The 119264-nt window shown below is 33.9% G+C and overlaps 3 protein-coding genes across 3 annotated transcripts; all 3 read left to right on the forward strand.

The window, feature by feature from the left end:
• The first annotated feature begins 14329 nt into the window (after positions 1 to 14329).
• Positions 14330 to 22988, forward strand: LOC138307303 (monocarboxylate transporter 4-like). Its single transcript, XM_069247958.1, has 6 exons — positions 14330 to 14656; positions 16442 to 16698; positions 17105 to 17248; positions 17938 to 18705; positions 19022 to 19072; positions 19769 to 22988. Exons 2-6 carry the CDS (start codon positions 16479 to 16481, stop codon positions 20092 to 20094), a joined length of 1509 nt encoding a protein of 502 aa, XP_069104059.1. The 5' UTR covers positions 14330 to 14656; positions 16442 to 16478; the 3' UTR covers positions 20095 to 22988.
• A 5438-nt stretch (positions 22989 to 28426) lies between these two features.
• On the forward strand, positions 28427 to 34597 carry LOC138307714 (monocarboxylate transporter 12-like). The gene is made up of 6 exons (XM_069248555.1): positions 28427 to 28716; positions 29068 to 29320; positions 30327 to 30470; positions 30752 to 31534; positions 32184 to 32234; positions 33001 to 34597. The coding sequence occupies exons 2-6, from the start codon at positions 29125 to 29127 to the stop codon at positions 33357 to 33359; spliced, it is 1533 nt and encodes a 510-aa protein (XP_069104656.1). The 5' UTR covers positions 28427 to 28716; positions 29068 to 29124; the 3' UTR covers positions 33360 to 34597.
• A 9077-nt stretch (positions 34598 to 43674) lies between these two features.
• Positions 43675 to 72888, forward strand: LOC138307073 (short stature homeobox protein 2-like). The gene is made up of 4 exons (XM_069247703.1): positions 43675 to 43936; positions 55758 to 55978; positions 66488 to 66545; positions 72306 to 72888. The coding sequence occupies exons 1-4, from the start codon at positions 43675 to 43677 to the stop codon at positions 72638 to 72640; spliced, it is 876 nt and encodes a 291-aa protein (XP_069103804.1). The 3' UTR covers positions 72641 to 72888.
• Positions 72889 to 119264: the final 46376 nt, after the last annotated feature.

The raw sequence follows: 119264 nt of genomic DNA on the forward strand, positions 1-119264 counted from the left end.
TTTCACTATTCAAATAGTATACATATTAATAAATCCTTCATGTTTCAGAACAAGTTCTTGTACTGTTATCCTTATTAGTAATTATTCAAACTGTAAAGTTTTGAGTCCAATTAAACTGTCTCTACTGATATGTATATATCAGATGTTGATTGTTGATACAAAATTAACTTTAACACTGTAACACTTTAAAAAGTCAATCAATTGAACTAAATTATAAGTCACATGAAACTACTTGGAATCACGCGAGTTTCTCTTTATGAGAAATTGTCAGTCTAAGTCACATATCCAACTTCACTGGTTTGATCACACTCCTGCCTGATCGTGTTACTATGGGAGCGTTCTGAGACAATGTCACCTCTGTTTGGTTTTCCTTAGGGGTAGTCCTTGGGGAGGCACTAATAGATGGTTCCGGGATCTCGTTGCGAACTGTTTGTTGATCCTTGATCTGTGGTGTCGGATAATCATGGTCACTACTATGCACCATTTCCGGTTCCGGTTCCCTTTCCATGGACTTCCGGAGATGACGGCAGTTGCGACGAAGAACTTGTCCTGAGTGTGTCTTTATATTATATGACCGAGTGGATACTTCCTCTCTGACTGTTCCTTGTTTCCATGTCTTTTGACCTTGAATAGGCGCGATTCGTACAAGGTCACCAGGTTTCAATGGCTGTAAGTCCTTTGCTCCACGATTGTAGTAGGATGCTTGTGTCTCTTTGCTATTCAGCAGATTTTGTGACACAGATTTCTGTATTTTCGGTTGCAGAAGGGTTGCCTTCGTAGGCAGTAAGGTTTGAGTAAAATACGCCTACCCATTAATCGTTGTGAAGGGCTGCTGTCCATTGACTGTGTAGGAGTATTGCGAAAATCTAATAGCGCCAGATAGGGGTCTGATCTGGACTCCTTCGCGAGTCTCATAAGCCGTTTTGCTGTCTTAACAGCTTGTTCAGCCTTCCCATTACTCTGAGGATAAGCTGGTGAGGAAGTGATGTGTTCAAATTGCCATTCACTGGCGAATCGTTTGAACTCTGTAGACGAGAACTGCGGACCATTGTCACTGATTACAGTTGTAGGTATGCCATAACGAGCGAACTGTGTGCGTAGTACGTTGACAACAGTTAAGGATCTGGTATCAGGTAGATGATCCACTTCAAAGAAGTTTGAGTAATAATCCACAGTAACCAGATAATCTTTCTCGTGTATTGTGAATAAATCACAGCCAACTTTGGCCCACGGCCTATCTGGTATATCATGGGGAATGAGTGTTTCCTTTTGCTGTCTGTTCTGATAGGTGGAACAGGTAGTACAGTTACCAATATATTCCTTGAGTTCACTGTTCATGTTTGGCCAGTATACAGTCTCTCGAGCACGCCGCAGACAGCCTTCAATTCCGATATGAGACGAATGTATCCTCATTTTGATTTCAGAACGGAGAGACGATGGGATCACCGCACCCTCACCCTTAAAAATAATTCCATTCTGTATGACTAGTTCGTCACGAATGTGAAAGTATGGTCTCAATTGTGTAGGTGTTGATGAGTATCTGGCGGGCCATCCATGCATAATGACTTGCTCAAGAGCTTTCAGTGTGTCGTCCCCTTCAGTCTCACGCTGTATATCTCGTAAACGAGCGTCAGCTATTTGAGTGCTCTGGGCCAGATTGATGGTCTCGTAACGATCATCATGAGCGCGTGTTTGATCAGCACTATCTTGTATATATGCTCGGCTAAGTGTATCTGCGAGATACATGAGTTTTCCAGCTTGATATACGATAGAGTAGGAGTACGTTTGGAGTCGTAGTAACATGCGCTGTAACCGCTTAGGGGCAGCGAGTAGGGGTTTTCTTGTGATCATTTCTAAAGGTTTGTGATCACTCTGGACAGTGACTTGTCTACCATAGACGTAGTGGTGAAACTTCTCCAAACCATAGACCACAGCAAGGAGTTCTTTCTCTATTTGAGCATAACGAGTTTCCACATCAGTTAGTGCTCTACTCGCAAAAGCGACTGGCTGTCCTTTTTGTAGTAATGCTGCACCAAGGCCTTTTTCTGAGGCATCAACTTGTAGAGTTACCTCCTCCTTGGGATCAAAGTAGCGTAGTACTGGCTGTGAAGTAACAAGCCTTTTAACTTCACGTACAGCGTTGGAGTGTGTTTCTAGCCAACACCAATCCACATCCTGTCGAGTCAGCTTTCTGAGGGGCTCACATATGTCACTCAAGCCAATCAAGAATTTACTCAGATAGGTTAAGAAACCTATGAAACGTCGGACACCGGCTACGTTAGTCGGTTCGGGCATCTCTGCTACGGCTTTAACTTTATCAGGGTCAGGTTTGAGACCTGAAGCAGTGATAAGATGACCTACAAATCTCACTTCCTTTTGACGAAGCCTCAACTTGTCTTTGTTAAGCTTAAGTCCCTTTTCACGACATCTGTTGAGTAGAGCTATCAGCTTCTTGTCATGATCAATTGCTGCTTGTTCCTCTGTATCGCCTTCGCCGTATACAAGGATATCGTCCACAACACTGTGGACACCTGGCAGACCTTCCACAGTCTGGTCCTGCCTCCTTTGGTATTCTTCAGGAGCTGAAGAAATGCCAAATGGCATCTCCTAAGCCATCTATACCTGCCAAATGGGGTGTTAAATGTTGTCATAAGTGAGCTTTCACGATCCAACTCCACCTGCCAAAATCCATTCTTGGCATCGAGAACACTAAAACATTTGGCCTTGCTCAGATTTGGAAGAATGTCCTCAACAGTTGGTAAGGGGTAGTGACTACGTTTGATAGCCCTGTTTAAGTCGGATGGATCTAGACAGATTCTGAGTTTCTCAGGTTTGACAACGGTCACCATGCTTGACACCCATTCTGTAGGTTCAGTCACTGGTGTTATAATGTTCATCTCCACCAGCTTGTCAAGTTCGGACTGCAAACGTTCCTTTATAGCTATTGGAACTTTCCGCGGTGGATGTACGACGGGCTTGATGTCAGGATCTAAGACAAGATGGTATTTCCCTTCAAGTTTCCCAGTTCCAGTGAATACATCTTCATAGTCAGTCACTATATCAGACATCGTCAGAGGCTTTGTATCCCTCGAGATACATAGAATGTTTTGATGATGAATCGAAACAAGGTTCATATCCTGCATCAACGAGTTTCCGATTAAGGGTACGCACGAGTCATTTAACACAATGAAATCTGCAGTATGTGTAGTTTGAGTCTTTGGGTTGTGAACATCGAGTTGGCACTTACCAAGAGGGGTAACGGTGGTTTTGTTGAACATTTTCAGAATGCTCTTTGTCGGAGTCACAGGAACATGTGATGGTACAAGTTTCTTAGGTATAATGTTACAGGTTGCTCCACTATCCACTTGGAAATTTGCGCGCTTATCACCTATATCCAACGCCGCAAATATTTCACCGTTAGTTTTGACAGATTTACATGTTTCCTCCTGCACACTCAGTAGTTCATAATAGTCATCTGTATCGTGTTCATTGTCAGCAACACAATTAACAGTTTGCTTGCCTACACCTCTCTTGTGAGGAGTAGTGTTTCTGGAATTTCTGTTATGTTTCAGTTTGAGACTGTCACATTTCACAGAAAAGTGATTGGTGTTTTTACATTTTAAACACGTCTTTCCATATGCTGGACAGAGTTCTTTTTTAGTTCATGTACCCTACAACAATATATACACTCTTTGACTGGTTTACTGTGTTTCGCAGGTACCTTGGGCCTTTTCTTGTATGATTTCTGTACCTTGTGTACTGTAGTGACTGGACTAGCTTTGTCAAGTGCACTTACACTTTGTTTAGTTACCTCGACTGCTCTTGCAATTTCAATTGCCTTATCACATGTCAAACCATCTGTTCTCAGTAGTCTTTCTCTCAGCGAGGTGTCTCTAACGCCGCAAACGATCCTATCTCTGATGAGAGAATCACACAGGTCCCCAAAATTACACGTCATAGCTAGCGTTTTGAGATCTGTTACGTACTTTTCAAGAGTTTCGTCCCCTTGTGTTCGCATATTGAACTTAAAACGTTCGACAGTTTCATTTTTCTTAGGTCGACAATACACATCAAACGCTTCAATGACTTCATTTACCGTTCTTTCAGTCTCCTCTTGTTCGAATGTTAATGTTTTATAAACCTCACGACCCTCCGGCCCGATCAGGTACTTTAACATTTTCAGACATTCAATCGGTTCATGTTCTTTGAGAGCTAGATCAGAGTACAACTGGAATTCTTCTTTCCATCTGTCCCAATCGTCCGCTAACGTAAGGGACCTAAAGTCTAGTTTACCTGGAGGTGGAATTCGTTCCAAGGCCGCCATGCTCAATTTTGCAGTCGGTTGTTCAGGCTTCAGATAGGCTTGAACGCGTAAGTAATCCAGGTTTCTGAGAGACAGCTGTCGTTCAGTAGATCAGTAAAGTGTAGTTTTACTTCTGACACCATGTACCATGTCCATGATCATCTTGAGAAGATGCAAGAATAAATGACTTCAAGACATTTAGCGTTAACTAGCACATGTGTATTGGGCGGAAGTGAAGTGAACAGAGTCTGCGCAGGCGCAGTACATGTTAAGTAAATATTACGGAATAAGATAGTTACCTTAGATCTACAAAAGCGAAACGCATATTGTTACATCCTCCAGATTAAATTTAAAAGATGTATTAAATAACATAGCTGAAGGAGGAGACATCATCGAAACTCCAGGGGTTATTGTGTGGATATAACGCTAATGATAGTAACCACTGAAATACTGAAGCTGCTATATGGAGTTCAGACCGAACAGAAACACAGAATCATTATCTACATCGTTTGTATGGCATACGAACTCTGATATATTTTATTTAGGTACAAATGTAGACACGAAGATCAATTCAATATCAAGTGATACGTTTACCGGGTTCGTACCTGTCACTATTAACTGAGGATCTATACAGTACCGTTCTAATTAAGCTACATTGTTCTCAGTGCCAATATATACAGGTATTAACAAATGGCCTTGTTGTAATCCTCTATACTATCTATGCCGAGATATTATAATCTGCAATATATACCACAAGTGGTTACTCAGGGTCTCTGAGTGATCAGGATAACTCACGTCTACTGAGCTCTCATTTTTTACCGAATATTCAATGAGTAATCACTCCAGAAATAGTCGTACACAATCATTCTTTTCTACGAACAATCCCAAGTCGTCAGTTTACAACTTACTCTCCAGAGTATTTAACGCGTCAACTCTACAGTAAGTTACCGTACAAGAATAATAAAAACTTAAGCTGAAGCTACGGCTTTATACACTGCCGGACAACAACGCTAGCGCCTGTACTTACTCTCCAGAGTATTTAACGCGTCAACTCTACAGTAAGTTACCGTACAAGAATAAGAAAAACTTAAGCTGAAACTACGGCTTTATACACTGCCGGACAACAACGCTAGCGCCTGTATATATAGCCTGTATCTGTTGTGGCGATTAGGACCAATATCACAAAATATACATACTATCAAGTATAGTTAGAATTATGTGATAATATTTGGTTATTATATAAAAAAATGAAAATTAACTGTTAATTTATAGAGTTACAATAAATATGATCAAAAATTATGTCATTCTTCATCTAGGAGTTACCTCCCCTTATTTTCATAAACCTCACCATGTATATATGTTTTATGTAATTATTTGTTTGTACCACCACTATCTGGAGAAGACTAAGATAGGCTATACCTGATGTTTTATGTAGGCTATGACTGATGTCTAATCCAATTGACACTAGCATCTTTTTGTCAATAAAATATTTGGAAATCGAACACTAGCGCCATTTATTTACAATAATCCGTGCATGCCTCTAGAACGCTTATCATAAAAAAAATAGATTTGGCCGGCGTATCACAGGTGGCAGCAGGTGTCGGCGGGATGTATTTGTCGGGAGGGATTGGTGCGCCATTGGCTGGTATGGGATTTTGAGATTGTAAAACATTCTGTCTCTACATCCATGTAACACCCTAGCATGTATTAACGTCATATTTTTTTCCATTAATGAACCGGTTTAATTTAATTGCATAATTTTTATCACAAAGACCAGTTTTTCGTTAATCATCTTGTTCTAATAACGGCAACGACAATTAATTAGATAAGCGAATTAAAAATAACGTGTCGTCACCTGCTGGCTTTAAATTGTTAACTTAATTAACGTATCAATAAATGTAACAACATCGAATTAATTTCTGTTTTCAGGTGCTATTTATGACGCGTCGAAGACGTACGAGACCACGTTTTATCTCTCTGGTACGTAAGAGTTATTTCCCCTCCCTTGGTGGCGAACAGTTTCATGGATAGTTCATACAGACTACCGTATTGCACAATATGTCTTTAATGTTGAAAAAATGATATTTGCGGGTTGAAAACGTGTACCGAATAACTGATTTATGTCATATTTCATTTATGAATATCAAGAATGTATATTATAAGGATGAAATCAAAGTGTAATAATGATAAGGAATATGTCATCTTTACTATAGTTTATTTACCAGACATTCAATGTAAGCGTCTCTTTTAGATAAAGGTCCATATCTCTATAGATATAATACATTGTCTGACTGGCCACGGTTCGATTTAATTTAGGTACTGTAAATATTAAAGTATTTATTTTACGCTTTTTATTGATTATATAAAAAATACCACAGTCTCCAAAACAAAGTGTTTTCGCCTCGTATGTATCTATAACTATTACAGAAGACGGTCGTCTTTGCATTATAGTCCGGGGCTTAGGGAAATCCCCGTGTGTATTATATGAAGAAGGTTCACGACTACTGTATGTGTAATCTAATATACATGTGTCAGTGTTGCATAAAACAGATGCATTGTCTCCAAACACTGATACATTAATAAAATATGAAGCACATCACATGTATAAAACAATATAATGTGAATTGTCCCTTATTTACAGTTGCAGCGTTCTTTGTACTACCATCTCAATATGGCGAGGTGATATTTAGACGAAGGATGGGGAAAACCTGGATATCAAGTCCTAGCTGGATCGATGAGCCACCAAGCCAAGGGAATGTCGCTCAGTATTGCACGTCGAGCCATGAAACTTTCCAAACATTCTCTCCTTGTTGACGATGTTCTTCTTTCGTCCAATTCATGTATATACAGTAACGAAGACCAACACAAGGCTGGGAGCGAAGAACTGCAGCCATTAAATCATCTGCCTGTCCCCAGTAGTTAACCCACGGATAGTTTCGGAGTACTTAGATTTGGTTAAGTTTATGTCTCTTTACCTTAATTTTCGTAATATAAACAGGAAGGCGAAAATATTTGTTCGGTATTTTTTCAAAACAAAAAGGAAATCATTGTTATCGTGAGTATATATTGGGTTTTTCTTTCATACCTACACGTGTAATACTGGCTGGTCTAGGGCAATACACTCATGTCGCCTGAGGCTGTATTGCATGGCTACCCATGCAATAAAGCCTCGTGACGTCACGGCGTCAACAAAATCTCTATTTCCTCGGTAAAATTTTAACATTTTTTTCACAAAATTGACTGGTTTTACTATAAAAGATGCAAGCAACGGAATTTGTGTTGAAAATATCACGTAATTTTTCATGTATGGAAATTGACTTCCAGTCGTGGATTTCTTCGAATTTATTTCAAAATGGCGGGATATTATAGTTGTAAAATTGCAGTAAAACGTCGTGGTATGAAAGAAAAATACTCTTTCATAAGTGGATATGAAGGATAGGGATATTCTACCCTCGGGATCACAAAATGTTGCAAAACCCTCGGCAAGCCTCGGGTTTTACTACATTTTGTGACCCTCGGGTAGAATATCCCTATCCTTCATATCCACATATGAAAGAGTCTTATATTCTCGCATGAGAATTGTTATGGATTTTAAGTCACTAGTGGTGCGTTGTAAACCTATACATGTATGTACAATGGCCCGTTTGAGCCTGTAAATTTACAACTACCTGATTAATTAAGCTGTACATTTTTAAATGACAAAGTGTACATGACCATTTACTCTTAAGTAGTTGTACATTTATAAATTGACAAAGTGTTAATGACCATTTACGATTGGCAGGGCAAGGTATCGGCGTGAGTTATTGCGAGACAGGTGAATGGGGAATTTTAGATTCCAGTCTTGACCTTAGGTTCAGCTTTAATTGATATTGCAGCAATAATGTGACAAACAATGAAACGCAAACTATCGTCATTTCGACATTCCCTGTAAATGCAGTCAGTTATGTAGTATGTGGTCGTCAAAACGTTACAATGTATTTATAAACATATACATGGAACTTAGATATTGTCTTGAAAACATGACTTCAGCTGGTATAATTCTCTGAATACGGAAAACAACGTATACTTGACAATAACTAAGCTGATAGAAATGTATCTGCATCGGATCTAATGGGTCAAATAAGCAAGCACTTTATACATAGTACCTGTTATAAGGCACTTGAAAACATAGTGGCGTGGTTATTTGGTGACAGAAATATGTGCCGTACCTTGTGGACCTTTTTAAATGAAATATGCGTTTTTGCATATTTTGTCAAAATGTACAGGCATCACAACAATCTAAGTCGACAGTGATATCTAAGGTAAGATCATATATATACATATACACATTTATTCAACATAGTTACGCTCAACGTACTCCTTAGAAGTGATAGAAACGCATACAGCATATCACTAGTTTAAAAGGGGCATAATACTTTAAATATCTAAATGCACATATATATATATCTCCATGTTAAATAAAAAGGAACGTTTCCTTTCACTGATATAATGTATGATATGCTACTTTGTGTTTCTTGATTGTGTGTACTGCTCCATTCCATACTTTTGTTGAGATATTGTTGGTTATCGAAAACCTGCCACTTGGATGTGCTATGAAGTTATCAGTATATCACAATGTCCAGTCTTCTGTTTACAAATTGAATTGACAATAGCTATCTTCAATAAAAAAATGTTTATATGTCATTTTCTTTCCTGTTGCTTATTTTCTCTATTTAAACATGGAAATAATAAAATTGTGAAAACATCCGGGCAACGACGTCGTGCGACAACCCCATAAATACCATATATTTAATAATATGGAAAACAATTGCTGAATGGGATTCAACTAAAATGTTAGAAAACTTCCTTATTTGGTGAATTCAAACATTTTTATCATCTCTAGACATCTATAAATCAAATTTAAATTAGGAGGTGTGTCAGTTAGGGTACTCAAACCTGCTGAAACACTGGGCTGGACCGGGCATGATTCAAAGCTCTCTATCTATAAATATATGCATTGCTGACAAGTAAACAAATCATGGAATCAAAACTTGAGGCATCTTTTTGTATAATGTTAAAAGAAAAATCGGGATTCAGGCATATGTTAGAAATTTTTAACAATTTTCTTCAATAAGTGTACCAATTGCCATCGCAAACTGATATTGATGTAATGTATTTTGCATTCGTTTGTACTGTGACATGTAACAGCAATTAAAAAGGACAGTTTCGTGATATTGAACACAAAATTGCCACTGGTGTTAAACAGTTTGTTGTATATGTATGGCTGTTAGAGTCTTAGAGACCAGACATCTGAAAGAAATCCACTTAATGAATGATGCTCATATTTCAAATGCTTGATAAGAACACGAAATATCAGAAAGATGCCATGTATTTGTCAATTGTCAATAAAACATTTTACCACCTGATGTAGAGTCCGTTTGTCATTATACCAAAAATAAACAACCGTATAAATACAACAGATATCGACAAATGTTCAAACCACTGTAATCTGTTCTGTATTTGCATATTACGTGATTGTCTGCGCTTGTAAGTAGGTATATTAATTTTAACGTCATAAGCTTGTGAGCGTATTGTTTTCAAAGAAAACGTCGTTAGTTTCACTCTCATAATAATGTCATTATGATGGATACGTAAACGTAAGGGGAGGTAATTTTGTTATGTAAAGATGTAATATCGTTAATACAAAACAGACTGTTCAGTTTGTGGATTTGTCATATTGTTTTCCTATATTGCCTCTGTAATACAGGCTCATATATTATACAAATTATTTTGATTTGGTTTTAATTATCGATGATGAATATACAAATGTGTCGTATGCCGGATCAAAAACTAGTTTTAAATGAAACACACCATTCGTACGATAGTTCAGGAGGGATTGTAAATAGCTACCGTTCTGAAATATATTTCAAGTAATGGTAATGGAAAATTGAGTCGATTATTACCCCCAAGAGTAGATTCACATCCTTTGTCAATGAGATCTTTTACATTTTAAAAAATGTTTTTGTTCAAAGACCTGGTCATTTAAGCTCCCTGATGAGAAATTATTTACAAATCATAATAAGATTTATTTGTTTAAGTTACTCTCGTCCTAGCGTTAACATTATGGCTTATGTTTACAATCTAATCCTTTTCGATTTTGTCGAAATGAACTTTTCTGTGGGTTTTCTTCGAAATCTCACATTATTTCAGACCATTTACCGATCATTGACGTTTATGAGTTGATATTGGCACTTTATTTCGTGGGAACTAGATAATTAGTTCGATGATTATGTGGGTTTATGCCGACTACTCGAACAGTATGTAAAAATGCCATTACCACCAGCATCATAAAAGTATTATCATTATCATACATATTCTCATGTGCATAGAAGTTTTAACAAAAATCACCAAAATCAAATAACGTACTATAGATGCAAATTCATAATATATATATATACCTTACTTTAAACATATTTTATTGTAAAACACAAAACGATCTGGCACATGTTATTCCAACATAAACAGCCGTCTCCTAACATTATTACACAATTAATATATTATACATGGTGACCTAGATATTTAATACAGATGTATATAGTGTTAGGTTTTGATCATAGGGTGAATTTTGTGAAATGTTCTGTAATTATATTCCGCAGAATATGTCGTTACGCGTGAACAGGTTTAGACAGATATCAAAATATTTTTTGAAATGTCCTCTGCTAGACCTCATATTCACAGCTCTATTTCATATCCGTTTAGTTGACGGAGATGTCTTCTAATCGGAAGAGAGATCAGACAACTTTTGTTTTCTCTCTGAAGAGAATGTCAAAGGTAAAATCTTAGTGCTCTGATTCTACTACATTACCTAGTGGCTCACCAAGATGGACCAGTATGCAAACTTCAAGTAGTGTGTTGATATGGTACCTGTCGCCATCATCACATAGTCGTCAAATGCGAATAAAAGGATTTTAGGTTGTTTTCTCTTCGTAACATCTCTCTTGACCCACACTCGTAGCCCTGAGTTGAGGATGTGAGGAAGGCTCTAAGTTCTGTCCCCCGGCACTTCATAGACGATAAAAGTGGTAATATTTGTTCTTGCGCTCAGCATACATGAAGCGAAACGACTGGCATGGCTGTTGTCAGTATGTTTTCGAGATAGATACGTTGCTCTATGACTTTTGGCGGTATGCTTATAAATCTCTGTCTCACAAAGCATACAGATGTTTACACATAGACAACACATTTCATACATTGCAAATAGGTGTGGCCATCTTTCAATGACATTGGCTGTTATGATATTAATAGATCTATACTAAGATCTAGAAGATATCATTTGAATATATTTCTTTCTCAATGGATGAAAAACGGTCGAAATTTATGTCACAGTTACTTGGTTTTGGTATGTTGTCTACCGACTCCTTTGACCCATGCACCAGTTGTGAAATTCCATTGTCATATGAAACAGAAAATATAGACTAAACAGATTTTATTTTTGTTAAATTGAGGTCAACGTATATGGTACAGTGATTTGATTTTGTTACACCACAAACAAACTAACGTAGGTGAAACCATACCTCACATATTAAATACTAATGATTTATAATATTGAGGATAAGGTCCAGACAAGACTCATGTACAGAAAGATGAATGATGAATGGGTGCAGGTGGAGGACTATAAAAGCAAAGCAATTAAATATTTTTTGTTAATGAATAATTCAAGATGTTAGAAATCATTTATTTTTTTATTTAATCATAAAATGGTGACCATATGGAAATGACCGAATGCGATTTTTACTTTTTATAACATTCAAAAAGGCATTGACACAAAAATTAGGATTCTACATCAATTAAGTTTCAAAATAGTATATTGTAATATTTTCTGGAGCGGCCATTTTGAAAGTAAAACAAAGATGGCGCATAAAATTATAAACATATATATTTAACTTTCATATTTGCATTCAGTAGCCTTGCAAATAAAGGTATAGACGCAAAAAGTAGGACTTAAAATCAATTACTTGTTATGATATTAGATTTTAAGTATATATATGGCGGTTATTTTGAAAACCACGATGTCGGAGAAAAGCTTTTACCAATTAAGCAATTTTGCAAAATACTGTACTGAAAAGAATGTTTAAATTTTAATAACATAAGCATCAGCCTGAGGTCAAAGGTTAACATATTTTTGAACAGATTGTTTCTTGCATTTACAACATGTATTGATGGTTGAAAATGTTATTTATTCAAAGATGCAATAAATTAGGACAACGAATATAAAGTAAATATATGTATATTGATATGGAATGAACTCGACATATGCTGCATATGTATTGACTGGATTATATAATCATTATATGACAAGAAGATCTTGAAAACAAAGGGTTGTTATAAGCTTTTAAATCTCTGTGTATAGTACACTTGCTTACGTATTGACATTTATAAAATCAATATTTCTTCAATATCATTACAACATGTACAATTGTATTTGTTTTTTTACATTTCCTACATTAAAAATCACAAAAATTACAAAAGAGAAATAAATAAAATCATTGTACACCAACCTCCAATAATAATCGCGTTTTTTAACATCAATATGAGAAAATATTCAAATAAATACATATAAGCAATGTCTGTGTCTGCATCGGTTTGTTTATGCTTTTGACACCCTTAGAATGAATAGATTAAGTATTCAAATTTAATTGATGATTGTTTTGATGGTTCTAAATGTTTATTTGTAGTTAATGTATGACCTAAATCCTCTCTCTTTAAAAGTACAAAATGTAGTTACATGTTTCTCGTTATGAACGAGATGAAATTTTTATCACTAAAAACGGAAATGACAGAAAGTGGTATGCGATACTATCACAAAAGTCAACATTTGGTTAGCCAGGCAGAACCTCGTATACTGAGTGTCTCGTATGACTTACTAATGTCAAGTCTTATTAAAACATATACTATTTTAGATACATTGTGATATATACCTGATACGTGAGAGTCATGTCGACAAACTGTGACCAATAACAGTTTTAGTTAGTCAATAGTCAAACACTGATGGGAATACGTTGATTTAAGTTATATACGAGTCTTACAGTACTCAAGTCTGTTACGATTTATCTTACATTAATATGTCACGTCATAAAGGGAAAATAATTTCTTATTTGTATTTATAGATATCCATAAATAACGTCTGGTGTACGATTTTCTTGCTCTGCTTAGAGAACAGTGTTCATTGAGTAAATGATCGTTGTATAATAAGTAATGCAGTTTTAGAAATTCAATAATATTATGATTATATGCATATGAAAATGATAAAAGCTGTTTAAAGTGGAATTAAATTATTTTAAATACTTTATGTTTTATTTTCAATTTAATATTTTCATCTTGCATGGTAAGATTTTAACAAAAAATGAAGATAGTTGCATAACATATCACGCCATAATATCAAATATGCAATATATATGATAAAAGCTATTTAAAGTGGAAAAATTTAATGCATATCATTAGCAATGAATACAAAATATAATTCTCACATGATCTGTGATACATATGCATATTACATCACAGGACATGTATAGGGTATACACGTGTTAAAAGGATTATTCTCTAGATAGTTTAAAATAATAATACATTTGTCAGTGCACATTTGTTGATAAGATGAATCCATCAATACGTCTGTAAATACTTTCAGATAGTGTAAAGTTGTCGATTTAATGTAGATTTAGACACGTTTAAGTTTTAGTGTTTTATAGTATCAACTGAAAACAATTCATAAAAACTCATTAGTCTAAATCAATAAAAATCGATTGACATCCAGCCACGATTGGTTTATGAGACACTTAATTACATGTACAAAGTAAGGTGAAAGTATATATATATATATATTTACATTGAGCCTTATATATAAGCCTTATGATTAAATAGTATATAACATAATATCATATACTGTATTACTTTATACATACAGTGAATAACATTACATTCTACTTACATATTTATTAAACGTGACTGGTAATAAAAGGTAATAAATTAAGAAGACATGATGAGATATAGCGTTATATAGCAACCTTAGTCCTTAAACTGTATGACTAAGTCACTACCAAGTTGCAATCAGAGGATTTTCTCTTCCCCTCACTCCGCGATAGGGAGATTTTCGTATTTACACATTTGACTGTGGAGGGTTAGTGAGGACTATTGTGTACACGTGTTTAAGGCTAATGTGCGGCTACTACAGCACTACAGAGTATTACACACACAAGCACAACACAGTTGAACTGATCTCCGATCAATGGAGGACCCCGGCACATGTGTATTGGGTTATACACGTCTCAGCGATACTGGTACTGGAAGGTTAAAGTGTGAAGCCAGCAGGAACTTAAGGTAAATATTATAAATAATATCGTGTATTTCCGATTATATGTTCTTTTATTAATGTTTATCTGTAGCCGCCATTTTGGTTCGTGCATTGTTGATATCACGTGTTTTACATGTTTACATTAGCTGTGGTGTCACACGTTCTGATAATGTTACATTCTACACGCAGTAAGACGGATAATTCAACATTGAATCCGTATCAATGCTATCTCGAGCACTATACGCTAATGACATTTAAATAAACAACTGAAACACGTGTATACACATACAGTAATGTAGCTGGTATTATAGGTTTTTGGGCTTCGATGTTATATCATGGAGATCCTGCAGAAATGTCTTATCATTTTCGCTGAATATAGTTTGTACATGGTCGTGTATACAATATAAAGTCGATACCATGCATATGTAGATATAATACCTTTCAGTAACTAAATAGGGGCTAGCAGAGTACTATCATTACCACTCACCATTTTCAGCAAACATGACTTCAAACGACATTTTTTTCTCAAATTAATAATAATGGCAGCAGATGTGATAAAGATATCCAAGGTGTACGTTTATTTATTAATTGTGTTTACTGGGAACCCATGGAGTAATTATGATATGTGTTGCTAGGTTACTCGTTTTACTTGTACACAATATACAGGTAAATATTTGTCTTAATCAAGATTGATGCTTCATCACATCTAAATTTATTTCAAGAAATATTCAATTTCATTTAATCGGAATATTTCTATTATAGCAACTTATTTTGATTGCTTCTTCGACATCAAAATAAGAAGAGAAATGGTGTTGCTTAAGCTAACTAATCATGTAGATAACATAATTAGCTCAACCTGTCATATGATTTACATTTTTCTAATTGGTATAAATATAAACATGTGTCAGCAAAGTTTGACAAAATGACATATTATTAAAATGTTAATTAACTTTATTTGTTGATTTTATTCTCTATAAAACCGATTATACCTTCATGTTTAGCTACTTGAAACAACAATATATACACAGGTTTTCTCTGCTCCGGTTTGTAAGAAAGTAGAAATAACTCAACAACATCAAATTTATTTTGTCGTAAAGAGCATTTATTACTTAATAAGATTGATGATTCATAGTATTACATAGACCATTCAGTATATTTCCATTTTTCACACCACAGGATGGGGGAAGTGTGAGGGTACAATTACACAACATCACAAACCTGAATGCAAATATTTTTGCTCAAATGCCTTATAGATTGTAGAATACATGCCATATCAATCGAATTTGATATTGTTCAGTATCAAATTAATTTTTGTTTCATCTTTTAGTTAGTTGTAGGTTTCTGTTTTGAGCTTTAAATATTAATTAAATAGTTTCACATTTATTATTTTCTGGAGTCTGATAACGGAAGGAACATTTCTATTTTCACTACTTAAAGCTGCAAATTAAAAATTATGCATTTGTCAACCTTAAGAAAGACATCCGAATGACACACAAATCTATAAAACAATGGACACCAACTATTGCTATGACCGTGATATGAACACAAGGGTTATCTGAATATATATAGTTTGCAGCTGTTCATGTAATGTTTATATGATGTAACATCATCATGTTTAAGGTCATAATAGAGGTGACACATTAACTGTTATTCAAACTAGCGACAGTTGAGTTCCGGCTCACAATACGCTGGAGTTGTTTATATATTCTATATTTATATACACATGTACGTAGTTTAGTGACAAATAGAGTGACCATGGATAGAATTGTTTTATATTTCATGGTCTACTACAACAAATATGACTATTTCAGTTATCATTGATGGCGTGAAGCGACCTACCTAGGGAGAATGACTTCGGAGACAACTAAGCCTCCCCCCATGTTGGATGGGGTGGACCATGGATGGGCTTGGATGGCCCTTGGAGCTTGTTTCCTTTCTAACGTCATGAATGCTTACTTCACGTACGCCGCCGGTGTTCTCAACGTTGCCTTATTGGCAAGGTTTGAAGAGAATGTGGCCTTTACTGCTCTGGTCGGGTCCGTGTTCGCCAGTCTGCTCAGTCTCACAGGTATATTCATGTTCTAACACAGACTATAACTTCCCTCAATGTTGAATAGAATACTCCATTGGCTGTTAAGTGGATATAATGAAAATGATAGTAATCACTGGAATACGAGGCTGATGTGTGGTGTTCAGATATTGATGAAAAAGGAACATTATTTATAACGTTTGTTTGGCATGAGACAGAACTGTAATATATTTTGATCTAGGTAAAACTGCATAGCGACGAAGACACGCCAACGGGCCACTGAATGAGGTCAATCAATTACCAGCACCCTAATTTAATTGCATACAATATGGTTTAGTTAAAACCACCGTTGGCGAGTATTCCGTTCTAACTTGTTTCCAGAATATATATCAAGCTATGATTAAGGGTGATTGTGAGGCTGACTTTATCATTATTTTGATTTCAGGGCCGATATCGAGTTTCCTAGTCAACACAACCAACTGCCGAATCACTCATCTGATTGGATCCGCCATGATCTTTGTTGGCTTCTCAGCTAGTTTCTTTGTCAAGAGCCTCAACGTCCTTTTGATCACCTACGGCATTTTAGCAGGTATCGTATCCATTCATATGTAACAGAGCGTATGATTTGATATAAATTTAATCACTGCTTCTGCCTGGGATCGAACTCGGGACCTCTGGTTTACTAGTCTGACTTTCAACCGATCGAGCTTAAGAGAAGTTCTCTCTTGCCGATCGGTATATTGTGGCTTGTATTCACCAGGGTTACACACATACTCCCCCTCAAGGAAAGAATTCGTCCTCGAGTTTTCAGATGATTTGATATACATTTAATCATTACCCCCTCCCCCCCCCATCCGAGCCCTATATTGTGGCTAGTATTCATTAGGATTATATATACCATCGTTTGGTAGGTACGGGCGGGCTTATTATTTTAATGATTTCAGTTATTATCTCCATTGGTCCAAATACATATTAAATAATTTGTTTTACTTCTGTTGCCGGCGCAACCAGTATTTTTTTCGGGATGTACTGGATGCATGCTTAAAATAACAAGCTCAAACTTTTCGATGATAGTAATTAAGTGTAAAGTACGTAACTTTTGTTGCTGAAGAAAAAATAGTAATTGATCTTCTGTTTTAAATAGATGAACAATACCATTAGTCGGGTAGCACCTTGAAAATACCACATATTCTTTATATTATCTAACTTATCTACAGTTTCACGGAACTTTAACATAAACTCTTTAATTTGTAAAGAGTAATTAAATTTAAATTGTAGGTTCCGGCACAGGATTAGTAGCAGCGTCGATTTTGATAAAGTTGGGGTTGTCATTCGACCGTTACCAAGGTATCGCAGTGGGTGTGGCGGTCGCCGGAAGTGGGATTGGGATGTTCCTCAGTGGACCAGTGACGCAGTTTCTCCTGGATACGTATGGTCTTAATGGTGCCTTTCTCTTCCTAGGCGGACTTAGTAGCCAGGGGTTTGTGTTTGCGATAATTATGCGTCCGTGCGGAAGAGAAATCCTTGAAAAGAGAAAACGTGGGGAAACCAGTACGGATGCGATCTGTAATTCATTAGACCTCAGCATAGTACGGAATAAAACATTCATGATGGTGCTTTTCTCTAACGTTCTATGGAATGTTTCTTATGCCATTCTTTTAATACATCTAACCAACTTCGCAGTCACGGAGGGGTCGACTCCAGCTGAGGGGGCGTGGTTAATTACAATGATTGGTGTTGGTAGTATATTCAATAGGATATTGACAGGACTCTCCCTGGGGAAGAAGAATGGACTGGACCCATTACTTCTCCAGTTTGGATTCCTTGGTTTATCCGGACTGGTCACCATGGTCTTTCCATTGTTCTCGGGGACCTATAATGGCCAGTGTGTTTTTGCTGTTGTGTTCGGTTTCTACAGTGGAGGAATGATAACACTGATTACTCCCCTTGTCGTACATTTGGCCGGCGTATCACAGGTGGCAGCAGGTGTCGGCGGGATGTATCTGTCGTCAGGGATTGGTGGAATCCTGGGGCCACCATTGGCTGGTATGTTTAGTCATAACATGATGTATTTGAATTTTCTCTTTTTGAAATTGGAAGATATGCTCTCTCTACATCCAAGTAATACACACATGTATTAATATACTATTTTTTTTAAATAAGATATTTCATTAATTAACTGGTTTAACTTAATTCATTTCGTTCCCTTGATCTAATAACAGCGATGACAATCAATTACTTAACATAACATGGAAGGTTATGTGTCATCTGCTACCATTAAATTGGAACCTTAATTAACTTGTGTCTTCAATTCTTTTAACAATTTCGAATAGATTGCTATGAATGTCTTCTCTATTTTCAGGTGCTATTTATGACGCGTGGAAGACGTACGAGTACACGTTTTATCTCGCTGGTATGTTAGAGTTATTTCCCCTCCCTTTGTGCCTAACATGAATGAACATTATCAAAAGAAATTTTCTTCTTCATGCGAAACAAATAAAAAATCATTGATATTTGTCTACTCATCAGAGCATAGCTTAGTTTTGGGTAATGGATATTGTACAATCTGTCTTTATTGTCTTCATAGTTTTAATGTTGCAAAAGTGTATCGAATTTTTTAAATCGTTTATGCCATGTTCATTTATAAATTCCTCCAATAGTTATATGATATTAAAAGATGAAATAATATAATATTGTAATATATAAATAATATATATATATATATATTAGTATAATAATGATAAGGAATATGTCATTTACCAGGCTTCATGCAATGCAAATGTCTCTTTTTAAATATAGGTCCACATCCCTGTTAATATAAAATATTGCTAAGCAACATTAAATAATTATTTGACTGGTTCGTCAATCGTTAGTAAGGAACATATAATATATGTACATGTTACAGAATTAATTTTTATGCAGCGTGCACTATAAATAAAGTATTTATATTCTGATTGTTTGGTCGACAATACACACAAAAATACTGCGGTCTCCAAAACAAATGCTGTCGACTCGCATGTGTCGATAGCTAATACAGAAGAGGCTATCCTTGCATAAAAAAATGTTATAAAATATTACAGAATTTATAGACAAACGTCTTTTGTTGCAGGTGCCTTATTTATAGCAGGAGCGTTCTTTATACTCGTATCTTCAGTATGGAGGGGTGAAATTGAGATGAAAGAGGAGGAACACCTGGATATCAAGGAGAGCAATATCCTTGGAGGGTCCGCCATGTTCTTAGCTGGGTCGATGAGCCACCTGGCCGAAGGAACATCACCTAGCATAGCACGTCGAGCCATGAAACTTTCCAAACATTCTCTTCTTGTTGACGATGTTCTCCGTTCGTCCCATTCATCCATACTTGCGAGAGAACAACAGAAGGTAGAGAGTGAGGAGCTACAGCCATTAAACCGTCTCTCTGTCCCCAGTTGTTAACCCACAGACAATTTAGGGGTACTTTAATTTGGTTAAGTATATGTCCCTTTGCCAGAATTTTCAAAATGTAGTCAGAAAGACGAAAACTATTGTGAGGTATTTTTTTTCAAAACATGGAGGACATCATTGGTATTGTGATCGCAGTGGTTTTTTTTTAATCAATAGAAAATTATTCCATATAATACAAAATATCATTTTAGACGTATTTTGTATCGTTAAATCATATTTAATCATTAAAATAGTCATCGAAAATGTGGATGAAAACACACTCTTTTTCCACCCATTAAAAAGGTTATGGATTTTGAAGTTAAATTTCTCGGGGGGTACTATCTTTTTGTTAAACTGGTGGTTTTTGTAAGCCTACATATTACTTCATAGCTATACTGAAACATACATATGTTGATAAAAGTGAGTTATAATATTATAATGAGTATCGTAAGGTTGAATCCGGTCAAACAAGCGCGCTTGTGTACCTTCAATAGGCACTAACAACAGCATGAGATGGTTAATTGGTGACAGAAATTTGTACCGAGCCCTGTGGACCTATTTGACTAAAATATACATTTTTGCATATTTTGCCAACTTTTACAAGCATTAAACTAATCTAAGTCGACTCATGTACCAAAGCCTAGGTCGGAGACTTTCACACTTTTTTTCAACTTTGTTATGTTCAAGTTTACCTTATAGGGTATATGTAGGCACACGAAATATATTTTATATCATTTACATTTTATTGGCATACAAAATATTACTAGTGTAAAGAGAAATTGATACTTAAATTATTTGATACATAGTGAATTCCAAGCCAAATGAAACAGACAGGAGCATTTCCTTTTACTTTGAAGTACCTGAACTTTGTCGATAATGGATGATATGTTAGTTCGTGTTTCTTAGATTGTTGTTACTGATCCATTCCATTATTTTGTTGATATATTCCGTCTTTGCATATTACAGAGTTAGCTCCCTTGCGAGTAGGTATCGATTGTTACGTCATTATTTTGTGAGCGCAATTCACGTCGTTTTCTCCGAAACGTATGACGTTATGCTCTCAAACACATCACGTCACAATCAGTACCTACCCGCAAGAGCAGATAACTATAATGTGGAAATTTGAAATTGTTGGTTATCTAAAATATTCCACGTGGATATGTAATGAGGTTATGAATATATATAACAATATCTAGTCCTAGCTTGCTGCTAATGAATATATAATGATTTTAATATATATTCTTTTTGAAATTACAAAGTGACTTTTATATTAAATTTTATTTAACTCTCGCAAACTGATATTGATGTGATATCAATATGATAAGTGATGCCAGAATTGATTTATGAAAATTACTTTAAACTTTGAACTTGTATTTTGAGTTTCACCCAAGTCGAAGCTATGATATTGTGAAGTAGTTCAGACATAATTTTACCACACGCATGGTTAAGGTATAAACCTTGCATATGATGCGATTCAAATTTTTCAGAGATTTTATTTGTTTTCTTGTCTCGTGTTATTAAGTTGTACCATGGTGTGATATTTAAACAAAACTATTAACAAATATTCCGAAATGTGATTCAAGGTTAAGGTTAGCAAAAGATCAATATAAACCGGTTCCAGCTTGTCAGATCCGTCTAAATGCGGTACTTGATATGTAATATAGACCGGTAGTATCGTAATCGACTAAGGTGATTTTCTAGACCTTAATCTGCACTGTTGAAAAATATAGAAGCAAAAAAGTATTGATATTATATGGGTTAGAATATAGGATACAAAACCACCAGACATTACAATAGGTATTAGTCGGCAAAATGAAATGGAAAAAATTATGATTTCTTCAGTTCAGGTGACATTTTCATATATATCATCTAAAAGGAATTATTTACTTTTCATAGCATATTTTGATGTTTGACTGTGTTTATGTAGAACGTGTAAAATGCATAAATGAAGTCTAAATAGTATCACCGATTTATCATTTTATCATATCAAGGCATTTTCAGCTATTTTTCTGGTAACATCATGTATTTTCATCCGGAATTCTAGAACGAGGTTATTAACTTGTCTTGAATTATTTCAAATATGTAAGGTTACCCGTATTCTCGTTTTTTTATATTTTGATGCATATTATGTCTGATTTTAAGTTCTAAAACGTGTTTCCATACTTATGTAATATTTTATTTACAACCATCCGAGCTAAGACAAAATTATTAAGTATATGTTGTATAAGTGGTAGGCTATACCGACCATTTAGAATCTCCCTCTTTGGATCAAAACATTTAAATTTTAATATTGTAGTTAAAGTATTTATGTAATGTTAAAGATATAGTAAATAAGCATTCATAGTAATGGTTTATTTATTGTTATTATTGTTTATCATTTTACGTTTCTGAGATTGGACTTATGCATACTCGTATTTTGTAAAACTGTGCTAGATTTTTCCGTACAGTATTTTTTTAATAATATATGCATGGACATATATGCATGAATGATGTCAAGTAGTTGTTCATTTATGTAACGATAATAGTTTAAACAGACGTGTTTTAATTACCATACAAGGAGTTAATGTAATATATATTCAAAACAGATGAGATTATATCATGTTTTATTTTAAGCACATATACGTATTTCTCATTTAACCAGAATCTCTTTAAATTGCACTATAAATATAGAATCTCGGATATCCCTTTTTAGCTGCCTGTGTCAAAGTGTTGATGAAAGTGGGCCCATATGAACACAACATTGTAACTGTTCTTAGCGTTTTGTTGTGTGTGTGGTTATAAGAGATTAGACAATTTACTGCACGTAATGTATTTGAATGATGTCATGTTTCTAATGATTTACAAGAAAAGAAAATATCAGACAGATGCTATTTGTATGTTGATTGTCAATAAAACATTTTACTACCTGATGTAGTGGCCGTTTGTCAATCTACAATTCTACACAAAACCAACTATATAAAATATAAATGATATCGACCTCAGCCACTGTAGCTTAATTCTATTTTGCATATTTCATGGTTGTCTGTCCTTGTGCTAATGTACTGTCTTTGACGTCATATGTTTGTGAGCGTAACGTCGGCGTTTCCACTCTAAAAATAATGTCGTCACAATTGATAAATACTCGCAAAGGAGGTTATTGTATAATGAAAAAATGATATCGCTAATACAAACACAGATTTGTGAGCTAGCGGATTGGTCATACTGCATACTTATACTGTCTATGTGATACATGTACATATTCATATATTTTTTTTTACATATTGCTTTAATTCAATTTTAATAATGGATATTGATGATGAGAACAAAATTTAAAGGAAACGGACAATTCACACAATAGCTCAGGAGGGATTGTAATAGATACCGTTCTAAAATATTTTTAAATGGAAGAAATCGGAGTTGATTATTGCATCCTTGAGTTGTTAAAAATCCTTTGTCACATGGAACTTTAACAATTTAAACATATCTTTGTTCAAAGTCCTGGACATCTAAGCTCCCTGGTTAGCAATTATTTACAAATCATAACATGATTTTTTTTGTTTAAGTTACCCTCGTCCAAACGTTATGGCTCATGCTTACAATCTATTTCTCCCATACTTCACAGGGATATCCCGTAGTTGCTAGGGAAAAGATATCTCTATCTTACACAGGGGGGTTTAAGACAGCTCACACGTGCTAGACAATAACGTGACGTCATCAATACATGTGGCGTAACTGCGGCGCGCATTCTAGATGACGTCATCAATTTTGACGCATAACGACGTTCCTGCGATAATGGCGCGATGAAACCAAGTGGAATTTCATCATTTTTCTACTAAGTATGGGAGAAAAAGAATCTTACATGGGTCTGTGAAGTGGACAGGGATATCTCAACCCGAGTGAAAGATTTTGGCAGGTCAACCCGAGGCTTGATTCTATTAGTCTTTTGAATATATGTCAATTCAAATTGTAGCTATGAACTTTTGATTATTTGATTTTTTTCGTTATCTCACACTATTTTACTGATCATTGACGTTTATGAGTTGATGTTGGTAGTTTCTTTCGTGGGAACGAAGATAATTAGTTCGATAATAATGCGGGTTTATGTTGATTACTCGAACAGTATGTAAAACATACAAATAATACCAGCATGATAAAAATATTATCATAGTAGTTATCCTCAGTTGGATAGAAAAGAAAGCCAAGATTTGACAGAAATTATCAAATAAAAATAACGTATTATTGATACAAATTCATAAAATATATATTTAAACCTATATCGTAGGTCTCCAAATATTGATCATAGTTTGTATTATGTAATGGCTAGCAAAGAAACCTTGATATTTGATAATCTACGAAATAAACATCGATTTAATTTTGCCATATAAGTCGACCATCTGTATACTTTATGTTCTATATTATACGTCGTTACGCCTCCACAGTATAAACAAACATATATAAACAAATGTTTTGAGATATTGACATCGAATGTTCACAATATATTCCGTCTTTGCATATTACAGAGTTACCCTTGCGGGTAGGTATCAATTGTTACGTCATTATTTTGGGAGCGGAATTCACGTCATTATCTCCGAAAAGTATGACGTTACGCTCGCAAACACATGACGTGACAATCAAAACCTACCCGCAAGGGCAGATAACTCTGTAATATACTAAGACGGAATATGTGAACAATCGATGTAGATATCTCATAATGTTTAGTTCACATTTTGCTCCTTAATAGTTGCAAATATATGAAATCCTAAAGGACTGTCTAGATTTATCATCCATTTTAGTTTCTATGCAGACAAAAAACAAAAGTCATGCGAAAACATGGTATTTTCAATTGTCACTTCTTGAAAATGAAATTGATGAGAATTACAAATACGTTTTAAAAACTTAGAAAGCAACGAATTGAAGTCTTTTTTTTTAATATTAATATTACAGGAGTAATTAACAAATTAAAGTATTTGTATCAGATTTAGGTGTTTTAATAATAATGAAATTCATCATCCGACGTTTATCCTAACTCACAATTAATGGGATAAATATTAAAATGTATTTGATTCCCATAAGCATGAGACGGGGTGCAAGATTTTTAAGTTGTCCTTGCCCTTCAGTGGTGAGATAACCTTGTCTCACTCTCAAAGGATGCGTGATTATATTATCTCTTAAACGGTTCACTTTGTGAATTATTTTAGTTGCATCAATGTTGCATGTAATGTTAATACATTGGAATGTTATTGTCGTGACATATTAGTGTTCATTACGTGAAGGCCGTCCTGTCTTGGATACGATTAATAGGATATTTCCCTACGTTGAGGGTAGGACGGGGAAGTCTCTTAAAAACCTCTGTCCTTTATTGGGATAGGGAAAAGACAGCTCATACGCGTTAGACAATGACGTGGCGTCATCATTACATGCGGTGACTATTGTCGGCGACGTCATTAATTTTGACGCATTGCGACGTTCCTATGATGGAGGTGCTTTAGAAATATTTCTCTATAATTGCCTTTCATTATGATTCTTTCAAGTATGGGAGAATATGAATTTTAGATGGGTCTATCAAGTGGACAGGGATATCCTTGATATTGAGAATGCGAGCACAAGACAACGTAAAACAACTGCGAGGATGCAAAGTCAGCACGTATTGTGAATGTATTTTGCACCACTGCTGAACGAATTATTAGAATGTTTTATGTCGGTGTTTTTTTAAATATTAATTATCTAATTTGAGTGAAACATTAATTTTGTAATAAATATATCCAATGCGTTTGCTAACTTACGGAACAAAAATTGATTGGATTGTGAGATACGGCGATGCAAGATTTGTTCTCGATACCGTACTCATGATGTAAGTCAGGAGAACGCTTTGGTTTCACAAGGAATATATATTGATGTCTTGTTGACATGTACAATGTATCTGACCCCTTTTCACGAAGAACTTTGAAACCCACTCGCATGGTGTTGATAAAGTAAATCTTACACACGATAGCATTTCTTCGTTTGATATATTTATCTACATATCACAACGGGGTATATGTACTTAGTGTACGAGTCATGTGATTTTCAAAGTTCATCTCAGGTTTAGTTTGTTCTTCTGTTATTCTACTAAGGCTCTCGACTCTGCTTATTCAACACAAAGAAGACGTTTTTTTAAATATCCAGTGTGTTTCGGTCATTTAGTCGACAAACTGATAAGACGGGGTCAGGTAAGGTAACATTTGGGGTCACGATTATCATGGTGTCTTCGTCAGGTAGCTTCGCACGAGAACTCCACGTGGTGGAGTGACACTTATAGGCTCATATCGTGCAATAACGTGTTCTCGACGACATGTAAGTATATTTCTTATTACACAGTGCTATTACCGTTAAATCTATATACCATAATGTAATATATTACCTGCTAGTTACACTACAATAATTATTCTCTTAACTTAATATTTTGTTCCGGTCCGGTATTTTTTCTAAAAAACATTTTAATTTGTATATGCTATTTTCTAAATTTTCGTACTTAAAACTTAGTTATATGCATATCGAGTTTCATTGTTAAAAGAAGAACATAAATATTGTCGCAACAAAATGTTAGTACAGTTGTTGATTTTTCGTTGGTATGTTATGTTTATTTGTTAGCTTAACCTACTGGTTAGCTTTATCTTGAACTCTGGAACGACACGTGTATATACCGGATAGCTAAGTAAATAGAATCAAAACTATTTTGGTACCCACGACTTGTAATACGGAACACTGACCTTTGATAATACATTATATACGTCCACAATACTACACATGTCAGTCGGTACCGATTTAGTCCTTTTAATTCATTAAATGATATAAATATCTAGTATGTATGGGCAACACCTTTGTTAAAAAATAAGTGATCATTTATTATGATTTTAAGTTGGTCAGGAAAAGCAAAAATAACATTTGTCAACATTTAGGGTTTTAAGAAGGAGACAACTTGGTTGTTGCATAAAGCTGTCAGTAAGTAGATTATTTGAGTAGGTATTATGTTGGGAATGTTGCCGGTTGACTATGTTTAATTTTTAGTCATTAGTTTATAATATTTCCAGTTTAGCGTCCTTTATTGTTTATTCTTTTCCATTGTTATGATCTGCTGTGATATTTATATATAGGTTTATCGATACACAAAGATTGTACAAAAACACACAAGTAATCTTAACCACCGTTTATATGCAGCATGATACGGTTAGAAAGATAAATATCTGATCGACTCATTGTAAGCATTGTAAGATATCGTTTCAGTTGGTATTAATCTCAAAAGGTTATCATTGGATGTTTACTTTTACAATACGACTGTTAACACGTGTGTCTGTGAATGATACAACGAAATACTTTACATTTATAACAAGTTATTGTATATAACTACGGAATGTGTTGTGTATGTCAAGTATTAGGGGTCAAGGGGTCAATGGCATATTTTAAATATTGATATAATAATATGGTTACGTTTATAAAAGGCGATCAGGTAGACTGGCTATTTCTTTGTTCTGTCAGCAATTGTTAGGCGTAAAGATTAGTTTATATACACAATCAGACATGACGAGCGTTACGGAGTGAAGTCATTTATTTACTAGTGGTACTGTGGGTTCCAATTTGTAAACATGGTGCTAGAAGTTGATAGTCGTGTCATGCAGTGGATAGTTTCAACACCGAAAGTGTTTATTTCTATATTGGATCTGGACAGTAAGGATATATTACCTGCTTGGTCAAAAATGTATACAGTATATCGAAGCTTATTATAACTGCAGGAATTACCTTCATGTTAATTACTGGATTATATTTTTCTATAAACTACTACCGGAAAAATCGTGCAATATAGTTTTTTTTATCGGTGATCACGTGGCGTGTTTTCGACCAATGAGAAGTGAAAAAAATCCAATAAAATGATAATATTTCGATAATCTGGCTAAAGTGATCTTGAAGGTTCAAAAGTTTGCTTACTTTGTAAAATAAAATGTTCTATCGGCATAACTTTATGTCAACAAAAGTATTAGAATATCTGGTAATAATAATGCATTAATATTTCTAAACAGGGAAGACTTAAAGCAATAGGAGTTTTTGGTGTAAGTGATTACTGGGTATAACAAAGTATGGAGCAGTTTCGTGATGTCGACAGAGGATGGGCATGGGTTGCTATGGGCGCCTGTTTCCTTGGTAACGTCCTTATCGGCTTCCTCAACTACAGTACCGGAATCTTCCTGGTCGCGTTATTAGAGGAGTTCCGAGGGGACGTAGCTACCACATCCCTAGTGGGGTCAGTGTATGCATGTCTGTACTCGCTGTTTGGTAAGGATAACAAGTTATTGTATATAACTACGGAATGTGTTGTGTATGTCAAGTATTAGGGGTCAAGGGGTCAATGGCATATTTTAAATATTGATATAATAATATGGTTACGTTTATAAAAGGCGATCAGGTAGACTGGCTATTTCTTTGTTCTGTCAGCAATTGTTAGGCGTAAAGATTAGTTTATATACACAATCAGACATGACGAGCGTTACGGAGTGAAGTCATTTATTTACTAGTGGTACTGTGGGTTCCAATTTGTAAACATGGTGCTAGAAGTTGATAGTCGTGTCATGCAGTGGATAGTTTCAACACCGAAAGTGTTTATTTCTATATTGGATCTAGACAGTAAGGATATATTACCTGCTTGGTCAAAAATGTGTACAGTATATCGAAGCTCATTATAACTGCAGGAATTACCTTCGTGTTAATTACTGGATTATATTGATGTTCTATGAACTACTTCCGGGAAAATCGTACAATATAGTTTTTTATCTGTGATCACGTGGCGTGTTTTTGACCAATGAGAAGTGACAAAAAATCCAATAAAATAATAATATTTCGATAATCTGGCTAAAGTGATCTTGAAGGTTCAAAAGTTTGCTTACTTTGTAAAATAAAATGTTCTATCGGCATAACTTTATGTCAACAAAAGTATTAGATATCTGGTAATAATAATACCTTTATATTTCTAAACAGGGAAGACCTAAAGCAATAGGAGTTTTTGGTGTAAGTGACTACTGGGTATAACAAAGTATGGAGCAGTTTCGTGATGTCGACAGAGGATGGGCATGGGTTGCTATGGGCGCCTGTTTCCTTGGTAACGTCCTTATCGGCTTCCTCAACTACAGTACCGGAATCTTCCTGGTCGCGTTATTAGAGGAGTTCCGAGGGGACGTAGCTACCACATCCCTAGTGGGGTCAGTGTATGCATGTCTGTACTCGCTGTTTGGTAAGGATTATTATTTCTGTCAATATATTTCTATATTAATAAAAACCTTTCATACAATTATTCTCCAAAAAACTGCGAAATTTCGCGAAAATAGATTAGTTTGCAGTATATTGGTTCTTACTCCAATGTTAATGTTATGATTATTTGTTGGCATCCTCGATATTGCAGGGTTTCCGATCGTAAGTGATCTGAAGCCCTGGATCGAGTTTCGAGGATGATTTGTTGGTGACTGCATTAATCTTTGTGAATCCTTATTGCAGCTATCGATAGTATTTCTATATCTGTTTTCTTTTTGTATATATGCATAGGTCCGCGGTGGCCGAAAGGTTAACATGTATCGACATACTATATCACAAGCCCTCCACCTCTGGGTCGCTAGTTCAAATTCCATTTGGGACAGTTGCCGGTACTGACCACTAGTCGGTATTTTCTGTCCGAGTTCTCCGGCTTTCCTCCACCAACAAATCTGACAAGTCCTTACATAACCCTGGCTGTTCTTAGAACGTCAAACTAATAAAACCCCTAAAACGTGTATCAATGCTATTTTTAATGTTTTATATTAAATATTGCATCTATAAAAACGGTTTCATGTCAAAATACATGTAAATTGTTCATTACTACATGATGTCATTCTCTATCTACATACATAGGCTCTCTGTCTGTGAAGCGTTACAATACATTTTGATTTTTGATTTGAAGTAATCTGTGTTATATGTTGTATTGTCCATTCCTCACTTTTCTATGTAATTATCATCAAGATTTATACATCTGTATGTACCTTTGTAAGTCTATGAGTTTTATGATATCCAACTACATTGTTATTTGTGTATCTTTGCTAGTATGCGATTAATATGGTAGCCTACATTGTTTATATGGCTCTTCTTCACTCTGTGGTATCATCAGTAACTTACCCATTGTGTTCCAGTATTATTTTATCACCCATTGTTAGATTGTGAATTCCATGGTATTATCATTAGCATAACCATTGTGCGTCATTGCTTTCTAGGTCCTTTTGTCAGCATGGTAGTCAATATGACAAGTTGTCGGACGGCGCTGATGATAGGCGCTATACTGTCTGTGATTGGCTTTTCCTGCAGCTTCGTCGCCGAAAATCTCTCCACGTTCCTCTTAACGTATGGGATTATAGCAGGCAGGTGATAATCAGTCTACTTACAATATTTATATTGAATTTAAAAAGGTATTTATAGGAGCTTATATTAGCTGGTTACTGTGAAATTCCAATATACATTGTAGTTACCTACAAATTAATTATTATTATTAATAAGTCTTCTTTTAGACTCAATCAGAACATGGATTAATAACAAGGATTTATTGTTAACACACAGTGGAAAATGGTGACAATTTTTGTATAATCTAGACCATTTTATAATCAAACTGTATTTCAGAACACATTTTGAATTGTGTTTAAAGGTCTCGGTTCGGGATTCTGCGGTACTCCGATTCTGATAATGACCGGTTACAGCTTCAAAAAGTACAGAGGAATTGCCAACGGCGTGGTCGTTTGTGGATGTGGAATCGGGATGTTGGGGAGTGGGCCTGTCAGCCAGTACTTTATTGATACGTATGGCGTTCGTGGCGGATTCCTCATGATGGGAGCTGTCTCCTGTCATCTGGTTGTCTGCGCCGCCTTGATTAGACCCTCTGGAGCGGAAGTGTGGCACAAGAAAATGCGACAGGAATCGGAAGATGCTTCAAAGAAATGTGTTCAAGTGCGCAGCATTCTGGATCCGTCCTTGTACAAAAACTACGCGTTTCTGCTTATTCTTATTGCTGGGTTCGCCTGGAACGCCGCTTACGCCATAGTTCTTCTTCATTTACCTAATTTTTCTGTGGTGCAAGGATCCTCTAAATCGGAAGCTGCCATGCTGCTACTAGTGATTGGTATCGGAAGTTCAATAAGCAGGGTACTTGGCGGTCTGACAGCAAGTACGGAGTCCGGAATAGACCCGATATTACTAAAACTTGGTGTGCTGGGCATAACTGGTGTAATGACGCTAGTGTTCCCACTATACTCCAGTATCTATTGGCAACAGGTCGTATTTGCCACTCTGTTCGGAGTCTACAGTGGCGGACTGATAGCCTTTACAGTACCTATACTTATAGAGATCGTCGGCCTCTCGAAATTATCCGCTTCCATCGGGGCTCTATATTGTATATCAGGGGTTGGCTGGTTCGTCGGACCAACAGTTGCAGGTAAATCGGTTTACATTAAAATTACTATCAGAGATTACGGTACACTATATCGACTACCTGTACAAATAATTGTGTCAAATATAATTAATCAAGAGACCAGTATTGATATTGTCTAAAATTACATGCCATATATGATTTAATGTATTCGGCATCGACGGAAAACAATTTACACGCACTCCTATTGAACTTTTTTAGTTTTGAGGTGAATCTTTGTTTGAAAGCCGTAACCATTTTTTTTAACTTTTAGAAATTATTTTTATTAATATTGCTGAATAAAAAAGATACATGGTCAGTGTCTGCAGATATAAGTTGTCTTTATTGACTCGGGACTGTAAAAAGGCTCGCAATCCTTTTCTTTTCTAACCTTTGTCGAAAAGGACTAATGCATGTACCATGTGATAACCGAAAACGTTTGTGTGGTACTAGTATCCTCAGTCCAGATGCAACTCTTTGTAATATTCCTGCTAAATTGACGTTAACGCGTGATATCACCTTTTAGCCATATATTTTTCTATGTACATTATACTACAACAAAACTTATAGAGCAATGCACCAAATGCGTGGAACTTTGATTCCATATGTTGAAAACTATTTATTTTCAATGATGCTAAGATATGTTATTTCAAATGTTATCTTGTATCGTTAATAGGTCTGATAATTGATAACACAGGTAGCTACAGTCTAGTGTTCTACATAACAGGTAAGATCATTTGAAATTATTTGGCAAATGACATACATAAAAGCCACTTACTTGATAAGACCAATTTGCTATGGCTACGAATAGTTATATTTTCAACACAAGTATACATGTGTAGAAAACCCGCCTGGCTACAAAGATAATTTTTCCTTTGGTCTGTCTTTATATTTTGATTAAAATGACCTTTAATTCTTAGTCGTAACCATACTACCTAAATACCATTAGTGATTTGTGACATATTGGCATTGGTCCATTGTTCATGACATGCAAAGAGTGCAGTATCCCCTTTTGTATATCAAAATCATTGTCTATTTGCACAACGATTTGGGTTCAAATCTAGAAACAATTGTCTATATGTTTCGATCGAGTGTTACTAACAAATAGATATCAACAAAGATATAGGTGTAACTTTGTATTCTTAAAACAAATCAGACAAATTTTCATATAACGTTTATTTAGACGAATGATGAATAAAAAATATATCACGACAAAGAAATACAATATATGCATCTATGATTTTGATGAAGTCTGCTCACTTTCTAAAACAAATGTAAACAATAAAAAATTGTCTATAATATGATATATTAACGTGTTTAAATATTACCATTTGTGGTTTTTCTCCGGGTACCCGGCTTTCCTCCACCAACAAACCTGGCACGTCCTTAAATGACCCTGGCTGTTAATAGGACGTAAAACTAATCAAACCAAACCAAACCAAACCATTTGTGTTTATTTTATAAGATGACAGCAATTTTATTTTGTGTTGTAGGTGCTATTTTCACATTTAGTTCACTTTTGACTTTACTGTCAACAATATGGCGACCGAAGGATGTCAACACCAACGAGGAAGATCAATATGTAGCCTCAGTCCTATTTAAAGGGTCAAACTTTCTTACTGGGTCAATTCTTATGACAGGGTCAGCAAATGTCATGCTGGATTTCCGCGCATCAACCATGAGCATGTATAACTCCGCCAAGTCGCTAGGGCCATATAGTTCCTACAGGTCCATTCGAATGCAGAACTCAAACCGATCTGTGAACAACACACCGGAAAAGGTTCCGCTTAAAATATCAAGACTGGCTATTAACAATGGAGAAGCTGAAGCATTTAATGTTGATGAGCGATGAAGGTGTGGATCACAGAAGTGGTGTAAGAATGTTTTTCACAGAAAGACAAAGTTCAATTATTTTAGATAATTCACATATTGTATTGTTATCTTACCATTCCATACATTGTGGTCTTCATTCGGCAAAGGATTCACTATGCTAAAAACCATATCACATTATGACTGTTATGCAGAGAGGCGTCTTTTTTTATTCCAAGAACGTATACGTGAAATTGTTTAACAAAGATGATGCGAAGGTCAGAGAGTCAGTGTGTTTGATTTAGTTGATAACTAATTAGTGATTAGTAATTAGACTGCGAGTGGTTGTGGTGTGGAAAGCAATTTATACTGTTTATAATTATTATGGATAAGCCACGTTATCAAAAGTATCGGACACGTCAAATTTCAGGGAAGCTTTAGTTTACTTAACCTTGTTTTGTGACGTGGTTACCGTTTCCACAATAGCATCATTTAAATCCATTCAAAGAAGTTCTTGGCTAACTTCGAAACCATGGATCAAAGATGTATACATATATTCTGATGTGAATTGTCAGTTTGCCATGTACGTTCGAAATTAAGATTGACTGATAATCCGCACTACTTTGAAAAAAATAGCGTTCTTGTGTAAAAATATACAGAATGCTATTGCGGATACGGTCACCCGACCGCAAAACAATCTACCATATGTAGTAAAACGTTGGGAATATGAAATATGGATACATGAAAGAAAGTATAAATAAACTGCTTGAGGAATAGATAGCTTGATGGATGAATAATAAATAAATAGGTGATGTATAGCGAGTGTGAAATGAATGAATACGGGAATAGATATATTGTTATGCGATATAAGTCTTTTTTTTACCAGCTTCTTTACAATTTTTGTCAGACGTAGACAAAACTGATTCTCACGAATGCTAGATTATTGTATTTTTTATTAAAACCTTTACATACGAATGTATACATGTACAAGTCTAGGAATATGAACAGTTCGTTTTAACATTCAAATTGAAATTGAATTGTAATAATGTTATAATGTATTTGACCAAAGGAAAACTGATTGCCTGAAATAAATCTAATTTACAAGCTTTAACGCAATAGCGTAGTTGTCAATTCACTGGGAATCATGGTAACACAGTGGCTAGTAAACCATCCAATGTACATAAATACATAGTGAAAAACAAAGCAAAATATTATGTTAGAAAACATCAACAGCAACTAAACAACTCACGGACATTACAAACATTGACAAAAGCTGTGAATAAGTTTGAAGCGGTTGAACATTATAGATATTGTCGCTAAGACACCATTTAATTGTTATGTGTTAACATAAAAACAAATTTTAAGACAATTTTTTGAATTGTAAATTAAAAATCTTACTAAAACTTTGGAAATACATGAAGAACGTCTCTTGTGTTCACATGTTGGCTACGAAAGGGCATATCAGAAGGTTGTACGTACGTCGTGTTTATTTATTTTGTTTGTTTGTTTTTATAGGTTATGTTTTATCATAACGATGAAAATATAGAATAGGTAAAAGATAAAGAAAACATTTGCATTGACCCATCATTGGAAACCCACGTAATTTGCTCCACCGTTTGACATAACAGATAGAGTGTCGATTCGTGCGTGTCTGATGATGTTACTCTTTGGTATTGACTAGGGGCAATAGTTCCTCTATACAAGACCACACAATACGAATACCACAGTCTCCTTAAACACGCACCTCGCACTTCACACACGCTAGACACCGGATATATGGGATACCTGGCTGTTAATAGGACGTTTAAACAAACGTGATAACAGTATAAGACTGTTGTGAAAATCGCTGTACGGTCGATAATTTTCATAGGAATTATATTTTAGCGATTTAACGGGACATTAGTGCGGGCACGAAAAAGTCATCGACAACATATTATACTGACATCGAACAATCCCTACTTTAACAGCTATAAAATGAAAGACATACGTTTATGTTGCCAGATTTAAAATAGCATTTTACAACTTAATGTTAAATTCAAACGATTCTAACTAGATTGTATTTTGCGAACACTTTACATCTCTACTGCTATTAAAAGTTTGTCTTGGAATTTTAATGAAAAATTTACCTTTTACAATTGAAATAGCAAGTTACAAATAAAAAAGAATCTTCTTTTGTCTGTTTTTAATCTTTATCAACAAGTGTTCATGCCCATGCCTTTTTCTTCTAGCGATATCCAGGTCAGTATTTTGTACTTTAAATCATAAAAAATTATATATAAACACTAAATCTGATGTTCTCTATGCATCGCCCGTAGAATCTTACGTATTACAAAAGAATATTATGTAAGGATAAAAATTGTTCGGAAGAAGTTATATCCCCTGTCCCGTATATTGTATAATGGCGGACTGTACTTAAGATTTGATAGTCCTGTCTCAAAATACTAATAAACACCGATAATAAGCACATTTACGTGATAGCGCAAACATACAAAATCAGAAGATAAAATATTCGTAAACTTCAAACTCTTCAAACAAGAACTACAGAAATACAACCTGACATCATTATGGAAAGTCTAAATAAATTTATATGCATTTCTGTCTGCAAAACTGAGGAACAAAACTCTGTTGGTCGGCTCATTATGGTAATAATGTTAAAAGTGTGGTCATGCTCCATTAGTTATGTATCCACCCGATGGTCAATAATGCTATAGTTGTGGATGGGGTTGACAGATCTAGAGAACCCGCTAGGATCGCTTTGTTCACCGCTGTGTTGTTTGATGATTTTATGTTCCCATTTTATTGATTACAACTAATGTGAGAAACAATCGTATTCGCATTAAAATGCCTGGAATGATTTGCCAACATAAGGCAATATGCTATCCCTTAGCACCAGTCATGTAACGACTAGAAAAGGGGGGTCCTCACGTCACAAACGACTGTAGGGGATACAGTCGGGCCAATGAAACGCCTAAATAGAATTAACATTTCATCGTAATAGGTTTTGAGTATTTCCTTAAAACTAAGCTGTGTTAATATTACACACATTAGAAAGCTTAATGGATCAAGTATCTTCCGAAATAGAAAAACAGAGAAATCTAGTGTTATACCAATATCTCTTCTCATCATGTAAATAACACCTTTTCCACAGTCACGCAATTAAATAGTCTTTGTGGCGTGGGGTGTTTTCGATACAGCGACAGTCAGGTTGTAATTTTGGTGCGATTAGGGAACGTATAATTACATTTCAGCTCAACATTTCGATTGTTCCGTGTTATTAGAGCAATCAAAGTTTAATGCAGAAACCGCCGTTTTAATATCTTTAAATGTTTTACCAAAACATTATCGATTAGCATACGCAAAGCCAAAAAAAAGTAAAAAGAATCTAGTACCTATGGAACATCTTAAAGGGATTGGCTGTGATGTTAACAACATTTCTAAGAGTTTATTTGTTAAATCATCAAGGTTTTTTTCTCTCTCAATTGCGTTTTAGTAATTACAACTTTCAAAGAAGATTGTTTGTTCACAAGACACTTTCATAGAGAGTGTTTTTGTCCGATACGTATCTGGCTTGCACTTCAATATCAGACGGACTTAAATTGTTATGTATAAGATAATGTCATAATATGGCGGATAATATGGCGAAGTTATCTGTTCTAATGGCCGTAATGCGAAAAATCACAATATTTTTACAGTTAAAAATACATTAAAGGTTACAATTCTTCCTAAATCAATAAGAAGGCGACTCTCAGGTACACAAAACATTGCAGAGCGTTAACGCTGGGCAGTGAGAAATCGTATTTTGACGTTCAAATGCAATCGTTTAGTGCTCACAAGATTTCTATTTCCAAGTAATCGCTAATGGCAATAGCGATGAGAATGCACTTTACAAAGTGAAAATGGAAGAATTGAAACTTAAGGAAACCTCCACAGAGCAGAGTAACTAGGTTGATCTTTTCAAAATAAGCTCACATCCTTACATAATTGCAATAAATGTGATTATGTTAATGTGAAAATGACTTCCAAATTGACAGCTATATAACAAATAGCACATTAGAAGGCATTAGGAAAAGCTTAAAAGATTACTTCTTCATCATAACTAAGTTAATGCTGGGCAATTTTCTTTATTAAACTCGAACACATTTTCTTATTTCCATTGACTTTTCGTTCCATCCAATGCATTTTTTATGATCCAAGGTAATATCATATATACATGAGGCAAGTATTATGTTGTTCAATGTTAAGTTGACATTCCGTATTGACATTTTAAAAGAGGAATACATAATTAATTACTTAATTTCATCTTCGATGTATTTTTCATTGAATATTTATATATATATATATGTAATTATAACTAAAAGTGACACGGCCAATTACAATGGCATTTCCCTACTATGGTTTGGTTCCCGGGAAAAAAGGATCGTTTCACAAGAGAATCCCTATGTATCGAGTCATATGCCAATACCAGGTAGGTTATCCTTCACTTTTATAAAAACAAAACAGTGAGACAAAATTTTGAAAAAGATGTTTTACAGTAGCAGTAATATCTACACAAACATTGCTGATCCTCCGGGTATAGTTATTAACATTTATGGGAATGTAAAGAGGATAGACGCTATTATAAGTTATACAAACAATAACACATTATCTCACTTAACAAGACAATTTGACTTGTTACTTTCACTTAAACCAAAAGAAGTCTACAAGAAACGAGATAATTCACGAGACATTAAACTGCTTTACGGTGACATTAGTATCCAAATTGTTATTTATAAGCAATAAACATGTCATATCAAGACACTTTCAGTTTCCTTTCTTCTTCTTTTACTGTCGGTTGAAGATTTAAATTGGATTTAAAGTAAAATAAGTTATTTATCTCAGCTATTACCGTATTATCATAGGACGATACATCTTTAAATTGTCTATAGATCTTTAAGGTTGAGCGGTGTCTGCTCCCGGGGTTCTAATTAGGACCTGTCAGTGACTACATGAGTATACCAGGTAGAATACTGTAACAGCCATGCAAGACTAATGTAAATATAATCTCTTTAATAAACCCCTGGTTTATAGATTGTAATATACCATAAACAATAGGTCAGACAATAGTATTCAATTAGGCTATCCCGAACTACCAGTGATATCCTAAATGGGCTATAACTGTTTGACATTTAAGGCGAGACTGTTGATTGATCGGTTGATAGTCTTTACTTTATCGTTCTAGTAACACCAGTATTTGTTTAAAGATGACTGGCGGATGGTATTTTTTCTCTGTCAAAAACAGGAGCAGACGAATTAGTATTTTACTTCAGTTACGAAAGTCACTTTCATTTGTACATTGCACCATTACCACCATTGCAAAGATTGAGCTTCTTATAAGTATCTTACTTCAAAATAAATCAATTAAAAATCATTAATTGCTTCCCGAAAAAAAGTCCATGACACTTTGCCTTTTATGGAAATAAGAAATTATTGCGCATCTACCAAAAGCAAAGCAATTCATTTTATATTGTTTTTGTGTTAATTAAACATACTTCTACCACAATAGGCGCTGTTATTCAACTCTCAGGGTATCAAATAAACGATTCAGCTGTTGATTAACAATTTGTTTTATACCACACGTGGTATAAAAAGAGATTGAACAGTGTTTTGATTGCGTTAAAGGTGGTATGAACGCAATGGGCTAACGCGCTACATGTAGAATATGTCTGTATCCCATTGCGTTCATACCACCTTTAACGTAATCAAAACACTGTTCAATCTTTATATTTACATAAATGAGTATATTTTCACGTCAAATTTAAAACGGTGATGGTTGCTAAGTTGAGTAATTACGGTAGTCAGGATGACCGAAGATATAGTTCCGATTGTTGAATGTTATAGCTGCAGTTTGATTTGAAATAATTTGAGATAACCGAGGCGGAACGACTACCGGTATCGTTGTCAGGGTAGTGATGCGGTCCGAAGTTGGGCGAGCCGCCATATTTGATTTTTAACCGAGGAAAGTAACTGTGAAATAGCCTGTATGACTGTTGAGCTGCTGAATGTTTGTAATGTATGTATCGGTCTACGTACGCGATAGAGACTAAATTCTTCATAGTCACGACTTGTACGGATGATAGACAAGTGTTTGCTTGGTGTGTGACTGACGTAACTATGGAATTCCTCGAACATTCCTGAGGGAAGCCCCCGGTTGTAGCCTCGACTAGCGATTCTTTTGGTTGTTTATTACCGTTACAATGTTTGAACACATATTTTGTTTTGATGTCAAATACATTTTAATCGGATCTAATAACAACTCTTTAATATTATTTTGAATCCGACAACGAGGAAACTTTGTTTACTCTTCATTCAGTAGGCCAACCGAGTAAGCTTATGACGACTATGATATTGTCTGTGCGGCCTAAGGATCAGTCTTGAGACAAATGGAACACCGAAATAGTTTTGTTTTAGTTTATAATTAATTTAAGGGAAATCTGTCATCTGTGAAAAGGTAAAAGGTAAACTAATTAGTTAAAGTTTATATAGATTATCATATTACGCAAAGTCTTACCGAAGCGTGAACTAGAAGTAGTCCAATCCTAATCTGGGTTTGTATTCATACGTCGTTGCGTTTACGCTAATTTGAACGCAACTCCCCCCCATTGACTATATAGGGCATGTAAATATACTCTGTACGCATTCTTATTGGCTGGCACGATGAACTTTGACCGATCTACGTCTTTCTCAGTGTCGTATCATCTTTTGTCAACGTCATAAATAATCGAGTGACGTCATGCTATGCTGTGATCGCCGCTTGACGCCAAAACTGCTGTTGGATTGCGTACGTATCCTGGTAGTATTTCTATCAGCTAAAATCGGATATAATTGTAGTAGAAACAGGTCACACGACTCGTTGTTGTTGGATATGGACTTAATTCCACACTCGTAAGTTATTTTTTTAAAGTTAATAAAGACACTCGCTAAAGCTCGTGTCTTTTGTAAATTTTAAAAATAACTCACTCGTGTGGAATAAATTCCATATCCAACAACCACTAGTTGTGTAACCTCTATATATACATGAGTAAACACCAATTATTGTTCAAAGAATTAGTATCGTGTATGCTCTGTCGGCGGTGGAGCATTTTTAAGGACCGTCTCCCCTGCAGGAGATGTATCGAATGTGTCATATTCTGATGCTGCTGTTTTGGGAGAATGAGTTATGTGAAGTGTCTTGTTGTAACAGCTGAAATTCCAGTCTTCCAAATACACCAAACACCATAATCTACCCGGTTAAAAATACACCCGTGAAACATATCATAACGATGTACATTGAAACCTCTCTGCAAAGATCATTCATTGGACAGAGGAAATTGGTCTTTATAGCCATGTGTAGTATTCTTTGTTGGTCGGTTGGTTCACTACGCTTAACGTCCGATTAACAATAAGAGTCACTTACGCATGGCCTCTACTGTATACTGTGTTGCATGTGTGAAGCACGTGTTTTCAGAAACTGCAGGAAGTTCTTAACACTTGATGAACACTGCCAAATACACAGAATGTCACAACGAGCAAACCAGTCGTCCTACTACGCAGGAACATAAACTTACATACTTACAGTTTGCACTGACATGGACTCAATAACTATGCTTTCTAGTATTATCATTATCAGTGTATAATGATAGCACAACACTGCTGTTACGGGACTAAACAATGGCATAGCCAATGACCGAAAATATTAATCGAAATTATGATTGGATAACGTATCAAACCCAGCGTTAACTAGCTGTTAAGATTAGTGCCCTATTAACAGCCATGATCCTCTAAGGATGACCTCCCCAATGCGTGTCGTGTGCGAATGTCTATAATGTTTTGTGACATTGAGGTTTATTTGTGGCATGCCTCCTTGTAATACTAGGATTTTGTCCTTTTTATTGTGCTATCTCACTGAAGCATGCCAACAAAGACACCGAAGAGTACACCCCATCCGGTCAAATTATACTGACAACGGGCAAACCAGTCGTCTCATTCCCATAATATAAAGTGCTAAGCAGAAGTGTGTGTATATATCATAAAATTATATCTTGAATGTAGATTAAACGTACAAGATAACTTATTGAGGGAAATGCATTTAAAATGAAACCAAAATCAACAAAACACAGCAAAAATATTATCTACCTTTGTATACGTTTAAGCTAAGTAGCATTTGTATTGTATGGCTTATCTTAACATCACTATTTGTATTTAATTTTGATGTTGAATATATTAGAATATGTAACGAAACATAAACACATAAGTAATTTCCCACTAATTCCAGTGATGCCAGTGTTTACATTTATTATTGTTGATTGTTCAGAAAATGGGTAAACACGTCTTTTGTTTTAATACAACCATATATCTGTATATCTTGTTTCAATCTACTACATCAAATTAGAACACTATTTAATAGAATAATAATAAACTATTGAATATTTCTAATATTATATTTTTGATAAAATGAAAGAGCAATAAAAAATAGTGTTTTTACAGCTAAAGCAATTTAACATGCTGCTGCTTGTATTTAGTTACCGCAATGTACCATTAGGACTGCCCTGTATATATCTGATGATTAGAATAGATGTTTTTTTTCTCTTTATGTGTACATTGTCTGAATTTCTTTTACCAAACCTTGTTTTTACTCCAATTCTTTCCGTAACAATTTTATGCTACAATCCTTTTGAAATTAATATGTGCTACAAAAGTTAAACAGAACTATATTATTCAGTAATTTTAAACATTTTATGGGAAGACATTACTTAATTCATATTTACATTCTAACTAACTGTAGTTATGTGACAAAAAGCTTGTTGGGTTTTTTCATGTGAGATTTTACAAAACTCGAGAAATTTTTATTTTTTTTTTGCTCCAAAAGACTTTAAAAAACTCTCCGATGAAACGAACACTTATTTAAGATCTTATATATGTAGGTACGTTAACAGTACTGGTATCAGATGAAGCTGAAAATGAATTTAGAAAACAATGGGGCTATATAAATATACATCGAAATGTAGAAACGGAAAGTTATCAGTCGCATCTGTATAACAAACACCCCATTTCTCTGGCCTACTCCAACAACCCATTGCGTTCTGTGGAATTAGTATCGGAATTTGTTATTTGATTACCTATGACTTCAAACCTTGTAATTTTAGTTGAAATAGTAAATAAAAGTGTGTTTTTTTTATTCACATTTATATTTTTCACATTTATATTTTTTAAATTTAAAAAATATATATATGTATATAATGAGGTAATTAATTCAAAACTAATTTGATGATCTTGGAATTTAATCAGATCGCTAAGCAGACTTTATATATCCTAACTAATCTGTATCGATGTTGTTAGACTAATGTGATATTTTAGATGTTCTCTCTTTCTTATCTAACCCTGTTTTACATAATCTAGAATTACACATGACAACGCACACACATGCATACCCTGTTCACTCGTTACCCTACCGGCGAACGAAAGCCCTATTCCACCGCCTTATTATAAGATGCGTTAGGCTAATTAGTACGCCTCTAATTGCAAATTTGCACTGATAACGGTTTCGTGCTTTGTTTTGGTAATTAGAAACACTTCAAGTGTTAATTGTTTCTATTTTCCGGTGGGAATTAAAACATTTTGTAATAAAAGCACTTTTAAGGCATTATCTGTTTTCAAATCAAATATCAAAGCTAATTTTTCGATCCGTGAAAAACGTGAGCGTTCTGAATTAATCTAATGAGTTGAAATACGCGGTTCCGATTATAGTGCTGTGCTTGCTGCGCGTGAATCCCCTAGTGGTGCTCTCAGCCCACCGACCTGCAATTATGTTATTAAATGGGATAATTGCAAGAAATCAGAGACAATATTGCAATTTCTCGTTTAGGCGCTCTGTGGCATAGCTCACTGCTGCAGTATCTTATCATCATATTATCGATTCCGGATTCGGAAGTCCGCCTCCAACTCCAGCAAATACATTTGTCAGCCACGCCTTCTTCTCATTAGAATTCCTATACTAGATTTGAACCAATCAGACAAAAACCATCCTTTTGGAAATTAACTTATCAAAGATAATTCAATTTCGCTGAGATGTTTTGACTTTGAATAATTCCAATGTTTTTATGTATCGCCCGACACACGAAAAAGAGGAAGAATACGTTTTACTTCGATCTTAGACACGCGATCGACACTTGATAGTGATCCTGCGATACGAGTGTACATAATGTATCAGAAATCACTGGACAATTATTTTTTGTGAGAAAAAAATATGTTCAAGCAACACATTTAAGCATGCCTAAAGAATAGAATAAGCAATATTTGTGTTTATCGAATAACTAAATTCCAAGACAAAATCTATCATCGCTATGGAAGGTCTTGCTGAATTTGTCTCCAAATCTTTTAGTGAAGACAGCAACGAAGATGTGAACAACAAACCAACGAAACAGGCGACGTCGTCAACGTCATCAACGATAAAATGTGAGGAGAAGGTAATAGTGGACGATAATCAACAGGAAGCGACCGACTTACGTATTGTACATAAGGAGGAAGATCACGGTAAACTCCCATGTGATCCCCCCGTCCCTAAACTGGACAGTCTGGACGTGGTCACGGACGGCTCCGACACAGGTATGACCTCAAATGATCCGTGGTACAGGTAGGACGCATGCTGGAGCAATTATGGTCATAAAACGGATTAAATCCAGGTATTATAGCCACAGGTAAGGCAGATAAACAAATTGAAATAAGGGCCGTCAAAGGAATTATGTACCAATCGAACCAATTAAAGACGCATAGTAATATATCACTTAACATATATGTTTTCTTATTTCTTTCAAAATTTAGAGACATCTGACGATATACATGATAACAAGTCTCTTCATAAAACAAGAAACTTACACGATAGGGATTAAAGCCCTATAATTAAGGTTATAATTAAGTAACCATTTTGTAGACATGTTACATTAAAAATAAACTGTAACTAAAAATCACAAGCAAAGCGTTTAAGAAGCAGGATACTTGATGCTTGTCCAATTTAGATATATATAATGACAGTTGTTTCACATAAACAACCCTTTCTTAAACCTACACAATTAACGGTTTTATATACGTGTATCTTTTTCAAAATTCTTATTACAAATTTAATGCTTTTGTAATGATAAGTTAACCATTTTTTTTCTACATTACATACTTATATTGTGTAGAGTAAGGATTCAAAATAAAAATAAGGTTATGTTGTTTTAAAGTAAAACTGATTTTCTTTTATATCTACCTTATAAGTAATTTATCAAATTTAGACTACTGACAATATAACATTGACTGAGTAACATAGATAAAACTAGATCATTTTTATCAATAAAACATGTGCTTGAAATTCTAGAATTCAAGTAAAAATGTTAGTCCACGAAAAAATAATAACATTTATATTACGTTTAACATTGATTAGTCTTTAAACAAATCAAAGTTTTAAATCATCAATGAAACAAATATTTTTATAAATTCAAAATAACATACATACTATCGAGAATTATACGGAAACAACTGTTCATTTTATTTGACTATTTTTTTCTGGTTAGAAACATCAAAACACTAGATGTGAAAACATTGAATGTGTTTACATTTTACACAACGTACGCGTTCTAGTTTTGTTATACCATTTCATTGTTCGCTTTACTCAACTATAACCGATTATATGACATAATGTTTTAAGTGTAATGTTACGTGTTGAATTGATTCGATTCAAATAACGTATATTATATATTTGCATCATGGTAAATGTATGTAATCGGATTTTTTTTTAATTATCTGATAGCATTATTTCTGACAGCTGGGTTAATCAACGATCAAAAACCATGAAAAAACAATAGCATTGTTCGATGAAATAAAATTTATGATTTTTAAGAAGAGTGATTTTATGAATTTAAATTATCACTAACAATAGCTTGTATATGGACAGAAATGGATGCAAAACATTTGTATTCGCCATTAGGAGTAACCCTGAATTTTGCACATTTGAAGCAAAACACACAGCGCCAAATCATGCAACATATCTACTAGAATAAATGAATTGAGAGAAGACATTTGTATAAATAAAATAAAATTTGTTTTTAATTTAAAGGTTAATAGCACAACATTGGAGATCGATATAGTTCAAAGAAAACGAACCAGCGAGTTTTTGCCACTTCATAGCTTTCAAAATTACACCTAAAAACAAAAATTCAGATAATTAGTAACGAATATTTCAGAAAAAAAATTATAAAATAAATTTTTATAATTCTTATTAAAGCAATGCATCAGTTTGATGAATTTAAATGTAAATTTAAAATGCAACAAAAGCTACGCGCTGTCATTGATTAGTTATGTTTAACCCTGGTTTATTTTACCTGTACTTTGCTTTTGTATTGTCGTCTGTTGACATCCTCTGTTAAGTTGCAGTGTCGGTAGGTTCATTTGTAATTAGAGCCGTCAAATTGCATACCCATCTGACACCTGTCAGGAACATTGTGATTGGTAAGAACAACTATAAACTGCATCTCGAAACTCTTTACGAAAGTGATGCAATATTTATTTAGCTGGTGACTTCAATCTTGAATTTTGAATTAGTTTCTAATCAAAAGGAAAATATGATCGCATTAAGATTTCCTATTAATCCGGCTACGCTACATTGATTCATAATTAAGTAATGTCTTATATAAATTTACTATTATAATAGGGTAAATGGATTTTTATTTTCAGTGATATGATATCTTTCCATTTTTACATAAAAACAGATTTTGACATTTAAATATCGCCTTACATTATCGATGATAATTTAGTCCAACATGATCAAATATTGAACATTTAAAAAATTGAATCCTTTAAAAAGAATAGGTCAAATACTTATGTGTATCAATTACTGTTTTCCAATTCATATACAATATACTTACAATAATTGAACTAAAACCACTTACTACTTATCACAATTTTATAAGGGTATAGTTTCAGAAATTTTAAAACTACACTCGTATATTGTTTATTTCATGTTTTGGTATATTTAGATACTAGAGTAATGAAGTACCAGATTCGTCATTATATATATATAAATGATTGGTTAGAAGTATTATCAATTTTGAAGTTGTTACAGCTAATTTCTTATAATCAAATCATAATGTCTAAATGCGAACTCGAGTCATGTATGCATGAAGTGAAAATATGATTTTTGGAGATTGCAATATATTTGTTTTCGTCTTATTGTAATATTTGAAAAAAAATCCTTTTATCATAATGTTTAAAGAAATATATTTTCTGTGCATTTTATTTGGACATTTATTTCTTCATATATATGTTGAATGGTATCTACTTTATCATTGCTATATCATGCATTGTCATAGGACATGTCATATAATTTTTGTATTACATGTCTAAACGATATGGAAATTGATTTTGCAAATATTATCATAAATCGGCAGCGCAGTATACAAGGTATAACACATGTATGTACCTTTCATAAAATAAATACTAGATGTTTAAAATACGTAATTATTACAAAAATCATTACACATTTGCACTCAAATTAGTTAACTTTATATCTATGGGAGAAAAAGACGGATAATTGACTTTAAATACAGGGCTACGGTAACAAAAACACCAGGAGTCCTTATACAGCGTTTGAGTCCTTTAAAAAAGGCCAATGTAAGGGAATTGTTCGCGACCAAAAAATGGCGTCGCTATTTGAGTCAATACAGATTCCTCCACTGCCAGTTTTCGTCGATGTTTGTGTAGACAGTTTTATCTCTGTGTTCTCGCCTTAGTGGTGATGTTGAGTAGAGAAAAGTGACAGGACTGTGTTCAAAATGGCCGTAAAGTTTTCTCTATGTACACAAACTGAATCAATGAGCGTCGCGTCCTGTCCACTACAACGAGACAAAAAAAATGGATCTCTCACAAATTCGATTTAACTACATATGTGAAATGATCGGAATGAACAGACACTGCGAAATAATTTCTTCGATCATAATGAAAGAAGTCTTCAAAGAAATGTATGTTATCATGTCACAGAATACTAATATTCTGTAACCATAGTTGATTAAATAAGAAGCAACAAAACACTGATAATAAAGTTAAGTATGCATAAAACTAAAAATTCATAGTAAAATCGATATTTTTGGATAGTCTACCAATAGATAAATGTCGATCTTAGCATAATTATGTAAAAAAAAAATTCAGGCCTTGTAAATAAACCTGATGATTAGATTTTATAAATGCATTTCCCCTTAACAAATGCGCGACAAGAAGACGACTGCATGCACCATACGGGTCGGAGCCTGCTGACCTCCATCGCCCCAAATGCAGACTTAATACACTGCTCTCTTTACTTTATTGTCTGGTAGTCTGTGATGGACGCTCATTATGTATTTTACGGACAAGTAAAACACAAACATACTTATCGCGAAGAAATGTGCGGGCAAACGGGTGATAACATTACAGAATATTGGATAGGAATGGATTTAGTGGTGCAACAATCTAAACGGGAGTAATAACAGTTAGATCAGTGATGGGATAGAGAAAATGTTTTATCTGTTTTGATGATTACCAAAAAAACATAAATGAACATGAATTAACTCCCAAAACACGGACAAAAATACTATATGTAAAACAGGAACAATGACATAGAGAAAAAATATTACTGTTAACGTGGATATATTCACGGGTGCTTAATTTCGCGATTTGCAGGCATGATCCTTTTGCAGTCTTGTTATATTTGCGATAGATGCATTTTCAGAATTTTAAAAATGAACGAGTATGTATGTTCAACGTGTTGTATACGGGGAAATGTTCGCGATCAAGTAGCCTTCGCGTAATCAGCGGAAATCCTCTTTTAACGTCCATGATTATAGTATATTGTTAAAAGAATAGAATATAGCGTTTCGGAAGAGTAAGAATTCTCTTCTTCCCCGAACCTATCAGCACAAATTATAAGTGGGTTTACTTGCTAATTGAATACCAATAGAACGCGCACTCGTTAATAATTATGAATCTGAAATTACCTTTTAAAATAAATGATTATAATGGATGACTGAAGAAGTGATTTAAGACTAGTTTTGAACTATAGATTTTATTTCGTTTACATCTTGTATAATGGTTCATAATAACTAGATGATACTTGGCGGAAATGTTAGTGAACGTAACCGCCTTTATTAATGGTAAATGACAGCCAGGTGTATAAAACGGGGAGCGATTAGCATAATAGTAAACGAATAACCCCGTTTTGTTATCGTCAATGGAAAGTTTAACTGCTATGAACTTTGCGAATAGGCATATTCATATGACTTCATTCCACTCAACTTAATCTTTTACGCTCATTGTAACGATTTATGGAATGCGACATTCCTGGGAAACAAAAGTTCGCTTGTACGATTGGTTTTACAACTAACAGTCTATATACTATATCTTTGTATGGTTAAATTTATATCTTATTTATCTAGTTATCACGTATTTTTATATTACAATAACTTTCGTAAAATAAATTATCAAATCATATGTTAAATAGACACCATATGAACGTGAAATATTTGTTTAATACTTTTAATTACAAAATATGTGAATAGATTAAAATTGCATATATATTTCGAATGATATTTGATGAATGGCAAAGAATTACTTTTAGCTATACTAAATGAAGAAATAAAAAACAATAAATCATTCAGAGGATTAAGTTATTGTTAAGGCTCAAACTTTGGAAATGTTTTATGATAATTGTTGGTACTTTTCATCAACTGACGAGGTCTATAATTTTAATTTTGATTTGAAATAATTTAACATACATTTGCATATTTTTTTGTTTGTAGAGCTGCAAGTTGATTTCATTTTCTATTTTCCATTTTCATATTATTCTTTTACCTGTATGGAGAGTTCGTTTTGTAATTAGCCGACTTTTACTTAAATTAAACGGTTTTTCCAGTCATTTGGTATATGTATGCAATACACGTGTACAGGTAGATCAAGAATTCCTTCCTGTATACCATACATGTATTGAAAGAGTAATCTAACAAAACTAGTAAAGGTAATTTGATTTGATTCATACATTATAAACATATTTTATTGAAATATTTATATAAAATGGTGAGATGATGTATTTATAGGTACCTAGTCTCAATAAATTACCAGCTTTTTATCAACTCTTTTTACCAAACATTATCTTGACTTTTTAAGAAAAAAAACTATCCTTTCATACCTATCGCATAGCGATTGCATGCAAAATATTGAATTCATTTTTTAAATGTTTTCATTGCAAGTAAGATTTAAATTTATAGTGATAAGCTAAATCGATAAAATGTTTGCAATGGTTAATGTATGACTTGAAAACGGTATGCAACGAGATATGGGGTCCCATTATACATTACAGTCCTACAGACACTGATGGTATAAAACGATGCCATCCAGTTTCTTATTTTTAAGACTTGAAATATTTTCATGGTCCGGAGAAAAAAAATCACATATTGACTTTGAATGATAATTGATGCAAAAATTACTTTAGGATAATTATCACAAACTTTTTCTATTTTTTTATCTTTTATATTTGTTAAGAAATATTCTGTTCTCGGAATTAATGGACCTTTTGCCATTTTGCATCTAGTCATTAAAAAGCAATAAAGGAACTCGTATCTAAATTCAATCCATATAAATGTTCAAGTACATGTAGTTAGGAAATCAGTCAGATAGTAGTAAATATTTTATCATTTTGGATTATTTCGACAATCCTCCATTACATATGTTAGTTGATAACCGTTATATATGTTATTTACGTTGATAATTATACCCAATCATTTCATATACAATATGTGGTCATTTATAAATATGGCAGGCACCAATGTCATATTCATACTCGCTTTTTCTTATTTATATGTGATTATTCATATATATTCTTATGGTTCTAGTAAAAATCACACACTAAGATATATATATAGAAAATTAAGTTAAGCCCAAATGTTTAATTATGCCTTTAATATTGATACGATTTATACATATAGATGTTACTAACATTAAGCTTTTCCAAAAATAATCATTAATGGTTTCTAACTTGTGCAGCATTTATTGAAACTCGATTCATGTCAATATGCCTTAATTTGAAACTGGCCAACATCAAAATTATTGCTTTCGAACGGATGTCGGAAAGTTCTTGACCTTTTTCCGTCAAAATTCGGAAAAATTTTAGACTAGTCACGTGGTGTTCTCGTCAACGACATCACAATATCGGTTAGCTTCAGTTTATTCAAAAAGTGGATCCTACCTAAAAAACATTCAATTTATTTTATTAATTTTATCAAATGTTTCCTTATCGCTATACTGTCCTTACCGACTTTTATTCTTTTATTGTTTTCTCAATAATTTAGAACAAAATTCATTTGCTCAACATTATTATCAATCATGAACAATTTCGAGCAGATTCGAGTACTGGGACTAAATGTGTTATATTGATTAATATTTAAATCTTTCTCATTGCTTGTATCGAGCTTTCTCATTTGCCTACAAATGTATGTTAATCCATGACGTAGAAATTAATGTGTCGCAGGTTGTGATGTCACCTCGAATTGGCGTAATGATTTTAGAGAAAAAAGTCCTCATCAAATTTGCCTAAACTTGATAAGATTCAGAGTGAACTCTCAGCATAACTCGCTTCGATTTATACATGTATAGAGTACAGTCTGGTTTTGTGCTATACCTCCATAAGATAATCAATCCTCTCAAATTAGTATGCCATGGTTTACTGGTAAATTAAAATAGTATACACATACTAGGTGTATAACTAGCAGACATTATGTGTAGAGAAATGCAAAATAAAGCATTGTTACAAAAATGGTACCCGTACCAATATTAGCCATTCCTACATTACCAAATAACATACACAATTTAATTCCAATATTTACTACACTCCTCTATGAGGAGGGAAAGCCCTTTTGATTCCTATAAAGTGCAATCTTAGAAAGCAAATATTCCCAGGACGGTGGTAATTATAACACAAATAATGGTCTGGATCAGTTTTACCAGATGTACTTGTTTGTGTTTGTGTATGCTATTTACCAGAAATATAATTATGAAGGTTAGATGCACAGAACCAAATGAGTGGATGTTGATAGTCTGAAGTTTATATTTGCGTTTGTCTAGATGTAGATAAAAGATGTTGATTTTTGTGTCTGTGCATCACTTTTATCTAGTACTGTAAGTTTGGATGTTTATTTTTGTGTCTATGAATCACTTTCAAAGTAGTACTGAATGTCCGGATGTTGATAATTTTATGAAGAACTGGATTGTATTTATGCTATAATGAGACTATTGTGAGTATAATACGTTAGTAAGTGAAGATCATCAGCGTTTGAAACAATTGTTGACCTTAATAATGATAAAAAAATATGATCAATTCTACCAACCAAAAACGATATATATCACAAGTTTAACTACTCAAAAGTTTGACCGATTTTTTTCCAATGTCCAATGTCAACAAAACATTTACCGTGTATTTTGTTTCTTTATTTATCAAAACTATGTATTTCGGAAGAAAAATATACACTACTAAAATAAAAATCTGAAAAAAATGAAAATGTTGATATTGAAAAATCATGAGACACAATTAGTATCTTTTCTTGACGATGTATCGTTTTGGTTGAGAACGCATCCTTAAAAGATTGTCTTTTCAAGTTTTCCATTTGATGTCTTCAGTACCTGTGATGGGTTAAGAGTGTATTTTTTAAATAATATATCTTCCATAAAGAAATCTCACCCATGACAAAGTGTTAAAGAGAAGAAATTAATGATTTGGAAAACTTAAAACAAAAAACTCTATCGAATTTAAACAATATTTTACGTAGCAGATGTCATACATTTTCCGACCGATTCGGACCCCATTAGGTTAACTATCAATAGCATCTGCTTGATTATCTAGTTTAATGTTTGCTATATACATTTTGCATATATTTATCTACTTTCTGTTAAAGTCATTTGCCATTGACACTAAATACTATTTTATGATTGATGTATAAAAGATTACATGGAAAGTAGTATATTAACCTTTAATTAATTTTGAATATTTAGTGTAATAGCGTACAGTAACATAGGTCTACTAATTGATTATGGACCGGCTGTCAGTCATTAAAGATAACATGCTAATTTCAGATCAATAATAATTATTTGCTTGCAATTTAATTCACAATCACATTCGTCTCGTTAAAGCTGTTTCGAAATTAACGACAATCTTTAATTCAATAACTTTAATGAACTTTATAAATTGATAAGTCTATGGTTATGAATGGTTATACAAGTCTTTCATACAATTCGATTCCCTTTCTTGACATATAAATACAATGTATCTATATGTCTAATTCTCTCATACCTACACGTGTAATACTGGCTGGGCTTGGACATTATACTCATGTGGCCTGAGGCTTTATTGCATGGCTACCCATGCAATAAAGCCTCGTGACGTCACAGCGTCAACAGAATTACTATTTTCTAGGTACAATTTTTTTTCCAGAAACTGATTTAATTTAAAAGATACAAACAACGGAATTTGCCTTGAAAATATCATGAAAATGTCATGTATGGAGAACAGACTTACAGTTGCGGTTTTTTGTTTTCAAATTTATTTCAAAATGGTGGAGGAAAATAGAAGTAAGATTGCAATAAATGGCAAGGTATGAGAGCAAAATGCTCTTTCATACGTGAACATGAAGGATAGAGATATTCTACCCTCGGGATCACAAAAAAAGTTGTAAAACCCTCGGCAAGTCTCGAGTTTTACAACATTTTGTGACCCTTGGGTAGAATATCCCAGTCCTTCATATCCTCATATGAAAGAGTCATATATTATTTATCAATAATGAACGTTTGTTAAAGTAGTCTCTTTCATAGCTTCTACCAGTTTGATATAACCTCATCTACATCGAATCAAAGGTGCTTAATTGTTGAAAAAGTTTAAATGACGGTTAAAATACATTCTGTTTATATGCACGCTACAGTAAGTACAAAAAATAATGTTTGGGACAGCACACATCCCTGGGAAACTTAGCATTTGGACATTGTGACAAAGCAATATAATTTATTTAGAGTATTGACATTCATTTGATCATACTATAACACAAAAGAATATTAAAGTGATAGCATGAAGTATAATAAAAAATACCAAAATATAGGAAAATTCATTTTCAATACTATTCCCAGATGTCAGCAAATCTTCAGGATTATATGGGAACCAGACGCAGTAAGCCATCGTGTCGGTATATATATATATCGAGTTGATGCCGATAAGAATTAAGAAACACACTATTATGTGTGTTCTCACGTAAATCCGGGCACCCATCTTTCTGATTAGCCGGCTGTACTAGACTCTAGCCGTCAGGCCCTACTCTGTAATATTAATTAGCCCGGGCTATCATTATAGAGTAAGGCTCATCACGAGGCGAGAGTTTTCCGTCAAATCAATTGCTGATCATAGGCTTTTGTATGGGTTCGGATCATGGTTCGACTAGCCTTTAAGACTCAAATCACAAGGAATGTAGTAAAAGGAGTCGAAATTGATAACCAGCTTGGAGAAATAATATTAATTGATGTGAATACTTTTTTAATTCTATCACTTTATCTGTCGATGGCTAAATGTGAGATTGAATTTATCTTTGTGTGGATGGCATTTGATTGGGTGATTTCCTGCCTCAGTTCCTGTGCGATGCAGTCTATGTCAGCTCGGGTTCTTTACATATAGCGGGTAATTGCTACAAAATTGTCCTTATTTGATGTCATTACCGTTAATTACGGTAGAATTACTACTTTGGCTGTAGAGCTGTTCTTTGGTATTAAAGAAGCACATTTATGAAACTACTACCACTTAAACCATTTGATATGGTATTATGTGAAGGATATTTTCTTCTAGTCTGCCCGACTTAGATCTTCTATCATCATCGTCTCTCCAAACCCAATAACCCATACAGAACATCATTAGTTATCACCACTAGGCTGTGATCAATAGTCTATCTAGTAACAGAGATATAACATTAATGTATATACGACTGATAGCACTGTCTCATTCATCTAACGATTATTAATATTATATCATTTACTTTTCGAGAAATCAAGGAAGAATTCTGCATTAATGAAAGCAATGTTATAGTATGTGGTTAGTAAATAAGATATACTTTAAGATTGTTTTCCTAATTAACATTCAAAATATCATTCAGAAATCACATCCATCAAAATATTAATATGCCATGTGGTATAACAAAAAAAGTCATTTTAGCTTCAGTCATAATGTGAACGTTGTTCTTACTGACTCATTGAGATAATTGTGATAATGCGTACAGTTAATAACGTCGAATCTAGACCTACCTTAGTCATAGTTAAAACTCTGGCATGTTGGTTGATGGTGACTCGTGGTATTTACCGGTATATTTCTTTTTTTTTAAATAGGTTATTAACTTTTTCTTTAACATAGTCATTACTTAGTCTATAGTGATCATTACACAAAACCACCATATAGCGAACACAAATTCATGTGATGTTTGAACGCTGAGAATGTAAGTTAAAAAAATAAATAAAAAATTATATTTTTTCTTTCAAATAATTTGCAGATGACTCCTATATACCGATCATCGTCCAACAATTTGATGGACATATGTTCTGTTAGAACACCGACATTGTAGTTACTGCTATTGATAACCTCTGGACATTAACAGAGCCGATCTTATAATGGGAAAAGGGGATGTGTAATTAGTTTCATCTCACCACGAATGTATTTAACTTGGATAGTTATCTTTAAGAGGTGTAGTTTCTTAAAACCGCATCAATAATGAGGTTAGTATTGTTCAATGCTTCCTCACAGCCCCCCTGGTTTGGTTGTCACGACTCTATTTACATTTACTACTACAGGATGTGACGTGGTATACGGATCTGGTAAAAGTGCGATAACTATTCCAACAGCTGTCGATTTCATGACCCTGTGTCGTTAAAACAAGAAAAATATATACAGAAATACATTTGCCCAAATAAACCTAAAACGAACCTAATATTTGTGTTTGAGTTTATAGTGGGGCTAGGCTGTGTGTTTGATATGATTTTGATGTTTAACACACGAGATTGTGAAAGTCTATTTCGAGTAATGCAAATATTTTGAGTACCAAGGAAGTCATTTTACCTATATAAAGGTGTATGCTATATCCAGCTTACGACATCACTGCACAGGTGCCCAACATGATCCTTTAAGGTCTAGATATATATGTAATCATCTCCCGATGAATTGCATGTCTTAAATTATCAATTGTATATTTTTTTCTAAATTTCAAATTCAATTTCTGCTTTCAACAAGTTTTTTTTCTGTTTTTTTCTTTTTCTTTTTATTTCTCTTTCTTTTCTTTTTTTCTTTTTTTTTCTTTTTTTTTATTTTTTTTTTAAATTTTTTTTTATCTTTTATTGTTTTGTTTGTAACAAGTAAAGCTTTATGTGATTTTTGTTGTTACAGAGACTATAGGGGATAAGACGGAGATCAGTGAGGATGGCCAACCGAAGCTGAAGCAGCGACGTAGTAGGACCAACTTCACCCTGGAACAACTGAACGAACTGGAGAGACTGTTTGACGAAACTCATTACCCAGACGCCTTTATGAGAGAAGAATTAAGTCAACGACTAGGTCTGTCTGAGGCAAGAGTACAGGTAATCTGACGGTTTTTTTGGCGTTTGTAAATGCTAAATGAACATCTCTTCAATACCACTGTAAACAACCTTTTTTCGCGAGTGCTTTCCTTTCGCGAATTGTGTGACGAATGAATAATTCTATTGCTAGGAGTTCCTATTGAAGATTTATCGGTAATATTAGTCTTTGTGAACTTGTTTTTAAATAGTCGAGAACATAAGCATCCGCGAATGAGAGTTGGTTCACAGTAATGTATACGTACAGACAGTCTGGTTTTCATCTCCCATCAGTAATTGGGCCATTCTAAAACCAGGATATCGTTATTACTAGTTGTTTTGTAAATGCAACATAATATCCTGATCGAAATGGAAATCAAAATTGTATGTTTAGCCTTATTTTTGATGAACCAATGGATAATATTTGAAGGTAATTTCAATTATATTAACTAATCATCATAAATGTGTTGACAAAATGTCCCCTATAAACCAGCGGATTATTTTGTGTAAAAGAACATATTTTATCTTGGCTGTTATAACCACTGGTGTAGTCACCAGGTATTTTGTTCCTTAGGGTTACATATCTTTATAGACCGGTATACCTTACCGACTCCAGCTATCGATTCAATAATAATTGTAACAAATACACATATTCGACCAAGTCTAATTAAAGTGATTTAAATGTGACATAAATATATACATGTATACATTATAGCGTACATTTATTCTTGTATAAAAAAAGAAGACACATAAAAAGAAGACACTTTGGCACCGGAAAATGAAATTGATTTTCTTCAGAACAGACTTAATTAAGTCGTTCAGTATCTAGAATAATAATTACAGAGGCAACATTCTGATATGTGAATACTTTGTATCGACGAGTATAAGATAGATTAGCTGTGTACATATTTATAAACTGATTTGTTTCCCTCGCCCACCGGTCACGTTCATTGGCAGATGGTCATCACCAAAGCGATAGCCGATAATTTCTCTTCCACAGTAGATGGCGCCTCTGAGGTGCGTTCAGGGGTGCACTGGAGCGTTTGTGTGAGGTTGACTATCCGTACACTAGGGCACGGCCTTGTCAACCCCTCGCCATTGTCGACTGTCACTCATTCTAATGGATTCTTTAAGATTAATTTAGGAGTAAAATAAGTGAACGAGCAGGTCGGATTTCTTGTCATTGGCAATAAGAAGAACATATCAAAATGAAGAGAAATTCAATAATTTTGGAGCAATGTTTGCATTTGAATTATCAAACACGTGACCCGCACGCGTCACGAGGCTGGCAACAATCTGCGCAAAAACGGGCCTAACGACAGAGTTCCCGATCCAAGCTCCTTCGGGACCCAGACTAATTGGATAACAGCGTCTCAACTATTCTTGAATTATATACTGGCCACGATGCTTATATAATTGGCACTTTGAGGGCACATTAAAACCCGAATTTAATTTGATTAATTTGGTAGCTATTTGACGGTTGTTAGTTAATATTAGTCGCTGATATTGAGAAGGAAGGTGGATGGATGAGCTACGGTCCCCAGACGCATCAGCCCTCCATGTCAAGGCCCTCACTGTCCAAGCCCCCAGACATCTATCAGCTCATGGTGCTATATACTGACGTGATTATTCCATATGACACGGTTAGGTCAGTACGACAGACTACGCATGGGCAATAAGCCATAACAGAACCTTGTTCAGAGACTTAAATTGCTAAAGGTGTTAAGTAAATCGAAATGCCAGAGGTGAACAAATTACAAATGAGTTAGCAATCCAGGCTGTATTGTACATAAATAAAATCTTTGGAACAGTTTTATCGGTCCATTGTCTCTTGAATAAGTATCTAGTATGGAACTTACCACATAAATGTATAAATATAATTACCTTGGGTAAGTCAATATTCCCAGGATCGTATGTCATGGATGTATTAGTCTGGGCTTTACATCTTCAAAAAGATAGATACATCCCTCGACACAATGTTTGTCATTTTAAAGTGAAATCTCAGATATTTGTTTTTCTTATATCGCCAAAAGTATTGATTTTAACTTCATTTTATTTCACAAAAAGACGTTAATAAATAAAATGGAAGAACAAGAATTCAGAAAAATTCCAGAACGAATGCAAACAATCTCATTCAAAAATACAGACAGCAAAGTTATCATATTAAAGTGTAAATAATTAAAACCTATGTGATGTAGGTACAAATTTGCCATTTACTATACGTGTAGTTTGATAGAGTTGAAAACAATTTATTTCTACATAGGAACTTCAGTAAAAAGAACAAAGCCCTTTATTGATTTTGAATATTTCATAATTCATCTTTTTATTTCTGTTGCAGAACAAATTGAAAAAGAATACTCTTAACTAACGATTCCTTTCGACGTTGACCTAATCCAAGCCAAAATATGCCTTGTTAATGAACACTGAAAGTTATTATTTCGTTAGAAATACAACATGTTATGTAATTAAACGTATTAAGCCCAAATTTCAATCCATCTAAATCACCACTCCCATAATAAGAGAGGTCACTAGTCTTTCTACCCAACAACAGTAGTTATAGTTCTAACCAAGATAACATCAAAAGGTAAAGTTTTAACCAAGATATTATCAGTAGATATAGTTCTAACCAAGATAACATCAATAATTATAGTTCTAACCACGATAACATCAATTATTATAGTTCTAACAAAGATAACATCAATATTCATAGTTCTAATCAAGATAACATCAATAATTATAGTTCTAACCAAGATAACATCAATATTCATAGTCTCTAACCAAGATAACATAATTATTATAGTTCTAACCAAGATAACATCAATAGTTATAGTTCTAACCAAGATAACATCAATAGTTATAGTTCTAACCAAGATAACATCAATAGTTATAGTTCTAACCAAGATAACATCAATTATTATAGTTCTAACCAAGATAACATCAATAGTTATAGTTCTAACCAAGATAACATCAATAGTTATAGTTACAAGATAACATTATAGTTCTAACCAAGATAATCATAATAGTTCTAACAAGATACATAGTTTCTAACCAAGATAAACATCAATATTATAGTTCTAACCAAGATAACATCAATAATATAGTTCTAACCAAGATAACATCAATATTATAGTTCTAACCAAGATAACATCATATATAGTCTAACAATAATAGTATAGTTCTAACCAAGATAACATCATATTATAGTTCTAACCAAGATACATATAGTTATAGTTCAACCAAGATAACATCAATAGTTATAGTTCTAACCAAGATAACATCAATAGTTATAGTTCTAACCAAGATAACATCAATAGTTATAGTTCTAACCAAGATAACATCAATAATTATAGTTCTAACCAAGATAACATCAATTATTATAGTTCTAACCAAGATAACATCAGTAGTTATACTTCTAACATCAAGATAACATAACATCAATATTATAGTTCTAACCAAGATAACATCAATTATTATAGTTCTAACCAAGATAACATCAATAGTTATAGTTCTAACCAAGATAACATCAATAGTTATAGTTCTAACCAAGATAACATCAATAGTTATAGTTCTAACCAAGATAACATCAATAGTTATAGTTCTAACCAAGATAACATCAATAGTTATAGTTCTAACCAAGATAACATCAATATATAGTTCTAACATCATAGTATAGTTCTAACCAAGATAACATCAATAGTTATAGTTCTAACAAGATAACATCAATAGTTACAATAACATCATATATAGTTCTAACCAAGATAACATCAATATTTATAGTTCTAACCAAGATAACATCAATAGTTATAGTTCTAACCAAGATAACATCAATAATTATAGTTCTAACCAAGATAACATCAATAGTTATAGTTCTAACCAAGATAACATCAATTATTATAGTTCTAACCAAGATAACATCAATAGTTATAGTTCTAACCAAGATAACATCAATAGTTATAGTTCTAACCAAGATAACATCAATAGTTATAGTTCTAACCAAGATAACATCAATAGTTATAGTTCTAACCAAGATAACATCAATAGTTATAGTTCTAACCAAGATAACATCAATTATTATAGTTCTAACCAAGATAACATCAAATATAGTTTACATAAATATAGTCTAGATCATAGTATAACCAAGATAACATCATTTATAGTTCTAACCAAGTAACACATATATAGTTCTAAAGATCTATATTCTAACCAAGATAACATCAATAGTTATAGTTCTAACCAAGATAACATCTAGTTCTAACCAAGATAACATCTAGTCTCAACATCAATAGTTATAGTTTACCAAGATAACATCAATAGTTATAGTTCTAACAAGATAACAATGTTATATTCTAACCAAGATAACATCAATAGTTATAGTTCACAAGATAACATCATATTTAGTTCTAACCAAGATAACATCATAGTATAGTTCTACAAGATAACATCAATAGTTATAGTTTCTAACCAAGATAACATACATAGTTAGTTCTAACCAAGATAACATCAATTATAGTTCTAACCAAGATAACATCAATAGTTATAGTTCTAACCAAGATAACATTATTATAGTTCTAACCAAGATAACATCATAGTTCTAACCAAGATAACATCAATAGTTATAGTTTACCAAGATAACATCAATAGTTATAGTTCTAACCAAGATAACATCAGTAGATATAGTTCTAACCAAGATAACATCAATTATTATAGTTCTAACCAAGATAACATCAATTATTATAGTTCTAACCAAGATAACATCAATAGTTATAGTTCTTACCAAGATAACATCAATAGTTATAGTTCTAACCAAGATAACATCAATAGTATAGTTATTAACAAATTAAGTAATCACAATATTATAGTTCTAACCAAGATAACATCAGTAGTTATAGTTCTAACCAAGATAACATCAATAGTTATAGTTCTAACCAAGATAACATCAATAGTTATAGTTCTAACCAAGATAACATCAATAGTTATAGTTCTAACCAAGATAACATCAATAGTTATAGTTCTAACCAAGATAACATCATATTATAGTTACATATTTAGTTCTAACAATAACAAAATAATTCTAACCAAGATAACATCATAGTATAGTTCTAACAATAACATCAATTATTATAGTTCTAACCAAGATAACATCAATAGTTATAGTTCTAACCAAGATAACATCAATAGTTATAGTTCTAACCAAGATAACATCAATAGTTATAGTTCTAACCAAGATAACATCAATAGTTATAGTTCTAACCAAGATAACATCAATAGTTGTCCCAATTATACAAACCATATTTCAAGTACTTTAGCATATATAGGTTGCTGCATAGTTGCAGTAACGTTTCGGCATTATTTTAAATGTAGCGGCTTGGTTACTGCAAAAATGGAATGTGAGTAGTAATACTTCTAAGTATAACTGCTGTCCTCTTATTCAAAACAAAATAATAAAACATCATTTGTATATATAATAAGGATGAGCTACACATGCGTTCTCATAAATGGGGATCTGAGATGTCGAAGAAGAACTACCGCAATCACTAAAGCGGATTTCTTTTAATTAATCTAATTGTCTTCCCTATGGTATCGCACGATGGGGACATGACCACGTTGTCCAGTTAATTTCTAATACAGCGTCTACATATATTTGATTGCTCCTGAACAAAGGTTTGTGATACACCGACCATATTGTGAGATAGCCTCGCTTTGGCAACGAGTAAAAGCTTTGCTGAAATCCGACATCAGCCATTTCAACGTGTGAACAACAAGCAGCTTCACAGCGAAAGGCTATAAAGAAAGCGCAATAATTACACAGAGGGGAGGTTTATTAGATTAAAGGTAATTGAGGAAATTTATCTTTCCGAGACACCATCAGCCGATCAACTTCTCAGAATAGTTCGTCAACTAACGATTTCTTGGAGTTTTCAGCGAGTGGAATTAAAATCAAATTATCTGCCTAGTCTAGCAGTGTTTAAGATAATGTACAGTGAAACTGTGAGCGAGGGAACATGCAGATCGTAAGACTTCGTCCACGATCAATTGCACCGTCGCATCTTGTTATATCTGTATATTTTACTGATTTAATCATCACCCACAGGTGGAGGGCGTTACAGAATTTAAAAGAAATTAGAATCCCGAAATTGCTTATATAACAATCATTTTATCTAGTCTAGAGACATATATTTGGCAATATCCACTAAACGTGTAATGGTTTTATGTGGCTCGTTTCGATTTTATGTCCCGATCCGTAATTTGTCATTAGCCAGATCGTCAAGGTGGTGAGAACGCTTAATTGGTTACTTAAGCTTCATAGATTGAAACTTTATGTGCACTGCCTGGTTAATTTAGGCTGTTCCCTGTCTGTGCCAATGGGGTGACGGTTATTAGAAAGTAGAAGATGTTTTTGATATCTTTTTGATCGTCATTAACTAGGACTAATTGTCGTTTGAATAGAATCCAATGACACGGGTGGTGACACAATGGTAGTAGGAATACTGCTTGTTCGGATGCCGGTTAGATCTCTTGTTTCAATTATATACCATTATCACTTATATCTACCCATAGAACGCTGAAACAGTTTCATGTAATGTGTGAGCGACCATAAAATGTTTTAGTGAAATACTCTAACGCAACACTAAAACAAAGAAATATATGAGGGTACATGGAAAACAAAGCTTAATGAAATCATACAACATTCTCATTACGTGTATAGTTTTGTTTCTTTTATGCCGTGGTGACTGCGAAAGTGAATAATACATAAATAATTGGAACAGAAATCAAATCCAACGTTAGAATTCTCGCTACAATTTTTTGCTTAAATCAAAACGTTTTTAAAGTTTCTGTCTTTTATATGATATCATGTTTCAATTTCAAACGTTGAATGCTAAAACTGAAGTACAATAAACATACTTATATAAATTATAATATAATTTAGATGATAAAAGACAAGTAACATGGGGAAATATCTAGGTTTTGTCGTCAAAATAATCAATTTCATATAATATTGGAAAATACATGTAATAAGATTGTCTGAGGATGGAATTGATAAAACCATACTGTATCACATACAATGTTGTTGTCGACGGTGCTTGGGTTAAGAGGTGGGGAATGCCAGAGTACCTAGGGAAAAACCATCACCCAACATAAAGTACGTGGTAACTATCCCGAACTCGCGATCCAGATGTGGAGGGTTTGTGATAAGATGTTGGAACATCGTTTTTCAGGAAAATAATTGTTTTCAATAAGGTTAAATTACGTGTATATATGCTAAAATAGATTCATACATAATGTTTATGTAATACATGTTTAAAAGATGGTATCAGAAATATAAGCGCATACAAATATACTGCATGTAAATGGAGACGGATTAATGTAAGTACGTTATACTTGTTTCTGAATCCAACCTTTTATGACGTATGTATATTGTACTGTATCATTATTGAATTGAATAAAATATTGTTTAAACCAAATAATTTCAATATTTACATCTACATGTGTTTTAATAAATCGCAATACTTGGTTAGTGAAACAGGTTCAACATCTACATTTAACATAAAGTTTCAATGTATAATCCCAATGCATCAATTAGATTACAATAAGATAATATTATCACTTAATTATGATAAACATGAAAAATTTAAGTACTTACTGCACTTCAACACTATAAATACCAAACAGAATAATCGATTCGTATATCTTAAATCTTTTTTTCTTTTGTGCCAAACGATATTCTTTTAAATCAAGTTGTTGAAAGTGATAATTTTATGAAGATTTATGAGCGTTAGTATTAATTTCTGATGTGTTATCAGCTCTGAAATGGCTAATAACTAAATATGCGCCGTAAATTGATGTGACGCTATTAATAAATGTACACCAGTATGGATGTTACGATAATTTACAACAGACAAACCTAATTACATGTTAACGATCTCCCACCCCATAAAGAGATTGTAAAATAGGGTCCGAATTCGACGGAGAAAATAGGGTCCGGACGTGACGGAGAATCGCTGTGGTTAAACAAACTAACAGCTACAGTTTTGTTGATAAGGTGTGAAGTTGAGTTAATTATAGAAATCAGATAGGTGAAAATGACTGTTATATCGAATTGTCAAATTACACCAAAACTAGCGGTCCCCGACGATCATTTCTTTACCGGTAAATTGAGCATTATGATCGTCCCTTTGGTTAGGAGCATTTTTCATGAGAATTTCCCAGTCCTTCTGACGATTACGGGTTTGTCATAGTTGTCCCAGGGGAAGATGCTCGCTCACATTACACCAAGAGAGTGTCAGAGACAATTGATATTCCTTTCCTCTTTATTCAATAAGCCTGGTAACATTAAGCCTGGCTCTCGTATGTTACTAATAATCTAGTTTGCAATAAATCCCAGTTCGGCTATTGTTCTCCAATATTAGCGTGTTACACGATGACAATCTACAAATGACATTGATCATTGTCAAATCCTATCGTCACATCCATACTTTTCATGTCCACGCTTACAACCGCAAATCACAGGGAGAGGTCTTCGAGGACCAGTGACGCACCGACTACTAGCAGTTAGAAAAATACATCGGAAATAGTTCACCCGATAATCTGTCCATTTGTCAAGAGTTAAGATTTGTAAAACTCCTTCCTAAAACTATTTAGTAATTTGATTCTCTTTCATACGAATACAAGTTGATAATTTTTACGTGTGAGTGGGGAAGGAAACGGCAAAATTGGCCAAATCCTCTAAACGGCCAAAACTCTTTCCTTTTTGGCCACTAAATCTTATATTCAGTTGTACATACATATAAATCTTTTGTCCTAAATCTGTATTAATAATGTTTCTAGAGACATACATTGGATAAAACAACTACCGGTAATTTATTCCAGTATGTCTATAACCACCTCCGAAAGAGTTACAACGTCATAATATACGTTCTAGAATGCCTCGCACAATGTCCACCTTGTTCAAAATTTGTCTATTTTATTGAATTGCATCAATAAGAGAAATGTAGGCAACCTGTCAACTATATAATTATGTTCCATTTCGCTGTTTCAACAATGTTGATGACTAATTCTAAATAACGTTTGGAATTAAGACGAAGCCGTATTTCCCTCTTTAACGGTTTTGTTAATAAATATTCCCATCCAGATGTATGATTACATATGGATGTGAATTGTGTTGCTGCCATTGCTCAAATGATGCTACGTGCCACTTATGAGCCATAAAACCTAAAGTATTAAACCATTGAACAATAAAATATCATTTCTCTTGCATTTTAGTGATCTCTTGTCGATTCCTTAATTCTAAGATAATACATTTTTTGAAATACAAAACTATTATACGTACTATAAACATGGACCTAGAAGCTGTATACCTTCGAGAAGTCTCCACGGACGTCTTTGTCCAATAGGCAGTATTTTTTCATATGAGAGAAGTAAACTCTGTTCAAAATTCGAAATGATCAGACAAAATACTGAATAACTTTTTTGATGTGTTTTTGTAAACGGTTTCGATAGTCCATATATCGTAATGTTAATATGACTATGTAATTGATCGTTTTATTATATATTAATAGGGTAAAATAAGGCATGTTCATTAAAAAGAATTAAGTACAGTAAAACTAACTTTCTGACTAACGATAACCAACCTCGGATAACTCGAATACACCTTTAACTCGAACTATTGAAATGGTCCACTGCAGTTTGAGTTAAAGGGGTATTCGAGTTATCCGAGGTTGGTCAGAAATATGTAGTGGTCACAATCTTTGACAAACATTGCATTTCAATTACGTTTTAATTTATTGAATTCCAGCATCAACAGATTTACAAGGATAATTTGCAATCATAATGTAAGTGAAATGTATGTTTCTTAAAGGTGTACTTTGCAAAATGCTGAAGAAAATTTGAAGTGTGCATGTATATAATACCTTGAGCCTTAGTCAAGAGATATGGCTCTTGATTGAAATGCACCAATTCATTTATCATATATGATTTTAAAACAATACATCAGCTCTGTAAAGTTGCTAATCAAAATATCATTGAAAGTCACTACTAAAAGAAGACTTATACTTACAATGCCTACAACAGGGAAAAATTAAATGTAATTAAAATTGTGAATTGCAATGACGATGATAATTTTGGTTGATGCCTGTTTATTATGATGTTACCCACACAGGTTAGGCCTGCCCAGACTATTATTGACTTGGTACGTGAGTTTTGTGTATTCGTCTTGCCCACATTTCAATGCTCTTTCTCCGCGACAGACTGTCTGTGTGTTTTCTCCTTCAGTGTGGTACATGCTCAAGACACCAATTCTAAGAAGAAATTGTCATTTTCAGTCACCGTACTTGATCCCTTTGAATTACTTTGATGAAGTTAATGCCGTTATCATAGAAGTTTCTATACACAGAGGGAATTAAGGAAATGGCCAAATTGATCAAGTTATAAGGGTGAAGAGAGGGTATAAATAAATAAATCGCATTAGCTACAAAGCAATACTTGATTGAAGTTGATGAAAGTAATACAAATTTGATTAACATCATATTTTCTCAGGTCTGGTTCCAAAATCGTCGAGCAAAGTGCCGCAAACACGAGAGTCAGATGCAGAAAGGTAAGAGGCTCACCACGGGTGATTTCTTTCTTTAAATAATAGTACTTTATCAAAGCTGTTTTATCCGTGAACTAAGTGTGACATCAACTATTCTTTAATTGAGTTTTTCATTCCCTAATTCACACAAAGTTTGGGACTGGTATAATTTAAGTTCTCATGTAAGCAAAATTTACAGAAAACAAACAACTTCATACTGTTGCTCTAGTATATAAATAACTGATATTACACAACAAGGCGGCTAGTTTATGCAAATGCAAATACATGTAATTACAAACATAATACTTGTGGAAATATTGTCTGAAAATGCATTATGGCACTATCATCAAAATAAGAATATCTGCGTTTGTTGTGCAAGCCGTCATAGAGAGAGTCCAAGCATGCAGTGATCTACAACCTCGTTTCATATTTTATATTATAGATATCAGTTGCCATAAGGAAACTTCATTTACATTTTTTTATCTTAACATACATAGAATTAACAGAAGCAATGTTTTTATATTTAGTAACCTCTGTACTGTAAATAATATTTATAGGTTTTGCTTATGGTTCTCATTTCCCTTTTAAAATTTACCCCATAAAACACTCAGTCGATTAAAACAATTTTAAGGCGGTGTAAATACGAGTATAGGTCACAAAATTAAATAATAAATTATTAATACATAGATTCATCTAACTCCTATGTTACCCTAGAACGAAGAATACACGAATTTTAAAAGTAAATTCTAAGGACATTGATTGCATGAATATAAGCAAATCCTACTGGCCTTTAATTAATAAGATCTCGTTAATTAAACGAATTACAAGTTATGTTTTCATTCTAAAAACAATTGAAAAAAACTTATTTACGGAAAATAAGTGACAACTTTTAAGCCATGATAGTTGTATTCGTTATTAATATAAACAAAGTTATAGCTCTATGTGTAATGTCTACTTTTGTGTCTTATGATATTGATATTGAACTTTACATATTCATAATTACATTTTGTATATTGGACATTTATATTTTAAATTTTGTAGCCCTTCTGTTATCTATCTAAGCAACTCTATAACTTACTAAAATAAAACTGAACACTTACGATTATTATCATCAGTAAGTCATATCTAGAAGAGAAATACAAGAAGTACAGAATCTTTTTGTAGGTAAATATTTTATCATTACGTGGTATATTTCGAAATACTGGTACATATTGTCATAATAATTGTTTGTATAGACTTCGCTATAAACATGAATGTAAATTGTAATTTAGTCTTAAAATGTATTTCAACCAGTATGTCTCTTTCATCATAACTTTTCGGCCTCTTGGCCATCCTCAGGTACATTAAAACACAAGAAAAGCTAGGTGAAATCAAACTTGAACCTTTTCAACATTAACATTACTGTGTCTGTATTTTTCGCTGTCAGTTGATATTTTTCTATATTTTCAAGGTTCAAGATGGATTTCACCTAGTTTTTCTTGCGTTTTTATGTATCTAAAAATCCAATACTGCATGTATTCAATCTCTCACTAGATTTATATTACAAAATATATATCAGAGTTACAGAAATAAATATTATTAAAAAAAAACCTTATTCGCGGAGAACGAGCAGAAGATGTTATTAAACAGACATAAAATGATATGAAGTGATAAAATTTATCATAAAATTGATATCTTAAATGTATTTGACAAATCATAAAATATCATAAGTAGCGATAACAAAAACAAGAAATAATATTATATAAACCATGCGTTATTTGAACTTTCTTCAAATCGAACATTGCTTGACTCTATAAATATATATGTAACACATTTCACCTTATGTAATTTTCTGGACTACAAATTATCCTTTCTTTTGTTTTCTTTGTTATCTCAAGGATATGGAGAAATAAAAGTTATTTATCTATTTATCAAACTTTTCTCTATTCTTCGAGTAATTGTATCATTTATAATGCGTTAAATGTGACTTTTAGTTTGATCACTTTCTCAGTCATTATTGAAATAGTTTATTTGAAACCTCTTAAGTAAATTCATATTACTAGTTTAAAGTTCTCGCCCGTTCGCCCATTTCGCCCCTCTCTATATAACCACAACGATTGTATAGCTTTGTTGAAGCTGTGAAGAGGGCCGCGCTGGTTACTTTTCATCTTCATATTCAGAGTTCAGCCGAGTAGATTAAGGCAAACTGGTTTACAATATCCATTATCTCCTGTTATTGTCGCACCTCCATTAACAAGACCGTCCTAATTCGCCTCATACGGACCGTTTGTTCGAAGCGCGATTGCTTCAATTGATCTAATTGACAGAAGAAAGCTGATACAAATGACATCGATTGCCTCACACGGTGAGAAGACTCTCTTGACATAATGGCGGTGATTAATCAGATTTATTCTGGCAACAACCTTAGCCTCAGATATTACATTAGGCAATAGAAATGTTCAAGCTCAATAATGAGAAGTCAGTGAAAAGCGTTCCAATGACAAGATCTCAAAGTCTAATTCACTCAGGAGCTTGCAGAGGAATCATAATGGCTTCAATGCCACGCGGAGCTTTACCGAGCCATGTTTCTTTGATTGCCTATTTATTTGAAATTCATGACAAAATAATACGATTGAATGAAGTTTAATTTGAGAATAAAGATACATAATGAATTTACGAGGACTAGATAAAACTAATAACGGTATCAATTTCATGTTCTACATTTATGGCAAATATATTCCTGAAATAAAATGATTATTTGATTGCTGTCTGCATTAGTGGAACTAATTTAGAACATTCGCATCAATTCTACTAATTAAACCATTTCGTTTATTTACGCTTCCATATACCAAGGCACCCACAAGGTTTAAGTTAGAGTACAACAGCCCTAGTGTGCAAGTGATTTAAGCAATTTACAACAGATTATTTCGCATCCTCCGCTTCAAAAACGACTTTATCTTATTAAGTTATCAAGTCCCTACTCCACACTTAACCCTAACAAACAAGCCGATCTTACTTGAATTGCTAAATTGTTTTTCACAACAAAGTACACCGAATTCCAAATCATGTTACCGTTCAGACTTTATCAACCTAATCTAATACCACTAATTCCTATCTTATGTATAATCCAATGAAATTAGATTTGATCCAAAAAAAATTACAAATCGTATCCCTGGTTAATCCTGTTAGTTGTTTTGTCGTGTTCAATAAAATATAAGATACTGAATAAATATTACCAAGAATCCCGTTCATATATATGCGCAAGAAAAATAAGACTGTTAATAATTTGTTCTTTTTAATGTTCAGTTTATTTTGCATGTTTTTTTCTCTCCCACTCTGCCTTTGTTGTTTCCATCATTTAATGTCTGTTTTTTCTTGCAACAACTTAAAAAAATAATGGTTGAAAAAGCACGGCTATGAAATATAAATTATTTGATTGATTTAAATTTAACGTTTTATGAGAAACATGTAATTTATTATGTGTTATAGTATTGCTTTAAAGCAAGAAACGATGTGATTATATTTTATCTATGGACAAAAAAATACATTTAAATGTTTCTATGGATAATTTTGCAATTTGTTTTAAATTTTGGATTCATATATTTCTTGCATATAATATGATAATAATATTTTGTGCTTCATTAAAATGATATTTCGTTTCATCTTAATTCAAAATACTGCAACCATTTTTTTTCAAAATGAGATTTCTGATTAGAAGAATTTGTTTCATTTTTCTATTTACCCATTTAAGCATTTGTTTGTGTTATCATTAAACTCACAGGGCTCTTTCAACACTCTAAAATGACATACCTGTGCTATGCGGGCAAAAATAAGATCAATGATAAACATTATTTCATAAGTAAAAAAATTAAAGTGAACATTTTTGTAAATTATATGTACAAGTACAATAATTTGATATCTAATGATACTTTTTATATGAAAATTTAGTTTTTCAATATGTATACATGTATTTGCCATCTGTCAGGACTAACACAAATATTATCCCAAATGGCTAATACGGTCTAATAAACGTTCGTATACAATATACTATCCTGAACTGAATGTGGACCTAATTACGCTGTAGTATTTTTACCTTGTGCCCTATAACAAGTTTTTCGCTGTAAGCCTTTGTAAAATGTCAAACTTGTAAAAATTCAAATATACATTTGTATATTCAAAAACAGTACTAAATCACAAATGGGTGTCTATATGTTTGTCGTTATTTGTTGTAAAAAAAAACTTTGATAGGCATCCACTGTTGTCATAATTAAGTTACGAAAATACAAAAAATGTATTCCTGCTATTTTGTCTAGTCACACATATTAATTCAATTTAACAGAAATCAAGGAATAGAACATATATTTATGTTTCAATGTATTATAAAAAAGCCTACTGATATTCGTTCGACGGTAATTGGGTGCATCAGCTGCTTCACAGTGCGGTCCAGCCCGCCACTCGAGGCGGACCTCTGTATACAATAGGCCACAGCGGGAAGCCTCAGCCATTTTACAACCCAATGTGCCTCCAAATTAGTTCTTCTTCGCACAATTACAATATCGGATGTATGATCAAAAGTCAAATTGACTTCATCAAGTATTTTATTGGAAAAGTGGCAAGCAAACATCTCGAGGCGAGCAAATAGTATTGACAATTTAGCCCAAAACTAGAATTTTCAATAGCCTACCAGTAGCGTATTAATCAAAACAAATATTTGGTCACAACTCTAGATCAGGATGGGTTCCTAACCCTCAGATTTCTCTTTTTCAAAAAAGCTGACCTTTTGTGTTGGGCTGATGAGAAGTGTCTCTCTAGCGCGTCCTCACAGACGCCTACCCTGTTAACATATTCGTACGCTGAACCTAATGAAATAGGTTCGCGGACAAATTAGCTAATATAAAGAACCTTAGCCGGAGTGATTAACGTTGCGACTATCATTAGGCCTGTATTTATAGGCGACTGTAGTTAGATTCCGCGATATTTCTTGTCAGAATGTTGCATATTGAATACAAACAATTCCTAGTAACTCCAATTATGATTGGAAACGGTTTGTCAGCGAATGATGAATTACAAATCATTGCCGGAATATGATAAAGTGTAATTGGTGACCCGCCATTGTTAGGGCTTGCTAACATCTGAAGACACATTTACATTGGAGAAGGAAACATGTAGCCAATTTGTATATCTTATGATTTGTAAACATGTAAAGTGTTAGTGATTGATGGACTTAAGTATAATACATCTGTACACCATTTGTTCCACAACTAGTCAATGATGATACTACATAAGATGAGATTTTTTACATAGTTATACCCTTTAGTACCGCATTATTCTATGACGTCAAAGTTTCAAATTAAAAATTCAAAAATATTCCACTATTAATAAAATTGATATTGATGCAATTTTCATCAGATAATTCATCAAACATATGTGGTGTAAAAAAAGAAGAAAAATATGCTAAAAGTAGCACGTGATTTTGGATTGTCTGCGATTGTTCCTAATATTATTCAATTAATTTATGACATTATCTATATGATATTTAAATGATGAAATAAATTAAGTTTGAACAAAGTAGTGAAATAATTTTCCTTAACAAGTTTATAGCTGTTTGATTTCGATAGGGCATGGCATACTGCAAAAAAGACCAACCACGTTTATATTTCTCAGCGACTTCAAGCTTCTCAAACAGTAAGACCTTATGTGGGCGTCGATCCTGACCAAATATTTATATTTCGTATTTGTTTTCATTTAATTATTAGAAATGTTTACATTGTTGCTTTTATGATATAATAATTATCTATGTTACAGCTGGAATCATGCTTCAGTCACAAGGTACTCCACTAGACGCCTGTAGGATGGCCCCATTCGTCAACATGACCCAGGTCCCGACTCGGGAACCCGTCGATCGTCTCCATTTCGCACCGTTTCTACCTTACTACCAACTTCATGCGGCGTCGGCGGCTGCAGCGTCGGCGGCGACCCCACATCAGCCGATTCACCCGTTGCTCTTGTACCATCATCATTATGCCGCCGCGCTCAATTACGCCACCCTTCACGACAGTAGCTTCAAATCCTCTAAAAACTCAAGCATTGCTGATCTTCGACTCAAGGCTAGGCAACACCTAGCGTCTCTTGGTATATGAGTTGCAAAGAAAAAGTATTGTGATTTTGTCCTGACAGGAAATGGCGATGTAGATCAGAGTGTTGTTCTGAATACGTGGACGTGGAGCAACATGCAACCGATAAGACAATGGTAGCCATGTTATACTGTCTCATCCAAATTTGTCAGGTAGAACAATTAGAATTAATTTACCTCATAGAAAGGGTACAGACTAGAAATGTGAATTTAAACTTTAAAACAAATATCTATCTATATATAGGACTGTTTTATTCGCCGTGATTTTGTGTGCTATGTTAAAAGACAAAAATGTATGTGCGTGTAGCCCTCATCTCTACACAGTGCAGTTAATTATCACAGCATAATGTTTTCTGGTGTAAAATGGGTGATTAATTCATACCTAATTAGCGTGTAATTACTAACCTTGATATGTCAGGTAGCATTGTGGGTCGTTAATTACGAAGACCATGCCATATTATCCTTAATCAACATTTACTGAATGGGTGTAATTATTATCTTACTGTAATTACTTCATCTAATTAATCATTAATATCAAGATTAGTAATATATACGAGTCATATTTGTGCATCATTTCTTATTTCTACTATGATTATTCATTATAAATCATCATACTTCATTGTACAATGTAATTAGGAACCAAGTGCTAAGAATGGTATGTATTATACTGTCAACTGCCAATGCTGTATGGTTTATGACATACGTCTTGAAACCTGAATTGACGATACCAATCAATAATTGAAATACCAATTAGAAAACGAGCCTTTACGCTATAGATTTAACTACAGATGCTAAACAATATAACAACTATGTAAGTATATATTAAAACATTAAGCCTATTTTATTGATCATTCACATCAAGTATGATTAGTTGTGTGTAATACGTCACTCATCATTAACTTAAGTATTGAATATTTAATAATTGTTCTTGAGTAAATAATTCACAGTAAACACCTAAAAGAAAAATGCTCAAATGATATAAACGTATCGTTATGGGTATTGACTTGACCTTGCGTCTTACATCAATTATCATATGCAAATATATGTAATTGATTTCAACCGTCATTAATTATTCATTTTGCCATTAGAATTTTATCTTTGAAAAAGAAGGGCTTATAAGTTTAAGTAATGTCATATTGGTATAATAAGTAAATATTTCGAAGTTATAGGTCATGACTTAAGCAAAATAAGTACTGCATTACCATTTCATTATTTCAAATGTCATTTACACATTATATGATTGTGATCCTACCATTTAAATTACTAGATGGCATTACTCTAATTTGTTTTTTTAATTGAACGACAGTTGAAGCTTATGTTCTCGAATTCCAGTAATTAAAATAATCATATTTTTTGCAATGTTTTCCTAATCATTGCTGAAATATCACAGAAATATTCGAACTCTGATAACTCGAAGTTTTTTCAATGTCCCTAATATTTCGAGATAAAGAGGTTCAATAGAAAGACGTGCATTTTATTATAAGTGTGTACAAGCATAAAACTAAATTATCTTTTATTATAAAGACAACTCATTACATTTTGCTTACTTCTTGCTCACTATCTGTTAGTATTCCGAGGAATTGATTGGTTTATTAACATATGAATGCTTTATTTCTATATTTAAATGCTAAAACGACGAGACAAGGCGCTAAAACAGACATGTCAAGAGAGTATTACAATATGTAGCATGTAATCAAACATTACATCAACATAATTCAATGTTTGATGTAATAAATATGTAAAAGGCATATGTCAAACATAAACAAAGTACATATGTATAAATCGATAGAACAAAAGACACTTCATGTTTATTATTCTGTAATCGACAATATATTCTTTAGAACTGCTGTTCATTATGAACATACTGTATAACATTGAATGTTCATGCAGATTGGGAAGTTTCCTTTCGTAGCTTTCAAGTAACTTCATAGAGGGAGATATTTCGTGGTTAGGCGATGGAACAATGATCACACTATTATATATAAACACGTTCGTTGTTTTACATTGGTGTTAATAGTCCCAAACTAGCATGAAAATGACGAAAATCTAAATGTAACGAAATGTCATGTTTTACATTAAAAAGGGATAACTTAAAACATAAATCTATAAAACGATAACCAATTCATATAAATGAAAGGAGGCAAGTAAAAGAAGGAATTGACAAGGAATGGAAAATTGTCACAGGGTAAATATACACTACACACTGTATGTGTCTCTTGTTGTAATAGATAAACTTATGACTAAATCAAAATTGTTATTATTTTAATTGTTTTGTAAATTTAAAACATTACAATATCGTGGTATATAGTTAGATGGATTAGCTTTGCTTACTATAGCATTTGAAGAACATTATCACGATATATTTCATTCAATTGTAATATTCAATTTATATTCAATATACTAGACTTGTAAATAGTTTAATAATATATGTTCACAAATTAAACTGATGAACTGTAAATAAATAATTCCATGAATTGTACGAGTGTTTTTCATTATTATTCAATTTCATATCAATAATAAATATATGATCTTAAATGAGACGACCTTCATCAATTCTCATCTGAAATAAACACAAATTACACAAAGACACATACGCGTTATCATATAACCACAAATACCTTCATTTCAAATTAAAAAAAAAAACATTGGAGGCAGCCATTGTTTCTTTTATGACGTCATAATGGATTTCTTGCTCGGTTCATACAATGACAATCGCTCCAGGTTATATTACACTAGTGACATATGCATAAATATTACATTGGATATCATGTAAATTATGCGATAACACCATATATGAAATTACTGTGGTGGTATCATTCACCATAAGACAGAGAGGAAAACTGGAAAGAAATGGAAATGAAACATTCCTTATTATTTGAGGCTTACACATTTACAATTGCACCTTATCAGAATAATAAATTACAAACAACAGATCAAGTCTTATTCAAAATTAGGTTTTCATGTATTTACGATTGTATTGGTAAATGGATTTATGTTTCATAGATACACATACTGTAACTGAAATCTCATACATCATGCCAAGCAATCGGGATATCGAAATAACAATGATACAGATTAACTTTATTCAAATTATCAAATGTTAAAGAATAAAAAAAGTCTGGCTTTTCACCATTCAAATAATAATGTTACAAACATTTTTTTTGATGTTTTGCTAAATATTTTACTTCTTATGAGGCGTTTCACTGACTAGCCTAACGTTTAAAGTTTTTTTGTGTGTTTTATATATTTAAAATGGCAAATAAATTATAAATAATCTACAAAAACGTTTGCGATAATTTCACCAAACATAATCACAAGGGCAAAGCTAATCGTATTATGTTACACCGATTTTACGAGGAATATTGACAGAAGAGTTAAGTTATTGGATCATGTAGGAGTTCCGGGAGAGTTAGCGTTCTTCGCTCGTCGTCCAATCAAAACTTTTATCAAGCGAAGTTGAACAGAATACCATTTTAATAAGAAGCTGAGAACGAACTTATATAATTTGTGTCAAATTCCGTTCCACATATGACAATAAAAATAAATGCAAATCAAGTATTTCAATTTCGTTCAATTTCAAATTAACATGGTGCATGGTTGCGTAGGTATCGAATACATATAATGTTTTACATAGCAAGAAAATATACTTTGATCGGAGTATATTACACAATATGTGTAGCTTACCTATGATTGATTTCCTTTGCATTATATTTATGAATCCTCAGCATAATATCCTATAATAAAGTTATGTATATACATTTAAGTATGTTCGAAGACACCAGATACGCGAGAATATTCCCCCATACAACCAACACACAATTACATTATGAATTTACGTCAGATGTCTACGATTACGTTGAAGCCCAGGAGGAAATAATATAGACAAATCTTTTTACCAAAGCCCGAAAACAACTATTCAAACATATAAAAAAAACACACAAGTGTCCGTCGTTCTCACAGAAATAACGATTAGTTACATCCTTTGATCCACCTATCAAGTGTGTTGTGTTCGTTATTTACCACTGTACAAACCTTACACAATTAATTTACACCTCTCAAGTGTAATAAGGTAGGTCTAGTCGTCATCACACCTATTCAGTGCAGTGGGTGACACTAAGTAAACTGTATCTTAGAGAAGAGAACAATACTTATCAAACAATAGATGGATAGAAAGCTAAAAAAATACCAATTTTGCTGATGATATTGATGAAATTATTTCAACGAACTACATATATATATATGTGCTATAATATATATGAATTACAAATATTTTTCTGTTGCGTCACCATCGATCTTGTACATCGATACCGTAATGCAATTGTTTATAAAGCACATGTTTACTGATATAACACTATATTTATCAACGTTAGTCGATCTGTTGAAGTTCTAATTTTCCCCGCGTTTTAATAATATACAGGACAGGAAGCCGCAAGTTATCAATAATGCATAGCCAAATTCATCACGAATTGTCTCTCTTCAGTCATAATACAATAAACGGACAATACTGCCATATAAACTGGTATCATTAGACATAACAGGTCTTCACACATACTCGATACATCCAAGTGTGAACGGGATCAGTTTTCAGGCAATGACAAATTAGTTAGATAATAATTAATTTACATACAGTCTGCTATTTCATTTTACATTCCTCAAATAACACGACTGTTCCAGCAGTATCAATCATAACTGTGTGAGAATAATAACCCAAGTGAAGATGACATTTTGTGCAGACAAATAATTTAATTTAGCGGAAAATATGAGAAGAAGGTGGCAATTGAATGAATTTCATCACCACAAAAAGTACACAAATTTAGAAAGATGATGCTGTCCGTTAATATTTTATAGGAACAGTTAGGGCGACGGAATAAATAACGTCACAAACGCAACCAGATAGGAGCAGTATGTTTTCCCTGTCTTAATTCGATTAGCGTATCGGGGGAAATGCACGTCCATTTGTCGCCGGCGCAGGGTACAATATCTGATCCGGTCAGGTCGGGAAGGACTAATTCGCGTGTGAAATCACGTGTCATCCCCATTAGGCTCACTTACGCCCCACCACAATGGTAACCGGTTGTCTCCCCTTAAAGCACGTGACTTCCTGATTGGGTTCAGGAAACATGTCACAAAAAAGCGAAAAGAGTATATTCATTCTCGACTTCACAAGCAATAAAAAGTGCACGGGTCATCTCACTTGTAACCTTTTCATCACCCAATGACAAAGCGGCGTATGTATAAGTAAAGCAAGTCATATCATATAAAAACATATGAAACCAACCATTCAACGTAAAGCGAAACATTTTGCTTAATATGACCAATACTTTGATTTTGTTATTTGTGGATGTCGTATGAAAGATATATATATATATTTTTAATTCCCTATTTTTTATAAATCTCTAATTATGCTTCCAATAACCATTCAAAGTAAAATGAAAAACCATTCTGTAACGATTAACTATGTTATTTTTATTAATTAATTATTAGTCTTATTCGCCTATTTTACTATCACTTTACATATGTATTTACCTATACATACAATATATAGTTAAGTATCCATACAATATTGAAGTTAAAATCTATTCTAATCGATATGTCACTCTCGAACGTGCGTAGTTACATTCATGTAGTTCTGCTGGTCGGATTGCAAATACATGTAGTATGAACATACAATGAATATGGAAAATATCGACAAAAATAGTTAAAAATAATCATTCATGATAGAATTTCGAAGTCTAAAACCAGTCCAAGCACCGCATTACCCTTAATCGAGGGATGTAAGACTGTAACTGTTAATTTTCATTAAGTATTAATTAGCCATCATTCCTGTAATTACAGTGTAGCGGGGCGAGGACATTGATTACCCACGGTCATCTTATCGATGGTGTCGAGCTAATTAGCAATTAAAAGATCAGGTGTCTTAATCATCCACAATTGGCTGAAAATGTATGTTTCTTGCTTAGTTAGTGTAGCTCTGGTTAGTCCCAGTGTAAGTTAAATATACACAACATCCAGGATCATTTCTACAATTCATACACGTTCCCATACATATAACAATGCTCTGCAACTAAGAAGTTGAATTTAGTCGCCTCCTCTCATCAACATGTTAAACCTTTAAAAACACGGGAGTCATGGAAAACATATCTCCAATATGCTAGTTAATTTGACATTTTCGAAATGATAGAAATAGTGATTTGAGAATTCTTTCTATTTCTGTAAGATTGGATTACATATATCACAATTGTACACAATGACATCAAGAGTTTTGGGACAAAAAAAAGATTATGTAGGAATTATTTGTTACTGTGTTTTTCTTTTTTGTTTCTAGTTATCTTTATTTGAATATGTGATTATAATTGGACCAACTTAATATATTCAACTAACAGAACAAACCTTGAGGAATATTCATGGGAACACTTATGACAACACCAAAAGTAATGATTTAAGCTGTACTGATTTGTCTCCATAACAATTTCGTTTTTACAAATATGCATGAAGATGTTATCTTCTGTTAGATGTTATATCTTACCCATGTGCATCGTAAGTTAAAAGATCAGTGGTAAGCAGAAAAGAGTATTCGAGTTCAGTTGTATTGAATATATAACAAAATGCTTTACATGGACAAAGTTACATTATGTCGAGTTGATGATACTTAAGTGTGTTTAAAATTTGTTCATCGTCTCTTTTTGTTGTTAAAAGTTCAGCAAGAAGGAATGAAAAAAAGGACGACTGATTTGCCCGTTGACAGTATAATGTAGCCAATCAAGGTGTGCTGTTCGGCATCTTTAACATAGCGATTCAGTGGATAGAACTACACATCATGACAGTTTCTAGTATAACAAAGATACATGTGACTAACAATCAGCAGTGTCCTTAAACACACAAGTACGAACCACATAGAACACATTTCATACATGAAAGATCATTCTTAATTTGTCTTAGTTCAAGTTAGGTAAACATAGGACATTAAACCCATCTTCCAACCAAACAAACAATCTTTTATATTTTAAATAAGACTTTTAAGTAGTCGGTATCTGTTAAAAGGTGAGGCAAGGCATTTACTTGTGATATCATCAGTATAATTAATCACTTTTCACTGAAAGCAACAACCTTATACATAAATAATACAAAAAAAACCATGGCATTTCTCATGTTGGTCTGATATATTTATGTCATATATGTATACTGCTACAGGGGCTAAAAATTTAGATAAACTGTTACTAAGACAGTGACACCAACTGCGTATATATATACTGTCATAACGGAGCCAATACAAGTCATATACATCTACCATTACAAGTCACCATTGCCATATTAAAGTTTAATAACATTTCCACAACAACGTAAAGCCCGACAGTTTTATTAACACGAGTAAGTAATTCTATGTATTCGTTGTAGTGTGTTAGGGTTATTTGATGTAACTAGGGAAATTAAACACACAGAGCCTCTATATTAACGGCCGTAAATCAGCGCCAGAGATGTACTCGCTGTAGATATATAGGTCCCCGTAATACCCAGCATTGATTCGCTCGTATATAAGGATATGTGGGCTGCTAATCGTGTTAGGGAATTGATCATAATCAGAACTAGATATATACTTCTAAACTTGAAGTTAGATCTATCACTGCCTTACTGAGAAATGTAACCATCACTGTCGTTAAAATATCTTATTAGTCTTTTGTGTCTACATGTTGTCCTATGTGCAATGTAGTTCCTAAATATAAATGTTCAACGTTAGACAATTATTACCCAGCAGTTAATTAATTGTGAGATCGGTTGTTAATTAGACATTGCCATAGACGCTGGAAGACAATAAAGTTCTGATTAATACTTAAATGAATTTCCCATTAGGTTTCGTTTTATTTACTGTCATTAAAGGTCCAACCAACAACTGCTCACATCTGCGTTCTTCATCGGATACAATATTCTCTGTATGAACATAATCACTGAGCTTTGGCGTTGAGGCCAATTTTGCTGGTTTGATTTTGGTCTAATTAATGTTCTATCAACCATTATAGTATTTTGAGGCCAGCCTTTCCTGTATCAAAGTGTATGTTGGTGTATGCTGGGAGTTTGTGGCATATTCGTGTGATGTCTACTTGTGATACATGCAGCCAACGAGAAAAAACGGACATATATTAAAACCATCTGTAAATAAGACGACTAACTCCATCATTTTAATGGGAATAACATACCAATATTATAATTTGACTTCGTTAAGAAACAGAATCAAAGTTATCCATTGTATATCCTTTCGACGGCCGGCAGGATTCGAACTTGACTCAATTTTGATAGTAGGTTATTACAAATGCCATCTATGAAAGCAGTTTGCATCTAGATTACGGTTTGATGCCATTTTCACGATGATAACAAACAGCACACACTACAAACAAGTAAAAACAGTCACCGGAAGTCCCCTAAAGGTCACCACGCACGGGTCATGGAAGGCAGAAACCTGCGCGTGGGACTTGTTTTTTTTTTTTTTTTTTTTTTTTTTGAAATCGGTGCTATTTTCCCCTTCCTTTCCCCTTTCTCTCTATTTTCTCTTACTTTGATATCTCTTTTATCGTTTAAGACCATCTGCATGTCTGTATCTTGATAATTAAGCTCACAACGACAGGTTTCCGGGCACACACTAAAATCCGGGTTTCAGACCTCAATTTTTGACTTATTTGGGCATGTTCAAAGGTGATTTGTGACGTCACTAATGCAATGACCGAATCGATATTGACATGCTATATAGGGATGAACATCTTCTTTTCAAAAAACTAGTATTTAGTTTTCAACGGTCTCAGTGGGGCTCCAGAAGGGTGCATGAAATGGGGCAAATGCATAATTACGCATAAATACGTTACGGCCGTCCAAAGGATATGAAGAAAAAGTGTTATGATGTAACCTACCTGTCCAATCGCTTGCCTCTGGCATGATTCAGTGAGATCGCAAGGAACTCCCGCCATTAAGATGAGTTATAAATGAACATACAACAGTCTGCCAAAATTCCAGCTAGCATTACAAACAATACATTAAAAACAACAGAGATAAACCTTAAATCATATTTACTACTTTTAAAATGCTACGCTTTATCAACCAACCAATTGGTCCGTTTTTTGTTTAGCAATGCGTTGTAGAAAATGTTCATATCCGTGTAATACGTCTGCAGCATAAATATCACCCAGAAAGCTTGGATATTGGTTGACAGGTGACATTTGCATAGCATAATATAACAAATGTATTAAAATACCTGTAATTAATGTGTTGTGGACTGTGGTGACCACTGCTGTGTTTAGGGGGACTGTGGTATGTTCTTGTTTGATTACATTTCATGTTACCACAAAATTGACGGATTTTTTAGCAGATAATCTGCCGGATATCAACTGGCTTCGCCTGCGTAAAATTTGTCATGTATGACACTAGTGTAGTATAACCTGGAACAGTCTTGGCTGTAAATGCATTGTGACGTCATGAATCCACGTTTGCAGACATTGACGTGACATTGAGGACAAAATTATTGCAAAGCATGTGGACATTGATATTCTTCTGGATCAAAATGTAGCTTGCTTTAGCTATGAGATAGACAGACTCATAAATTGATTTTCACTCTATATAATATTTTATGAAACTATTATTATATGAACTAGATAATGACGGCCTTTCAACAACAAATCAATGAATGATAATACAACATATGGGACTAGTATACCCGCCATGTTCGATGTAGGTCTAAGTGCAATGTTGTAGCGCTAAAGACCAGTAGCCAGATAACGGTGTCGCCTTCGTAGGTTGGGTACATACATTCCGTCTGTTCTAAGCCATGCATGCTTTTGTTACATCACTTAAAATATGAATGGTGAATCAGCTATGTACATAGTGCATATAAGCCGTCTATCATTTCATGTAAGACATGCAAAACCAACTTGCTACAAGAAACCCGCATTCGCTTAGTTCAAAACGGGGTAAAAAATCAATTAAACTCGTCCTTGGTGTCGTTTCTTAGGCTACAAAACCAACACAGAACATTTAACACCTGAAGTAAGCATTAATTGGTAATTAACAGTTCAATGTGGCATTAATACCGGAAATACACTAGTAGATGATAGGTTAGGATTTGCTCGCCTAGATAGAAACCATGCAGGTCGTAACGACTGGCATCAACAGCTCGCCGTACCAGCGGGCTACCTCCCGCCCGTCTGTAGAGTCAGCCGAGAAAGAAAACATACTGGTACACACTTAAACGGCTATATCGGCATCCTATCGCTACAGTTAAATGGCGATAAAGAGAGCGCCTTCGTTTACAAATGTAATAAAGCTAGCAGTTAGATACTTTTACACATATTCCTCTGGGGCTTTACAGACTATATTGGACCAAATGAATCTAATAGTATTTTTATATTTTACGATATCCAATGCGATTTGCCACCTTTATATGTGCAAAACAGCGCCTTTCAAACTTGTGAGATGTGTAAGAAGATGTGTTTAATCAGATGATTATCGTCTGTAATCGGCTGATTGGGTGATAACCTTTCATTAGGCCGACACGATGTGACTAGCGCGAGGGTTTACTAATAGCCTCTAGACGTCCCCAGTGACTTCAACTGCTGCTAATGTCACATAATCTGTATATTGTATACATTCTTTATTACCCTGTATAGCCTTAGTGAGCGGGAGGGATTCTAATAATTCAATAAAAGCCATCAGCTTGACGTATTTTGGGGTGGCGCGAGATCACTTGGACAAAATCACGATTCTTTAGGCCAAATGTGGCTTTTAAATCAGAAAATGGGATTTTTATTGATTCTATTTTCCAATATATGTATTTTTTATTTTTTCTGTGAGCGCCGTGAAGATTTATAGACGACAAAGAGAATGCTGCCGAGATATGTTTACGTCATCCATTGTTTTATCATACATGGTGTCCAGATCTGACAAATCTACATACTTCAGTATCATTATATCCATAGCGTTAGTGCATTGAAAACGAACTTTCCCCTCCTTTTTAATTATCTTAATTGGTTTTATTTAATTAAATTCATTACGAATAGTGATGTAATATTTCAATCATGTTTGTAAGCAGCATTTTTCATTGGATTAAACTTCACTATCAGCCTATTAGGAATGAAGTACCTTGTAACTTTGCTTCCGATTAACTGATGCAACGGTAGACAATAATAGATTCAGAGTTTTGAAGAGAGTATGTTTAATAGATTTAATTTCAAGTATTAACTTGAATAGAGTTTTATGTTATTGAAATAAAATACAATAATCTTAGTATTTTTCTTCAGTTACAAAAATTACCTACTTTACACCATTACCACCAGCTTGAGCTTCTAATTTTACTTCAAGATAAAAATATTGAAAATAATTAATTATATCCCGAAAAAAATCCTTGGCACTATGTCTCATATGGAACGAAATACTGATTGTGCATGCACTTAAAGCAAAATAAATTATCTTGTATTATTTTTGTGTTAATGAACCTTATATATACACGATTAAACACCAATTATTGTTAAAATAATTAGTATCGTTTATGCTCTGTCGGCAGCGGAGCATCTTCAAATCACGCTAGAATCAAAGTGAAACCAGATATAGCGACCATCTGCTTAATAAGGCTACTTCGTTGAGGTCCTTAGAGATTCCTAACCTAATGTCAGCATATTAGAACCAGGAGCTCCGGGAGCGTTGTTGACCGTCGCCTAATATTTGACACCCATAATACAATGTAGGAAGAATAGCACAAATGAATAGCCAACTTGAACTCTAATATCTTGGACATGAACATGATAGTTTATTTAAAGATACAAACAAAAATAAAAGATCGAAATAATTCAAATCTATATATTGCTGAATAGGTGCAAAATATCAAAAGTCGATGAAACTTGAACATGGGCTATTTATGAACTGTTTTAATTTTTTTTAAAAACACTATCCATACAATTGTGATACTTTGTTGGTGTCATTTATTTACATTCATCCATCTATGATCTATGAATTAAGACCTCTAAACAAAACAAACAAAACAACAGCTGTGTCTTATCATGTTGCGCAAACTTTTATCATTTTGTTGATGACTTACGTTAGGCCCTAGATAACACGCTCCACAAACGGGGGATGTATTGTTCTACTTCAACATCGCACTTCTGCTGAAATATTTCGTAATGTTATTGATTTTTGGATTGTAGTTGAAACATTGTTTGTATTGCATGTGTGCATTTATTATTTCACAATGATTTAATTTAACCATAGATTGCTTTTTGCAGTGCAGAAGAAGATCTTGAACAATTCTCCGCATGGTGATGTTAAAAATTCACTTATCGTTCAACAGCTAATTACTTACCGAACAATCCCATTGCTTTTCTGAAGAATAATATTAACATCAAAACATTATTGTTCTTTGTAACATGCACATACAAGCATTAACAACAGTTAACGCCCGTCTGTATTGGTCAATCACAGGTCCGTATCTAACCGGTTTTAATTACCCGTATGCGATGATTCTTCCTGAAATGAATTGCCAGTGTTCTTCTGATTCTTCTTTATCAGATATATGGCGCACCGAGTTCGTTATTTGATGACGTCTGACTCTGGTAATACCACTACGTAAATCTGTATTCGCCCTTTCATTGCAATGATGGCATCCCGTATTCATTTTAATCCTTTCGATATTGCAGTAATTAAGATAATTAAACTATAAATATCTCTGTATTCCGTGTTCTGATCTTTCTATTGTAATCTGTTAGAATTTGGAATAAATTCCGGTTAAGGAAACATATTTCAAAGTTCAATTACACATATGGAGGCAATTACATAGCTTTCACTTTATTTGTTAAACAATATGTAGCCAAACCTACCTATAAAAACCGCACATGAATAGTAATAAAATCGGTCGACTGGGTCCCTAGAAAGGAAGTTTGATTAAGCATGCATGTGTCTTATACAGACGTAGTCACTAGGACAGGTTTGACTCTATGTATAAAATGTCAAGGATGCTCCACCGCCAACAAAGCAAACACAATACTCTACATTTGAGTATTTATTGGTGTTTAAACGTGTATATGTATGTCGAATAAACACAAAAAATTATGATTCATTTTGCTTCTGAATCACAACTTCATTCCAGTCAGGACATAGTGCCACAGATTTTTTTATCAATTAATTACTTTTAATATGTTTATATTAAAGTAAAACTAGAAGCTCGAACTTTTCAATGGTGGTAATGGTGTAAATTAAATAACTTTTGTAACGCAAGAAAGATAAATATGTACTAATTAGTTTAATCCTGTTTTCGATAGAAAAAAATCCTTTGTCAGCGGTGCAGCATTTTTAGAAATTAACTTCAATAAACCTAGATAATTGCTATGCTATAGGTTTTGTCCCCTGGCCAAGACAAGCTATAGTACACAGAAGTGATGATTCTTATCGTTCATCAGGAAAGAAGACGGCTCGTTTGGCCGTTATCAGTATAATCGGGTATTGTTCGGTGTCCGTGGCAGCATGTTACATTTTAAATAACTTCATTCCGCTAATTTGGTGTTCCGGTGTCACTTATTGCCGTGTCTCTGATCTTCTACAGTAAATAGATATGAATGGCCCTCAGTAACAGTAGGGGGAGGCGATGTTGTCGGTTAAGTAATGTATATATATTATAAAGAGGATGACGGGTTTCTTAAGCTTAATCGACTTTGATAGGATCAAATAACAAATCTAACGACTGTACATAAATTGTGTGTGAAATAATATCCGTGATGTAAAAGAGACACGATACCCGACGTTTTTAATTGGTTTTCTAAAACAATATGCACAAAAATAAGTTTTAATAAACTATCAATCTGATCTTTATTTCAATAAATCGTCTTAAGCCAGCCTTGAAGTAAGTAATAACTGCTCGAACGTAACATTACATAGCATATTGAAAATTTGGAATTAGTAATCGTTGATGGAAATTGGAAGGTTAAAGCTGAAATAAGATATAGTGCTATTTGCTTCGATGCAAACAAATCTCAATATAATCGACGTTTCATATAATGATGGTCCAAACATAAAGAGATAAAAAAAAACTGGTTATTTGTTGTTACTGGTAACATGTATGGCATGCGTATATATCTACCAAGGATTTGCGCAATGATGTATAGCGATCAAAACCATAGCTTGGAGAGTTTGTCAATAAAGAAACGATTCCAAAAGGAAGACTTTCGTAGACTCATCTGAATGCACTGATTTCCTTAGCAGGCCACAAAACGTAACAAGAAATCATTACTTAATATCTGACCCAAACGTAGTAATTCAGTCAAAGGTCAGTGTCACCTAAGCTTCTAAATGACTTAGGCAGACATTGAGCCTATGACATTCGTCACATGCATACAGGGGAGGTAGTCATTTAATGGTCTGAGCTCTTAATAGGACGTTTAGACTAACCACTTAACCAGTATGATGCCTCGATCACACAGGAGTGTGTTAGCCAATCTGCGACGTGGATGTTTGTCTTTTTTATAGAAACGCTGTCATAAGCCTGTAATACAATTGTGTGCTAGGGTGTGTATATATTGTACATTAAACTATGTTGATTCTGAAATTCATTTTAATGTGAATGAGATTATTATAATGAGATTAGGGAATAACTTTTTTATAATAGCTAAAGACATCTCATCGGATTTTTTAAATATAAGTGCAAAAGAAACGTTTATTTTCTTAATGAATGAGGAATCTCTTCAACGTATTTTAGCTAAGAACAATGTTTTTATTTATGAGAAAACGTCGTTCTTTTAACCCGGAATAATAAGGCTTTTACATATTATATGCTGTGCCTCGTAAGCCAAATAATATCTGGTTATTTTATAAATAATGCATTGTTAACTAGTATGAATGTATTTGTTTTAAATATGTGACAGGTTAATAATATATGTTTATTATTATTACTAACCAACAACCAATCTTCGGGAGAATTTTCGATTTCGGGTTAATATACTGTATGATTAACGTGATTAAATCTTAATATGTTCACGTAACACAAATTTCATAGTGTAGTGTAAATAAATCTGATAGCGATTTGTTAAGGGAGAAATTGTGTATTTGGTTGTCATTCTATGTTCAAACTAGTTCTTATAATCTGCCTATATCCTGTGAAATATAAACATGTGTTTATGGTTACGTTTAAAACTGACAATGTACGTGGAACGCATACATTAATGTACAATGGTGATTAAAATATATAACAAAGCAGTATGTTGCGTAAATCGTTTTTGAACCACTACTACAAAAGTGGAAATTTTAACCGTAATTCTTGAATGAGTGTTTTGACATTTATTCTCACCTTTAAAGCGATCTGATAAACTGACAAAATACTGTTCTTGGTCAATGTTGACCGGCACGATGTAGGGGAGGCAACCTTCATGGCCATTATCCATTCACGGGGGTTTGCGAAAGTTATAGACCATACAACTGTAAGCCTTGTAATTCTCAAAATGCTGGTATCTTTTGATGGTTAATGACAAAAGAAAAGATATTTTTCATTCGTTATGTTAGTATGAAAATTATGGCACATATAACTTGAAGACCATATACTAGGTATACTGAAATCACTACATTACGGGTTGGTGGCCCTCGGTAGATTGGTATGCTGGTTTTATTTTGCCGAAATTTTGGTTGTCATAATAACCAGATAATTCTACACAGCTTCTGTAAAATAGTCAGTATAGTCTTTGAACCAATTTATGTTCAAAATTGATCAGTTAATATAACATGTGGATGTCGCATGATTCATTTACAGGGTATGTAGTATTAAACATGTTGTTTCCTTTTATTTTTACCGCTAGGATGTATAAATATAGGATCTTACATGAGTGTTCATTTCATATGAGATTATATAAAACGAGTCTAAGGAGATTTTAGTTTTGCGAGCCTTGGCGAGCAAAAATTAAAACTTCGAAATGAGCTTCATAAAATCTCATATGAAATGAACACAAATTTAAGATAATTTTTATCACATATCTACAAATACCTCCATAAAAAAAATTAACGTCAAAAGGTATTTTGAAAATCCAGCAGAGACCGCCATTTTGTCACGCCGTCCTCATAATCTTGACGTCAAGTCATTTTTTCTGGCGTCATTTTATTGTTTCTGTCTGACGTCACTATGACTTTTCAGCCAATGAGAATCGTTCCAGGTCATATTACACCACTGACCTATGCAAAAATATTACACGGGCGAAATCACTGGTTATCAGGCGGATTATGTGATAAAAGGGAGAATTGAAACTGATTTCATATCTTAACGATTTTTGCTTACTCTTTTGTAACGAAGTGTTTACTTGTAATGATGTATTATCGGTACCAGTGTTTGCTTACTTCCAATCGTGAATTATTGATACCAAGAGTGTCCTAGTATAATTAAACCATAATAATGATATTTGATCTATGATGCAAAACATTTTAATGGTCAAAAACGACATATGCATGTCGTAGGCGTTCGCAGTACATGAAGCAAGTAAATAGAAGAAAACCATATGAATATATAATGCATGAAGTGTGAAATTGGTTTGTGAACATTAATAGCCAGACTGCATAATTATCGGGTACTTAAAGACATGTCCTATTAATTACAGGTTAGTTTGAGTCCCCTACGTCAATCGGACTGGGCCAATCACCGATGACCAAGTAGCGCAATCGGTATATCTATATTAGTTTGTAGTAGAAACAAAAGTAATCAAACCAAATATGAGTGATTTGTTTTCAATATTCTAGTGACTGGTTGACAGTCAAGCGAAACATGAATACATAAGCAATCAATATGTAGATTCCGCGACTACTCAAAAACGGCCGATAAAAATTACTACCCTAAATACAGCATGTAATAATGCATTAGTGATTCGTTAAGCACTGGCGTTCCAGTAAGGAATCCAATTAGTGAGAAGGAACTGATATATAATGTAGGTTCACCTCACACGGAACATGTATGCTCATTATCGTCTGTAAAGGATTATATCTGCAACGTGCTGGATGTTTATGGAAATAACGAAATAGTACATGTTTCATAAGTTAGAGTTAACATTGACCCGGAAGAAATATTTCATCATTTTGAGCTTCCAGCAAGTTACATATTTTACTTGTAGTGTTTATATGGATATACTATTTTATATAACTGTTCACTCTGATGCTTTCGAGAAACCATAATGCTTTCCTCTGTAGTTTTGTTTGGAATAACAATTATCTTTGTCACTGTTTTGTCGATATCAGGGAAACAGACATCTTTTGTTATTTTGAGAGGATGTGAGGCATTAACCACGATTCACAATGAAGTCACTGCAAGAAATATTCCGGACTGCTCCAAAATGTGCGCCGCTATCGACAAATGTCGCGGGTTTAACTACTTGAAAGACGTAGGAGGGTGTCAATTCTTCAACAAGATGAAAACAAGGGTTCGTGGACATACATTTGTGCTGTCCAACAGTATCTCAATAGTGTACAAACACGAAAAGAAAGAAGGTAAGTATATTATAAGGAGAAAATCATGGTGAAAATCACCTATTAGGATATGCTAAGTTTGCACAATGAGTTTATGATAACAGAAAACATGGTTGAAAGTGAATGATATAATTTATTTGTGTTATACATGACGGTATAAAATTTAACTTCACTTGTAATACTATTTTGTTTCAAAGATGTAAATGGTTATCTGCTGAAATATTTAAGAATTGATGTCACTTTTTTAACTTCATCGGGTTATGAAAGAAATTTTGTTTGCAAACTGTGCGTAGCGGATTCTCACAAAAGTTTGCAAACAAAATTTCTTTTACATCAATCCTTACAATTAATTTTTCAGGCTATTTAATTATATAAAATACGTTTAAACGAAGAATTCCATTGATTTTCCAATGGCTTATTTTTTTATAAATCAATATGCAACATTGTTTGTCAAACGTCAGTCCGAGGCAATCAATTATTGATTGATATTTTGTAATTTATATAACAGACTCAGGGGGATAATTGTTCTTAATATAATTAATTTAGAAAAAAATAAGCAATTATGTTCGATACTACTCAAGCCACCAAACACAGGATTTCTACACGGGGCGTTAGCGGTATTTTGATTATCCATCAAAATCAAATTGTTCCTATCTAAATAATCCTTCTGAAGTACACTTCTGAATTTTAAAAGCATTCTTTAATGGTAAAAAATATACAAGGATCAGGATTCTTTTCTGTTGACTATATATGATTGCTAAAACCTTTTTTAGAAATATATGTAAGCCATTTTTCAAGAGATCGGGCAGGGTTTAAGAACAAGAAATAATAAAGAGAAAAACTGAAACTATTGATCAATAATTTCACCAATTGTAGAAAATTGCAAATTAAGAATGACTCTAAGACAAAGCCTTTCTTTAATTCAGAAGCATTTGAAAATCTATAAAATGTTTATGAGAAACAATTTCAAAATCTTTTATCTATACCTTTTGATATAAATGTGTTGATGGGTTCGATGTATTGTCTAACAGGGCAATTTGTTGTGGGGTAAAGATAACCACGAGGCGTGATAACAGGTGGCCATATGTTAATAACCGTAGGAATTCTGGGCATATGGTTCTATTAACTTCCGGATCGGGTTGATAGAACATCTAATAGCGGAACGCAACACAAAGCGAAACGCAACCTATCTTCAACAAAATGGACTCTCAGAGTATAGCAAAGTATGTCGAGATCTGTGTGTCACTTTAATTAGAAATAAATTTGTTGCTAACACAGCAACATTATTAATTTGAAAGCTAGTCTAAGCTATGTAGATACAAATATTAAACTAAATCATCTGTGCATATTTCACCAGTTATACTAATGTTGGGTATGTAACAAAGCAAACTACTTTTTGAGCATTGCAAGCAATCTTTTAATGTCATAAAACAAAGCAACGGTATACATGTTTTGATAATTCTATGTGAATTATGAGCACATATTGATTATTGTGATACATTGTATGTCCATGTTTCGCATAATCTTAGTACATATACTTTCACATGTGCATGCAAACGTGACCATGGGTTACATGAATGTATTTAATACAAATACATATGTATCCATGTGTATTTATATGTGTGCTACAATTTGTATATGTGTGCTTTTTTATTGGAGCGCGGTTTCATGTAGTATGAAAATGTACGTGTGCATGCATGAGTGCATATATATTAAGGTAGAAAGACGTGTGCATGTACAGATATAGATACTAAGTGAACTATAAAACAAGCTTGCAACATGTGCTTTATCTCAAAAAAATTTTCTTTCTTTTTGAGTTATGAATAAACAGCTGGAGAGAATGGTGAAATATATGGTATCATTATCAGTCCGGAGGCTAAGCATAAAATCGTGCACTTTGTGATATAAGTATGAAATTTGGTACACAATTACTGTGACCTAATACAAGGTATTTGAGAACGGGACCCCCTTTTGAAAAATGGCCGCCATAAAACATAAAAAGTTTAATATTTTGAAAACTAAATGATGAAGAGTCCTATTTTTACTACATCTGTATTTTGAGAGTAACTGAATATAAATGTAAACATCAATAATTGGTAAAAGCTGTCGACCATGATGTTTTCAAAATGGCCGACATAGAAATATTAATATTCTAATATTTTGAAAACTAATCGATAGAAAATTTTGATTCTTGTTCTAATTTAAAACCTATATTTGAGGGTTATTGAATGAAAATCTGAACGTTAGTAATTGGTGAAAAGTTGTTTCGTCCGTCTGACCGTCCTTCTGTCAGTGCATTTGTCTTTCCACCACTCCATTTTTCATCCTTGCGAACATAGTCTTGTGTGGACTTTATCCCCAATACTATAAAGCTTTAGTGCTTATAATGTGATGTATGGTTTCGCCCTGGTAAGGTTGTTTGTGACGTACCAAAACAAAATGCTTGTAACCTATTTTTGACCTCAACTTCATAAAAATACAGCTTGTTTGAGATATATTTTCTTTTTAATATGGCACTGGAATTTCATACCTGGTGCATGAGTTCGAGGAGTTGGTGGACCGCATACCAAAACTAAGAAAGTATGATATACATTTCATTCGTTGCCATCCATTAAAAAACTGTCTCAATGATATGTTCTAGATCTTAATCAATTAATACAGATCTATTAGTGTTATAACAGCTAATGTCGCTGAAAATTGGCCACCTCTATTTGCTATGTATGTAATCTGTTGCCTATGTGTGAACATCTGTATGTTTTGGGAAAGTCAGATTTATAAGCTTACAGCCAAAAGATACAAAAACACATCTAACCTGAAAGCATACCCACAACAGCCAAGTCAGTCGTTTCGCTTCATTTATGCTAAGCGCAAAGGAAAAACAGAGACTACCAATTTTACAGACTATAATGTGTCTCGGCCAGGGGACAGAACCAGAGCCTCTATTATATCCATAAATCAGGCCCAAGAGTGTGGCGATGTCAAGGGAAGTTTAAGGAAGAAAAAACAACAACTAACATAAAATCCCAAAGTTATCCGCATCTGCCGACAATACAATGATGACAACAAGCACCATATGAACAGTATAGGTTCATCTAGGTGAGTCGATAAGCCATATAGTAGAAATAGGTCACAAAGATTTGTCTTTGACCTCAGCTTCAGAAAGAAAACATTGCCTGTCTGATCACTCTACCGATTAGTATAAGGTACTAGAACATCAAACAATGAACATTGGTGCCTAAGGCGAGGGGTTGCAACCTTTTGCCATATACGGCGGGAACCTTTAGTGTTACTATCCTATGAACTCATTTTCAAGCAAAAAGAGATAGAAAGTGTAAACTAACTTTGATCTCAAACATAATATTATTACATAATAATAACATCTGCTACACTAGATCTCGTTTATGGTGGTCCGCATAAAATTGTTATTCCAACTTATCAATAGAGTTAGCGTTTAAGAGGAAAATAAGAGAAAAGTGTGTTTAAAATTGTATCAATAAAAATCATTTATTATTAATAAATGTTTGCGCTGTTGGTAGAGCGTTAGAAGTGGACCTGCTGTCCCAACATTGCAAAATCTTAAAAGAAGACTTAATTTGGGATGTTATCTTTCTTCATAACATCTCTCTTGACACCACCTCACAATTTGCTTTGAGGTGAGCATTCGCCTCGTAAAGGAAGTCTCTGGGTTCTGTCTCCTGGTTGTAACACCCTATTGTCTATAAAGGTGATAGTTTCTTGTGCTGCTAAGCGCTGAGAATAAAGGGAATGAGACTACTGGTTTGCCCGTTATTAGTACAGTATAACCAGGTGGAATGTTGTTAAACAACAAGCTTCAGTGGGATAGTACTATGCAAATTTAAAGAGTATTACATGGAGACACAATACGAATGTACAGCAACTTCTCAAAACATACATTCATACACGCAACAAACTGTTTACACAGGGAGGGGAGGGTTCCTGGGTGTTAAACGAATATCAAGCCCAATCGATCAACAAATTAACTAATGGTTTGAAAATTGTTTGACAATATTTAAATATATTCAAAATATAGTGAGATAAGTATCCATTAACATTACCATAAGAGCCATTTGAAAAGGAAAAGAATTAATTGGACAACTTTTTATGAATATATCACACCAAAAACAAACAACACAAACTATGCTTATGTGTCAGTTTTCAATATATTTGAAAAGTCTGGTGTCCTTTTTATGACAATGTAAGAAATGGATTTTTGTTCAACAGTGGAAAAAAATCACAGTGATTTTGGTAGGTGCAATACCGTTTTATCTAGGATTACCCAAACACCAACTTCCATGTTATTTTAGTACTGAGATAATGTCCAGACAAGACTAAACGATACATTGTGGACAAGTGGACTAAAAGAGGAACACGGCACAAACTTTTCACTTCCCTCCCGGTCGATGACTAAGCAATTCTTGTCAACAAATATAATTTTAATCATAACTAAGCCATACATTGAAAATATCTTCGAAATTATCAAAAATAAAAAGTATGGCCGACAGTTTTTTTCATTTATTAACATTCGCATTAAACCATGAAATATAGGTTTAGACACAAATTCAAGGATTCGATATGAATTAGCTTTCAATGTTTAAAACAGGGACATGTTGATGAACAAGATGTTGCTGGCAACAGCTTTTACTAATTAGTAATGCTGATATTTGCACTCATTAACCCTGTAAATAGAGATATCAAACAAAAATTACGTTTCTATATCAATTAGTTTTCAAGACATTATAATGTTCTTTATCACTTAGTTTTCAAAATATTAGAATTTATAGAGTTTCTCTCATTTTGAAAAATATGATAGCCAACAGCTTTCGTCAGTTATTAATGGTTATACATATGTACAGAACAGAAGTTAAGATCTTATATCAAATAGTTTTCAATATATTAGAATCTACATATTTCTATGCCAGCCATTTTGAAAAACAAGATGGCCTACGGCTTTTACCAATTACTTATAAAGGTGCATTCAGTAACCCTGAAAATATAAGTTTAGAACAGAAATCAGGATACTTTATCATTTAGTTTTCAAGATATTAAGCGTTTGATATTTTTATTGCGGTAATTTTGAAAAATTACCGCCATGGCCGTCAGCAGCAAGATCCGCTTGGGTTACCGTTTTCAAATACCTCGTTTAATGTCATAGTAATGGTGTGCCAAATTCCATACTGATATCACAAAGTGCACGATTCTGTGATACATATAATATATAATTATCGACCTATTTGCAGTCGGATACAGTGGAGTTATCCACACGAGAAAGCCTTATATTCCGAAGCCGCAGGTCGAAGGTTATATCTCTTTCGAGGATTGATAATTCACCGCATCCACTATAAACAGGTCGATAACTGTTCTATTATGTGCCATTAACATAATATCAACCCCTTCAAAAGAGACTATGCTAAAATTGGAAGGATGATATTTAAGAATGATTTGCTATATTCTTTTTCCAAGAGTAGTTTATCGAGTATTCCATCTGTCTATTTTTGACACACGGAAGAAGTATCTGGAGTCCATTAACTTTGCTTGCTTTTCGCAACTGATTGCGGGATAGATTTTGAATTTGAGAAGCACTATTGAGAAACGTATCGGCCAATAAAAAAACAGCATTAGCACCAGTCATATACTGTAATAGTACATATAACCGTTTGTTGAAACAAGTCACTGTGTGTCAAATTATCGGAATGAGCACATATGCCAGGGATTTTACGAATAAACGAACGACCAGGTGACATTATTTTTAAATAACCTTCCTACTGTTGGCAAATGATGTACAAGTCATGCTTTTAAATAATTCTTGATTTTAAAAGAATATTTTGATTAGCAATATGTTCGTGATTGCATAAATTTTGTTCGATATTTAAGTTATTTACATCTATTTATTATTTATTGTGATCTTGAACCTGTGCTTTGTACTTGGTCACTAAACGTGCTATATTCGGGAAGATAAAACTAATGTTAAAATAAAACAAATATTTAAACTCTTATAGAATTTTACGTCAATTTGTTTTTTCTGGAATATAGCACGTTTACTGAACACGTTTTATTTTATCAACAAAAGACAAATATTGAAAATTCGGTTTTTCCATGTTTGTAGCGAGTAGGGTGTTCTATACTTCCGCCGGATCTAACGACAGTGCATTGGATGTGTGGTACGGCCGTGGCACGTGGAGCACCTCGTCCTATCGTAGTCCTCTGCTGGGCTGCTGGGAAAGACTTGGCATTACAGAGGTACGTCATCATACCTTGCAATTGGCAATAATGTATCTTTTCGACTATATATCTGTCCAACAGTCTGTCCGGGTGCAGAATTTTATATGATACTTTTCGAAAGAGGACGTGGATTTTCATAAAACGTCATCTAAAGGTTCCTATTATTGAAAGTACATCATTTGGCCAATGTTCGGTTTCCACATTGTAACTTCTGTAAGGTTTAACGGATTTTTTTTAAATTCCTTACAAAATAGTCATTGTGATAACACAAATGGGATTCCAACAAGTAGTCAGTGGTCGGACGGTCATTGTTACGATAAGGAAACTAATATACCATTCGACAGGTTTTTTTTTCTTACGAGCAAAATTCACTTCAGATAAAGTAGATGTTTCACACAATTAATGCAAAAAATGTATTGCACAAATCAGTTTCAGAATCTTTAAATCGAGGTCATCGTTACTATTTATAGAACTTTATATACTAATAGTATATCGTCGCAGCTTTAAGAGGCGTTTGATTTGTTTCTCTGCAAACGAGATGAACTCATTTATTTGTCTCTACCAGTGTTCTCATGATTTAGCATAATAGGTTTCTAGCACAGCTTTGTTTGTACATTAACAAAGCCACAGGTACGCAATCTCATTTGAAAGTTCAAAATTCATAATTTTCTGATGTATACGAATAAATAAAAATGTGACTAAGCATCATGCTTTCCAAACAATACTTCTCAGAAGATAGTTACCATATTTAAAATTACAATCAATGCCAGATTATTATGTATTGGAATATATGTCGAATGGTCAAGGTCGCCATGAAACTAGTGTATTTGGACAAAGCTTTCATTAGGTGATAGTATTTGCATAAGAATTGTGATATTTAACGCAATGACAGGACCAGGGGTAGCCTAGTGGAAATGAAATAAATTCATCTTGTTGTTCAGACTTTGCATTTATATTTCTTGTTTAAGGAATGAAATAAACAGAATAAATGAAATAACTACTACTAAATGGTAAAAACTTCTGTATGTTGTATAACTGTTCATGATGTTGTAGGTAACATTCACACTCAATTACAAGGGTTCTAATGTTACAAGCAAAACAATCAACTTCGATGGTCGGATGTCTTCGAAAACATCCTGGTTTACATCCAGCAGATTACTGTCAAGTGACCTGATTCAAAAAGGGTCTGCTACCAACATCTTCAGTATTGACGGGTAAGTCTAATCCTAACATGAATTTTTAACTTTCATTTTCAAATGTTTTATTGAGAAAATAGTGGTCATTGTTATCCTCATGTTTTTTTTAGATATTTGGCCAATGAAGGTCATGCATTTTTTCATACTCATAAGATTTTGTGTGATTATAAAAAATAATTATTTTAGCAAATTCTTATATGAAAAAATGTGGCACGTCAGCAATGACACAATTTTCTCTTTGAAAGGCATGATATTGTGTTACAAATCATCTAACCGCTCTCCAGATTATGTTACAATTAACAACCATTTATCATAGCTTAATCAATTAACAAATGCTTCGTCAGAAAACAAAGACTAACACTTAGTCACGGAAATTGTAAATTATGTTCCCTATGTTTGTAAAATAGTAATGAAAAAAATAATAACAGTACGAAGATGATATGGCTCAGTTTTCTCATTAAACTTTATTGATGAAGTTTTCGAGAGTAAGCAGTTTTTTTCTTGTAATTCATCGGTTCATTTCAAATTCTGACAGTCACAAATTTTTTTGTAATTGTTTTATTTTTTCCAACAGCAGTAATATATACAGAAAAAAACCCAGTTAGATTAATCATTTTTAAATTATATAGCTTATCATATTCCTTCTAATCATGCATATTATTTCTTATCATCATTATCATTCTCACCAGATTTTCATTCACATTTAAAAGTTCATCCTCATCCGTCATAATTGATTCTCATCAAAACGCTCAAAATAATCATTCTCATAAATCATAGCCATTCATCATCACTTTCACAAATCAAATCCTTACATCATTTACATTTACTCATATTTTTTACAGTAATTCATCATTTTCATCACTCATCCTCATCATCATGGCCACCCATCATCAATGCAGTAATCATTCATCATCATCTTCATCATCTTTATTATCATCTCATCATCATTATCATTCATCATCATTATCATTCATCATCATTATCATTCATATTATCATTCATCATCATTATCATTCATATTATCATTCATCATCATTATCATTCATATTATCATTCATCAGCATCATCATTCATCATCATCATATATAACTCATCCTCATTTTCATAATCACTCATCAAAATCATAGGTCCTTTCAAATCTTCCTTAGTAATATTAATGGTCATAATTAATTAACTAAATATAATTGAACTGTTGGTATAAATAAAGGCATCACACAGCATCCATACCACTTACACAACATACACGCACCTACTCGCACATACATGTTCTCACACACATATACATGTATTCTATTTTTCTCACAAACAAGAAAAGTCCTCACTTACATACTCATCATAACTCACATACATACACATTAGAAGAAAAAAGAAAAGGAAAAGAGAAATAAAGTAGTAAACAATAGATTGAGAAAGAAAGGAAGAGAACAGAGATAAAGGAGAAAGAGACTGGGCTAGAGACAAAAAAAAACCTTTGGTATTTCTCCATTAATGTGGCATTAATGTAACCTTGAAAGGATTGTTATATATTTTGTCCCAATTTAATTCAATTTCATCAAATAGATACTTCCATTTTCTTCTACCAGGTGAAATAAAATCACCATTCATGGCCATAGTCTTATAGAAATATTTTTTCCCTTAGATTATTTATAAAACACAGTAAATTATTAGGAATAATTGGATAAAATACTACATGATTTTCAAAATTTAGCCTCCTTAAAAATGTTTTAACAGATGAAATAAGACCTTGAAATTGAAGAAAATTTGTATTGATGTTATATCTTTCTGTGAATTCTTGAAAAGTATAGAAGGAGCATGTTACATAATCTTTTATCAAATCATTGATTATTGTCACTCCTTTTTCATACCAGGACTTATAAAACACTACTACTCCTCCAACACTAATATATTTATTATACCAGATTGGCCTTGTCAACACACCCGTTAGATTGTCCTCATTTTCCTTACTTCCATTTATATCATTAAAATTTTCCCATGCTTTGGAAACATCTTTCCAGAATTCATTATTACATTTCTTTCGACATTTCTCAATATATACATTACCACATGTTGACAGCATTTTAAAATCTGTGTGGGAGTTAAAAATAATTTGCCACTTGCATGTTTTTTTTCAGTAAGCAGCTTATCCAAACAAGTTTTAAAGAATCAACAAACAATTTTATATTCATCATTTTCAATCCGCCTTTGCTATAATCTTGTGTTATGATATCCCTCTTTATTTTGTCTACTTTTCTGTTCCATAAAAAGTTTAAAGGATTGAGTTGAGCTTTTGAAAAAGGTTTCGCTAGGGTTGGTAAAGAGGTAAATAAATGGTTAAATTGAGAATTCTTTATTAATGCTTTTAATTTTTTTCAGTTTCTTATCAAAATTTAATTTAGGAATCTCATGTAGATTTACTCTGAACTCAATTCCTAACAAGTTAAATTTAGTTTTCCCCACCGTAAATTTAGTTCCGGTAGAAAGGCCTCATTACTGTAAGTCTTGCTCCCAATCGAAATGACCTGTGTTTTATCAACATTTAGTTTTAAAGGGACAGTTCAGTCTAAGAGAACATTGAAATTTGTATATATTTTTAAAAAATCCCAGTTCTAATGGAAATTAGATCTGTCGGTTTTACTTTGATATGCCTGAAAAGCCCATGGTGGTGACATGTGTGTGAAATGTTCAAACTTGCTCGCTGTCCGCCATTACACACTGTGGTCGAACTTCTTGTATGCCGAACCCTGTCCCTTGCTGGTTGAGTACTGCAACTTTTGTCTAGAACTGCTCAAATCGCTCTGACAGTAGTGTGTTTACCTTATTAGGTGAATTGTCTTGCCTAAAAATCATTTCATCACCTTCTCAGTGGTTATGCTGTTCATTTGTTTAACGTGCGTGACTTTGGCTCGGGTATGGGTACAGCGTCCATATTGTACCTGCTTAATCGTATTGATCAACGAAATGATATTTCAACGATATTAATCAAAATACTTAACAATGTCGTGGAATTTGTCAATGTTTTATGTCATATCTTTCATAAGAAATGTAGAACAATACATTTATGCTATATTTTGCTTCTTGGTTATGTAAAAGAATTAGCCTGAGTGAATTGTCTCTTTAAACCAGAGATTCTTGCAAAAGTTTTTAATTCATTAATATATTCTTGAAGCGATAACTCTGAACCATTTAGTATAAGCGTAGTGTCATCAGCATACTGAGAAATTAGGATAGGCAAATTATCTACTTCAATTCCTTTAATATCTTTATTTTTTCTTAATCTGATACCTAGTACTTCAACACATAATATGAAAATGTATGGGGCGATTGGGTCCCCTTGACGGCAGCCCCTTTTAATTTGAAGAAACGGTGACAGGTTACCCCCCTGATTTACAGTTGCCGTAATGTTTAATCCATTTTTGAATACCTGGGCCAAAATTGAAATATCTAAGGACTTCATCTATAAATTCCCAAGACACAGAATCAAAGGCTTTTTCAAAATCTAACATAAGTAACATACCTGGAATATATTTTTCATCAGCAAATTGCATTATATCATACACTAATCTTGTATTTTCACCAATGTAACGACCCGAAAGAAATCCTGTTTGATCCTCACAAATTAACTTATCTAACACGTTTTTAATTCTATTTGCAATACATTCATAGACTATGTTTAAAAGAGTGATAGGTCTCCAATTTTTTAAAAACTGTCTAGGCTTATCTCCCTTGGGAATACAAACGGTAACCCTTTGTCTTTGGGTTATCGTCTGACAATTTATCATTTATATAACCATAATTAATATACCTGACAATAAATACACCTAGTTGCTTCCAAAAACATTTTAAAAATTCGGCTGTGTAACCATCTGTGCCAGAACTATTATTATTTTTCATTATTTTAGTGTTTAAGCTGCCTCTTCTAAAGTGATAATCCCCTCTAAATCTAAAGACTCTGAATCATTTAATTTTTGACATCATATATATCTAAGTACTCTGTTAGATTAAAATCATCTATGTCATAATTATCGTCATAAAGTTTTTCATAGTAAGAATGAACCTCTTTCAGAATATAATCTTGATCTGTTAGAATAGTGATATTATCTTTTTCAATTCGAGGTATTATCTTTAAAACAAAGTTTCTATGTTCTAGACTTATACATATAATTATGTAAAATATAAAATATTTTGTTGGTTTCTCACCTTCTTCTTGCCATCTTGCTCTAGATCGAATGACACTTCCTTTAATTTTATTTACTCGTGATATTTCTAACTGCTTTTTTTATCCTCTAATACTTCCACATTTACATGCTCTTGTTCTTTTAGGTTTTGAATAAGTTTCTTAAGATTGTCTTCATTTAAATTTAGCTGTTTCTTTTTAAAAGATGAGTAAGAGATACTTTTACCCCTTGTTACCATTAGCAGAGTTTCAAGGAAAAGTTGGTCATTAATAACAAATTGAATATCTGTATCAGCAACATTACTAATGTTGTTCCTATCATGGTAAACAGTACTGGCTTTTGGTATCAACAATAATATTCTTAACAATTTTGAGATATTCTTCATCTTATAATAGTGAGGATTTGAATTTCTAGAGCCCCTTGCCTCGTTTAAATTCATTGAACTTAAAACTAATCCTGGGAAAAGAATGATCAGATCTATAACCCGCTTCTATAGTTGCATTGGCCACACTTGGTAACAAATTTTCAGGTAAAAGGTAAAAAGTCCAATCTAGCTTGTTTTAAAGGGGGTTTCTTTCTCCAAGTGATGCGTCTAGACCCTGGGTGTAGATACCTATAAATATCAACCAGTGAATAGTTCTCAATAATTTCTAAAATCTTCTCCCATGCCTTTGGATTATTAACATTTTTATAATTACTATCATAATCTAGATCTGGGTTGATGACTAAACTAAAGTCACCACATATAATGTACTTATCATTACCAAAATTTTTTGTTTGTTTGTTTGATTAATTAACGTCCTATTAACAGCCAGGGTCATGTAAGGACGGCCTCCCATGTATGCTGTGTGATGCGTGTATGTTGTGCGAGGTGCGTGTTTTGGGAGACTGCGGTATATTCATGTAGTGTCTTCTTGTATAGTGGAACTTTTGCCCTTTTTATAGTGCTATATCACTGAAGCATGCCGCCGAAGACACCAAGCAACACACCCCACCCGGTCACATTATACTGACAACGGGCGATTCCAGTCGTCCCACTCCCTGTATGCTGAACGCTAAGCGGGAGCAGAAACTACCAATTTTATAGACTTTGGTGTGTCTCGGCCAGGGGACAGAACCCAGAGCCTTCCTCAAAATCTTCTAAAGTATTTGTTATAGAGTCATAAAAAGTAGGCGAGTCAGAATTTCGCCCATATAACATAATTAAAGTAATTTATAGCCATCTACAATTGCATCAAGGGCAAAGAAATTTCCCGATAAATCTCTTCGTTCTTTAATAACTTTCACCTCAACATTATTATTCAATAAAATAGCAACTCCCCTTGAGTTGGGTCTGAATGAACTGAAGTGACAATCACAGCCCAATTCACTTCTAATAGTATTTTGACATTCTTCGGTAAAATGAGTGTCTTGCAAACAATATATACTACAATTTTTACTCCTTAGATAGACAAAAACATTTTTTCTTTTCATTTTATCCTCGAGTCCCTGGCAGTTCACCGACAAAATTGATACACAGTCCATCATCTGATACTGTAATTAACTACAGAAATTATGACATCTAGCCCATGAAATGAAGAGGGAAAGAAAAGCAAGAAAAAAAGGAGAGTAAAACATATCAAATTGGTCAAGATTAAGCACTACTGTTGACTCACGCATTCACACAAACTGCCTCTTGTAAAATTCAATCAAGCATGGTCGAACATAAACGGAAGTAACGCTAGAACCGGAAGTAGGACACTAATATTAGGTAGAATCACGATTAGGCAGAATTATCCGGATGAAATAACGCGAAGCTATTATTTGTAAAGCAAATATCGTTTCATTCAAATAATTCAAAAAATGAGATAAAATAAATGTTACTTACCGGTTCATACGAAATTCCTTACACAATCCTCTCACTGAATATATATAGTGTTTATATATACCATTACATCCATAACACATGAATTTATATGAATAACTCAGAATGGAAAAAAAATATACAGGAATAAAAACCACTTATCTTAAAAAATCAAGACTGGATCCAATCAACTTAACAGGTGTCTGATCGACAATCAGAGAAGTTCGTCCCTGGCGGTACTTGACGTACCGAAAGTAGTCACATGAAAACTCAGTCAAAAGATCCGATCCTGAAGTTTCTGTCATCGGCAAGGTATTGGTCAGTCAGTTCTGTGTCATACTGAAGTCGTCGTTTTTTACCATTCTATAGCACAACAAACAGTTTTCCGTCTATGCTATAAGTACTTTTTACACTGTCTAGTTTATACGCCGCCTTCAAAATATTCTGGTTCTTCTTCGTAAGGTCCTCGAAGATTACTTGTCCTTTTTCGCTGAGCTTCCTATGATTGTATATGATCTCTGATTTTTTCCTCCTATGAGTGAACTTGCATATAATACATGTAGTTCTGGGTCTGTCCTTGTTATATCTTCCCAACCGATGGGCAATGTCTATGTCCGTTTTACTGAGCTGAACTTCAAGGGAGTTGTTCACAAAATTAACTGTTTTATCAACACACTCTTCTACCGATTCCCGTTCATTACCATTATTGAGTCCAACAATCCGGATTGAAATTTTTCTTCCTTGTTGTTCGAGCTCATTTAGTTTCTAGTCCATAGAAGCACTGAACTTTTCATTATTCTGTGCCTGGTTTTCCAGCGTCACAACTTTTTTTCTTTAACACATCATTTTCCTTTTCCAGCTCAAATATCTTCCCTTCCAGCTGTTCTACCAACGCGCGGTTTTCTGCTTTTATATCCTTTCTGAGTTTTTCAAGTTTTTTGTCCAAGAGTTTATCTATATCACTCTTTGTCATGAGTGAGGAAATCATTCCGTATAATTCATCGACCCTGTCCTATGTATATGGCAAACAATGATCTGACTACCCTGGTTCAGCAAACGACCTTACTAGTCACAAATAAACAAAGATTTACATCCTTACATAAATATCATACCAATAGTATCACTGAAAAATGGATATGTGTAAAAGTATGAATTTAGCGATATTTAGCGTTGAGCCCATCTATTCGAGTTCAAAAAAGGAGAAGGAGCAAAAATGTGGCAGAAAATAAGATCTACAAAAAAAACATATATTTTGAACATATGTGCTTCTTTTGATTTTTATCTACATATTTTTCAAATCGCCTAGGTTTTCAAAATTTTATCATGCAGTGAAATGTTTGCTACAGTATATCAAGTTCATTTCTGCTGTATATCTGTTAAGCATTTAGGTGTGAAACTATAACTTATTGTCCATCGCTAAAACTTTTTTTTACCAATTTTTCTTGTTTTATACTGTGAACATCCTGTATGTCTAGAGATATCACATACAGTCACAGAGTAAGTTTTACCTGAACAGGTAACACACAGTAAAGTACACATGTATTGCACGTGCAGGGCGACATACACATATGCGCGAGTGAACAGTAGTTAGCGCCTGGCTAGTTCATTGTGCTAATCAAATTCCACATTTTCCAAAGATAAATTACCAAAAAAGTCTGTGGAATCTAATATACATCAATGTATAAACGATGGCTCATGTCAAAGCTGAAGAAGTTACTTCACACACAGATAATGGTTTTTTTAGCAAAATGTACGGAGCAAACAAATGTCTGACTACCCTGGTCAGCAACGACCTTTACAGTCACAAATAAACAAAGATTACATTCTAACATAAATATATACAATAGGTAATCACTGGAAAAATGAATATGTGTAAAATGTATGGAATTAGCGATATTAGGTCGTATGAGCGGCCATCTATCTGAGTACAAAAAAAAGGAGAAGGAGAAAGAAATGTGGCAGAAAATAAGATAACTACTACAAAAACATATATTTTGAACATATGTGCTTCTTTTGATTTTTATCTACATGAAAAATCGCCTAGGTTTTTTAAATGCAGTGAAATGTTTAGCCACAGTATATCAAGTTCATTTCTGCTATATATATCTGTTAATGCATTTAGGTGTGAAACTATAACCTATTGTTTTTTTTTTTTTTTAATTTTTATATTTTACTTTTTGTATGGTAATTAGAATTTTTGATAAGAAAATGCTTGGAAAATAACGATTATTGTAATGGGGCCAAAAATAAGTACACTGACCTCATTTCTTTATGCCGGCATAGACACGTCAACTTTGTTTTCATTTAAATTTGAAGATAATAAATAAAAAAACATAACCATAAACCAGTTTTTAGTGAGGATTAAATTTGTCAATTATAGTAAGAAAAGGGTAGTTAGGTCTTCAAATTGAAAGTTGAAAATTTTATTTTGCTACCCTTAATGAGCAAATATCAAGATTTCGAGACGTGACCCCATAAAATCTAATCTGAAATGAACATAAATTTAAGACAGTTTTTATCACATAATTACAAAAACCACCATTTTGAAGAATCTCAACTTCAAAATGTGTTGGAATAATCCAGCGGAGGCCGCCATTTTACCATAACGTCATCGAATCCTGATTTCCATATGTACGCTTCAGATCATGGCCGAATTAGAGATTTTTTGTCAATAACATCGCTCTAGTATTTAAGGATTAAAGTATCTAATAGTGGTTATATCGAAGGATATTAGTTGGGCGAAGTCACTGGATATCAGGCGGATTAAATATCGATTAACTCAACTATTCTAAAAAGAACCAGAAAGGATTGAAACAAATGTATTACTATCAACTTTTATCCTTCGTATTAACCACGCAAATAATTTGGAAGGTACTGCTTTGGTGTCCGTGTATATGATTTTTCATTTAGTGTTTAAGACATTAAAATGCCTGTTAAATAAGCGTTCGACCTCATGGGGCAAATGGAACAGCCACTCGAGCTTTTCTGTCAGACATGCATGTAAAAAAATAGTGTATAAGCCAATGAAGCAAAATGATATCTAAAATTCCCGATCATCAAATTTTGAACATATTTTTTAACAGGATGTCATACTCTAAGACAATTCTTTTATCAACGCATCATTATGGCGGATGTCCAAATGATTAACGGCTGGGTGGTAATAATTCCCTACTCCAACGCTAATGCAACCTGTACATGGCAACGATCGCCAGAATGGCGCATTCCCGTACATTTCTCAGTGCTAAAGGAAATCGGGCCATCAACTGGAATTCAGACGGTCAAGATATTTATATTATATTTCTTATTCCGTCTTTTGTATATTACAGAGTAGGCTGTCTCTTGCGGGTAGGTATCGATTATTACGTCATTAATTTGTGAGTGCAATTCGCGTCGTTTTCTCCGAAAGAATGTCGTTCTACTCTTACAAATACACATGATAACACTAATCATATACCTATCCGCAAGGACAATAAGCATATACAGTGCTAAATTTGGTTATTTCCGCACTTTATCAACTTTGTATTAAATGTTTATAGCTACAAACCGTTATTGTGGCGAGAAGCTATCTCGCTTCACATGGAGTTTCAAAACATCACCGATTTTTCAAGTAGCTCAAATGTGTTTGAGATGTCGTCTGGACTTGACGATATTAACACCTTGGGAGCCTATGATTATATAATCTACGCTCATACGCCATCGTAGATGAAACAAATTCACTTATATATTCGAGTGGATACACTGTTTTTGTGGTGACCGTAACTGTCACACTCTCCGTGGATATTAGCGGTGCATGATTTATAATACACATGATCTAAATTCTCAAAGAACACAAGGACATATGATATGTTTAACATAATGACCACTCTATCAGAGGATCTTACGCCCGTCCCACCCTCAAAGACACGATCTGTATAGGACACGTCAACATAGGCACAGAGTGTAATGTTTTTTCATTTGACACTCACTCATTTTTACAACAAATGAGAAGCACGTCGCCCTGTCGGATATTTTTCCGTTGCTTATATAACAATTTGGTAATTTAAAAAATTGTTTTGAACTTCATCATATCAATGATTAGTAAATACATGTATTAATTTTGTTTACATCATCATCCAAAATCCTAATGAAAAAACTCAACAAATAAAACCGTAATGTTTGCGTCAAAAATTAAACTAAGCCATGCGTTTCCTTTTTAAAAAAAGTTAGTCCTTTTACGTTGCACAGAAAACATTTTCATATAACGCCAAGTTCAAAGTTCAATGTTACCATACAGTTATGGTTAAACAAAAATCGGCTATTACATACGTATTTTGACCAAGTCCAAGCAAAGGTGAAAATATGAGAGCCCAATAAGTTTAAATATATAGGCGTTATGCATAGTATTGATACACACGTGTACACAAGATATAACAAGGCAGGATATTTTAACGTAGTTGTGTGACGGCGGCGTCCGATCCAAATCCTCCTGCAATGAGATATGTGACGACTCTAGAAGTTCTCTTTCAACATTTACGGATCCGATGAGAGATCTACTATTGATCTATTCACGTTTTAAATATTTCTGACAACAAGGATGTCCTAAAGGTTCCTCACTGAAAAGCAAACATTATTTTGGAATTTTCTGAGGTTTTTCAAACTAAATCGATCGTGCTCGAACGAGAGGACACAAGTACCAACAACACTATGTCAGCGCCTAGGTACTTGATGACAGTAGTGTACCAGTAAACGTCTGTAACAGAATTCCGTAGTAACATTACCTGACTCTAATGAATTGTTAGCGCATAATAGACTTTTCTCATCGCTGGTTCAATCACTGAGCCTGATTGTTTTTTCCCTATCATATCGAGTTTCGCATTTATATGACAATGAGAATTGTTACAAATAACATACAATTCATACAACGTTGTAAATTGCACAACAACACTAGTACACACGTTTTGCTATGACAAAGTAAAAGCTATTCCGCGAGAAGGCAATCGATATGGATAACAACTGTAACATCCAGAACAACATTGTTATATTAATTCTGGGCGCACCAAAGAGAGACGGTACAACCGAATTAACATTACCAATTGTTAACTTTTTTCTATACTTGTATGTACACCGCCCACATGTACATTTTTTTTTTTTTTTTTTTTTAACATTATGATGTTCAACCTGTTTGATAGGTCCTACATGTACCTCGATCCGAGTATGATTCTACATATAGCCCTACTTAAATTACTTCTACATGTGAATCTGATGCGTCGCGGACCAATTCAAACATATCCATCCGCGGTCTCCAATTCTGCGCGTTTTGACATACTCAATCTAATCGAGAAATAAAGTTGAGTAGCCGTTTGGTTGAAATTCAACGGGAACTTTATAACTAGCAATTCACGTAAATTACTGTAAACTTCATTCACATATATCACATATATACCATTAAAAAGTTAAAAGCAGAAATCTCGTGTTGAAATAAACCACATCTTGATTTTTAGTTAGTACAGTGTTTAACAGTTATAGTTTTTTTAACGAGTATCATTCTTTGGTTTCGTTATTAATTATTCTAAAGTTAAAACCTTCGCATGTTATGATCCATTTTCGTCTCAGTGTTTTCTCATTATTATTATGCATGATTGGGTTATTCATTAACTACTAACAATTACTGTCATACGATTATTTTAAATCTAGTATCAAGTTTTCATTTTATGTTCTGCGTTTGCGTTTTAAACCGTTAGGAGTACGAAAAAATTAATAAAAATTTCCATTTAGGTTAAGATAATCCATCATGGGCGACCTATAGTTCCAGGAACCTTAGTCGTGCGTTTGTAGTTTGATCAACATTTACCTTTCTCAATTATATCATGCCATTTTTTTTGCCTGTTTATTGTAATTGTACTTTTATGTTTCAGAACCGAGACTTGAAGCCAGCAAACGTTTTTTCAATATAATATTCACTAGTTCCCTATCTCCATAACTTATGAATATTGAGTCTGGATATATAAATGATATATATTGATAGTCATTCTATGGATGTAATCATATTATCGCAAAAAAAACTTGGGGTGGATGCGAATCACTCTCTCTCACCTATCTCTGTCTCTGTGATGTAATAATCCAGGCCATCCTGACCATTCAAAAGTCTTTCTTCTCCCTAAAAGAAAAAAATGCCACATATTTTATGACTGAAATGAAATATTTTTTCCAAATGAATCAAAAAGCTTTCGGTCCTTTCCACAGAAAATGTTTTTCCAGTAGACCTTTTTTGTCCTCGTCTAAGGGTATATATTCGTCCCTGGATTTATATATATTTTGGGGGTAGTGGTTTGGGATCCTCTTTTTCCCTTAATATCGAAAAGAAACAATACAAATAGAAGGCAATAACGAAAAAACGGATTCAAACATAAGCTGTAACGAATCCCTATAATTTGTGGGATTAAAAACAAAAAATAAACCCAACGATTAATAGATGACAGCAAAAAGATCTGGCAAAACCCACTCCACACCATAAATCCCTCCCATAGCAATCCCCAACCCCTCCACCAAGTTTCACACTATTCCCGCAGCTCACACGGATATGTCAAGTGCAATCTTTGGCAGATACACATAGAAAGACCCCAATACGAGGAAATCATATACGCGACATACCATATTTCCAACGAAACATGTATTCAACCCGCGGAAAGTAAGTTATAGTTTGCAGAAAAACTGAAATGAAATAAAAAAGATGCAAAATAGTGAGGACAGACGCCATTCATCTCGGATAATACCCATGGTATAATTATCTTAGTTTGTTAGTGTTTATGCCTATTATCTTTGCTCGTTTGGAATCGATCTCTCATCGCTATTTTCTAATGTTTCTAGTATTTGATACCAAAATCACTTTTAAAGAGTTTTACGGTTTTTGTACTTCATTGGGGTGGTTTGTTCTTGTTGGCAAAAAAGGAGTATTTTAAATGTTTAGCAAAGTGTGACTCGAAAAAGTGTATTTAACGAATAACAAATGAGAATATTGGCAAAATTGAGAGGACAACGCATTATCGATTCTGGAGAAACATACCATGGTACTGTATTTTTCAAGATTATGTTTTATATTCGATAAATCTTGCCCATTTTGGAATTGAAGGTTCATTGTTATTTTTCATTCACTTAATACATGTTTATTTACCATGCGTACATAAAATTTAGTCATTAATGACTAACAAATGAGTTAACATTGTACCCATACAGTGAAACCTCTAAGTTAAAATGTGCCCATAATTGTGCATAGCTCAACTGAAACAAGACGACAGAATATAAACAATTAATGTCTTACTAAAAACCATAAAAGTTAACCCCACAGCCATTTCCAAGTAATAACATCTAGGTACAATGCATAGATTTTATTTTAGAGCAGAAATGTTCATCAGACAATAACATGTAAACAATAATTATATGTTAAATCGATAAGTAAAATACGAATCAGACACTCAGAAAGCCAAGTTGTGGTTCTTATAAATTCACACATTAATCATTTTACAGTGTCATCAGTAAGTAGTAAGTCTGCTTTCCTTCAAGAATGTTTTCCACTCGAAAACAATTATATACGCGATAATAACAGGAATTTTACAAGCACATAGATTATGTTTTAACCTAACGTTTTTTAAGGCAACATGCGTATTTTTTGTTGTCTATCGATTTGAAAGTTATCACAGCTTAACATTCTCTTCAACCTTATGGAGTGACAATAGATAAAGGGGGAGTTAAAATGTTCAGTTATTGCACATATAACTTTATCTTGATCTATTATCTACTCACGTAACATTACTAATATAATGTTTCTGATAGTGATTTAAATCACCTTGATCTCTTCAGGTACATTGAAGAAAACATTAGATATATATCCACCGTGTGTTATTTTTACACCTTTGCCTACCATGTACGGTGAAATTCATTATTTATTAACTAAATTCCAAGTGTCATGTTTATCCAAGTTTATAATCTCCTGTAAGGATGATATCTAAGATAGTGGATAGTGTACAGTACATAGCGAAATTTCTGATGCTCGCGAGACTTGTCATCATTTCCCCGAAGGATGGATGACCACACCCCCATACTATTTCACTGATTGTTTAATTATACCCATTTACCATATTACTAAGCTTACGATTTAGACTAAAATGTATATCTCCTCAATACGCCTTATATAACCTGTCGTGTACGGCAATTGTTCCAATAGAGATTTGAGAGAAGTTTACATTGAGTAATAGAATCTACTATTATATTAACATACACAAGTGATTTCCATGTCCCGTTCTTGTTTTGCTTCTTAATACTCTTACTAACCAGAAGGTTTACATTTTTAATTTCGCTACTGATTATCTCAATATTTCAACATTTGAATACCACTAATACTTACAATTACACAAAATTTATAAAACATGTAATTTTGAAATTCAGAGACGTTTAACCACTTAAAGGTAGCCTAAATTGAGACAATACAACTGAACGAACACAGTACATAAATATATACAAGATATTTTTTGTCCCATCTGACCCCATGTCATTTTTCACGAAAGCTCTCACTTACAAGAGTAAGTCGACGACCTGTCACCGTGTATCGGTAATGTTTCATTTTACGATCCCCCGTTACTCAACGTCGTTATGATTACTGCAACGGTAAGAATGGCGTGAATCAGAAACTATCTTCCGCCCAATTGTTACGTCAGCTCTAGCACCTGATGAGGACTGTAATCGGTCAAACAAGCCTGCCACCCTCGAAACTGATTGGCAATCACACGGAAATAGTCCGAGTCCTTGTGTTGGTTTAGCTTCCAGAGGTGTGTCTAGATCGAAAGAACTCTCCCACTTCAGGACTATATCGAGGGCTTTGAGAAAAAAGTAAGTGCCGCTAGTCTACAATATCAACCGAAGAAACTTTTTATCTCAGCGTCTCATAAAGTAAATGTATTAATAAGAACATAAATAAATCAGATGCATTGTAAATAATTAAGATGTTCAACTGCTAAATTGTCTTAATTGTTCCCACGTATCCTTAATATTCCATCCCAAAATCAGCGCATATACATGTATCGGTAATAAAGCCAATTGTGTTTGCACTCAGAGGTGATAAATTTAGATACACTTATATTACTCTTCGTTGCCCTCTTAATCATTACATGAAAGTATAATTTAAAACCAAAAAAATCGCGAATTAATTATTAGTTGTTGAATGTCGATTTTCTAGTCAACATTTCCGAGCTTCGAGTCAACTTTTTCGAGTTTCTAATCAAACTTTTTCGAGTTTTCACTCAACATTTTCGAGTTACTGGTTTATTGTTTTCGAGTTAAATTTTCACCGGCTTTGAGTATGATTTTAAAATTTGGAATAGGCGTTAAATTTGTTTTATTTGAAATGAAAAGCTGCACAGCGTTTCACTTCACCTACACATCGTTATATACAACCAAGAATTACTGAAGAAATAAAGGATATTCCTTGTTTCTTGATGAATACCAGTTGTGAAAACTTTGATATTTTTCACGAGTACGAAGCACGAGCATATATAGCATGACTCGGTGTTTCCTTTTTCAGAAACTCCAAGTTAAGGTGCATCAAGCCAGGTATTCTATAAGTGAATTTTCCTTCAGAATTACATGAAAAGTATGGCATGTCATATATCGTTGTTTTTGTCTTGGCCCATCCTATTAAAATATATAGCTATTCTAAATACAATTCAATAGAACAAAAAAATACATAGTTAAAGTCGAACATTCCTAAAAAATGCATCAATTGCAGTGATGTCCAAAACTGTTTAAAAAAGGTAAAATATTATCATGAACATACAAGGAAGTGCATGCCCTTTAGAAAATTATCTGGCAGAAATGTAATGTATAGAGTGATGGAACCAGACCTAAAAATAGCATGTAAAAGAGGCACAAAATTGGTAAAAGTAATAAACTTGAAACAGTATTATAAATGCATGAATATTTCAAAATTCTTTTGAAGTTGACTTACCTAGTACCAAAGGTTCATGTACTATTCAGGATAGAACAAACAGGAATTGGTCGCAGACTAGGAGATATCAGATATGGAAATCAACAGTTATATGGACTTTCTCAGCAGTACTGGTATGTCTTTGCCATGTGCTCTCTAAACATCAAACTATAAATACATAAATCAAATGGTATAAGATTATATAACATTACAAATTATAGACAGATCATAGACAAGACTGATACAATCAGGTGAGATGAAAGTTTGACATGCATTCACTGATCTTCTTTCATCCTCAGAGCAATGCAGCTGCAATTTGTAGATGTCACTTGTATTCACTCCTGGTACAAACTGTTGAGATTATGCTGTTAATTAATTCAAAGTTCTAGCCAAATCAGAGATTGATTATCGTTGCTAATACTTCTTCATATTTTCTCAATCGATCATATTTACAGTGTTGGAGAGATCTTCATATTACAAAAACAGTTTCACCCAAGAATACCTATAAGTCTGTGATCAAAATTATGCAGAAGGAACTGAGATGTAAGCAATATATAAGGAACCGAGGCGTAGTCAAGCTGGGAGAAACCAAGCGTAGTCAAGCTGGAGGAACCGAGGCGTAGTCAAGCTGGAGGAACCGAGGCGTAGTCAAACTGGAGGAACTGAAGCGTAGTCAAGCTGGAGGAACTGAAGCGTAGTCAAGCTGAAGGAACTGAAGCGTAGCCAAGCTGAAGGAACTGAAGCGTAGAATGTGCCATTATATGGAAATGTTAAATATTTAGAAAATTAACTTTATGTATAATTCAATGAATACACTTAGTATATTATAGGTACACATATAGCCTTAGACATCCTGGTCACAGCACTAATGAAATGTAGAAGTTCTGTAGTTTGTTGTATGTTCTGTAGTGGTGTGTATATGTAGGACTCAAACACGTGTTGGTAGCTTCTGGTGTTTATTCGTGGAGTCCTTAAGAGCGACTGTTGTTATATACTTAATATTTCATATGGAAGTTCTTTTAACAATTTATATCTTACTTTATTTGTTGACACGTATACACATTTTACATATTATATATACTTACGGGAAGTTTCTCTCACGTGCTAATGCATGGAAGAACTTCCAATTTCATTTTCATTTTTCCTTCTGATAACAGCATATCATGAACCTTAAAAGTCATCCAGAAGTTAGGTTTTTTTATTTTTTTTAATGATAACATACCACTTAATATCATCAACATATGTCAATCCAAACACCACTGTTACATTGTACATGTACCCGAAAAAATTATTCTAATGTGTTTTATTGAAATATTTACATTGTATGGCATAAGAATGGTGTACAGTTATGTTAATTTTGACAATATCTTGTTTTGCACATTTCACAGTGAACTTTCTTTGGATGTTTTTAGTATAAACGGTGCCTTAATATGGAAATTTAATTTTACTTTTGTAGCATAATGATTTCAAATTTTAGCTCATTTGAAATCATATATGAGTATATGGCGAATGTAGCATAACGATGCCTTGAAATGGAAATTTAATTTAAAGATTTAAGTTAAAGCAAGCTATATATAACTTGATAATTTGATTGACCAATGTGAATATATCTTCAGGCAGTTGATTTAGGAACATTGTCTAAGTCCATATAGGAAGTCAGTTCATAACTAGGAAGTTGTTATTCAATCATTGCCTGACATAATTTTAGGAAATCGTGACCTTTACGCCATTCCTGCTTCCTGGTATCGAATATATATTGACACTCGAAAGACACACCGGACACAACAGATCCGGATTACAGACATGACACACTTCACACCAGGACACCTATGAAGATACCAACACTAGGAAGCATGGAAATAATTTTGTACATGTATTTTAGTTGACGGAGAAGTTTTAATGATTGTAATTCCCGTCAGGATGTATAGGACTATATGGCCCTTTATCCACTGTACTAAGTATATATATGGAACCAAATAAAAAACTATGCAACTAAAATTCAACGCCTCCACCATGATTCAACTCTACAACTACATCGACACGAACATCACGAGCCATGGGGCAAGAACAACCCACATCAAGCCATACTCCATAAACAAACCAAACATGAAAATATTATACTGGTGGTATAGTCGGTTATTCAACAGATCAGGTGGTGGTTTTGCCTTGTAGCTATCATGACCAAGCGTATTCGTGACAAGAAGTGGTCAGATTACTTAAGTAGAATATGTACTCTGACATTTGTTATAAAACTGATTGATGTTGAATGTCCATGGATCTCTATATAAACCAAGATTTCACAAGTTAACGGAGTCGCCCTTAAGGACTCCACGAATAAACACCAGAAGCTACCAACACGTGTTTGAGTCCTACATATACACACCACTACAGAAAATACAACAAACTACAGAACTTCTACATTTCAAGTCAAGCTGGAGGAGCTGAAGCGTAGTCAAGCTGAGGAATATTTAGCTTCACACTTCAATTTGCACACAAATCTATAAGTTTTTCATACAATATAGTTACCTTTAAAGATCAATGAACTTGACTTGTGAAGCGCGAAAGTCCTCTATCCTATGGTCAACATCGAAAGAACAATCTTCTCCATCATACTGCACTTCGTACACATCGTCGTCAGGGCCGTCTAGCCCATTCGCCACAGCAAGAACTGTTCCCGAGTACCACTCAAGTGTGCCTGTGCCATCAACAATCCACTGGTGGATATCCTCCGGCCAACAAAATTTGACAACTCGAGTGTCAGGATCTGGATAGAGAAATGATTGACATTTATGATTTTATGAAGTTCCGTCATATATCAATATGTGGATATTGTTTGTGCAGTTGAATCTGGATGTTTGGAGCCAACATGCAAATGCCATGTATATGATTGAGGGCTAACTATCTATTAATCCATATGACATGAAATGGTTTAGAATAGATAATTTTAAATCATTATACAATTGGACATAGATGTCTTAATAGCGTTCGAGTCCTTGAAGTGCCTGGATAAGATGTCAACGTCTTCGTTTGAGTCAGAACTGTCTATCACACTGTCATTAGCTTTTCTTAGCGTGAGGTTTTCTCTTCACTGCTGTTTTCCTCACAGGACCATCAAACTTGAAATACATAACTAATGACTTTGGGTCATTTATGCATGGAATCATAAAAATTAGGCAACTACAAACATAAATATCATCCAGTTTCACTATACTCTTTGCCAATATAACAATATGTAATAATTAAATTTATCACACACATATATCATGTCTTCAATTAATGTGCCTTCTGTGAAATGATACTTGACACATACTCACACACCTATGTTCACGTATCCCTGGATTAGGTATTGCACGGGGGCAGGCCAATTCAGGGAGCATGGATTTATGGAAGACCATAACATTCTCCCACAATTGCTCGTCCCTCATAATCCGTTCCACATGGAGCTGATATGATCGCTCTGTCCGTACAACAAAGTCAATCCAAGGAGGATTGACAATGTTGACAAGACCTTGACACTGGTAGTAAAAGTTATGGTTTACTTTTAGGCGCAGTTGACCATTCGACGACTACAGACATAAGTTGAGCATGTGTTTGAGGTTGGCAGAGGTGGCGAGATTAATTGGTTTGTCATGGAGCAAGTTTGTTTTACCTCAATCAATCCTACAGCCTTGTTATCCTCCAAAACGATATCTTACGGACTGGCACCAAGGAAGTAATGATGTAGGTGGATGACAAGCCCAGATTTCCGTATAGCAACTGCACCTCCTTTTGATTTTACATAGTCCGCACAAGCTACATCCTCCATTGTTTTTCCCTGTTTCCATAGCATCTGTGCCGGCAAAATCCTTGTAGAGAAGTTCCTTCACAAGTGGACGGACATTTATGCTTGGACGTCGCTTGGTTATGCGGCCGAGAATAAGATGGTGTCAATCTGATCCTGCGCGCGTCCTTCCAAGTGCTACTTACTGACTGTGAACGAGTTTCCTCCATTCTATTCTCACAATCTCCCCTATGAGAAACATGAACCCGAGTCTGCAGAAATAGTTTCTTTTTTCCCTACGACACCTGTATTGAGACATCTGGACTGACATCAAATGGACTCGGACTCATATTCTCTCGTCTTCGTCGCCTTCTGCGTGGAGTTCATCCTTGGCATTGCACGGGGCGCTTCTCTCCATCTTCGCTTTGTGCTTTCTGGTTTAGAGCCCTCATTTTCCCACACAGCATTAGCCACATCTGGTCCAAGATTGTGGTGCAAACCGCCTGCACAGCTTCTAGTATATCCATGGACCACGATTGTTACAGTGGTTAAATACTTGGCCACCGTCAAAGTTGGATCGGATCCTCATCCAGCATTTCCGCAAGAAAGAATATAGTTACCCAATGAGACCGATGACTCAAAAGATATCAAATTTGAAGTATGTCGTTGCTTCATATTCGATCGCCATCTTCTCCAAATCACAAAAGTTACCACCACTTGTGTGGCCTCGAGACTGTTTCTGGCCTGCAATTGATGTACCTATCATTCTAGAAATGTTCCTGGTTCAGAGAAGTAGGGTCCCTCCTCTAATATCTGCAGCTACTCATAGTGGGTCAGATGTTGGAGCAGGGGGCGGTGCATCTTCTTGGCAGAAGATCATGGACTGCAGTTGTTGTGGTTACCATAGTCCGAGGTTTACAGAATTTCTATGTTACCTGATGAAGATTTATTTTAGCTGCCTGTTATCGAATCCTGTGCTCAGCCTGACCGCAATCCTGCAAGAGCTCACCTTACTTGCTGTCACTAAAGCGGTATCTGGTCTCCTATTATAAGAGAAGTGAGATTGGCTTGTGGATTTGGATTCTTCTCAAAATTTTGGATTATCTACACACTATTCACTACAGGCATTTGCCATACAGATGTTGCAAACGATCCAGCTATCATATCATGGGGTACACCAAACCCACTACTTTCATCACGTAATAATGTCACGACAAGTACATAACCGGTCATCGTATAAAAATCTCCTTCTCATGTACCTCTCTCACCCATGGTCAGTCTGTCTTTAAAAATCATCATCGTCCACTTGATATCTGCTCTCTATAGCTGTACACGATGCTTTCCCGTTTCTTGAAGTAAATTTCTTAGCGACCCACCACACCTGCTGTTCTGTATGAGCACACAATACTACTAATATTAGCACAGTTTTTTAATATTGCCGAACGTCCTAGAGTGCAAGATTCATTCTGTGTTTGCTGCCCCTATGATACTATGGCGACTCCCCAAAATGCATTGTATGAAAGCTTAATGCTGCATCCATCTTTAGACCATCCACCATCAACAAATAAAGGTCACAGAGGGGATTCCTAAATAATTTTTGGAAGTTTTAACATCAGCATCCAATTTTACAGTACGTTAATATCGTATACTCCTTAATTAGCATCCTCTTCGACTTATAAAACTTCCCTCCCCTTTTCTGGAGGAAGAGGCATGAGGTTGTATAATACACCCCTATCGCATGGAATTAACAATGATTTAATACAACATAATTGAAGGCCTCTAAACATCCAGTATTGTATCCCATATGAAATTAATTTGCGAGTCTTACATATGAATCACAACATAATAATGCGTCTCAAGAAAGAAAAGACACATACATTAACTGTAAGAGATAGAATGTCCATAGCGAGTACAACAAAGATTATTTTTTCTCCACTAACTTATTTTATGCCCCCCCTGGGCACTAATTACAGCGAATATTGTACACCCTTAAAGATGCTCCAATACT

Source organism: Argopecten irradians, chromosome 14, assembly GCF_041381155.1.
Source record: "Argopecten irradians isolate NY chromosome 14, Ai_NY, whole genome shotgun sequence".
Taxonomy (NCBI): domain Eukaryota; kingdom Metazoa; phylum Mollusca; class Bivalvia; order Pectinida; family Pectinidae; genus Argopecten; species Argopecten irradians.

What these genes read in the sequence shown, in the direction of transcription:
- LOC138307714 (XM_069248555.1), top strand. Translation starts at nt 29,125, where the DNA reads ATGGAGCAGTTTCGTGATGTCGACAGAGGATGGGCATGGGTTGCTATG. An exon ending in ATGTCTGTACTCGCTGTTTG is followed by an intron (nt 29,321 to 30,326) that starts GTAAGGATTATT and finishes ATTGCTTTCTAG; the next exon opens with GTCCTTTTGTCAGCATGGTA. An exon ending in TCTAGTGTTCTACATAACAG is followed by an intron (nt 32,235 to 33,000) that starts GTAAGATCATTT and finishes TTTGTGTTGTAG; the next exon opens with GTGCTATTTTCACATTTAGT.
- LOC138307073 (XM_069247703.1), top strand. Translation starts at nt 43,675, where the DNA reads ATGGAAGGTCTTGCTGAATTTGTCTCCAAATCTTTTAGTGAAGACAGC. An exon ending in CACGGACGGCTCCGACACAG is followed by an intron (nt 43,937 to 55,757) that starts GTATGACCTCAA and finishes GTTTGTAACAAG; the next exon opens with TAAAGCTTTATGTGATTTTT. An exon ending in TGTCTGAGGCAAGAGTACAG is followed by an intron (nt 55,979 to 66,487) that starts GTAATCTGACGG and finishes ATATTTTCTCAG; the next exon opens with GTCTGGTTCCAAAATCGTCG.
- LOC138307303 (XM_069247958.1), top strand. Translation starts at nt 16,479, where the DNA reads ATGACTTCGGAGACAACTAAGCCTCCCCCCATGTTGGATGGGGTGGAC. An exon ending in CAGTCTGCTCAGTCTCACAG is followed by an intron (nt 16,699 to 17,104) that starts GTATATTCATGT and finishes TTTTGATTTCAG; the next exon opens with GGCCGATATCGAGTTTCCTA. An exon ending in CCTGGGGCCACCATTGGCTG is followed by an intron (nt 18,706 to 19,021) that starts GTATGTTTAGTC and finishes CTCTATTTTCAG; the next exon opens with GTGCTATTTATGACGCGTGG.